Source organism: Urocitellus parryii, chromosome 1 (genome assembly GCF_045843805.1).
Source record: "Urocitellus parryii isolate mUroPar1 chromosome 1, mUroPar1.hap1, whole genome shotgun sequence".
In the NCBI taxonomy this organism is placed as follows: Eukaryota; Metazoa; Chordata; class Mammalia; order Rodentia; family Sciuridae; genus Urocitellus; species Urocitellus parryii.
This window is the reverse complement of record NC_135531.1, coordinates 136,578,114-136,722,292: the sequence shown is the minus strand read 5'-3', so window position 1 is coordinate 136,722,292 and position 144,179 is coordinate 136,578,114. Positions and strand designations below refer to the sequence as shown.

The 144,179-nt window shown below is 38.3% G+C and overlaps 5 protein-coding genes across 10 annotated transcripts; 2 read left to right on the top strand and 3 right to left on the bottom strand.

The window, feature by feature from the left end:
• Nucleotides 1-1,759: 1,759 nt before the first annotated feature.
• Shroom1 (shroom family member 1) lies at nt 1,760-9,962 on the bottom strand. Its single transcript, XM_077797335.1, has 8 exons — nt 9,891-9,962; nt 4,410-5,398; nt 4,270-4,325; nt 3,854-4,123; nt 3,102-3,641; nt 2,883-3,015; nt 2,503-2,775; nt 1,760-2,382 (listed from the first exon to the last, which is right to left on the bottom strand). The coding sequence occupies exons 2-8, from the start codon at nt 5,361-5,363 to the stop codon at nt 2,050-2,052; spliced, it is 2,559 nt and encodes an 852-aa protein (XP_077653461.1). The 5' UTR covers nt 5,364-5,398; nt 9,891-9,962; the 3' UTR covers nt 1,760-2,049.
• Nucleotides 9,963-30,249: 20,287 nt separating this feature from the next.
• On the bottom strand, nt 30,250-33,726 carry Gdf9 (growth differentiation factor 9). The gene is made up of 2 exons (XM_026400172.2): nt 33,339-33,726; nt 30,250-31,573 (listed from the first exon to the last, which is right to left on the bottom strand). The coding sequence occupies exons 1-2, from the start codon at nt 33,724-33,726 to the stop codon at nt 30,612-30,614; spliced, it is 1,350 nt and encodes a 449-aa protein (XP_026255957.2). The 3' UTR covers nt 30,250-30,611.
• Nucleotides 33,727-36,363: 2,637 nt separating this feature from the next.
• Nucleotides 36,364-37,771, top strand: Uqcrq (ubiquinol-cytochrome c reductase complex III subunit VII). Of its 3 annotated transcripts, none has more exons than XM_026400176.2 (3): nt 36,364-36,416; nt 36,594-36,760; nt 37,571-37,771. In XM_026400176.2, exons 2-3 carry the CDS (start codon nt 36,607-36,609, stop codon nt 37,663-37,665), a joined length of 249 nt encoding a protein of 82 aa, XP_026255961.1. In that variant the 5' UTR covers nt 36,364-36,416; nt 36,594-36,606; the 3' UTR covers nt 37,666-37,771. The 3 variants fall into 3 exon arrangements, with proteins under 3 accessions (XP_026255961.1, XP_026255960.1, XP_026255958.1); XM_026400175.1 differs by having other exon boundaries at nt 36,396-36,433; XM_026400173.1 differs by lacking the exon at nt 36,364-36,416 and adding an exon at nt 36,423-36,455.
• Nucleotides 37,772-42,573: 4,802 nt separating this feature from the next.
• Nucleotides 42,574-43,385, top strand: Leap2 (liver enriched antimicrobial peptide 2). Its single transcript, XM_026400200.2, has 3 exons — nt 42,574-42,654; nt 42,846-42,982; nt 43,254-43,385. The coding sequence occupies exons 1-3, from the start codon at nt 42,598-42,600 to the stop codon at nt 43,288-43,290; spliced, it is 231 nt and encodes a 76-aa protein (XP_026255985.2). The 5' UTR covers nt 42,574-42,597; the 3' UTR covers nt 43,291-43,385.
• Nucleotides 43,386-44,275: 890 nt separating this feature from the next.
• Nucleotides 44,276-134,492, bottom strand: Aff4 (ALF transcription elongation factor 4). 4 transcript variants are annotated; one of them, XM_077801746.1, is made up of 23 exons: nt 134,151-134,492; nt 106,141-106,223; nt 105,621-105,747; nt 102,208-102,990; nt 100,370-100,414; nt 96,734-96,820; nt 79,750-79,812; nt 74,723-74,759; nt 71,727-71,775; nt 68,968-69,022; nt 68,471-68,508; nt 67,911-68,073; nt 65,396-66,313; nt 62,779-62,867; nt 61,899-62,139; nt 59,157-59,251; nt 58,052-58,115; nt 57,805-57,941; nt 57,489-57,560; nt 55,793-55,886; nt 54,953-54,996; nt 53,616-53,836; nt 44,276-50,271 (listed from the first exon to the last, which is right to left on the bottom strand). In XM_077801746.1, exons 3-23 carry the CDS (start codon nt 105,741-105,743, stop codon nt 50,144-50,146), a joined length of 3,546 nt encoding a protein of 1,181 aa, XP_077657872.1. In that variant the 5' UTR covers nt 105,744-105,747; nt 106,141-106,223; nt 134,151-134,492; the 3' UTR covers nt 44,276-50,143. The 4 variants fall into 4 exon arrangements, with proteins under 4 accessions (XP_077657872.1, XP_077657871.1, XP_026255897.2 ...); XM_077801745.1 differs by lacking the exon at nt 106,141-106,223; XM_026400112.2 differs by lacking the exons at nt 79,750-79,812; nt 106,141-106,223.
• Nucleotides 134,493-144,179: the final 9,687 nt, after the last annotated feature.

Below are 144,179 nucleotides of genomic sequence, written 5' to 3'. Positions count from 1 at the left end.
GAACTATACAGGACAAAAAGGAAGAAATTAGTAGCTTCCGTCTATAATGCAGACTTGCTCAGCTGAGGACCTTGGAACTGAGACCCCGCCCACAGTGTTCAAAGGAGAGAAGCAAAGCATAATGTTAGAACCCGCAATGGCCTCAGCAGGAGCTCCATATGTTTTTTATAAGGAGGTACAATGTGAGCATTGTTCTGTGCTCAATAGCACGACTGTTATAACTAATGCTTTTGGTATGAATACAACCATTTAAAATTCCCAACCAGTTGCACTTAGTGACAATGCACATCAGAAAACAAGCTCAGAAGCAGAGATTTCTCACTTTAGGGTCAGTAGGCTTTAAATACACACTCATGCCTTTTAATGTGCCCAACTTCCAAAAATATCCTTAACCTTTGCAAAATAATATTCTTGTCTCTGGTGTTTACAGCTACAATACTGAAACATTTTCACATGCACAACTGCAAACCTGATTCTATGTACATAGAGCTGATGCACAAGTGGTGGGGACTTTGTTCTATGTTTCATACCACCTCAGCCCACCCCCAGATAATTCTCTTTGGTGTACAACTGCAGCTGCCTTTCCAGGCGCTCTGTCCCTGCATGGAGGGTCTCCAGATCCCACTCCTCCCTTTCAGTTTCTATCCTCAACTACCCTCACTGCCCTGGCTAACTCAGTGGGGGCCTCTGAAAAAGAACTGAATAAGCTCAGTTTTGTTTATTGAGGTGGAGTCTCACTATGTTGCTCAAACTGGTCTTGAATTCATGGTCTCAAGCAAATATTCTCATTTCAGCCTCCCAAATGCTGGTTCTAAAGATGTGGACCATGGTGCCCAGCTCCAAGTTTTGAACCGGAAGAGGAAAATTGTTTCTGAGTCTTGGGATGAATGTTCCCAAATATCCAAGTGTACTGGGCATTTGTAAAGGATTTTAGGCAGCAAAGATCTTTACCCATGTTCAATTTGGGGGAATTCCCTCTTCCTTGAATCTTTTTTTTTTTTTAATATTTATTTTTTAGTTTTCGACGGACACAACATCTTTGTTGGTATGTGGTGCTGAGGATCGAACCTGGGCCTCACGCATGCCAGGTGAGCGCGCTACTGCTTGAGCCACATCCCCAGCCCTTCCTTGAATCTTAAAAGGAGATAGTACTCCAACTTCCATACTGAAGTTGAGAGGGTCTGCTTAAAACCAGCTAAGGAGACCTGGACTCAGCTGATCAGACCTAGGCTTTTGTGATAGTGATGCAGTCAACATAATAGCTAATTACTGTAATGGCAGTGGTGTTTAGAGCCCGTTGTCTACCTGGCCCTTTTTACTTTTACTTTCAGTCTTCCTAGACATTGCCAGACCTGATATTCTGCCAAGTCCCTCTTCTGCTCTGGTCAGCCAGGACTGGGGCCTGTAGGTATTAGGATTGAACCCAGGGCCTTGAGCCTTAAGCATGCTAAGCAAGCACTCTACCACTGAGCTACCACCTCAGCCCTTTTTAAACCTTCATCTTGAGACACAAATTGCCCGACTGGCCTTGAACTGTGATTTTCCTGCCTCATCCTACTGAGTTGCTGGGATTATAGGGGTGGACCTACTCCACTCCCTGGTGGCTGCATTTATAAACAAGACCCCTTCCTTTTCCTCTTCTTTCCATTTGTGTGCAGGATGGATACACATGCGCGTGCGTGCGCGCGCACACACACACACACACACACACACACTTCTATTAGAAACTTTTATTGAAAAAATAAGGCCATTTTGTATCTCAAGTAGAAGTGCTCCTCAGACTTGTCTCCTCTTTCTCCAACCAGTACTAACAAAGCCCCTCTTTCATCATAAAAATGGGCGATATTGCCATTTTTAAGGTTCTTAAGTTAATCCCTAAATAACCCACCAGACATGGGTAAGGTCACATGAGAATACCAGGAAGGAGTAGCCTGGGAAAACAACCAGCCTGGGTCTTCTCTGGCTTCCTCAAGGGAAAGCACCCAATAAGCCAGCATGGCCCCAGTTGTGTGGGTGAGGTAGGGCAGTGCCCCATCCTGCCACCTGTAACTAGATAGAGGGAGGAAGGAAGGGTGGTTTATCCTGAGGGCAGGTCTCTGGGGGCCAGGACGGCCTGGGAGAGATGGGACGAAGGTCAAGGTTGCTCCCAAGAGCGTCTAGTTGGTTCTGAAAGAGCCGGACATGTTCCTCCAGGCAGCGCTGCTGGGTCAGAAGGGTGGCCTTGCCCACCAGCAGCTCACTGTAGGAGCACAACTCCTCTGCAGACAGTGCCCTCGCCAACACCTCGCGCAGGGCCCGCTCACGCCGAGCCAGATGCTCCTTCAGCTCCTTGGCATCTTCCTGCTGCCGTTGCAGAAGCCCAAGTCGCTGCAACAGAGAGTCCTAGAGCCACAGGGAGAGAATGCTGTGACAGCAGTAAGGCACCGCTGATCCCGGGATGGTTTCAGCCAGAGACAAAAATGCCTCCCCGCCCAATTCTCCCCCAGCCTGAACCCCCTTTACCCGCTCATCAGGGTCACCATCTGGGCCCATCCGGGCTAAGGCATGGTGCACACGGGCCAGGCGACTGCCGAGTAGCAGCAGGAGGCCAAGGACGCGCTCCAGGTCGGCCAAGAACCGGCTGAACCGCTCCAGTTCCCGGGGTGCACAGGCCTGGCCCACTGCGGATTCCAGAGCCACCCTGCGTCTGGTCCATTCTTGGGCAGCATCTTGCAGCCGCTCCTCCTGGATGTGAAGGTCCTGCAGCATCTCTTGGAGAAGGCCAGCTAGCTCCACCTACAGGGAGGGGCTGGGTACTCAAGGCCAGGGCTGGGCCTCTGTCTTCCCAGCCCAGACACTGGACTCTTGCCCCACCCAGCGTCCACCAACTTCTCCACACTCACTTTCTTAGCCTGGATGCTGTTGTTTGATGTTTGGGCATTAGGACAGTCAGGCATAGGACAGGAGGGAGAGTTTTCAGGCCTTGTCATCTCCTGAGAAGTTGGCAGGAGCTGGGTAAAGTTGAATTGATAGGACCTGGGGACAAAGTTAGAATTCCCTGGGTTGTCCTGTCCCAGACTGTGGAAGCTTAGAATCCTGAGCCCCTGGTGCCTCTCACTCACCCTGGCTCAGAAGTACCAGGACCCTCTTCTCCAGCTTCACCACAGCCTGGCTTCATTGCAGCCCAGACTTCTGCTAAAGGAATCAGCCCATCCAGCAGGCCCAGGGGTGGCTCTGGGCATGGCTGGGAGGTAAGAGTATCACTTAGAGAGGGATCCAGTCTGGCCAGCTCCTGAACCAGCTCCTCAAGACGTTGACATGGCCATGTTGGCTTGGAACCAGGCTGTCCAGTACCCCAGGCCAGGGAAGTATGGTGAGGGGACCCTAGTTTATCTTTGCCTGAAGGTTTCAGGGCATCAACTGCAGGGTGGTCAGTGGTAAGCAGTCCACTGGTATCAATGATTGAGATGTCACCATTTGCAGTCCCAAGGGGGATATAGCTTGTGGGCCTGCAGATACCCACAGAACCATTCATCTCCTGCCAGCAGTCACCTGCCCCTGCAGTCCCCAGACATTCATGCAGGGTGCACTCTGGGGGGACTGAAGCCTGGCCAGTCCTTTGGCCCAAGCCAGTTCCACACTGCTGGTCAGAGGTATGGACACTGGAAACAGAAAAGATACTGAATCAAAAAAAAAAAAAAATCTCTGACTGAGGCCAGAGTGATCTTCGAGGGATGCCTTCCCCCACCCCCACCCCAACTACCTAGCCTTCCAGGATCCAGCTAGGAGAAGGTTCCCTGCCCCTCTAGCATTTCTAGAGGTTTATGTGTGAGGGAGAGTGTCTCACTCTGCTTGGAAGCAAGAAGGAATTCACCTGATTGGAAACTCCTGGGGGATATGGGAGTCTGGAAGTGATCTCATTCCAACATGCAGGGTTTCTTCCAGGAACACTTCATCATCAGGAAGGGAGGGAAGGAGGGCATATGGAGACTCCATGCAGATCTCTGAGACCTCCTGCTCACACTTGGCAGGGCTGCTCTGGGGGTCCTCTGCAGGATGCACCAGTGCAGCTTCCTTCTGTGTCAAGAATCTGGAGGCAGGGATCTCACACTGACCACAGTGACCAGGAAGGAAAGTCTTTGTGCTGCACCAAGGAAACAGAAAAGTGTGCAGTTTGCAAGACAGAAGGCTCAAAATGAGGGTTGGCTGGAGGGGCTGGCAGGGTCCTTTCTTAAGCAAGAGCTGTGAAAGCAGCCTCCCACAACTTCCAGAGTGGTCCATGTGTCTCACCTGGAAAGTTTGGTCTGAAACGGTGGTCTGGGGTTTTCTGCTGCTTGGGAAACAGCCTGGAAAGGTGAGCAGTTGACTGAAATGTGGTCATCTCCCACATGCTCCCCTCCACCACAAGCCTGCATCCTCTATCTCCATACCTGGACAGGGGCCACGGCCCCTCCTGGACCTTTCCAGGGGCTCAAGACCTCTCCTGACGGGCTCTGACTCCGACTGGCAGGCCTACAGGCATTGCCAAGCTTCATGGACCCGGAGTTCAGCTCCGCTGTGCTTTGGGGTTGGGCCTCAGCCTGCGCCCAACACTGCAACCCTTTGACCTCAGCCTGCAACTCCTGGGGCTCAGGACTGCTGAGGCCAGAGCTGGAGCAGGCCAAGCTCAAGCACTCCCGCGCCAGCCCACCACCCCGACCCATGCAATCCAACTTTCCTGGCTCTGAGAAGCACCATTTCCCCTGCTGATTGGCGAGGCGCCCCGGACCAGTGGATCCTGGCGCTGGAGCCCCGGAGCCCGTGGGTCCTACCTCCCCGCCCGGGTGGCTAAGCGAGGCGGAACGCGGGTGCGCAGTGGGGGGCCGCGCGGGGACAGCTGGCCGCAGGCGGATGGGCAGGCTCATGCGGAGCTCCTTGCGCTGGAAGGATGTCTCCCGGAGCACTCGCCGCTGCGCGCCCTGCAATCGCTGGCGGTAGGCCGCCCAGGAAGCTGGCGGGCTGGGTGGCTCGGCTGCCTGCGCCCCGGCCTCAGCCTCTGCAGCCAGCGCGTATAGCAGCGGGGTTGCTTGTCTGCTGAGTGGCCCCGGGGTTCCCTGGACCTCTGGGGGCCATGGCTCACAGCACGCAGCAACAGCTGGCCTCGGCCGCTGCGTGGTGGGAGGATCGGCATCAGGGGGAGCTGGGGCCGGGCCGCCCCAAACCACGCGCACGTATTCCCAGTCGAGGTAAGGGTGGAGATCCGCGCGAGGCGAAGGCGTGCGTGCCTCAGGGGCCGAGAAAGAACCATAGGCCGAGTCGGCGCGAGTGGACAGCCGCCGTAAGTCTAGGCTTGGTGTGGATGAGGCCGGGGAGGCGCTGTCGTCCCTGGGACCCAGGGCTTCCATGGCTGTGCAGAAGGAGCAGGCTGGTTCCGTGGATCCTAGAAAAACAAGTGTGGTGGTGTTCCAAGTAAAGGCTAAGACAGACTGCTGGCCCTTCACCACGGAGAGCCAGAGGCTTACACGTCCCCTCTGGTCACATGGCCCATAGGATGACATTATTTTGGCAGAGTAACCTTGGGGTCAAGGATGGCATGGGCAGTAAGACCAATCGCAGAGAGCTGCTCTGGAAGTTGAGGGCCTCTGCTCAGGGAAAGCGATTGGCACTTAGTCCATTCCCTGCTAGGACTCCCAGTGGAGGCCTCTACCCTGCCACCTCCTGCTGCGCTGAGAACATACTTGTGCACCAACCCCCACCTATTCCACCCAGGCTGCTTCCTGGCCACTTCGTTAGCTTCTCCATGTGATCTCTGCTAGCTTCTCCATGTGATCTCTGCCGGATAAAACAATGCTGAAAATGTTCTCAGATCACAGAGGGCAGGGGCAACATCACAGCCTCTCTCCCTGCTTCTGTGCATATTCTTATATTCTGGGTCTTCATATAAATATTCATCTTGATTCTCACCACTATCTGGATTTTACAGATAAGGACCTTGAGATTCTGAGGGGAAATGATTTGTCCAAGGGCACACAGCTGGTAAGTGGCAGAGCCCTGGCTGAAATCTGGGCATGCCTCCAAACTCACTGCAACAAGAATCCATTTCCTAGAGGCAACCCTACTGAAAACCAGTTTATCATGTCCTTTCCAAACCCAACAAAGCTCAAACTTCACATGGGAAATATTGCCTCCCCACAAACTACTGGCAGATTCCAGAATACACTATTTCTGAGATACTGACTTTTGTCTGAGAATGACTAACTGACTCCCACCCCTTGCCCTGATTTTCTTGCTTCCTCTAATTGACTAAGCTTAGAGGTCTCTTTGTATTTTGTGATGCCCACAGTCCTGAGTTTCCACAGCATTCACCATCCTGCAATATAATTATTAGCTTACCATTCCCTTCCCCATTCCCACCCCTGAGCTTCCTGAGGACAGGCCCTGCCCTTATTCATCACTCAGTGCCTGACACAGTGCCTAGCATGCAGTCAATGTTAAATAAATGTTTGTTGAATGGCAGGGGAAGGAACAGATTTTCAGGGAAAAGATGTAGGGGTGGCCTTGGTTGAAAAGAAGAGGGCTTTTTGGCTTTTGCCCACCCTTCTTGCCTTTCTGACAGTCTTTTCTGGAGAAGGAACAGAATAGGTGAGGCGCTTGTCACTATTAGACCCTGACCAGCCAGGTTACTTATCTATTATTAGAAACAAACAGAGTGGGTAGGCACAGTAGGAGTGGCTGGAAATCATACCTCCCCGGGGCTGGGAGAGGGAGCAAAGGGAAGAGGTGGATGTGTGTGCCTGCGTCAGGGTGACTTTTTTGTTGGTTTGGTTTGTTGGTTGGTTGGTACAGGGGATTGAACCCAGGGGCGCTTAAATACTGAGTCATTATCTCCTGCATGTTTTTATATTTTACTTTGAGATAGGGTCCAGCTAAGTTACTTAGTGCCTTGCTAAGTTGCTAAGGCTGGCTTTGAACTTTCGATCCTCCTGCCTCAGCCTCCCGAGTCACTGGGATTATAGGCATGCACCCCTGTGCCCAGCTGATAGTAGCTTTGAGGCTTGGCAACCTGGGGCTCCCAATAACCTAGGCGGGGAGCTTATCTTTCCTAAGATGCTTGGTGGAGAGTATAGAAAGATTTTGGTGATCCACAACTGGAGTGGAATAGAAAAGCAGGCTTATTTGAGCATCCCAGAAACTATTTGTAATTCAGAGTCACCTTCCACCCACCACCTTGAGACCCAGGATACTACAGATTGCTGGTGAGGACAGGTAGTGGGGTTAGTGGTGGGAGGATATGGGAGAGAATGTTGCAACATCCCTAGTGAGGGCTTTCAGCAGACCTGGAGCTCACAACATCTGATGTCATCTGCCTGGGGGCATCTCCGTGACCATTAACCACAGCCCTGCAGATTGGTCCACATACTCTGGTTTGGGAACATGTTTTGCAAAATGTTTCTACTCTCTAAACAAGAATCTACTCTTGAGTAAAGCTCCTAGGAAAACAATTGCCTCCTCTAGGAAGTCTACTCTTGACCTCAAACACCAGCTCTCTCTCTTCACAGTCCTTCTAAGCCCAGTTCATGGGCTAGCTCATGCCACCCATTCCTGCCTATGTTGGCTGCAAAAGGCAGGGGTGACCAAATACAAAGATACTTTCTCAAAAGAGGTCATGAAAATCACCAGGTGTGGTGGCACCTGTAATCCTGGCTGCTCAGGAGGCTGAGGCAGGAGGATTTTTAAGTAGGTCAGAGTGCTGGCCTACTTAATGAGGCTGGGGATGCAATAGGGGTGGCTGAGACAGGAGTATCACAAGTTTGAAGTCAGCCTCAGCAAATTAGTGAGATCCTGCCTCAAAAATTAAAAAAAAAAAAAGTGTGTGGGGGGGGAGACTGAAGATGTATCTCAGTGGTAAAGTACCCCTGGACCCTAAATCCCAAGTAACCTCCATTTACCCTCCCCCCCAAAAAATGACTGGGGGTGTAGTTCAGTGATCCTGGGTTCAATCCCCAATATGGAAAAAGAGGTCATGAAAATATATCTTTTTTGAAGTTACTGTGTAAACAAAAGATTCTGAATTCATCAGATAAAAAGAATTGGAATGGAGGATAAAACATGTGTATACTTGTCTGTTTCTTATGGATCCTAACTTGTCTCGAGGATGTTTTTGCATTGATGGCCCCAGTAGGTTAATGTCCGCACAGGATGTTCACATCAGCCCTTTTGCAGAACCAGCTATATCACCACAGCCCAGATGCTTTGGTGTGTGTTTGGGACCTTCAGCATAGGAGCAAGGAGTTTCACACTCATCTGGTTGCATACAAGAAGCCTCTTACAGTCCAGACAGTCCCTGTGGCTGGACAGGGAAGCCATATCCTAGAAGTCCCAGCCTCAGCATTAGTGTCAGTTGTGGGCTGGGCAGCACAGACTGTGCCTCTTGCTGAACTGAAGCCCAGAGGCTTCATTTTACCAAGCCCCACTAGAGCAAGGGGAGAGCATGAAATCCCTGCTAGGAAACCACCAGATAAGGGCCCGGGAGTAGGGAAACATTCCATAAGAACATTCCATTCATCTAAATGAAGGAGCAAGACAGGAAGAGAAGACAAATATGGGTTCAGGGTTCAGAGCCAGAGGTCTGGGGGATGGAGGTGCCAGTCTGGAAGGAGGAAACTAGGGTTGAGGACTGGCCAAGGGGTCCAGTGCTCATTTAGTCTGGGGTCTGTAGGCCTTTCCATGTCTGTGGCAAGTCTGGCCACAGTAGGAATGTGGGTCTGGAGCTCTGCAAAGAGGGTAGGACAGACAAACCCAGGATTTTACAGGATGTTGGAGAAATCGATGAAGACAGTTTCCTGTGGATAAAAATCACACCAAAGCAATGGGAGTAAATATAGGTAAACTCACCAGAGAGGTACAAGAGAACCCCAAATGCAACAAATCATCAGAATTAAATCCTCCCTTTATCAAAGGCCACTTCCCATCTGATCTGTCTGTGATACGTTGCCCAAGCCACCCTTTTGTGTTGGTATTCCTTCAGGATGGGACTCAATGTGGGGACGCTGGATGCATAACGATCTCCCTGCCAGACGGGGTTCCGAGGTTCCGGACTATGTCTTGAATCCCAGCATCCCAGCTAGATCTGACTGGCTGGGAGTTCTGGCAAGTTCTGTGGCTCTCCCAGCCTCATCATGCAGACAGAACACCCCACGCAGTATCTGCGCTGCTGGTTTTCAGACTCAGTGGTCTCTGCAGCCCAATCGTAGAGTCTCCAGAAACCCTAGCTCCCCTCTTTGAGCAGGAAATGCAGGATGCTGGTAGCTCTTGGGGAAGGGCGGCTGTGGCTGTGGATGGACCACATACCTGCTGCTTCAAGATCTGGGACATGTGAGACAGCAGAGAGGCGCAGGCTCTGGCGACCGCAGAGGGCGGCAGAGTCACGCCGAGCCACGCCGAGCCGCGGGAGAGCGGATGGCCGTCGACCTGAGCATTTCTCTTTTCCTGTGGGGTTTACAGTCTGCGAAGTAGGGCTCAGATCGCGGACAGGGGGAGGGCAAGTTCTGGGGCAGGAGGGACCCGTTTCTCCAGCTGCTCCGCAACCGTAAAGCAGCAACAGGGGGTCGCAGAGTAAGTCTCCACGGTGTGTTTTGGTCACACACAGCGCCCCCAAGAGCTCCTCCAGCTGGGTGGGTCTGTCCCCTCCTAGACCCTGGCAAAAGGTAAAGGTGCGCAGGGGCCTGACTCCACTCGAGTAACCAGACTGGACTCCCAGTAGGACCCCTCCCGACAGATCGACACACCGGCTGTTCCCAACCCTGCAGCCACCACCGCTGCCGCCACCGCCCCTCTTAAACTCCCCAGCCTCCTCCTCGCAGGAAGGAGACCCAAGGACCCCGCCACCCTCCCCTCCCCTCCCCTCCCTACTCCCCGGCCCCGCCGCTTACTTGAGGCTCCAGCCTGAGACTCTCTCCTGGGCGCCCGCGGCCGCGCGGTGACATCAGAGCCCTGGCTCGCGCTCCCCGACCCCACCTCCAAGCTCTGGCCGCAGCCACAGGGAAGGCGCCACCTCCGGCCAAGAGGGGCGGGAGCGAGGAGTCGGGCGAGCGCTGCCCCCGGAGCCACCGCCCCTTCCCAGTGTCTGCTAGTCAGCCTAGTCCAGGGCCAAAAATGTGGACAATTTGTTCCCCCACCGTGCTCAGGCCTCTGGCCCCGGGAGCGTAAGGTAAAGGGCGACCACAGCAACAGCCGCCCATTTTTAGTGCGACTGGCCGGACAAACCATAAGCATCCCACAGTCCCTACTGTGGGGAGGTCCAGGATGGGCTCCAAGGGGCCAGGGGAGCACCCCAGCCTTTCCTCTCAAACTCTGAGGAGAAAATGCTCCCAAAACTCGAGGCTCCTTCCTGTTCCTCTGTATGGTTCAGATGGCAACAGCACCCCTTGACAACTCTCTTCCAGACCCGCATTTCCAGGACTCTTCAAGCTTATTGACTCCCACCGTGGCCTTCTGTCTACTATTCTTGTCACCTTTGCATTTCACCCACTACCCAGCAGAGTCTAGGCCCTCCTGCTACTTGAGGGTGGTAGGAAACCTGAAGACTGTGTGTCCACCCCAACTTCCCTAAGTGGGTCTTTGTGTGCTAGACATATGCACACCACCTAAGGCTCTCAAGGTCTTGACCTCTGGGGCATCCTCCATACTCCAAAGAATGCCCTGCCTTTATCTGATGCTATGCTTTTCTTGCTATGTCCTCTCCTCCCCTGTCCCATCTTACCAAAACTCTATCCTATGAATATTCACTCCGCCAAGAACTGGGCCTTTCCTTTAGAGTGCCCTTTGCTGAAATCCTTCAGCTCCCAGGTCTCTCTGCTGCCCTCATGTCACACAGGATAAGCATGCCGGAGGCTGGGACCATGTCCTCCCATCCTGGCAATGCTGGCAGATAAAGATATGTTTGTGTTGATAAGCAGGACCCAGAACTCAAGCTAAAAGTGAAGGCTGCTATTTCCTGGGGCACTGAGATCCTGAGGAACACTGACTTCCTAGATCTTCTGGTGGGTGCAGGTAGCAGGCACCTGAGCCTAGCTTCTTAGAGTGATGCTCTACCAGCCCTGCTCCTTCAAACTCCCATCTGGACTTGGGGGTCAACTTCAACAGGAGCTGTCTCTAAGACAGAAACTCAGAACCCCTTGGCTTTGAGAACTGTCCCTTTTGAAATTCTTGCTCCTTTAGGGCAAGTTTGTTCACTTTTAAATTTGCACTGAATTCACCCCACTTGTCCAAAGATAGGACTTTACAGGAAGGATCTTCAAGAATGAAGTACAAGGAGAATTAAACTCATCATCTCTTTTGGGGGCTCTGGATAGGCAAGACCTCTGAGGTTGGGTGAGGGCTAGCTGTCCTGGGATGGAAGCTTTGAGATCCACAGTTCCTGGGAAGGAATGCTGGGCTGTCACATTCCTAGTGAGTACACGTATATTACCTTTTCCCTACAGAGACTGGGTGAAATCCCAGCCTGTTTGTTTTGATCATAATAACTCAACTTTTCTCCCCCAGCCTGGCTCATTCCAGGCCTGGGACCATGTGTTAGCTTTTTGTCACTGTGGCAAAAATACCTGTCACAAACAATATAGAAGAGGAAAACTTTATTTTGACTCATAGTTTCACAGGTTAGGTCCTATCTCTCGGTAGCCCATTAAGCTCCTATGGATATACAGATGAGGTCAGAACCCTCATGATCCAATCATTGCCTAAAAGCCCCATTTCTGAAACTCGCAGCATTAGGGACCATGGTTTCAACATGAGACTTTGGGGGGCATTCCAGATCTAAACCATTACAGACCATTTCATTCCTCTGCTCTGATCTGTCCTCATTCACGTTTTATCTTGGATAAAAGAGGATAAATAAATAAGATGGATGGTTATGGATTTCTCTCCTCTTCTGCCAAGTCCAGAGGACCAAACTTTACTATTTCCTGGGACCAAGAGGAAATTGTCCCTTAAGGTTCATTTTAGTCCCGAGAGCAGAAACTGGACCCCAACAGCATAAACCAGAGAGAATAACAACCTCCTCAGGCCATGAATGGCCAGACTGTCCCTTTTGTGTTTATACCCTACAAAGGGAAGAGATAGTCTCCTAGACTCCTAAAATCCCCCCTCCTAGAAGCGCCCTACTGTTTAATCCAAATTTCCTGGATCTCCAATTGTTAAGAGGTCACCTGGTCAGCATTTTAAATGAAAGAACAATCCATTTCAGAGCTCTGGGCCCAAGGCTATGCAGGGAGGCTGCACGCTGGACTTGGCACTGAATTAGGTGACACCATGCCCTGTGCATGTGGGATGAATGCTGACTGTTGGCCCTGGAGAGAGAGAATAATGCCCCAACATTCCCCTGGAAAACCTTTCTGACCTTAGCTGGTGGATCTTATCAGTTACTCAGAGGAGACTTTGCTCCAAAACCTCAGTTTTGGTATATCCAGCATCCATTGTTGTCCATGCATTATATTTTGGGAACATTGCCAGGGCTGCAAACATGCACGCACACACACACACACACACACACACACACACACAGTAGTTAGGAGTTCAAGGAAAGCATCAAGAGAAGTAGAAACAAAACAATAACAAATAAAATAGCAAGTTACTTTTGACTTTTCTGGCAGATCAATTAGCAAGACAAAAGGGGAATGTATCCATTAACTGGGCAATACCAAAGGAATTTGGGGACAAAGAACAACTGACAGCAGCTTCCTGGAAGTGTCGAAGATGGATTTATAGACAGACTCATTCCCAACTTTGATTTTTCGCAATAAAACAGGGACAAAAACATGTTCTGCAATTCAGTATATCCCAGGATAGGAAAACCAGTGTAGTAAGAAAGCAAGTTCCAAAGTCTAGCAGACCTAAATTTGGATGCCAGTAACTGTGTAACCCTGGAAATATCCCAACAACCTTCCTGAAGCTCCATTTTTTCATTTGTAAAACAGGGATACTACTACATAGCTTCCAGGGAAAGATCAAATGAGATCTGATCTTATGTATTCAGTGCCGGATTCATAGGAGACTGTTAGCAAGTGGTATCAGTTATCATTTCTGATTCCTCACTTGTGTTTGTCCTGTGAGAAACACAATCACAACTCAATTCCAGTCCTGATATTATTTCTCAGTGTTGGTTTATATACCAGGGTCCCCCATGGGAGACCTTTGCTCACTGATCCCCTCCTGGGGCTGTGGTGGACATCCGAACACCTCCTTTTTCAGGGGATCCCATACTGTGTACATCTTGGGGAGATAGAGCCCTTTTCTCCTACTTTGAAAGCCAGTCCAGCCACAGTGTTGGTCTGAGACCTAGACTTAACCAATTGATGTTCCTGCCAGAAACTGGGACTCACATGAGTGACATAGCGACACAGGGACAGGTAAGAAACAATTAAGAGTTTGGGGGGTGATGACAGTGGTCATCCTAATCAGTTTCCTGCTCTTGCTGCACAGCCTTCTTTGGTTCTGTTTCATAGGCTGATTCTGTAGCCTTCCAGTCAATTCTCTGAGCCACTGACCTTCTAATTCATTTGTGAATGGGTCAGGCAGAGGTGGTTGCTATTGCTTGAAACTATGAAGTTTCTAATGCAGAACCAAGATACTGTGTAAGGCTGCCATGCCTGTGTTAGGCAGGGACAAAATCTATCCATATCTGGGTATTCAGAGTCACTCTTTCCTTGGGAGAAGCAATTACCAGGCAAATGGGCTAGAGAGATCTCCCATAGCTACCTTGGGTTCAGTCTCTGCCCTTTGATGTGGCTGGAAACCCTCTTAAAAGTCTTAATCTCAAAACTAGCAACTCAGGAAACAGGATACAGCAACACAGGAGAAACAACCCAGGCAAGTTCCTGGTTCAAAGTCATAAACATTTGCTATAAAAATGAAAACAAGATTTCCCTTGATAAACATAAAATCAAAGGCAAGAAAATGTGGAGATTGGTTGCTTTTTTCTATTCCTGTTCTAGGAAGGGTTGACCTAGATTATGTTCTTACCAACATGAACCAGAACACTGAGCTGATGTCAGGAAGGGTAGACCTGTCTGGATACCCAGAGATATCTCATAGTTACCCCTTCCAAGGGGCTGGTCATGGGCTGAAGTTTCCTTTTTTCTTTCCTCCCCTATGAACAATTGTCCCTGGCAAGGACCCATCATGCTGCTTTGAGCCAAGTCACCTCCAGGGAAGCCTTCCTCAAGATACCCAAGGAGAGCTCACTGTTCCCTGCTCTACCTAATACCACATAGTGAAATATATAGCCATTTAGCTGCACATACCTGTAATCCCAGCAGCCTTGGAGGCTGAGGCAAGAGCATCGCAAGTTCAAGGCCAGCCTCAGCCACTGAGCAAGGCCCTAAGCAATTCAGCAGGACCCTGTCTCTAAATAAAATATAAAAAAGAGGTGAGATGTGGCTCAGAAGTTAAGTGCCCCTGGGTTTACCCCCATATAAGAAAAAAAAAGAAAGAAAGAAAAGAGAAGAAAAGAAAATAGATGGTCATTTAGTTTTCTGTCTGCTCCATTAAATATAGAGCAAGCACTTTAAAGTGCAGGACCTTGCCTGGTAGTACCCAGCTCAGAAGTAACATCAGTGCTTGTTGAATGAATGCAAGGGGGAGACCCAACCCCATGTGAACAACTTCTTTCCTCCATTCTATGAATTCACAGACATTAGCAATATTGCAGGGATGCCCTTAGCCTTTAAGACCTGGGGATTAGCATGTGCATACGTGTGGATATGAACACATGTCTTTGTGTGTGTGTGTGTGTGTGTGTGTGTGTGTCGGACAGAAAGAGAGAAAGGTACGTGAAAGAAAGTCCATACAAACAGCATTTTAGGCACCAAGTAGAAGTAAATGGATTGAACAAAAGCACTTATATAATCAGCAAGTGCCTTTGTACCAACTGGCCCAAACTTAAAGTGAGAAGCAGAAGACACATGTCCTAGGAGCCAGAAGGGAAATCAGAGCATCCTTCCTTCCACTGAGAGCTACTGCTAGGTACCCTCAGTACCCTGGCATCAGCCACCCATGGAAGGCCCAGTGGCTCATCGTCAGCCCTCATTGGAGGAACAAACTTTTAAAGCAACGTTTGATCCTTCAGGTCTCCACAGTTCCCGTTCCACTGCCTCCTTGTGTTGGTTTTAACATAAAGATGGGACTTACCACCCCTGAAGAAGCTGCTTTCTTTTCAGAACAGATTGCTCGGCTCACTCTTTCAGACACAGCAATGAGAGGTCTAGGGAGCCACTGTCGTGAACAGAAGCAAGGATTTTTTCAAGAGAGTTCATTTGGATTTCCAAATCCTCTTCATTGGTTTTGAGATTGGATTAATAACCTTTATTCCAGATGGCAGTAGGTCCTAGTTCACAGTTATTCTGTGAACAAGGGCTCTTTTCAAAAACTTGGTAAAGTAGGGGAGGGAAAGAGGAAGTACTGAGGACTAAATTGGAGCAAATTATATTCCATGCTTCTATAATTATGTCAAAATGAACCCCAATATTGTGTGTAACTGTAACACGCTAATAAAAAATCATTTTAAAAAATCCCTATAGCGACAAATGCAATTTGTTTTTAACAAAATAACTTTCAAATTAAATACAGCTTGTTTCCCAACAATTTATATCCATATGTGGTTTTCCAAGTTTTGCAGATTGTGAAATTCTTTTTGAAATAGTATCTATCATTTGTCCAGCATTTGAATGTGCAAAAATTTGACCATACTAGAACTGACAGAAAAATACAATATTGGGAGAGTTATTAAACACTGAGAATCTGAAAACAAAAATAATTAAATAAAGCCAAACTGAAGCCCTCTGGTCTTCTAGATCAGTGAGTGCTTTATCTAAATTTGATTCACCTTAACAGCTGAATAGTTTACAGTTCAACAAAAGATGAATTTTTCAATTGTTAGAGATAAGCTAAGAATTTTAATTTGTCCAAAGACAACATACAAATGGCTAAAAACACATGAAAAGATGCTGAACATTAAGCAAAAATCAAATCCATCATGATATACTACTTCATACCCACTAACACGGCTAATCAAAAAGTAAGGTAGAAATGGGAGCCCTCCTGCTCTGCTGGTGAGAATGAAAAATGGTGCCAGAGATTTGAAAAATGGGTTGTCAGTTTATCAAATGATTAAACATGGAGTTACCATCCGACTTAGCAATTCCACTTCTCAGTATTCCAAGAGAACTGAAAACAGATGGTCAATAAAACTTATACACAAATGTTTATATCAGCATTACTGATAATAGCCAAAGAGTGGAAACAATCTAAGTAGCCATTGGCAAATGAATAAACAAAATTTGGTATGTCATACAATGGGATAAAGAGAAATGAGGTACTGACATATGCTGGGTCAAGGATGAAAGTTGGAAATTTTAAGGAATAATTGAAGGAAAACAGACAAAAGATGACATACTGTATCGTTATATGAAATATTCAATATAGGTAAATCCATAAAGAGCAAAAGATTATTAGTTGTGAGAGGTTGGAAGGACAGAATGAGAAGTTAGTGTTAATTGGGATGTAGTCTCTTTTAGAGATGATAGAAATGTTTTGGAATTAAAAAATGGTGACAATCATATAATCTTCTGATTATACTAAAAAATGGCTTATATAATTTAAAATGGTGAATTTTGTGGTAGGTAAATTCCTGCATGTATATATATCCACACATATATACATATGCATACACTTAACAGTTATCGCTGGCATTTGTCCATTTTTGCTCAAGGTCTCACATGCAAACCAAGGTTTAGGCTTCCAAGGACCCTAACCACTCTGATTATTGAACTCAGGGGTGCTTTACCACTGAGCTATATCTCCACCCCTTTGTAATTTTTTTTTTGAGACAGGGTCTTAGTAAGTTGATTACTGCCTTGCTAAATTACTAAAGCTGTCCTATATCTTATGATTCTCCTGCCTCAGTTTCCTGAGTTGCTAGGATTACAGGCATACACCACCACTCCTGACTATAATATTTCAAGTGTCTATACATGCAGAAAAGGCTCATTTTTCCTTGCATTTTTGCACTATTTTAGAGGACCATAGGCTCACAGATCTAAAGATACCTTGATCAAGTGATTTCAGTTTATTTGTGTGCCATATATTCAAATATTCATGTACATGAATTATTAAATGTTTTTTTTACAGTATTGGGTATTAAAACCAGGGTCTCATTCATGCTAGGCAAATGCTCTACCACTGAGCTACATCCTCATCCCTTTTAAACAATTTAATGTTGGGACAGGGTCTCACCAAGTTTCCCAGACTGGCCTCAAATTTACAATCCTACCTCAGCCTCCTGAGCAGCTGGGATTAGTCATGCACCACCATGGCTGGCTAAACTTCAGAGTCTCTAGTAGTAACACAAGTCTGTTCAAATGGATAGATCTTAGTACTTCCTGCTAACTAATTTTGATTTGACCAAATCATAATGAGAATACCTAAGTTCTTCTCAGGACCTGTAAAGTCAAGGCATATCCCAGTCCTGATATGTATCTACATGGTATCTGCATGGTCATTCTCAGAGGAGGGAAATGTTTATAGAATGTGTTCTTTAGGCATGTCATGAGCTCTACCTTGGGCAGTATCAGAGTGTCTAGAGAAAAATATAAGAGACTGTGTTCTGTCCAGTAGAAATTGTTATGGTTTAGATACGAAGTGTCCTTCAAAAGCTCATGTGAGAGACAATGCAAAAATTTTGGGAGGTGAAATGATGAGATTCTGAAAGATGTACCTAATCAGTAGGCTCACCTGATGATTGGTTAATTGGGTGGTAACTGTAGGCAGGTAGGGTGTGACTGGAAGAGGTAGGTCAGTATAGATGTGCTTTGGGGATATATTTTGTCCCTGGTGAGCAGAAATCTGTCTCTGCTTAGTGGTTGCCATGCCCTTTTGCCATAATGCTCTGCCTCACCTTGGGCCCAGACCATGGGGTTGGCAAACCCTGAACTGAACATTTGAAACCAAGAAACGAAATAAACTTTTTCTTCTCTACATTTTTTCATATTAGATATTTTGGTCACAGTGGTGCAAAAGCTGACTAAAACAAATATAATGTGAGCCATATAGGTAGTTTTAAAACCACATAACAGACACATTTTAAAGGTAAAGAACTAGGGGTATAGCAGAGTGGTACAGTGCTTGCCTACCATGTGCAAGGACCTGGGTTCTACCCCTAGCACTGCAAAAAAAAAAAAAAAAAAAGTGAAATTAATTTTAATATATATTAAATAGATTGGAATATTTAATAAAATAACCTACATTGTCCTGAGCCATCCATGGGCTGTGTGTAGACTGTCGCACATCACAGCCTAATTGAATAGGGAAATCTGGTGTCTGGGAACTTCGAGTGGACATTTCCTCTGGCTGACTGCCCAGAGACATTGTGAGCCCTATTCAAGTTCTGCCCCAGGTACCACACAGCACCGGAGATGGGGTGACCTGCTATAGCTGCACAGCCCCTCTGAGATGGGTGTGACCTGCCAAGATGCCAATCAACCTGCTGACTGCAAGGCATCAGGAAGCAAGACTCTGCCCTTGAAACCTTATCCCTGCCTTTGATGTACCCCCTTAAATAAACCATGGGAGCCATTTTCTAATTGTCTAGCTCCAGCTCCTATGTGGACTGGACCTATCAGGGGCTCCATCTTTAAAACTATCCTTTCTGACTCTTTTATTCTTCATTAATTATTCTAGACTTCAATTTCTCAGGAGGCTTATCCCTCTGATCAGGCAAGAATTCCCCAGCCAGGTGCTGGCCACCCCATGATACCACATATCATCACTTCAACATGAAATCAATATAATGATGGAGATATTTGCTGGTGTTGTAGCTCAGTGGTAGAGCATTGGCCTATCATGTGTAAGGCACTGGGTTCAGTTCTCAGCACCTCACACAAATAAAGGTCCATTGGCAACTAAAAAAAATATTTTTAAATGGAAATATTTTACATTATTTTATTTATATTTCATAATCCTCAAGTCTCCATAAGTCTTTTGAATCTGGTCTATATCTTATACATATAGCTCATCCAAACATTCACTATTGACATTTTAAATGCTCAGTATCTGTGACTGATGACTTCTGTATTGAACAGCATAGCTTCGGAGCTATGTTATTCTAATAAAAGTTTTGCTATTAATAAAAGTAGCAATTAGAATCTATTTCAAAGGTATTGTTCATAAGCTATTTACATGTATTAACTCATTTAATCTTCACACAACTCTCTGAAATAGATATTGCTGTTATCTCATTTTGTAGAGGATGAAACCAAGTTCCAAAGAGGTTAATGTATTTGCCCAAAGTTACAGCCCAGATGATTCCAAAGCTCAGTCTTTCAACTATTGTACTCTATTCCTGGGATCTGCCTTCTGTGTCTCTAATATGATTGTGATAAGTGGTAATAAAACAAGTGCTGCTGGGAATAGTTTTTACTTTGTTTGCATGTATGTTTATTGGAGAAGGATCCATTAGGATGGAATCATGAACCCTTCAGGCCCAGGAAGTACTCCATGTAAGCCACCAAGATTCCTAATCTCCCCAACCCAGCTTCAGACCTTTACAAATAGTTCACAAACCGGTGATGGTCAAGGGCATGAACAGGATGAAAACTTACGACGCTGGTCCTTTTTCCCAGTCATGCAACAATTTGCAACAATCTGAAAGTTTGCAGGACAAATTTTCCCAGAGAATGACGCAATGGAGACCAGGCATGCTAACCTTTTCCTTTGATTATAAACTGTGAAACTGTTTGTCCCATTTCTAAAGGTCTGACTGAACTTGGTTTTTCTACATTTAGACAAAACTTTGGATTACTTATTGACACGTAAATCAGTCCTGCTAGCTGATTCTATCTAATGAAGTACTTTTTATGTTAAATATGGGAGACAGTCCAAATATTGATTTTTTTTGCCTGCTTTTTTTTTTTTTTTTTTTACCCTCAACTGACTGGAAAGGGATGAGATGGAGAAGTTTAAGGACACTATGAGATAAAGAACATGTAGCAAATTCTTTGCAAGTTACAACAGATTGTAATTTGCTATAGACTCTTCTTGCCCATTTTCTCTAAGCAGAGGTTTGAACAAGGACTTTCCCTGATGCATTAAGTGCCTCTTTTTGGCTGAGAGCTGAGCACATGCATTTCTCTCGATTCCCTTCCATTAACATTGGTGCAAATGTGTATCAAACACAGCCACTGGGCAAAAGAATAGATGAGAGCACAGCAGATGTAAGTGAACCAAAGTTCTATAAGTGACTGGTGACTTTTGTATTGAACAGCACAACTTCAATACAAAAGTGGATAAAGGCTGGAAGAATGAACAGTTAGGGAAACATAAAACCTATGCCGGATGGGGATATTACCAAGAAGCTAGCTGTGCTCGGCATCAGAACCCAGGAAAGCTCAGGAAATGAGGTGCCACATCCTGTGGAAGACAGAGATGCTAGCATGTTGAGTCTGTGGATGGAATAATTGCATCTCAGAGTACATCGCTATCCCAGCAGCTATGAGACTACTCCTCTCCCAACCCAGAGGAAGATTAAGAGGGGCTGATTCTGCAAAGTGTTTCAGCCAAAGAGGATCCAGACAAGTGAACCCAAGGCATGGTGGAGGCTAGGGGAAGAGGTACAGTATGAGGGAAGAAAGATCAGGGAAAATGTATACTGTGAATTATGACTTCCTAACCCAAACCACCAAGAGCTGAGTGTGTCTCTTTGCCTCATCTTCCTCCCATTAGAAGACTGAATAACTCAATGAGGGCTTCAAACCAAAGAGCTCACTATCACATACCACCTTTTCATGCAGGCTTCAAATGGCTTCCTTCCTTTTTCAAGTGGACCACAAAACACTTGGAAAAGCCTCCAACATGAAGGCAAAGACCAGGAAAAACAAGTAGAAAAACAGATAAAACAAAAATTCAAAAATTTATAAGCCCCCTCATTTGGATGGGATATTAAGGCTAGGACTGGGATACGTTTTATCCCTTCCTTCCACTATAAGGATGTGTTTCTTCCCTTACTAGAAGGTCACCACCCTACCTCTCAGAGGGGGACCCAATAACAGAGAAGCCACAAAAACAAGTTTCTTTACTTCTCGGCATCCTCCTCTTCACTGTCATAGCCCAATCATCATCCCTCATTTGGACCATGATAGCAGCCCACCAAAATGTCTCCATGCTTCAGACTAGTCCCTGCCAAACAATTGAGGACATCTAGAATGATCTTTAAAAAAGAATCCAACAATTTTGGGCTTCTGATTATACATGCTCAATGGCTTCTTATTGAACTTGACATAAAATTTCAACCCCATTGTGCTGATGGACAAGGTCTCAGATCTGTCTGCTCCTCCCCCACGCCCCTTGCCATTCCACCGTCCCTACTCTCACTTGCCAGTGACATCCAGCTCATCCTGTTCCTAGAGAAGTTTCTGCTTTCCTCAGGACTCTGCCTAGAGGTTCCTGGACATCACTGCTCATTTTGTGGATTGTCTCTCCATTCTGGAACTTACGCTCCATGAGAGCAAAAATATTGAATATATTATCATCACACCACCTATAAGAGCACCTGATGCATAGTGTGCATTTTAACTGATACACAAAAACAAAAATTATGTTCATGGGGGTACTATGTGATGTTTTTATACATATATTGCACAATGTTTAAATAGGGCTAAATTTATCTCCTCAAACATTTGACTCTCTTTTTTATTCTGGGGACTGAACCCAGGACACTCTACCACTGAACTGCATCCTGAGTCCTTTTTCCTTTTTGAGGCAGGGTCTCATTAAGTTTGAGGCTGGCCTTGAATTTGCAATCCTCCTGCCCTCAGCCTCCCAAGTTACTGGGATTACTGGTGTGCTCCACCATGCCCAACTATCATTTCTTTACAGTGACAAATACTTATTGAATAAATGAATTTGAAGCACAAAATTTTCAAAGTTTCAAGGCAAAGTGGCATAAGATGAAAACATGCAAATCATTAAATTCCATTGGGGACTATAAAAACTATTGATGTTAGTATCAACATTGTCCTTGGCCCGAGTAGGTGTCAATGTGGAAAATTTCATTTTGCCAATGTCAATATCCTGGTTTTCCTATTATGTTATCTATAGTTTTCCATAATGTTATCATTGAAGGAACAGCAGATTTATCTGTATGAGTTCTTAAAATTGCATGTAAATTTAATTATTCTCAAAATATTTTAATTTTTAAAAATTCAAATCTAAAGGGTATAATAACTTGTATTCACTCAGCCCACTCATGTAGCACCACCCTGAAATGCACCCTCCACTGAACGTGGTGAATGCCCAGTGATGGAACTATAAGGGTGATACAGGAAGTCTCCGTTTTGGGTTGGGGATATATTTTTACTGGAGCTGAGAATGCTGGACTCTGTTCTTAACCACACATGGCACCTGGCCCATAGTCAGTGTTCAATAAATATTTATCCAGTGAGCCAATTGTTGAGAAAGTCAAAATGACATCCAGACACAGGCTGTAAAAAACTAACATTGCCTGTTATGGCATTTCTATATGAAAAACACTAGCACCTAAGGCAGGTATAAATGACCAAACTGTTCACAAAGCACTTATTCTTAAAGCAATAAGGTACCTAAAATGTGCAATTGAGCCTTATCCATGTATGTCTAATTGCCCAATTTGATACAAATTGCATCACATACTAAGGTAGGACAAAGATAATGAAATAGTCCTGGTCTTATTAACAAGTCAAGGGCCTTTTCCAAAAATTGACTGGTGTAGCAGTTGCCACTTAATTTGAAATTTCAACCAGGTAGCAAAATAAGTGCAAATTTCTTTTTCCTTCACAATATCAGATAGAACATTTGTTCTTACTGTAGATCTGAACCTCAGCCTATGATTTCTCTCCTTATCAAGAACATTCATCTTTTCACTTAAGGTTGGAAGCACTTTATGTCTTCTCTTTGGCATATTTGAAATGCTAGCCTTACTGCTCTGGTGCTTTGGGACCATTAGTAAGTAAAATTAGGATTGCTTCAAACACAAATAGTATGATACTGACAACTGAGTAAATTTTGAAACAAAATTTATATAACATTATAGAATATGTTATGATTGTTCTACTTCATTATCAGTTGTTAATCTCTTACTAGGCTTAACTACACTTTTGGTACTGGGATGGAATCTAGGGACATTCTACTACTGAGATATATCCCTAGCCCCCTAACTTTTTAAAAAATATTTTTAGTTGTAGATGGACACAATACTTTATTTTTATGTGGTGCTGAGGATTGAACTCAGTGCCTTATATGTGTGAGGCAAGCACTCCACCACTGAGATACAATCCCGGCCCTCCCTAACCCCTTTTTAAAAATTATTTTTCTCAGAAACTTGGGAGGCTGAGGCAGGAGGATCACAAGTTCAAAGCCAGCCTCAGTACCTTCATTCAGCCCTAAGCAACTTAGCAAGACCACATCTCAAAATTTAAAAATAAATAAAAATGGCTGGGGATCTGGCTCAGTGGTTAAGCACTCCTGGGTTTAATCACTGGTTTAAAAAAAAACACACACAATATTTTGATGTCTCCCTAAATTGCTCAAGCTAATCTTGATATGTGATCTGCCTGCTTCAGCCTCCCACGTAGGTGGGATTAGAGGTGACAGCCACTGCACATGATTATACTTTATCATGGCTATGTGTACACATATATGAAAAAACAGTATATTTTAAGTTCAGTATTTTCTGTGGCTTCAGGTATCCAATGGTGGGTATTGAGACATATTCCCCATGAATATCAGGAGCTACCTTCATTGGGTGGTTTGGGAAGGACAGCTGCATCAGGAAGTAATTAACCACAGGAAGAGACAGTATTTGATTTGTCAACTCTGGTAAAGGACAAAGTGTCTGCATAACTTCACTTTTTTTTTTCCTTTTATTTAGAGTAGAGTTCATGGATAAAGCAGCATATTATTCTATTGTCTCAATCCATTCAGCCAATCTGAAAAACCTAAAAACCATTCTAGGATCAACATCCTCTAAAAGAATATTTAAAAATTGTTTCATTCATAATTTTATAAATTACAATTCCCATAAAGTTCAAAGTTAGAATTGACTCCTGAAATTTTTATATAAGACAAGTTCCTTGGAACATTTTTTTTCTCATTATATAACCATAAATACTTTCTCCTTTTTCCCATGAAAGAGAAACTTTATTTTTTCCCACAGACTGTCTAAACCAAGCTCTAAACCAAATGAGTGGCTGCTGCCCTTGAAGCTGATTAGTGAAACAAAGCTTTCAGCCCAACACAGGAGCTGATTTAAACCGATAAAGAGCAGGAAATTCAGAGACCAAGGTAAAAGCAGCTCCTGACATGCCCCATTGTTCCTTGGCATACCAGGGCACCCATCACATTAAGTGACCTCATATCTCATCTGGACTAAATACCAAAGCTGAATGCATCTATTTAAGGGAGATGTAGCTTCATCCTTGAATTTCCAGATTTAAATCACTGCTGTCCTTTCTCATTCACTTTCTAAAGTGGTAGCTTTTATAAGAGTAACTGAAGTAGGTTTCATATGGAGGTAGCAATTGGGAGACTAGCACAGCCTTCACAAATGTGTATAGGAGAATCTTTGAAGTTTAACTTCAGCAGACTTATCAGATCCAATATTAACACTGTCTTATGAATGAAACTATATTTACAAATACATTCTTAAAAAAATTTAATGATAGCTCAAGATAACATTCCTCAGCTGTATATCAAAATACTATGCCAAAAAAAAAAAAAAGCTTAATCTTAGAATTTACCTGCCAAAAAAAAAAAAAGTTTCTGTTCCTAAAGTTTGGCATTGATGCTAAGTTAACTTTCATCAAAACTATTTCATTTTATTTTTGAAAACTTTGACTTCACACAACATTGCATATTCAGTACAGAACTGGGCCATGCAAAAAAATTAAAATTTGGCTGAGCACAGTGACACACGCTTATAATCCCAGCAGCTTGGGAGTCTGAGGCAGGAGGATAGCAAGTTCAAAGCAAGCCTCAGCAAAATTGAGGCATTAAGCAACTCCAAATAAAATACAAAATAGGGCAGGGGATGTGGCTCAGAGGTCGCATGCCCCCGAGTTCAATCCCTGGTACCCTAAGGTACCCTAAATAAATAAAATTTGGGGGTAGTGGTGACTATAGTTCTAGCTACTCAGAAGGCTAAGGCAGGAGGATCACTTGAACCCATGAGTGAGACCAACCTGGGCAACAAAGACTGTCTCAAACAAAAAACCCCTCTACACACACAAAATACACAAACAATAGTTTCCCACAAAATAATGAGTTATGGTAGTTTGAATGATGAATCCCATAAACCAACATAATCCATGTGGTCTATTTGAAAGCAGCCATATTTAAGGGAGGTTACCCTCAATTAAATTCTATTGCACATTATCACCATTACTCATGCTCTTTCTGTTTCAGGTTTTTTCCCCCTTTGTGATACTAGGGATTGAACCCGGGGAACTCTACTATTGAGTTACATTCCCAAACTTTCTATTTTATATTTATTTTGAAACAGGGTCTTGCTAAGTTGCCAAGGTTGGCCTCCAACTTGAGATACTTCTTTCTCAGCCTCCCAACTAGCTAGAATTACAAGCAGGCTCAGGGCTCCAGATAATTCAAGAATGACAGATGACATAAAACACTTGAAACATCAATTATCCAAAAATGAAATTAAGAAAATTTCATGGGAGGCTGAGGTGGCAGGATCACTTCAGTTCAGGAGTTTGAGACCACCCAGACAATATAATGAGACCTCATCTAATTAAAAAAAAAAAAGGAAAAACAATTTCATGCACAATAGCATCATCAAAAATAAAATACTTAAGGGGCTGTGGTTGTGGCTCAGCGGTAGAATGCTCGCCTAGCATGTGCAAGGCGCTGGGTTCGATCCTCAGCACCACATAAAAATAAAACTGGGCAAGATAGCAAATGGCTATAATCCTGTCTACTGAGAAGTGGAGGCAGAAGGATCACTGGTTCAAAGCTAGCCTCAGGAATTAAGTGAGACCCTAGCTCAAAATAAAAAATAAAAAGGGTTGGGAATGTAGCTTACCTGGGTTCCATCCCTAGTTCTACAAAATAAAATTTTAAAGATACTTAAGAATGGTTTAACAGGGGCTGGGGTATAGCTCAGTGGTAGAGGGCTTGCTTAGCAAATGTGAGGCACTGGGTTTGATCCTCAGCACCACATAAAAATAAAGGTGTTGTGTCCATCTACAACTAAAAAAAAAAAAATTAGAGAATGGTTTAACAACAAAAAGTACAAAATATGCTCTGGAAAGTATAAAATTTAAGGATGATGTAAAGAAGTGAAAACATCCTATATTAGAAGACTTAACATTAAGATGGAAACCAGCCAAGTGTGATGGCACATGCCTATAATCCCAGCAACTTGGGAAGCTGATATAGGAGGATCACAAGTTCAAGGCCAGTCTCAGCAATTTAGTGAGAGCCTGTCTCAAATAATAATAAAAAGGACTGAGGATGTAGCTCATTGATAAAGTGCTCCTGGGTTCAGTAATAGAAAACAAGCATTAAGATAGCAGTTCCCAAACTAATCTATAAATTTGAAATAATCTCTACCAAAATCTAAGATGACCTCTTTGCAGAAATTGATGAGTCTGAAATTTATTATTTACAACAGACCCAGAATAGCTAAACCAATCTTGAAAAAATACAATATTTAATTTCAAAACGTACTATAAACCAGTCACAAAATGGTGTGATACTGTCATTAGTAAGGATATAAATCACTGATAGAGTCCAGAAATAAATTCATATACCCATGGCCAAATTAATTTTCAACAAGAGTGCCAAAAAATTCAATGGGAATATATAATATATAATAATATATAATATATAAATATATATAGTACTGGGACAATTAGATATCTACAGGCAAAGGAATGAAGTTGATCTTTACCTCATACCATACACAAAAATTAATCAAAATGGATTAGAAACTTAAACATAAAAGCCAAAATTGTAAAACTCCAAGAAAACATAGGTAAAAATCTCACATTGGAATTGGAAATGATTTCTTGCACAACCCCAAAAAACACAGGCAACAAATGGAAATAGGTAAATTGAACTTGAATAAAATTGAAAATTTTTGTGCAAAGAATTGTAGAGTGAATAAGCACCCTACAGAATGGGAGAAAATATGTGCCAATCATATCTCATAAGGGATTAATATTAAAAAATATATAAAGAATTCCTAAAACTCAACAAATGGACTTTAAAATAGAAAAAGAAGCTGAATAGATATTTCTCTAAGAAAGATACAAATGGCCAGTAAGCACATGAAAAATACTTAGTATTAGTCATCAGGGAAACACAAATCAAAACCCCGACAAGATACCACTTCACAGGCTTCAGGTGATTTTCAAAAGCAAAAAGAAAATAGCAAGTGCTGCCTACAAAGTGGAGTGATTGGAGTCCTAGGGCATTGCTGATAAGAAAGTAAAATGATACTTCCACTTTAGAAAGAAGTATACATTTTTTAAAAATTAAAGAATTCTTTGAAAAATTAATCTATCAGTTTCATTTCTAGGAATAGATCCAAAAGAACTGAAATCAGAGGGCTGGGAATGTAGGTCAGTGGTAAGAGTGCTGGCCTAGCACATGTGAGGATCTGGGTTTGATCCCTAGCATGGCAACAAACCTGAAAGCAGACACCATAACAGATATTTGTATACAAATGTTTATAGCATTATTCATAATAGCTGAACAATCCATGTAGTGAAAAATAGATAACAAAATGTGATACAAATATATAAACATAGTATTACTTACTCTAGCTGGGCATGTTGGCGCCCACCTATAACCCCAGCAGTTCAGGGGGCTGAGGCAAGAGATTGCAAGTTCAAAGCAGCCTCAGCAACCTATCAAGGCCCTAAGCCATTTAGAGAGCCCCTGTCTCAAAAAATTCAAGGGTTGGGGATGTAGCTCAGTGGTTAAGTGTCTCTGGGTTCAATCTTTGGTACAAAAAAAAGGAAAAACAATGTTTTGTCTGGCTGATGAAAAGTTTCCGAGACAGATAGTGGGTGTTTGGACAACAGTGAATGGACATAATGCCACAAACTGTATACTTATAATTGCTAAAATTGTAAATTTTTATGTCATATTTTATAATAAAAAGTTAAAAGGCAACATGTGGGAATAAATAATTGGAAATCATGTCTGATAAAAGGCTTATATCTAGAACATATAAGATTTCTTACAATCCGATAACAGAAATACAAAGAATCCAATGAAAAAATAGGCAAGGAGCTAAGTATGGCAGCGCTTGCCTGTAATCACAGGAATTGAGACTGAGGCAGGAGTTCAAGGTCGAGACCATGACACAAAATAAATGAGAGGGCTGGAGATATAACTCAGTAGTAAAGAGCCTGTGGATTCAATCCCCAGTGTGGGAGGTGGATTGGAGAAAAGAAACAAAATGGGCAAGGGATCTGACTAGACATTTCTTCAAAGACATATTGGCTGATAGGTGTGTGAAAACGTGCTCAATGTCATCAGGTAAGTATGCTAATCAAAACCATAGGGAGATGCCATTTCACATACATTTGGATGGCTAGAATCAAAAACGCCAAACATTAAGAGGATACAGAAAAATCAGAACTCTCATGCTGTGTTTGTGGGAATATAAAACAGCGCCATTGCTTTGGGAAACAGTCTAGCAGTTCTTCAGACGATAAAAGAGTTATTATATGACCCAGAAATTCCACTCCTGGGTATATGCCCAAGAGAAATTAAACACAAACTTGTATCATTATGTATAATAGCCAGAAAATGAAAACTCAAGTATCAATAAATGGATAAACAAAACTTGGTATAGTCAAATATTCTGTCATTAGAAAACAAGTACTGATACATGTTGCAATATAAGTGACCCTTGAAGACATGCTAAGTGAAAGAAGCCAGTCACAGAAGACCACATATTGCAATTCATTCCATGCATGTGAAAGTACAGAGTAATGTAATCTATTGAGACAGTTTAGGGATTGCTTAGGGCTGGGGGTAGGACAGGACAGGAAATCAGGGTGGACAGCTAAGGAATACAGTTTCTTTTTGAGGTGATAAAAATGTACTTAAATTAACAATAGTGATGGCATCCTGTGTGTGAATATACTACACACCACTGAATTGTACATTTTAAATGGGCAAATCATATGGTGTGGCAATCTTATCTAATCAAACTAAAAACAAGCACCAAGAAAAGATCATTTTACAAGAGTGAAAACTACCTCTTGCATGTAGAAGTTACTTTTGATTTGTAGATTAGGGTTTTAGAAACTCTGAAACACAATGTCACTACATTAGCCCTAACTCTGTATCTTTGCTCTCTTAAGAGACAGTGAAAACCCACACAAAAGCCAGGAGAAGGGGTGCATGCCTTTCATCCCAGCAGCTTGGGAGGCTGAGGCAGGAGGTTCACAATTTCAAAGCCAGCCTCAGCATCTTAGCAAGGCCCTATCTCTAGATAAATGTTTCAGTGGTTGAGTTTCCCTGGGTTCAATCCCTAGAAAAAAAAAAAAAAAAAAAAAAAAGAAAGAAAGAAAAGGAAAACCCACACAAAAGCCATTAGATCCACATAAGGCCTACTCAGTAATAAGACAGTCACTACCAGCTTAGTTTAGTGGGAACACTGCTAATATACCTGGAAAAAGAGTATGTGGGGTGGACTGAGGCAAATAGGCAAAAAGCAAATAAAAAAAACAAACATCAACCAACCTTCTTGGCTTTCTTCCATAAGGTCAAAAGTTTTAGAGAAAGAAAATACATTTTAAAATATTGAACACAGGTTTTCTTGGAACAATCTGCAATACAATTTCCCTTCAACAAATGGGACAAATGTTATATGGTTTTACGTGACTCAATTTATATACACCAGTTAATAAGCAGAATTAGCGTATTGTACACCAATCACACTAAGACAACAGAAAGAGGTCTGCTGCATACTCTAATCCTAGCGAATTTCACTTTACCAGGATTCAGGCAGAGAGGTTAGCCTCCCTTTCACTGGAAAAAAAAAATGGGGTAAAAATGGGAGTTCATAACCCACTTGAATCAAAGTGTGAAATATGATATATCAAGAACTATGTAATGTTTTGAACAATAAAAAAGCAAAAGTTGAGCCAATGTCAGCTTTTTGACATGCTTCCTCTCTCCCAATCATAATTTATTTAATAACACACACACAATTTATGCCATTGACAGGAATTTATTCTTCCATTATCATAATACTAAAGCTCTCTGAATATCTGTGGCTGCAATTCCATTAGATTTATGCTAAGTTAGAATTTTTCCATCAAAACCAAAACACTTGTGAAAAGAAAAAAAATGCTCAGGGGAAAAAACAATTAAATCTCTCCAAAGTAATTACATTTAAGTGTTGAAATTAAGGCTAAGTAGGAACAACTGACCTTATCCCTTCAGACAGACGCCCCAGAATGTGCTAACATGCATATGCTCCTATTTCTACAATGTGTTATATGACACATAAGCCTTCTCCTGAGAGCAGAGAGGCACACAACACTTACTTTGCTAAATAGGCTCAAGGTTTTCATTTAGAGGACCTTAAGTTAACGACAGGTGCACTTGGTAGCTATCATATCTTCATACTCTTTGTAAGCGATTGAGCCATCAGGCTCAATGGTCAAAACACTCAAGGGGCTGTATTTGGCAGGTACACATGATGGTCTTGGCACTGAGGAGTCGAGCTTCTCATAGATGATGTTCTGCACCGTGGTGTGAACCGGAGAGCCATACCGATGCCCAACTGCCCTTGGACATTCTCCTTTACAGTACCGAAGGTTGTATCTGTGAGGGGCCACAATCCAGTTGTCCCACTTGAGCTGATTAAAGCTAATTCTAAAGTCATGGAGCTCACACTCATTTTGGGGGAAATAAAACTGTTTGAAGTATTCACTCAGGTTGAAGGAAGCTGGAACCAGTGGCTTCTTCAATTGAGAGGTGATGGTTTCCCGACCTCTCCGGTGGCAGGTGGATCTCCCGCCCTTGACAGTCTCTTCTCCCATGGGATAGGCAGCCACATTACTCTTCTGGTCAGGACCCTGTGAAGACTTCCTTTTATGGTGAAGGGAATACCACCTGTGATAAGCCTGAGCACTTGTGTCATTCAGATATAAGATCAGTGAGGGGGGCAGAAGAGGCATGGTAAAGGATCCATCCTGAGCTGAAGGGTGCTGCAGCTGGTCTTTTGTGCATGTAAAATTGACAGACATGTGAATATTTCTCTCAATGGAAACCACTATAGGCTGGAGGAGTGGGGTTACATCAATCTCAATCTGCTTGTGATTCTTTCTAAATTTGAACTGTGAATTAAAGATCAATGAGTAAGGAGCTCTAGGGAGAGTCTTGTTAGAAGACTTTAGTTCTTTTATCACCAGGTTGCACCGACATTTAACAATAGAGGAAGGAGAAACTGAATTATTGAAAGTGTAGAGCAAGACGGATTTGAGTAAGTGTTCGACGGCAGTAACACGATCAAGATTAAACAGCAGGTCCACTGATGGAAAGATTCCTGAAAGGAAAAAATGATTCACCAGTTAGTGGTGCTTGCATACAAATCAGATGTAATTAGAAGTCAAATCTAGGAATTGTACTAGCAATATGCAATCTCCCTTCTCTTTCCCTGCATTTCCTCAAGCCTCAAAGACAATGAGGAGAGGGACTAAAAATAGATGTATAGAAAAGGTAATTGGTACCATATTTCCCAGGAACCATCAATGGATATTTTATCTCCAGAATGTCACAACAACTTTGATGGTAAATTAAAGCAACAGGGAATTATTACATTCTGAAGTTCCAATGTTAACAACCTGCTCCAAACACAGGAAGGTAATAAGTAGTATTTTCTTTTGGAGACACTCTATTGGGAAAAACCATCATAGTAATTTAAAACACTCAGCCTTGTTTAAACAATAATCTAAGCCCCAGTGAATTAAATCAATTAAAACCACTTGACTTCCCATTTAATTTAGCACACTTGAGATTAAAAAAAAAAAAACAAATGGAGGCTCTGATGCCTCTAGAGTAAAAATGAAAGGCATTTAAATGGCCATAAGCCTTGGTTGTTTAGAATGGTTTTCTTTACATCATGAGCTAGAGAAAGTACTTTTTCTAAAGCACTGCTCCTCGGGCTGGGGATGTGGCTCAAGCGGTAGCACGCTCGCCTGGCATGCGTGTGGCCTGGGTTCGATCCTCAGCACCATATACAAACAAAGATGTTGTGTTTTTCGAGAACTAAAAAATAAATATTAAAAAATTCCCTCTCTCTCTCTTTAAAAAAAATTAAAAAGCACTGCTCCTCTCACACCTAAGACAACGAACTGCTCCAATTGTTGACTTACACTTTGGTGTTTCGTTTTTGCAATGGTAGGAATGAAACTCAGGGCCTCACATATCTAAACAAGCACCCTACCACTTAGCTACATCCCCAGCCCTGGCACTTTGTTCTTAAGGACCTACTGTACCAGATGAGGACCTCACAGAAAGCAACAAACAAGAGACTATCCTGTTTGACACAGAACATACTGGGCATATCAGATATAGGACATTTCCAACAGCTTGGTGAACAGAAACAGATGCTAAGCTTTTCCAGCACTTTCCTCAGCCTTCAAAGCCATTAGGTCTCTTTCAGTGCTAAAATCCTATCATATGAGTCCACATTAACTAATGACAGCATTAGAAAGAAAACATAAGCCAGGCGCTGTGGTGCGTGCCTATAATCCCAGCAGCTTGGGAGGCTGAGGCAGGAGGATTGCCAGTTCAAAGCCAGCCTCAGTAAAAAGGAGGCACTAAGCAACTCAGTGAGACCCTGTCTCTAAGTAAAATACAAAATAGGGCCGGGGATGTGGCTCAGTAGTCAAGTGCCCCTGAGTTCAATCCCCGGGGACTCCCTACAAAAAAAGAATGTGATCAATTATCAAATTTGTTTCAATTGGATATTGAGTATCCTACAAAATAAAACCCAATTCAAGAAGCAAAACCCAGCAGGGCACAGTGGGGCAGGCCTGTAATTTCAGCTACTCTGGAAGCTGAGGCAGGAGAATCATAAGTTTGAGGCCAGCATAGGCAATTTAGTGAGACCCTATCTCAAAAATGAAAAATACAAAAGGGCTGGGGTGTAGCTCAGTGGTCAAGTACTTGCCCAGCATGTGCTCTGGGTTCAATCCCCCGTCTTTTAGACACACATACTGCTCTAGTCTGTCTGTCATGGAAATACAGATGCATCTAAGCGTATAACATCGTCCCTCTACCCAGTTAAGAAATTTGCTTTTACACACCTGTCACCTGATGTCCAAGAGCCTGTTTGTGCAGGGAACTGGGAGTGAAGAGCCGAATGGTGTTGTAAAGGTGACTTCTAGTGGATTTGGGAATCCCCTCCTTCGTAGCATACATCTTATAGAGCTTCTTCATGTAGTGCAAAGCTCTGGAGTCCGGCTGCAGCCTAGGGGCTCCATCTCGCCCATCAGACAGAAACTTGAAAAGGTGGCCAGGGCTGGGTGTCCCATCTATAGGTTGCAGCACGGACCAAGGTTCTGCCTCAGATTCCAACTCAGCATTAGCTGCAATCTGAGCTTCTCCCCTAGAAGTCTGAGAACCAAGACTAACATGAAAACATAGCCAGGCAAAACAGCAAAACCAAAAGAGAAATTTGCTGGGAAGTGCCATGGCTTGGGAGAACTAACAAGGAAAACATTTCCCCATGCCTGTCTTCTTCCTAAAGGCCAGAAACCCCTAGCTTGGTCTCTTAAATAAATTTTAGGTGTGTGGGTTGACTAGCATCCCTTCTGCAATCAGGCCTCAAGGATCCCTAGCTGAAGATAATTTTTATCAGGTCTATAGCAATCAGCTGATAATATCCTAATTATCCAATTTGTCCTCATTAGGTCAGATTGACTTGATTATGTAACTTTCCCTTTCTCCCTGGAATTTACTTAAAAATCTGCTGAGTTATTGTTGTGCTAATGAACTAGCGTTGGAGTTGAAAGTCTAAGAGAAATTGAAGAATTATTTTAAAATAAAATCTTTCCTTTTATTAAAAAAACCCCCCAAAACAGAAATTAGGATTCTTTTTTCAGGTGGGGGTTACCAGGGATTGAACCCAGGGGCACTGAGCCACATCCCCAACTGTTTTTTTTTTTTTTTAATGGTAATTTATTTAGAGACAGGGTCTCACTGAGTTGCTTAGTGCCTCCCTTTTACTGAAGCTGGCTTTGAACTCACGATCCTCCTGCCTCAGCCTCCCAAGCTACTGGGATTACAGGTGTGTGCCAGCGAGAAATTAGGATTCTTAAAATGTTCTTGGGTGTCAAAACTCCCAAGGCATGTAGAAAAGCTAATCATTCGTGATGATACTCAGATCTTTTGGTATGCAATTTGTGATATTGGGTTTACTCTTCCTTTCAACTCATCCTCACCAGTTCTCCCACTTTCAGGTGCTTAAAATAAGTAATTATTTTACTGAGTGTTGAATGGAGGGTGAGAGAAAAATCACAATTGACACAGAAATTCCAAAGAGCAGGGAAATGTTAGGTTGCTCAGTCCTTCTTAGTGGCTTAGTATAGGACTTGTACTTGGTAAATTGCAGTGTGCTTGTGATGTGTTTTAAAAGAGGACACGGCCTTTAACTGTGATTTTTTTTTTTTTTTTTTGGTATTGGAGATTGAACCCAGGAACGCTCTTCCATTGAGCTACATCCCCAGTACTTCATTTATTTATTTTTAATTATTGAGACAGAGTCTCACTAAATTGCTGAGGCTGGCCTTGAACTTGCAATCCTCCTGAGTCATCAGGAGTGTGCCACCATGTCCAGCTTCTTAACCTTAACTAATATTAAAATATAACATCTTGATGTCCTTACTTTGATTAGCACATTCATCTGAAAAGATTTTGGTTGAAAGGTTTTGAAGTGTTTGCAGGGGTTAGTAAATAAATGAATGCTTTATTTTTTATTAATCACCCAAATGGTGGTAGAATTCAGTACAGTATTTTCATCCTTAACTGTTCTATGTATTTATGCTCCTGCCTTGGAGCAGAGACCAAATTAGATATTACTTTTTGTTAGTTGCAGAGCAGTCTGAACAACTGTTGGCTGCAGGTGGGCTGAACACTGGACCCTTACCTGTCTGGTTCCTTATCGTTTGTTTGCATCAAGTCTGAACACTCAACCCCACTCAAGGCTGAACATTCGACCCCCACCCGTCTGGTGCAACGAAAACCCACGTCTGACCCCTGCCACCTCTGCCTGAAGGCAGAAGATGACACCCTTAGCAACTACTGTATGATCCAATCACTGTACGACAACAAGGCAGCTTACAGACCCAGAGACCCCCATTATAATTTGGCTATAAAAACTCTCTCCTGCTGGGCGCCCCCTCTCTTGCTCTCTTTCCTCTTCTCTTTTGCGCTTTGCTTTCCCACCTCACTCCCCCCCACACTTTGTTCTCTTCCTCTCTCTCTTTCCCTGCTCTTTCTCTTCCTACCCTGTTAATCAGACACTGCCACAATAAAGATCTTTTGATCGCTACAAGTGTCACGGTCACTTTCCTTTCACTTTTTAGAAAAACGAGGTAAATGTGCATCGTGAAAAGCTGAAACAAGGGGCAACCCAGCACCACCCTCAAGGAGGCTATCTGCTTGAGGAAAATTAACCCACACTTAAGAGTACAAGGTAAATCACCAGTCTGTGCAGCGCCTCGATTGATAAAGCTGATACTGGCGTAGCTGATGGTCTGAAAATAGAGCCCCTTTTTAGCTACTGGACAAAACCCCATAAAATCTCGCATTAGGCCGCCGCAGGGTGGCTGCGCCTCAGGGGCGTTCTCCACTGCCTGGAGGACTCACAGGCGCAAAGCTCTGGACCACCGTGGCCCTCCAGGTCAGCTGCCACCCCGACCCCAAAATTCAAAATTATTATCGTTGTTGTTATTACTACTATTTTGTGGTGCTGGCGATGTCACCCAAGGCCTCACGCATATTAGGCAAGTGCTCTACACCGAGCTACATTCCTGGCGTCTTTTTTCTCCCCTATCTCTATGTCACCCGGCCGCTCCCGGAGCCTGAAGCTCCGCGGAAAGGCCCAGGACTACTGTGAGCGCCTCCCGGGGGGCACCGGGTCCCCCAAATCTCGCAGGAACCCAGACGTTCACCACTAAGCCCCACTTTCGGGACTAGGCAGCAGCACCCCACCCCAGCACCGCCCACCTCAGGGTCACCCGGGCAGGCCACGTCTCTTTAGAACCCGGGGCAACAGCGTCTTCCCCCGGAAACATAGGATAAGTGGTATCTCCCGGAAGTGACTTCACGGCCTCCAGGAGCGGCTTCCGATCCTGCCGGAAGTGACGCTAGGAGATCCTTGGGTCAGTGTCCGTGGAGGGTGAGGTGACCTGGCTGCGGGAGTGAGCTGTGGGAGCGTGGGGGCGCCGCCTGGGCTCGGGGAGGCAAAGGAGTTCCGGGGCGGGCTTGGGGTCGGTGATTCCAGCCTGTTGATCGTCCCCAGGCTGAGGCAAGGTCCTGTCCGCCCTCGGTCCTTACAGAGCCGCCGCAACAATGGGCCGCGAGTTTGGGAATCTGGCGCGGATGCGGCATGTGATCACCTACAGCTTGTCGCCCTTCGAGCAGCGCGCCTTCCCGCACTATTTCACCAAGGGCATCCCCAATGTCCTGCGCCGCACTCAGGCGTCCATCCTTCGCGTGATGCCGCGTGAGTGTCCAGGCCGGGCGGCTGGGGGCCGGACTGCGGTGCCTTCCGTGAGCGGGCACTCTACCGTGCACACCTTTCTCACTGAATATTCCTGGCAGCCCTTAGCTAACTTGTCATCCTGAAAAAACGGCCAAAGGTCGCTTGGGTGACTCCAACGTCTTCCCCTGAGGTCATCTTTATCCACGTATCAGTGACGAAATGTCTCCTGTTGAATGTGCGACAGATAGTTCTGACAGTTGCATGACATTTTGAATACTGAAGCGTATACCTTAAAATGGTGACGCTTGTTAGGTGAATTTTATCTCAAATTATCCCCAAATTTTTTCGTTTAATGTGCAGCAGGGGAGACTTGGGGGGAAATTTGGTGTGAAATCTTCCTGGGTGGTCTACCCTCTTTTGGTTTCCTGTAAAATGGATGTGTTAAGGAACCTTTTTTTTTTTTTTGAGAATTTTTAATATTTATTTTTTAGTTTTCAGCGGATACAACATCTTTGTTTGTATGTGGTGCTGAGAATTGAACCCGGGCCGCACGCATGCCAGGCGAGCGCGCTACCGCTTGAGCCACATCTCCAACCCCAAGGAACCTTTCTTGATCCTCCAGATTAAAAGTCTTAAAAATGAAAAGAGCTGGAGATATAGCTTAGTGGTACAGCACCCTTGGGTTCAATCCCCAATATCCCCACCCCCTCCCCACAACAAAAATCTTAGAAGTTAGCACCAGGAGGGTGGAAACTGCTGGAAGTCAGAATTAGAGGGTGGAGACCTTTGTTTTATGTGCTCACCGTTTATTCTCCCTTTTGGTTTTTAAAGCATTTGTAGTGTTTTATCTTGTCTACACCTGGGGGAACCAGGAGTTTGAGAAATCGAAGAGGAAGAATCCAGCTGCCTATGAAAATGACAAGTGAACAACTCATCTGGATAATGGTTTTCCACCTGTGAAAGACTGTTTTCTGAGAGAGGAGTCTGTATGGTAGTGTCTGGAAGACACTAATAAACTTATTATGGACTACACCGTTGTGACTTTACATTTTGTGAGCAGAATCCTAGGGTGATTGCTAATATTCAAGTTCATGAAGCTTCGCTTCTCAGTATTGGTCCTCAGTCTGCGTTTTTGGTGAATAGCGAACTCGCCTCTTTTATTATCTACAAGAAAGTAGCTTCAGCTGCTCCTCTAGTTAACCAGTGGTAGGTGGCATGTGCTGCAGGGAGTGTTGGGTTTTGGCCCTCTGTTCCCATTGTAACCATAAAGTCTAGAAACTGTATTCTAATTACTGTGTATCAGCTATTCAGCCACACAAATGAACTTCACATCCTTTGAACACAAACTTCACAACAATATTTGAATTAAGTATTTTTTTAATACTCATTTTGCAGTTGAGAAAACAGATGCAGCTTAAGTAATTTGCCCAAAATTATACAGCAGTGAATGGTGAAGTCTGGCACCACAGTGTGGGTTCTTAAAAAAAAAAAAACTTACACCTAGAAAAAATATATTAAAAAAAAAACACAACTGTTATACAACCTTTCCTCAGGCAGGCCTTCCTTACCCTCAGGGAACGTGGCTATAAAAGGAGGAGATAAAGGTGATCAATGAACTAGGATGGTCCTTGTGCCACAGAGCCAACAATTTTTTAACCCTCTGGGCTACAAAGTCTGTAGAAAAAGTTTACCCCTGCTTTGGAGACAATGAACTGCCTTTTTGGTAGAAAAGGTGCCATTTTCCCGTCAGTTTCATGTTTTGGGCCCATATTTTGTTTTTAGAAACTTCTAAGGACACTTCTTGCTAGTCTGTTGCTCAACTTCTGACTCAGGCTGTCTTTCCTTTTCAAATGATTGCTATAGTCCTTAGCCAAAATTAAGAAAAATTTAAAAAATAACGGATAAATTGCATTAATTGTAAGGCAGGATATGAGGATGTCTAACAAGGACTACCTACTTAAACTATCACTGTGTGAAATCAGGCAAGAAACCTGCACCTTTTTTTTCTTTGTACTGGGGACTGAACCTGGGGGTGCTTTCCCACAGAGCTCCATCTTATGTTACATCACAGATGTGTGCCACCACGCCTGCTGAAACCTGCATTTTTTTAGTTTCTTGCGATGGAATAAAGTTCTTGGGTTGTGCTATTGGTGAAATAACTGATATATGTTCATAGACTTAACAGGGTAGCTCTTTGAGGAAAACTCTTGCCCTCCCCACACGGTTGGCTCTTCGTTTAGATTTTGTCCCCATGTCTTGCTGCCAGGTCTTGCAGCATACTTGGAGTCACCGACTCCTTTGAGGATCTGATGAAAACTGAGCTAGGAGGAGGTGTCAGTGCACCCATCCTTACCTTGCATCATTCTGGAGGGGGTGGTGGTGGAGCTAACTGCCTCGATAGGCTGTCTTTCTTTCGCCCTCTGCAAATCCAGGGCTGCCTGCTCCACCACTGAGCTACAACCCCCAGCCTTCTCCCTCTGCTTTTGGCCCCAAGCCTCCTAGGAAAGATGGCCACTCTATTCCATCTTCCCAGCCTTGTTTTAACATTTTTCTGGTTCTTTGACTTTAACTCCTTGATAGCTACCAGAAACAATCAAATTTAGCTCTTGTCAGGGGCTGGGGTTGTGGCTCGAGTTGTGGCACACTCGCCTAGCATGTGTGAAGCACTGGGTTCGATTCTCAGCACCACATAGAAACAAAATATATTGTGTTCACCTAAAACTAAGAAATAAATATTAAAAATTAGCTCTTCTCAGTTTACACCAGACACTGAACTTGTTGGTCTGAATCCATTTCATCCCAGGAGTGCTCTTCTGAGAGGACCCTATTGTAAGTCCATGCGTCTTGCCAAGGGCTCCCCTCTCTGAACTTGGGAGCATGAATCTCTCAAAGGGGTGCTAAGGCATCTGTGAGCTGTAGTTAAGTTGTAGCTTAGTGCTTCTTTCTGTACACACTGTGGGATCTGGGATCACTAAGGACTATTCATAGAAGTCCACAAAGGAGAACTTAAGTCTTTTAAGGAAGGTACATTTGGTGCTTCCAGCCCTAGGTTTGGCTCTTCAACTTGCAATGGCACAACCATTTGCCCCATTTAACTCTTCTTTTCCCAAATGCTTCTGCCCCTACAGGGCTTTTTGTCAATGGGCTGCCATCCAGTGAAGGAAGTTCTCCAACACAGTGCCCAAGATACAGGCCTACCTAGTGCAGGGCCAGATGTCTGCCAGAGCCAGCCAGCTACAAAGCAAATGCACTTTGACCCTTTGTTGAAATATTACCTGGAAAAGTTTTTCCGTTTCAAAGTCTTTCATCTTTTATTAGGCGCTCCTGCTCAGGGACAACAAAAAAGGTTCCAATTACTGCTAAGTCCTAATGATCTCCTCTCTCCACCTGGAATATATTTCACACAGCTGCTCATGTATCTGCACCCTCTTTCTCCCATTTCATCCGAGGCACTTACCTCAGAAGCAGAAAGTCCCTGGGAGTTGTATCCAGAGTGACCAAGCTCTCAACTATCAAACCTGTTTCAGTCTCATTTTCTTGTAAATTAATCATTTTGAGTCCCCAAATGTCACTGCTCCAAAGGCCCGAGATCTACTCCCATCTCACTGATAGAACAAGAGACTAAATCCAAAAGGGGAAGGCATGACCTGCAGAGGGTCAGGTGTTCAAGGAACTGAGGCTCTGGTCTCTTTCTCCTTATGGCTGAAATTGTCAATAGCTGCAAAGGCCTTTCTACTGGAGGATGGAGTAATTGTTCATTCAGCAAAATACTTTATTGCAGAGTGCCCATGAATTGTTCAACTTTCAGGAATAAGGTTTACACAGCCTCTCAAGCACGTGATTGGCTGAGGGTAACTAACTTCTGCCAATACAGCTAAGTGCTGTATGATGCCACGTTTCAAAGTTTGATTTTTGTTCCATATTTAGTTTAAAACAACAGGTTGGGCATTTTAAAATTATTCCTCTAGCAATTTTTCCTTCTACAGAACATACCTAACCATTCTTTTGGGAAGAGGGGTGGCATGTAAGATAGAGGCTTGAGGCCCAAAGATTCCAGCAGTGTTGCTGCACCCATGGGATGGTCCTTTTTCCTACACACAGTGGGCTAAGGGCTTCAAGTTCTTTCCTTCTCTGTGGGGTTGACTTTAGAAATTAACACAAATGGCTAGTTTGACTTTGCTTGGAATACAGAAAGCCAGAAGTGGGGCCAGGTGTAGCAGCACATGCCTGTAATCCCAGTGACTCAGGGGGCAGGAGTATCACATGTTTGAGGCCATTCTCAGTAACTTAGCAAGACACTGTCTCAAAAAGATAAAAATGTCTGGGGATGTAGCTCAGTGCTAAAGCACTGCTGGGTTCAATCCCCAGTACCCCACCCCCCCAAAAAGGCAGAAGTGCAGACTAGGAGAATCCATGTCAGATGGGTTGCCTGTCAATGGAGGCTGGCACTGAGCCCACAGACATAACTGGTTCTAGGACATCACGTTGAGTCTTTTGCTTATCTAATCAGATTTGTGTTCTTAGTCAATATTCACTAGGTCACCAGAGCCTCTCCTCAACCCTGTAAAGGTTTTTACTTAGTCCTATACCTGGGGTCATCATGTTCAAACTCAGGGATAAAGGAAGGGAACAACAAATTAAGTCTTGAATTTTTAGGATTGGTTAGTTGGGTTCAATGTCTATTTCTCAAACGTTCTAAAGTTGAAGCAGTGGTGCCCCCCTCTAGGCCTAGTTCCATGGTCCCAAGAGAACTGGAACCAGGACAGACAGATCTGTGGACACATCCCACCTTCTGCCATTTTTTTAAGGTTCATCATACTACCCTCTTCTCCCTTGGCAAGAAGCACCCTCTTACTTGCACGGCTGCTGGAGACCTATTATTAGAATTCTATTAGTGACAATGCCCATAACATGTCCTCTCTTGATCCAGACACCTGCAGTGATCCCTGCTAATGGATGTTTTGGGCTTTTTAAGTTCTCTTAGCCTTGTTCCTGCAGCCCTAAGGCTGTTGGAAGAAAATACTCTACCAAGACCCCTAATGATTGGGAAGGAGACCCATAATTCAATGTTACTACACAAGCTCTCACAGATTTAGGTGCTCCTGTTACCTCCCCATTCCTATCTTCTTAAAAACAAAACCAATCTATAATCATTTATTCAGTTCACCCATGGCTCCCCTACCACTTTTGACTGCACTCCCCCTGAAAAAGGTAGACCAGGTTTTAAATTTTCCATAGCCGGGTCTTCCCAGCTGGAAGCTCTGGGGCACTGTAGACTGTTTGCTGAAATCTCCTTTCACAGAAGAGAGACCAGGGCCATATCCAATTGCCTGTACACAATATATCAGGACTTCTTACCTAGACAAGAATGAAAGAGGGCATCATTTCTGAAGACTTTATTACTAGAATTCTATTTTGATTAGTGACCTCACAGAGCTATTTTAGGATGGGGGGGGGTGGTTGAACCCAATATTAGCATACGCTCTACCACCAAGCTATACCCCCTAGTGCATTAAACTATTTTAAAACAGAAATGTGGCTAGATTCCTTGTCCCCCTCAGAGGTTTCACATGGCTTTCATACAGGAGGGGCAGTTCTAACTTTTGTTATAATGGGTGAAAGGGTCCATGCCAGCAACACAATTACTCAAAGTCCAGATGAGAAATCAGTAAATACAACGTGCCTGAAAGGTAGCCCTTGAGCACATTCCTCTGGTAGACATTAACTTATTAAACTGATCCTGATTACAAATATAAACTTTGCTCCTATCTCACCTGGCAACCATGAAGGCAGATGTCTATAAAAGGAAGTGGGAACAGTCTCTGGCTTTTAGGCTCCAACATCCTCCCTCTGCCAAGATGTGGCATCTCAAACTCCTTGCAGTACTCGTGATTTGCCTGCTGCTGTTGGGCCAGGTAAGGAAAGAAGGAATATGTGTGGACACAACAGTGGCAGTAGGAGAACTTTAGATGGACCCCCGAGAGCTGGACTTGGTTTTAAGGAATGGTTCCTGCTTAATCTGCAGTACCTGGGGATGACCCTTCTTCCAAGGAATGCAACAGTTGTAAACTTCCCTACTTGAGGTGCATTTGTCTTTGCTCCACAGGCAGATGGCTCCCCAATATCAGAACTGAGTTCAGGAAAGAGGTTACGGAGAATGACCCCCTTCTGGAGAGGGGTGTCCCTCAGGCCCATTGGAGCCTCCTGCCGGGACGACTCTGAATGTATCACGAGACTCTGCAGGTACTCTGCAAACCTGGGTGAGGGCTGGGGCAGAGGCCCCTGGGAAACTGGGCAGAAACAAGATGAGGACACACAGAGGCCTAACAATAAAGGGAGGCTGAGACTGTGAGCTCCATGGAGAAGAATCCCTCAGGAGTTAGGAACTACTATTAAAAAGAGTGGTGCCTTTCCTGAGACTGGACAGATCAAGCAAAGACAAGGGAAATGCAGCAGATGCGGCCCTGGGTACTCCTAGATTCAAGAGTCTAAAAACTCATTTTTCCCTTCCCAGAAAAAGACGCTGTTCCCTAAGTGTGGCCCAGGAATGACAAATGTGCCAGGGGAAGAAAGGACAGCAGTCTCCTCCAACAATGCTCCGTTCTATGGAATATTGATTAACTGCATTTGGGCTGGAGATACAAAAGTGAAGCAATTTTGTGTTTTTAATATTTAAAGACAGATGTATGCTTTCAATTTTGGTCTCCATTTCTTCTTAGAATGCTGGTATGTGGATAAGTTTATCCGTCTAAGTTTAGAGTTTATTTTTCTATGGATACTATTAAATGTCTCAAATTGAAATTCTGCAGTCTGAAATTCAAACTTGAAGAAGGATTCATTTGGTACAATATAGAAACAAACAAACATTGCCTAATAATGATCTGTTCAACTTCTCCATATGGAAAGTGTGGGGAAAGTTAACAATTTTTCAAGAATCTAATTAAGAATATAATGCAAGTTAAAGGCAAAAAAATTCACAAGAGATATGCAGTCAGTCTTGGCAATTTTCTAAGTTGTGGCCCTGGATCCTGGCCCTTAACTCCATGTTAAGTACTTTTTTTAGTTGTAGAGGGACACAATATTTTTATTTTATGTACTTATTTTTTATGTGGTGCTGAGGATTGAACCCAGTGCCTTACACATGCTAGGCAAGTACTCTACCGCTGAGCTACAACCCCAATCTGTAAAGAACTCTTTAGTGACTATCAAGATAGGCAAGGCTGGCACTTGCCACCTGATGATGTGTACAGATTTGTTTATGAATCTCTGAATATGAAGCAGAACTGAAAGAAAAATTTAGTTCAATAAGACAATAAAAGCCTAAGCCGCTGAAAACATCAAAAAGGAACCGAGATTTCTGTTTAGGGCAGGGCAATTGTGAACATTACACAAGGAACCAGGCCAGAAAGTTCAGAATTTCTGTAATCAGAAAATGTGACCTGTGGTGGTGGGGCCAGACTTTAGTAGTGCTGGACCCTAAAATACAAAACAGCAATTGCATGAAAAGGGCAAAGTAAGAGCTGAAGAAGTCTAAAGTGCACAGTGTTTATAAACTTTAATACAGAAAATCTATTTGATATTTATTAAACTTAGTTTCTCCAGCTATGGTTTGGCATTATACAAAGCATCTTAATGACACAGAGTTAAAAAGATTTTTACAAATTGAAATGTGATACCCTTGTCTCCAAATATTTTAATTGCCATAAATTTGTTTAAAAATACACATTAAACGCATGTTTGACACTCTAAACTTTCTATAATCTCAATACCACAAAATACATATAATATACTATACAGATGTGGAAAAATCTAGTTAGTATATAATACTTTGCTCACCATTAACAGCTTTATTATGTGAAATGCACATACTGTCTTAAAAATCCAAGCTTTTGAGCCCCAAAGTACCTCTGAAATTTTAATGTATTGCAACAAATAAAAATCACAGTATATATTGAAATTTTGGTTGAAAATGTAAGATGCCTAAATATTTTGGATAAAAGAAATGTAAAACAAAGATTTGGATCATGTACAAAACAAAGGCATCCTATTAGTCACTAACAGTACCTTTCTGCAGAATTAACAGGCTTATAATTTATCAACGGCATTACCTTCCCTTCAAAACCCTCCCCAAATATCAAACTGTTATTTACCAAATAATTTTAATTTCAAATAAGATAAAAGGATTTCAATAAATATATAAGCATTTCCATCCTCCATATACAAAATTTCTTAAAATCATTCAAAACGGAGGCTAGGTAGAAATTTCCCTAACTGTGCTTACCAACCCCGTATCTGGCCCTCACAGGTGGTGCCTTCCCAGGCACTGCCAACAGGGCCAGCTCTGTTGGTGAGCCCCTGCCCCCACCCCCAATCCCACCCCAGTACTGTTGAATGCTCATGTCGATGATTTGCCAGATGTGTGCATAAAGTTGTAAAATGGGGACACTTCTTGAACAGCAACAATGAACTCAACAATATGGATACTCAAGGCATTGATTTGAAAGGCAGCATTTCCGAATTGGTATTTTCCAAAGAGGAACATAGCAGGTAGAAAATTCCAATGGTTAAAAGCTGAAAAGAAACCACATGGAAGCATGAAAAAGTAAAAAACAAATATTACTCGAGTTTCTGGGTGGGAGTGTTTCCCTGCTCATTTGGAGAGCTTTTCTTGGTTTTGTTTTAAAGAATGGTCATTTATGCTTAGCTGAGCAACGGTGGCAAGGAGAGGCCCATGCTGATATTCCTGAAAATCAACTTCTTTATATGACTACTCAGGCTGCTATTTTAGGATGCTTAAACATCTACATGACTTGGTTGAGACCTAGCCTGAACACTTTACTCTGTGACCAAATTCCATTAGGAGACTTAGCTATTCCCATTCCCGTTTTGGGAGACAGCAAGTACCTTTTCTGGGGGATGGGGTAGGGGTTGTGGGTAGCACAGTACCAGGGATTTAACTCAGGGGCACTCAACCACTGAGCCACATCCCCAGCCCTATTTTGTATTTTATTTAGAGACAGGGTCTGAATGAGTTGCTTAGTGCCTTGCTTTTGCTGAGGCTGGCCTTGAATTCATGTTCCTCCTGTCTTAGTCTCTGGATCCACTGGGATTACAGGAGTGTGCCACCATGCCCAGCTTAGCAAGTACTTTTTAATTAACCATCGGGTTTATGTGAATGGATTTATGTGAATAGGAGCTAGGTAGACCATCATTCCTTTATGAACTTATAACAACTTACTGCCTGTGATTTGCAGCTTGGTTTTTAGAGTCTAACAGGCTAAACCGAACTTCTTTATTATTCACAAACAATTTATTTGGCCTCTTGTCACTGCATATTCAAGCCATTGAATGACTGACTATTCTACTCATTTTACTGAATAGCAACCTCAGTTGTGCAACATAATTGGGGTGGGCGGGGGGAGTCTGCCTCTCCAACAAATTGATACATGAAGTTAAAATGAAATCTGTTTTCCACGTAACTAAGGAATATATATAAGTTATAGGAGTCTGTATGGATTTGAAATGTCCTGGCTCCCCAAGTTACTTAGTTTAATTAGTTTGTTTTTTAAAGCATCATCACAATCTGCCTAAAACATTCATCCCCAGTAGATGTTCCTGGGACCATACTGAAACTCCTATAGATCAAGATACATAATGAAGCCATTTTGTTTAATTAGCTACTGGAAAATCAAAATTCTTCCCACCCTGTAAGAGCCCTATTACACTACAGAAGGGCTGAAATATATTTTAAAAGTTAATTTACTACAAATCATAGCAATTAAGTTTTAACAATCTAAAGGAATACACATTGCACCCTTGAACATTAATATCCAAGGTGTCAACAACAAAGTGTCTTAGATCAATTTAATAAATAATGTGGAAATAGTTGCACTAAGCTAAAATACTAAACACACACATTTTTGACAAACTAATTTCATGTTTTCATACATACATACATATATATAAAGTGTGTATGTGTACATAATTTTAAGAGCCAAAGTTACATACCCTCATACCTGGAGAGTGCACAGCATACCCTCCTCTACACAGCTAGACATCACTGATGGGAGCAACTGCTGGCTGCTCAGAAATGCCACCAAGTACTGGCCTCTGGAGCCAGAAATCTCACCGACAACAGTTGCCTTCTGTAGGCTCTTGCTTCATAATGCAAGCTCATTCATTAAAAGTTAATGTACCAAAGTTTCTGCCATTAAATACAAAATGATCTGTCTAGCTGATTAAAACCTTTAATGAAAAGAAACGAACAACAATTAAAAAACAGTGAAATCTACTAAAGCCACAAGTGTGTCATTCAAAGTGCAGCCCAGATGCCTAGTGCAAGAGCTCCCCAGAAACACAGGCATGCATGGGCACGTGCACACATTACTCTAAATTCCTTATATATTGGAGAATTAAAATCAGTGGTGGTCAATCTTCTCTGCTCTTCAGGAGCTATAGCTGTAAATTTATCTGAAGTATTCACTGCTTTATAAAGTAACTTCTTGGCTCCTTGCCTAAAAAAAGGTGGCACTGAAGCAAGGAAAGGGCTAGATGTTCTCCAGCCAGACTGGTCCTTGGGTTGGGCAAGATTGAATCACCTGAAAGGGATACCGCACAGCCTAGCCCAGGCAAGGCTACTGTGACAATTTCATCCACTGCAACCAGTCTGCTGGTTGACTATAAAGAGTCCAATGGTGTAAACTGTAGCCTCCTGGCATACAGGTGTGGTCTTAAAGAGCAGTCAACAGTAATTTTCAAAATAGTTGCTACTTCTATAACTATATATTAAGCAAAAGTCTCAGACTAAGTTTGTTTTTAGCTGCTTGTCAAATTCAGTTTAAAATGATTAGAAAACACTGAGGATGCCTCACCTATTGAGGAGGGAGAAATGGTCACCTGTAATGGAGTCCAAAGTATGTGCTAGAGCAGATGACACAGAACATTTGAAATGACTGAGGAAAGGGAGTGGTATTTCCTCAGACTATGACATTAAAAATTCAATTATTTAGGATAGGATTTTGACCCACTACCAATTGGTAGAAAAAAGAAAAGAAAAAAAACAAACCCTCCACATGAAAAAGTTGAACAAGTCATTCTCCAAGAATTAACAGTTTTAAAAAGAAACATCTTACAGCAGCACCATAACACATAGGAAACTCTGCTTTAAGAAAACATCAGTGTGACCCCAGAAATGCTCCTGCTACCTTTCAGGACACACAAGAGACTAGAATGCACTGGAACTTAAGAGATGCCTCACTGGCTGTTGTTGCTGAAGTCAAAAAGCCCAAAGGATACTTGTTCCACTTCTAAGACATCACTGCAAATTAAGGAATCAGAGTCAGAGAAATCAGAGGAGGACAGAACACACACATACTTGATTAACATCTGTTATTTCTTACTAAATTACTATCACAATGGCTGAGAAGTTGTCCGTAAGGAAAACTATTCCTAGAATACACTAAGATTAAATTAGAAAGATATCAGAGGCAAATTCTCCAAGGGAAAAGGTTAAATTCAACATAATTCATAATCTCAGTCTTCAAAGATATGTAAAAATAACTTGAGGTACAAAACAGTTAAGAAGCTCTATAAATATGAGGCCACAGGACAATGAAAGTTCACTAGCTTCAGAAATAAACGTTAAGAGAGACCCAAGCAGAGGATTCACTGCACCACTAAATTGAGAGATTCTCTATCCCTTCTTTCCCCTTTCCCATTTCAAACCTTAGCAATATCTACAAAGAGTAGGGCAAGCTTTCCCCCCTCCCCACCCCCAGTTGGATGTATTTGTTTTTGGAATAAGGAGAACAAAGCATTTCTTGAAGCAGCATTACCCAATTGGTTAGACTAAGTCATGTACCAACATATTAGCTTTTCTGAATTAATCTTTTTATGTCCGTAAAGGAAGTTTTATTTTAAATGAAAGAATTCAACATTATTACTACAGAGGACCAACCATGTATTGACAATCTGGTCCTAGTGTAAAACTTCATCTGTAAACAATCCACAGAGTCTTCATTTAAAAGTAATATTTAAGGCACACCAGACATGATAGGGGCAGTAAAAACAAAGTATAGAGGGTATATCTCTCATCCTCGACTCCTATATGCACCTTGTAGGGAAAGGAACATTGATATACAATTCTTACAGAGCTGGCACCTTAAGCTCTATTCCAGCTCTCCTCCCTTTTCCAAAAGAGCTCACATTAAACCAAGTTAGGTGGCACTTTTCTAGTATGAATTTTCTGATCCTATCAGAAAAATACATCACTGATGAGGGCCTTTAAGAAGGAGAAATTCATTATCTCTACATCAGGCATTAGAACTGTAACTTGTATAGCAAAACCACATACACCACAGCTGCAGGCCATTCCCACATCAGTTACCAATGCTCACTTCAGAGCATTACAATCTAGTATAGGGGAAAAATCTGCAAAGAGATTTTAACCTTCGAATATTATCAATTAAAGAGACATAGGCAGAAACCCTCAGGAGTTGGATCATACCTTTTTCAAGATTAACTTAATCTGCTTCAATTGTGTCAAAGAATAAGCAACAAAAGAGAATACATGGTTTTAATAAAATTCTTAAAGTTTAAGATTGTCTTTTTATGAAACCCTTCAATATGATGTGCTTCTTCTAGAAAGTTTGCCTACTCTTTTGTAATGCATTAAATGCAAGTTATGGTCACCTTGTGATTGCTGTAGTGTTAACATATTCACAGTTTTTGAAATAATGCATACCAAATCGGACACATTTCATTTTATATCCACATAAAATGCCATCTTCTCATATTTAAGTGACTTTTCATGTGTTAGAAAGATATGCTTAATACTAAGCATAAATTTTACAATAATAAAATTGCAGTTAAGATTTGAAATAATATCAGGTAGTAGGTAGAGAAAGAACATGTTCCTATTTTAGATGAACCAACTCTTACTCATAGAAGAGCTACCACAAAAAGACAATAGGTAACAAGGCTCCCAAAATATATAAATAAAAACACCTACATTAAATTTATGCTAAATATTCAACAGAGTAAATTTATAGGCAGAAATAACTAAGTTTTAAACAAGCCCCAGTCTGGGAACTTAAAAAAATTAAAATAAATAGAATCTCACTTGATTAGTTACGAATTGCAACTGGAATTTCAATCTTATTATAGATCACTAAAACCATCTTATCAATATGCTGCAGATTTAAAAGTATTTAAATAATTTTTCACATTGGGAATATTAAAGGGGTCAATTGATATGATGGCTTTGGGTTATAAACAACACATGAACCAAGGAGGAGAAAACCATTCCTCATTCTTAGTGTTGACTAGGTGGTGTAATGGCAGTTTTCCTTCGTGATGTAACACAGTGTTGTGGAGAAAATCAGAGGCAACAAGAATGTGTTCAGTTCAAGATATCAACTTGGCATCTTGGCGAAGCCAGTGCAGTCCCTGCCGGGTATAACGAGCTAGATCTGTCATGATGCTTGCATTAAAGATGAGTGGGCCCATTACTTTATCCAGTTCAGCAAAGAATTCTAGAAAACCAAAAACATTCATTAAATATTGCACATTCTTTGGAATCACTGCTTTAAAATTGAGTCTAGATTATAAAACAGCATTCACATGACTTCAAAAAACACACCCTCGCCCACACTGTTACACATATACCACTGATAACAATTATAAATTGCTATTTATGCTTTAAAATGAAGACTCAGTACTACACACACAATGTACTATTTGATTATTCAAAATGTTATCTATGTGCCATTTTTATGTAAGCAGCAAGTGACATGAAAAGATATTCTTTGTATGTTTCTTATAATAGCTCCTGTGAAATAATTATATAGTCTGTATTCAACCATTTTGTTGTAATTATATGCCATCCACCAATAATAAATTAAATCTCATGTTTTAAGATAGTGGAATAAAATATTAAGAGATAGAAATAAAGATTTTATGTGAACAAATAAAGGCTGCATGTAAGGGTGAGGGGTAGAACAGTATCCTAAAAATTGATTCTTATGTAATTTTGGGAGCAGCTATAATGATACAGGACTTAGACACTAAAAAGAGATTTTAGCCATGTAAGGAAAAAAAGGTTTATTAAAGATCTTATGCTATTCAAACAAGATAAGAAGTGACCAAACACTTGCTCATCTTTACAGAATTCCAGCTCATAAATGCAGAAGGTGTGTCAGAAGAGAAAATTCCTGAGGAACTATTTCCTAATAGAATAATGGGTCTCCTCAGTGATCATCAACAGATGTGAAAAGCATAAGTACAATAGGGAATCTTCTATCAGACTAACCAGGCTGACACCATCTGAATAATCTACTGACAATATCACTAAAAAGGCTATTACATGCCTCTTAATATATATATATAATGTAATAGGGAATTTAGAACACCACCTATAAAATATTCTTATGAAAATACTATACTTAGGGCCAGGGGGTAGTTCAGTGGTAGAGTACTTGCCTAGCATGGAAAAAGCCCTGGTTTAATCCCTAACACTGCAAAAAATAAAAAATAAAAGACACTGAACTTGAGGGTGGGAATGTAGCTCAGTGGTAGAGTGTGTGTAGCATATGTGAGGCTCTGGGTTCCATCCCCATAACTAAAACAATCACAAAACTGGAACTTGAATCAAATCTCAAGATATAACTTATCAGGGCTGGGAATGTAGCTCAGTTGGTAGAGTGCTTGCATCACATGCACAAGGCCCTGGGTTCAAACCCTAGCATCAAGGGGGGAAAAAAAAGATTCAACTTATCAGTATCAAGGAATTAAGAGAGAGAGAACAGGGCTGGTGCTGTAGCTCAGAGGTAGAGTACTTGCCTAGCAAGAGTGAGGCACTGGGTTTGATCCTCAGCACCGCATAAAAATAAAGGTATTATGTCCATATAATATATAAATTATGTCTATATAATATATATTATATAAAAATATTATATATCATAATATATGACATATATTATATATTATATAATATTATTATGTATTATGTCCATATATGGGTATATATGTGTGTATGTATGTATGTGTGTGTGTGTATATATGAATGAATCAGAGAGAGAAAACAAATTAAGTGACATCATGAGGAAATAATCTGTCAAATCCAGAATAATACCTATTTAATGACCTGGTTTCTCACCATCAATGGCATGGCCAAAACAAAGAAAAGAACAAAAAAGTGGAGGAGGGGGAAATACTCAATGCAATAAAATGTGTAGACCTTGCTTGGATCCTGTCTGGAATAAAACTAACTGTTAAAAAAAGAAAAGAAAAAAAAAGGCATGTTTGAGATAGGGGAAATTCGATGGTATACCAGGTATTAGATGATACAAAAGCCTATTCTTAAATTTGGTAACTGTGATAAGACTTGGTAATCATATTAGAAAAAGTCCTTATCATTTGCCAGGCCAGGTATTATGCACCTGTAGTCCCAGAGACTAGGGAAGCTGAGGCAGGAGGATTGAAACTTCAAGGTCAGCCTCTGCAACTTAGCCACTGTCTCAAGATAAAATAACAAAAGGGCTGGGGATCTCATTGATACAGAACCTCTGAATTCAGTTCCTAGCACTGCAATCAAACAACTAATTTTATCACTCAAGGATGCATACCAAAGTTATTTTCAGGTGAAATGTCATGATATTGTATGCCTATTTGCTTTAAAATACTCCAGGGAAGAAAATTATGGGAGAGAAAACGTGTAAGAGCTCACAAGCATGACTAGCAAAATGTTGTTGAAACAAACTGAATGAACGTGGGCTCATCATACTATTCTCTTCCCTTTAGTCAATATTCATGTTTGAAACTGCCACACAAAAAGTAAAAAGAAGAAAAAAAAGGAGAAAAGAAACAAAACTGGTATCAGGGAGAAGAATGGTAACTGGGGAATTTCAGCCCTCTAATCTTTCCTGGTCAGAACTGACAATATTTCATTCCTGGACAAATTAAGTTTTTAAAAATACAACTTTATGTTAAATTTTGGGATTCCTCTTCTATTTTTCTCTTACCATTTCCTTCTTTAGGGATAGGAATCTTGCATTTTCATCTGATACTTATTCATATAATAACTCTTTACAACATCTACTGAAATAAGATGGTGAATATACAGTATTTTTCTCTAGGATCTTTAAATAATTTACATATATTTATAATTTTAAATGCTCCTTGTTTGGAAGATAATGAACTTTTAAGGTACAGAGCCTCAAATGACCTAATTTACAAAATGTTGGTGGGGGGGAATCTGTGCCTGTAATCTCTGCAGCTCAGGAGGCTGAGGCAGAAGGATCAAGAGTTCAAAGCTAGCTTCGGAAAAAGTGAGGCATTAAGCAACTGAGATCCTGTCTCTAAATAAAAAACAAAATAGGGTTGGGGATGTGGCTCAGCAGTCAAGTGCACCTGAGTTCAATTCCTGGTATCAAAAAAAAAAAAAATCTGTTCACTTAACAGTCTCTTTTTGCAAAAATCCAGTTAGAATGTATTTTCTTTTAATATATTAAGCATCTCAGATGTACAAAATATCTAAATGCAATCCTACGTTTACAGCTACATTTATTAATCATCTCATGGAACAACATACATTTTATTACTTTTGTTGTATGAATTTACATTTAATATGCCAGAATAGATGCCCATTATCTTAGACAAAGAGCTATGTTTAGTTTAGCTGTGTCAACAGTATCATGAGAGGTTTTATGTTTAACCAAATTTGGCTATACTTACTGACTGCTAAGCACAGGAGATTATTGGCAAAATGATTATCATTAACCATAAACTAGGTAATAAATTACATACACACCAGTTAAAAAATCATAAAAGTTCCTTTTAACAATTCCATCCCTCAAAGTTTACCCAGAATGCTAATTACCTTTTTGTTCTTTGGAAAGCTGTTCAGCTTGGTCCCAAATTTCAGTGGCATAGAGGAAGTTAGATGTAACCTGAACATAGCTGGCTGCCATCTGGTGGATCTTCTGTGGAATGGTCACTGAAGAGCCACTTGCTGAAGCACTACTGCCCCCAGAAGAATAATTTCCCGAATTGCCTGGTGACAGCTTTGGAGAAACAGGGGAAGGCATCCCAACGGCTTTGCTACACACAGAGAAACAGGAAGCTTGCTCATATGGACAAAGTGAGAGTTATGCAATTCATGTACAATTGGCTCTTCCTACACAAGAGCTTTTAAAATTTAAAGATTCTTTTAGACAAGGGTTCCCAGAGAAGTACAATTTCTTTCAAGTAAGTATTAAAGGCCATTGTTATCTAGAATGTTTGTTTTGACATGGCAACATAACAAGAAATGGGAAGTAACTGAAGAAAGTCATGACTGTTACTAAGCAATTCAAAATGTTCAAAGCTAAAGTCCCTCACTCTGGATCAATATACTTTCCATCTATTCAGGCTTGCAACTACATATTTTTTAAATTGTTCTGGAGAAGAGTAGGTGAAATTCACAATCCTATAAACTATAGTATTAGGTGAGAACATCTTTTCTTGAGCTCCATAATTTCTGGTACTTTCCTAGTTTATCCAAATTATTCAGAGTTGACAAAGAGATACAGCCTTCTCAGTCAAATGCAATCAATTTCAAGCTTCCTGACAATTAAATATTCCTTAGAGATCACATATATTGAAATCTTCCAGGTTCATTTCAGAAAACTATAATTTTGTGAAAATGCGCAAAGCTATGATCACACATTAAAAAAAAATAAAACCAAAAAAGGGGAGAAAACTTACTTGTTTTACATTTTTATCTGCTTTTTTAGCCTTATAAATCTGGTTATAGAAATATATACAAGGAAAAGACTGAATGTAGCTTCACAAAAACATAATAATTGAATAGATAAACTTAAAAATAAAAAAAATCTTTCATGGTGTTTTTGTATCTTTGGGTGTGGATGGGGTGGGAGTGATATGAGGAGGGAGGAGAAATTACAATCATGTCACTAAATTTTGGCAATGCCAAGACTTGGAGTAAAGTTAAGCCCACTTTAATAAACCCAAGTAACCATCGAAATCCACTGTAAGAAGGTTTGAGATGTTGTTTAAAACTCAGATGTCTGTATTTGGCATGTGTGAGGCCCTGGATTCAATTCCCAGTATATATTCACATACATAAAGATTTAGAGATTATAGATCTTAATTCCATTTTCAAATATTATATAAACCTATCACAAATAATAACTGATACAATAAAATTTTACCTACCTCCCCAAACCAGGTGATGGTGCTTGAGAATTATTATAAGAATTCTATAGAAAAAAAATATTTTAAAAAAATCCATTATTAAGTACTTATAAAGCTGGCAGTGCTAATAGAGTTGATCTTAAGTAGTTTTGTACATTTAAGACACCAAAATGTGTAAATGTAAAACAGAAAGAAATTATTAGGTAAGAGCTGGAATGTTCTAGAAGATTTCATATAAGTGGCCAGGAAAGAATGAGTAACAGATGGATAAAGGGAAGGTGTGAGGGCATAGGGAAATAAGTCATTCTATGTGCAATGAGGGCAGAAAATAAGATATATGTATCCCACATAGTTTGCCTAAAATAAAGGTTCAGATAAGGAATAAAAGTGAGACCTGGAGGGCCATGTAGACCAAGGTAAGGGAGTATGGATTTGACTCAGTCAGCAATAACGAACTACTGAGGGGCTCTAAATCATAACCAGAGCAGGGTTTTAAGAGGATATTTGTGGTGCTGGACTGAAAAAAAAAAAACAAAAAAAAAAAACATGAGGAGATATTTTAGGAAACTAATAGTCTAAAGAATGGTATTGAAAATAAAAGATCATTTTAAAGGGGACCAAAAAAAATCATTTCAAAGTATAAATATGGTTTGTGGCATATAGCTACACAAGTTCTATAATCAGATATATGTGTGTCAAAAAAAAAATCCCAGGAAACCATGAACGTATTTGAGAGTTCTCAAACAGTATATTCTCCCCTGCTGTGTTTTGCCTAAATATAAGAGCACTTCTGGGGTAGTAATGAGAGACTTTTAAAATTCTGTCTCTTAGGAAATGGACCCTCCTCTTTCGCATACTTACCTTCAGGTGCTCTGTCAGTGTCTTTGAGTACTTCAGAGCATTTTCCTTCTTCAGTTTGAAGAGCCTCAGGTACAGCAAAGATTGGCATCTCAGGCTAGCCAAAGAAAAGAGTATCTTATTTACCAGGATAACAGATTCTGACCATATCTGTACAAGTAACCTTTGCAATATGCAAGAATATAGGACTGGCTCGTGTGAGTAATCATGGTATAAGATCAACAATACTAACCCTTAGGTAAAACCAAAAGCTGTATTCTTATTGTGGTACACAACCATAGGAAAAGGAAGATGGATAAGAAACTTGGTTTTAGCCTCCCATTAGTTGGACTAATGGGACTCACAGGATTCCAATATGTCATTGTAACACATGCATTACCAAAAAAAAAAAAAAAAAAAAAAAATCACTAAGGGACAGAATCACATCATAAATAATCTAAAATATAAAAAATAAAAATTAGGAAACACAAATCTGATAGAACATATGAACCTTAACAGGCTTTTATAAAGGCCCTGTGTGACCATCCCTCTCTACATATCCAGTCAAGTCCACTTCTCACTGGCCCTCTTTTAGTTCCTTCAAAGTTTCCTATTCATTGTACCTCTGCCTTGCTCCCTACCCTCTACTCTTATTCTTTTTTGTTGTTGTTGTTTTGTTTTGTTTTTTGGTGATACTAAGCTCTATCACAGAGCTACATCCTTATCCTTATCCCTTTTTAATTTGAGACTGAGTTTCAAAAGGTTACCCAGGTTGGCCTCAAATTTGTGATCCTCTCCTGCCTCGGCTTCCAGAGTTACTAGAATCATAGGCACATGCCATCATACTTGGCTTTTTTTTTTTAAGTTACATATACTTTTTTTTCCAAAGTATTTAATTCATATCTTGTGTGATTATTTAATTTCTATCTCCTCACACTAAACTGTAAACCTCATGATGAACAGGACTGTGTAAGATTTATTCACAGTAAGATAAATTCCCAATATTAAACAAAGTGCCAAGTAAAGTACATAACCAGTAACTGATAATACCTTCCAGGAACAAAACAAACTTACTAACCTACTTATTACTTACTAATTTATTTATGGTACTCAAAATTGAACCCAAGGGTGCTCTACTACTGAGATCCATAGCCTTTTAAATTTCTTTTTAGACAAAGGGTCTCACTAAGTTGCCTAAGCTGGCCTCAAAATTGAGATCCTTTCACCTCAGCCTCTTGCACAGCTGGGATTACAGTCATGTGCTGCCATGCCTGGCTGGAACAAAACAAACTTTAGATCATATTCTTTATCCTTCTAAGGAGATGTACGTATATGAAAGGACTGAGAGGGCATTAAAAGAAATGCAGGAAAAAACATCATTTCTCTTCTCTAGGAAAAAAAAAATATTTTAAACAGTAATAGTAGAAGCAGTAACAGCTCACTGGAAGACATCATACACATCCCTCATGAGAGGATTCCAATATCAATCCCATCCTACCAAGACTTATCAAGAGGGCAAGAGATCAGAAATTGACAACTAAAATCTTTCAGTGGGAATTTTGAGTTATTTCCTGCTTGACTCATTGAGAACAGGTTTGTAACAGGGTTAATAAGGAAGGTTGATTCAAGGATAATACTCTCAAGGCACTGAAGACATACACAGCCCAATTTATCAAGGGCTGCATGTCATTTAGCAGAGGGTGGAACACACAACACTTACCAAAGTACTGTGAGTCTTTTATCTGCAGCTGTAGCATCTGGTGCCAAGTAATTCTTTAGCTTCATAGTATATCTGTGATTAAGATAACATACAAATGACAAATAGAATATAAAACTTCCCTTTGATCTCATGATTTCCTTTGTCCTCAAAGCATTAGAATCAAACCTAAACATCCACTTAAATGCCTATATCTCCTTTCCCAACAAAAATAAAGGACTAAGCACCCTCTTCAGCATATATGGTTATATCAGCCTCTTCTTACTCAGACCAGAGAAATGATGTTATTGCCAATGATGCGGCAAATTCTTCCACTTACTTGATAAGCTCCACTGTGTCTGAATACATAGGGAATGGGGATTTGGATTCCTGAGCATTCTTCTCTAATGCATTCCCACATTCAATGAAAGATACCACAGCATCAAGATAGTATACTGCTTTTTCAAACCTATCGGACTAAAGAAAGGATTAAAGTAGTTAGTGGTGACTACTATAAGTAAAAACAACAAATGGGGATTTAAGCTGATTTGATTAAACACATAAATATAAGGAGAATATTTACATACCAATGCATCTGCATTGTGCTTTAGCTTTTTTGCTTCTTGTAGATAATGGTCTGCTGAATAATTTCTGCAATACAAATTTTCATTTTAAATAAAATGGTAAATATTTTCATTAAGATAATACTAGTTTATTTCAGTTTCTAGTATCCCTTCATTTTCACATCAAGTTAAAAAAAAACTTAAGCTATCATTAAACATTTGTTTTTATTATTTATTTATTTATTTATTTTTGGTACCAAGGATTGAACTCAGGGGGCGCTTAATCACTGAGTCTCCTCCCAGCCCTTTTTATTTTTTATTCTGAGACATGGTCTTGCTAAATTGCTTAGGGCCTTGCTAAATTGCTGAGGCTGGCTTTGAACTTGTGATCCTCCTACCTCAGCCTCCCAAGTGGCTGGGATTACAGGTGTGCATCTCTGCACCTGGCTGGGATTTTTTTTTTTTTTCCTCTGCAACTGGCTGAGATTTTTTTTTTTTCCTGACAAATGTTTATATCAGGTTCAGAAATCAAACTCCCTAATGTGAAATACTAAGTTCAACAAGTTATTTTAAAGATTAAGAATAAATACAATGTGGATAGGAGAAATAATATTTTCTCAAAATGCAGGAAAAAACCATCATTTCTCTTCCCTAGGGGGCGAAAAAAAAAACTATTTTAAACAGTAAGAGTAGAAGCCGTAACAGCTCACTGGAAGACATCATACACATCCCTCATGAGAATCATGGAGTTAAGTTAAAGTAGCAGTTGGACAACTGAGTGCCTTTCAAGTTAAAATCAGAATATTCTGTGGATCACATACAAATATTAATCCTCTAATCACTGACAGAAATGAAAATGAATTTCTTACATGCTGACTGGAATGATTCTTGGTTGTTTTTTTTTGTTTGTTTGTTTTTTGTGGGGCTCACACCTGGTAGGCAAGTTCTCTATGTCCCCCAACCTTTTAATTTTAAGTTGAGATAAAGTCTTGCTAAATTGCCAGGCTGGCCTTGAACCTGTGATCCTCTTGCCTCAGACTTCTGAGTCACTGGGATTACAGACATGTGTCACTGTGACCAACTTGTAATGATTTCTCAAATGCATTTTTAAAAATCTTATTTATCTCACCTGTCATCAAAGGCGAGCTTTGTTCTCCGAGGCTTAGAAGCATCAGGAGTCGGTGTAGATGGAGGACAGTTAGAGGAGCTATTTGGAGCCTTTTCCTGACCAGAAAAATATATAACTATGTTGAAAACTGTGAGATTAAAAATTAAGTGAAGAGTACTTCTTCAGTCACTGCTAAAATGGAAACAAAATTCTGTTGCCTTTGGTAATTGATTTCCTTGTGTTATAAAACTTCTATAAACTTTATAATATAAACTTTTTAAAAAACAGAATGGTCCATTTTATGTAACCAAACTACTCATCCTCATATTTATTAGAGTCTACTATGTGCTAGGCAATGGGCAAGGAACTTGTTAAAAACATAAGACAGAAACCACATACCAAAATGGCAGTACTTCTAAGGGCAAAATACATTAGTAATTACTGGTCACTGGAAACAGCAATAACAATATAATATTTACTGGCTGTTTATTACATACCAGACACCAAGCTAACTAAGTATAGTTGTTAATCCTTCAAAAACCTCATGAAATAGGTACTGCTATTAGACTGAATTTTTTAAAAAGCATTTTCAAGACTGAGTAACTTGCCTAAGTTCAAATAACCATTTTTTATAATTTCACAATAGGGATTAAACTTGGACCTCAACACATGTTAGGAATCAAACAAATTTTAAGTGGCATATCTGGAATTTGAGATTAAAAACCCAGATCTGCCTGATTTCAAAAGCCTAGCTACTTTTCTTACATTTTTCTTTGTTTCCTATCAACATGTCTATTCTGCCTCCTTCCATCATATCCCTTTATGCAAGGGTTCTTCCTTTCTCTCTCTTTGCAAATGCCTTTCTATTCAGCCCTATACTTTTGAATATATAATCTCCCATATTAAAATAGTATAAATTAGTAAAATGTAACCCATGAATACACAAATATTTCAATAGTAGAAAAACTGGATAATATATAATTTTATTATTTGTGGTTAAAATATATTTAAAAGGAACCATGTGATAATTTTCAGATCTATGTAATATAATTTACTTCAAGAAATAAAAATACAAGTCTTAAGATTTGAAAAAATGCTAAAGTTGCCTATGAAGTGGCTATTTTGTTGTTGTTAGTGGCAATGCTGGGGATTGAACCCAAGGAAGATCACTAACTACTGAGCTACATTCCCAGTCCTTTTAATTTTGGACAGAGTCTTGCTAAATTACCGAGGGTGTTCTCAAACTTGCAATCCTCCTGCCTCAGCCTCCTGAGCCTGGGTTTACAGGCGTGTGGCCAGCTGAAATGGCTTCTTGAATACAATGTTGCAGTTGTAATGAGACTAAAATAACTGTCCTGTAAGTGCCTAAGTTTAGATTTATGGAGGAAAACTGAAGGTTTCTGAAAATTATTTTTCTTCAACTAATTCATTTAACTGCCTGAGTTGGTAATTGTCAAGACCAACTAGGATTAACAACTTATTATAATAACTATTAAGTAGTAGAAGAGCCTGAGACTAAAATTGGATCTATTTTTTCTTGAAAATGATGGAGTATCAAGTGACTGCATTTAATCCAAAAACATTTCTAAATTACCCGGTAAATCAAACACTGAAGAAAACAACAACAACAACAAAAAAAATCTCTGCTGTTAATAAAACTTCCTTCATAAAGAAGAGATTTTTATCCTTGAGACAGCAGAAGCCAAATAAGCAGGTGAGTTCAATTAATGTTTTTTATTTTGTTTATTTAAAAAAGGCCTCAAAACCTGCAATGAAAAGACAGGAGATTGAGAAAGAGCAAGCGGGCAACTGGAGAACTGGAATGGTAAAAGGACAGTTACATCCTCAGGGCATAAGAATTCTCCAATCTACTGTAGAAAAAGGAAGGGTGTTCAGTTGAAGAGCCTGCCTGCTGTACGTATGTTTGAGAAGTTGCTCATAATTTAAATTATCTCAACTTAAAACACTTAAATTAACAAGTTTAATAAGCATGACTAATAGCCTTTAGTAGTCTAATTTTTCAACTTTCAAACATACAGTCACAAAAATCCAGTGAGTTAAACTCCTAAAACTTTAGATTATTGCCCTAGTTCCAGAAATTTGTTCCTGATCAGAATAATCAATACAAACACAAAACAATACAAACAACCTGGTAAGAAACTGAGGGGGAGAGTCATTAAGGTACTGCCTTGAAAAAGCTTCTCTGGCCCAAATAGCCATCCACAAACATGAAGAATATTTCTCTACATTATGAGTCTGTCAGGAAAAATAATATTAGGAATAATTTCAGAACTAGCTTAGCTAAATATTTTTTTCTATTTCATGAATAAAGCCAAGTGCTTTGTCACTTCATGTAGTATATTTGTAATATATATGATATTCATGTAATATATTTGACTGTAAAATCTAATTCCAAGAAACTTGAAAACCATTTCAAACTACAGACAAGAACTTAATCTTAGCATTGGAACCATGTGGTATTTATTTTGAAAATGTCCATAACCAACTTTTTCAATTATGGGCTTCTATCTTAATTAGTATCCATGTGGCCAGCTGACTTATTGCTTTTATGGTCTGAAATGACTGAATCACTTTATCAATACTTTGATAAACTGAGAGAGAAACACACAGGTCTATATATTTACTGAGAAATTAACAAAGATGTTAAAGCATATAACAAAGATGTTAAAGTACAGTAGTCACCTTGAAGAAATTATAGCAATGAGAGTGATTTTCAAAAGGCTCAAGCTCCCAACATCATACCTTAACCTCCTTGGAGCTACTGGAAGTCTTCCCTTCTGTCTTCTTCTGTTTTGCTGCAGAGGAACTGTTTTTGCTGCTGCCACTATTCTCCTTGTTACTATTACTGCTTGACTTTAAGGAAGATGACTGACTAATAGTCCTCTTCCGAGAGCCATGCTCTGTTTTTGGGTCTTTTGAAGGAACAGGCCCAGCAGGTGAAGGTAACAACTCCTTTTCTTTTGCAGCGCTCTGCTTTGATGACCTGCCAAACAAAACAAATGCCCTCATTTCTCTACACAGTAATACAGGGGTGATGGATTTTTCCATTCTCTTTACCTGCTTTCAAGACAAATTTGTTTTTCCCCATCTGATTATTAGAATAAATGATTATTGCAAAACAAAATGAGACTGTAAATTCCATGAGGGTAGGCATCTTGTCTGTTTTTTCTTTCCCCACCCCATTTTTTGTGCCCCCACAAGCAGTATACCCAGTGTCTAAAACATCACCTGACACATAATTAAGGACTTAATAAATATTGATTAAATAAATGAGCAAACAGATGAATGGCAAAAAGATTAATGCTCCTAAGTTAGCAACTGGTCTCTTGCAAGTTATATGTAAGCTTTCCATCTATCCAGAAAGTGATAAAGCTTTACTTAACACTTTACCATACTCACCCCTAGGCCATTAAAATGAGAGAGGAGAATATAACTAAATCTTTATGTTTTCCATCTTCAATAGTTAAAAGCAAAAGCTCCCATTATTTAGTATATGTGTGTATGTACATGTATAATATCCACTTACTAAAAGGAACACACTGGGAGCACCTCAGAAAGTACCCAATACCAAATGATAAACATGTATTAACAACACTGCATACAACATGTTTTGGACACATACTCTCTGTTGCTGGATGGCTTGTGGCCAGATGAGTTCTTTTCCTCTGTTTTGGGTTTTTTGCTCTCACTGGCTCGGTTATCATCTTCATTCTAGATGGGAAAAAAAAAAAAAAAAAAAAACAGTTGGTAGTAGGTCTGATTTTATTTTATTTTTCCATTTAATTTTAGCTATTAGAAATCCATTAGAAATCTCCAGCTTATCCCTACTAAGATAATAGCAGGGATAATATCAGAACAAAAGATTGTAAACATTTGCTATAGCAAAAGCCATTTCTCTTACACACAAATGATTAAAGCTGAGAAATGAGACATAAGAAAATTATGTCATTACTTTTTAAAAAAATATTTAGTTGTAGATGGACAAATACCTTTATTTTGGTTTTTTGTTTTTACAGGATTTTTTAAAATATTTTATTTTTATATGATGCTCAGGATGGAACCCAGAGCCCTGCACGTGCTAGGCAAGCACTCTACCACTGAGCCACAACCTCAACCCCTATATCCTTCATTACTTTTGACTGGTTCTCCTCTCAACTACTATCTGCTTTATCTCCAGGAATTGCCTAAAACATTTATCTTAACAAATCCATGAATTTAAAAAATCTTAATCGAGTTTCTTATATTATACATTTTATAAAGTCAAAATCTGATTTACAGGTATTGACATAAAAAATCTTCAGAGAAATATATGATAATGAGATAATTAAATATGGGAGAGAAAGGGATACAGAGCTCCTTATTAAGGAAGAACTACATGTTACATATATGCTGTAAAAATTTTAAACAAAAGAGTAAAAAAGGACTTTTTATTACATTTTAAATGTTTGGATAGCTTTAAAGAATATGTAATACTTTTTAAGCACAAAAAGACGTTTCCCCCTCCTACTCCATGAAAAAACATCCTAGTTTTCTAAGGAACAAAGTCTATCATATATAAACCCACATTCCACATAATTCTATGAATAAAATTCCACAAGCAAGTCCAAGATCTGAGGCTCAGAAGCACAGGAACCAACAGCCCTACATAGCTTACTAAACAGCTTCCCTCATGGATGAGTAAAGCATCCCTATAATATAATAATGGAATCTCATTAGCTATTGTGGCAGAACATGGTAAGAAATTCAAATCATATGGACAATTTCAATTTTGGAAGATTTAAAAAATGAAAAAGTTTGTCTGAATATGTATCATCTGTGCATTGTACTATGGTTTTAAGAAAAGGAAAGGGGAAAAAAAGTCTTAGGCTCTACTAGGTTTTAAGGAAATGCTCCCCCATGTGTGACTCTCAGGTCAACTGGGTTGGGGGCTGTTTTCTAAGTTTATCTGATAAGGCCATTCTAGTACCTACCTGTTCATTTGTTCAAGCTTTACTTTCAGTACTTTGAATTATGTTCACACATATGTATTGGAGTAACTGTGAATACAGGCACATGCCACCCAGCATATCTACATGACTATAATCCTTAAATCTTAGACATCCATGAAATTTCACATTTCCTAGGTCTACAAAAAGCTAACCTTAAACATACTCCAAGCTTTGTCTCTAAATTGCCTTAAAAATACTTATAGATGAGAGCTGGTATATGCCAGAAAACTTTTTTTTTTCTCCTTTCTTTTTTCCACTTTAGAGCTGGGGATTGAATCCAGAGCCTCACAAATGATAGACAAGTGCTCTACCCATTAAGCTATACAACCAACCCCAGGAGATGTTTTTAGTTCTAACTTTGGTTAAAGGAAAAAATATAGAGCCAGGAGAAGCACGAGTTAAAAGCCAGCTTCAGCAATGGCGAGGTGCTAAGCAACACAGTGAGACCCTGTCTCTAAATAAAATACAAAATAGGGCTAGGGGGGCTGGGGATGTGGCTCAAGCGGTAGCGCGCTCGCCTGGCATGCGTGCGGCCCGGGTTCGATCCTCAGCACTACATACAAACAAAGATGTTGTGTCCGCCAAAAACTAAAAAATAAATATTAAAAAATTCTCTCTCTCTCTTTCTTTAAAAAAAAAAAAAAATAGGGCTAGGGATGTGGCTCAGTGGTTGACTGTCTTGAGTTCAATTCCTGCTACAAAAAGAAAAAAGGTAGGCACAGATGTGGACAGTGGATGAAAAAAATTCTCAAGGATGTGTCAAAATTGATGACTAAACTTTTGGGGGCTGGAATTACTGTCTTCTACCCAAACCAAGTCACACTTGGTTTGGGTAGAAGACAGTAAAGAATGATAAGGATTGTATTCCAACTAAAAACACCCACAACCAATATTTTAAGAATGTTACCAAGGCCTGACCACCACACACAGAAGTTCTGGCTCATTTCTTATTTAATTCAAAATAATCCTGGATTCACTGAGGGAAACAGGTAGAAGCAGAGAGGTCCTCAAGAGACTGCTCCATATATATAGTTTCAACTGGGCCTTGGGCTCATGACACATTTTTATTATTCTGTGGCTGAGATTTCCATAGCACTTCAGACTCTGATGTTTAAAAATGAACAACAAAAATCTTTTACAGACCTTGTGCTTGGCTGGGTATAATATAGCTCAGTGGTGGAGTACTTGCCTAGCATTCTCAAGGACCTAGGTTCAATTCCAAGCACTGAAAAAACAAAACAAACAACAAACCTTATGTTTCCTCTTGCCTTTGTTGGAAACTTTTTCTGAGGCTTGCTTCTGAGCTTCTCGGGTGTGTTTTTCTGACGTATTTTTCTTTTCCCCTTTGGGTGGTTCAGTTTCTTTATAAGGCTTTCCTGGTATTCGAGTCAAGAGATTCAGGTCAATCTTCACAATAAGTGGATACCTGTCATCAGGCTCACTGAGGGGTGAAAGGAGTTCCTTCTCTTCCATAGGAGAGAACATTCGTTGCCGAAAAAAACTATCTTCTTCCTCCACAGAGGAGGGTTTAACAGGAGTCCTATTACTATCAGGATACTTAGGAGTTTGAGAAGAAGGAGGAAGGCTCTCACTTTCATCTGAATCTGAGGATGAGGTATCTGTTTCTATGATTTCCCTCGACTTCTGGGAAGATTTACTCGTTGACTTGTATTTCTTTTTCTCTGCAGTAGGTCGTGGGGAAGATTTAGACTCCTTCTTTATATTAGGTTTCCTTGAGCCTTTGGTGGCTGCTTTGTGTCTGCTGGAGGGCATGTTGGTAGCCATGTCTACAGGGGTTTCACTTTCTATCTTCAGGCCTCCACGAGGCTCTTCAGCAGCTGCCTTCTCAGCTTTTTTGGGTTGTTTTTTGCCTACAGTTCTCCTCTGTGTTGTGCTGTCACTCTGTGCTGGAGACTTCTGTCTACCACGCCCACTTTCTGATCCCTTTTGGACAGTTTTGGAGTCTCGTCCAGGAGTAGCAGAACTTGTTTCCTTAGGCCCTCCTGGATCTGCATAGCTATTCCCAGGGCCCTGTTCTCGGCCTTCTTTTTTGTAGCCTTGAGAGGATGGGATGTTACTGTCCACAGAAGACGCTGGTGAAACTTTATGTGGGTTCACTTTATTTAACCAGTTATCAAGTTGCCATTTGTTTGTTGGTGGTGGTTCAGGCTGAAAAACAGAAATACATATACTTTTTCAACATTGAAGTTTTCTTCCTTCTTCATAATATCAAAAAAAAGGAAAAACTCTAATGTCTAATGCAATAAAAGAATGTGCTTTTAACTGTTTTGACTGGACTAAAGCACAGGATGAAGTATTTACTACTAGCTCTAATCACTTGAATGAGCAGATGTTATATGTGGCCTTTAAACAACAAATTCATGTCAGAAATCTAACTTGAAAGGCATTAATTACAGCCAGGCATATAATCCCAGCTACTTAGGAGGTTGAAACAGGAAAAATTACAAGTTGGAGATTAGCCTCAGCAACTTAGTGAGGTTTCTTTGTTGTTGTTGCTATTTTTTGTTTTTACTGGCTGCAGGACTAGGGATGGTAGAGACTGGGTTGAATCCCCAGCATGGGGGAGAGGGGAGGAAAAGCATTGTAACAAGAAATCACATAGTATAATTCCAGAAACTAAACAAATAATGTAGGTACCCAAAGAGTTTTTTTTGTTGTTGTTGTTGCTGTTTTGTTTTGCTTTGAACCCAGGGGTGCTTAACCACTGAAGCACATCCCCAGGCCTTTTTTAAAATTGTGAGATACGGTCTTGATGAGTTGCTTAGGGTCTCACTAAGTTGTTGAGGTTGGCCTTGAATTTGCAATCCTCCTGTCTCAGGTTCCCATGTCACTGGGATTACAGGCATGTGCCACCACACTTGCCCTACAGGAGGTTTTTAACAGGACTTAGCAAGCTACAGTGAAATTAAACTATATAAAACTCCTTTTATCCATAATAACTATATAACATGAATTACTATATAGAGATATAAAAGTAAAGACCAAACTAAAAAAGTCCTTTTTTTTTTTGGGGGGGGGGGGTAACTGGGGATTGACCTCAGGGACACTCAACCACTAAGCCACATCCCCAGTCATATTTTGTATTTTAGAGATAGAGTCTCACTGAGTTGCTAAGCACCTCGCTGTTGCTGAGGCTGCCTTTGAACTCTTGATCCTCCTGAGCTGCTGGGATTATAGGCACATGCGCTGGGCAAGAAATCCAATATTTTAATGATCTGCTAACAGAATTTCAAACAGTTCCTAAATTTGGTGGGGGGGGGGCAGAGGGGGAATTCTGTTAAATAATAAACAGAGGGAAGGAAAGGAAGGGGCCAGGGGATTAGCAGGATGGTGGAATGTGATTGGACATCATTATACAAAAGTACACATATGAAGACTTGAACTGGGTATCAACATAGTTTAGATACAAACAGAGATATGAAAAATTGTGGTATATATGTATATTAAGAATTGTAATGCAAAAAAACACAAAGTACATGTATAAAGGCATAAATTGGCGCGAACATAACTTTATATACAAAGATACGAAAAACTGTGCTCTATATGTGTAATAAGAATTGTAATGCATTCCACTGTTGTCGTGTATTTAAAAAAATAAAATAAAATCAACCAATTAAATAAATAGAGTATTTCGTTTTCTTTAAAAATACACAGTTCAATTGCTTTTTGTCAGAATATTTAATCTTTTTCCTGTTTATAGTTAAATCAGATTTTTACCAAGGCTTATGAGGAACTCCCATCTCACCTCAGGAGATGCACTCTGGGATGGTTCATTTGCCTCACTGTCACTGGAACTACTTTCACTCTCTGAATCGGATCCAGAGCTGCTTTCAGATCCACTGTGGCTGCTAGAATCATCCCTGGAGTTATCTGCTCCTTCACTATTATGATGTGAAGGTTCAGAATTACTGAAGGAAATAAAACATAAATGAATAAAAGTTTCTTTTACAATGACAAGAAAACATCCAAATCCAACAACTATCTTTATAATGTTTATTTGAGCTGTTACAATTCAGTGAACACAGAACTTCATTGTAAATGAAATAAACACTTCCTTTAAAAAGTTTCTGATGTACTACTCAGCTATTAATACCTTTTAAAAACAGCTGAAGGTATAATTTTACATACCATAAATTCATGTAGTTTTTAAGTATAAAATTTAGTGATTTTTAGTTAACTTATAGAATTGTTTCTCCACAATCACAACTGACAATATTTACTTTATAAGGCCACTTATTATATTATTACAATGTTAATCAGGCTGACCTTATCCCTCTAAATAAAACAAAATAAAAGGATGCCTACCTTCCTGGTGTACTCCTTGGCATTGTTTTATCACAGTCCTAAAATTAAAGCATGAGGAAAACTATGAATGAATGAATAGTACTCTATTTGTGTAGCAATGTGAACAATATCTGAATTCTTAAAAACCACCTTTTCTAACATATGAATCGATGTTTATTTAACACATTATTTTTACTTAAGGAACAACTGAATTGCCAGGATAAGAAATTTATTAATATTTCTCCTTGTCAGTAACCTCTTGCTTCATGAGTATGTTCTGACCCACAACAAATGTTAAGGAAAAGTCGAGTTTTTAAAAACAAAAAACAATGGGGGGCGGGGAATGGAGGTTTAAAGACAGCATAGAAAACTATAATACTCCAGGGTCAGAGGATTATAGGAAGGAATTCATTCTAAATAAGTGAATTGTAAATGTATTATTCAATTATAATTTTTATAAAATACAATGAAAACAAATACTGTATGAGACTGGCAAAATTATATAGTAGTAGACACACCTGTTCCCCATCACTGTCTTCACTGCTGCTTAGTTTTAAGTCATCTTTTAACATACTAGAGGGAAAAGGCAAAAAGGATTATTATATTTGGAACAATTTATCATGGATGCCAGAGTATTAAATATACACCAATACTTGTAGAAATAATCACTATGGTAGCCAAAGATTTAATTAAGAAACACAAAAACGTATGGTTTGGTTCACATTCAGAGTGAAAACAGAGAAAGGAGGAGTTTAATCATGTCATAAGCTCTAAACTTTTCCTATTCACCTTTCGTTTCTAATAAAACAAAAATTACTTTCCATAAATTCTCATAATCACTTTTGTTTTCTCGAATTGCATACAGATGTTTACATCATTATTAAAACAAATTAATAGAGCAATATCCAACAGTCCACTGGAGATGTATAACTCCCAAAGGGAAAAAAAAAATTAAAGTATCAAATAGTTCTCTCTCTTTGTTCCCAATGTTTCATGAAGAGAAATCTGTGTTGGCAACTAAATAGTGAAAACCAGAAGAACATAATTTCCTCATCCAAAATTCTAATTAACCCATTCTGTCCCATCATTCTAAATGTAGAACACTTATGAAACTATAAAATAGTATATAATATATAGTAGCATTATATGATAATAATTATTATAATTATAATATACAATTAATTAATAATATATAATATATATAAACTCTAAATTGTTATTTCTAACCATTTTAATGATCTGGGTCAATTCTACTGAAATATTCACAAAATTGAAAATTCTGGACTCAATGGGTTAATAAATAAATGCCTTGTTAGGAAACAGGCGTCCTATATAGAATTAATGGTGTTTAATGAGAGTCTTGGTTATAGCAGAAATGACCATGTATGAATTTTGAAACTCCAAGCTCCAAATCTTCTTGATAAAAATTTAAATCCGTTTTAAAAAAACACACAAATGCTATAAACTGACAGTTTCTGAAAGTAAAATTAAAGGTTTAAGTCTTCCTTAAGACCATGAAATCAAAGCCATTAAACTTAACATTTGAGTAATAACTCGTAAACACTTCTTGCTTTACAAGAGAGAAAAAATTAATACAAAGATTAGGGAGAATTGCAACTAGAAAAATATTTAATATCTCATTATCTTTCTTTTAAAAATTTCATTGCATCTCCAATCAGTGGGAAGGAAATCTTCTTTCACTTGGATAATTACTTGTATTTTCCCTTGAAATTCAATCTATATTTAAAAATCTAATCCCAATTCCAAGTATTATCCCAAAAAATCACCTTGAAGTTAACCAAATGATTATAACTATGAAAAGTGTTTTAAGACTGGATCAATTAAATGGAATGGGAAAAAGTTTTCTTTTGGACAAGGTGCTTAGTGCATATCTATGACTGGTCTCTTGGTAAGGAAATGTATTTAATTCTCTCAGCCCTTATGATTTAATAATGGCGGCTCAATGAACCTGTTTACATGTGTAAATATGTCAAAGCTTTTACCAGGGGCTGGGGATGTAGCTCAGTTGGCAGAGTGCTTGCCTCACATGCACAAGGCTCTGGGTTTAATCCCCAGCTCCATGAATGAATGAATGAATGAATGAATGAATGCATGTATGAATGCATGAATGAATGAGATGCTTGTGTTTGTATATGCATACATATATATAGTTTTTTTTTAAAAAAGCTTTTACCAGACTTTTTTTCCCTCAGCTATCAAAGTGAAATGCACATATATTGTAGGCATGCATCAAGCTTTTGAATATAAATATGAGTAGGAATATAATTTGAATTCTTCAGCAGTCCTCAGTCCTCCCTTTGTTCAGCTGAAGAGGCTACTAAACTAAGGTGATTAATGTAGTTTATAGCTATGGCATAGAAAACTGATGCTGTGGCCATAAATTCTTTAGAAAGTGTTTTAACCTCTGAGTTAACTTTTAGTCTTGGAAGTTCAAGAGTTTACTCTTTGAGAAGTCATTGTTACATTCTCATATATATTACATTTTCATATATATTCCTACCTACAAAATAAAAATATAAAAACAAAGACAGTACCAATTATGTTACTTAAATATATAACATGGCTAAATGGAGGGGAAAGCCTCTCTTTTTAAGATGATTTCTTTATTAAATATAAACTATACATACAAACACACCTCTGAGAGATGAGGGAAAAAACCTGTGATCTCAGAGCAAGGAAAACTATAGCCTACAAACAAAAACCTAGGCCACCAATGTATTGTTAAAATGAGTTCTTTTTCTTTGTACCAGAATTTGAATTCAGAAGCAGTTAATCACTGAGCTACATTCCCATCCCTTTTTATTTTGAGACAGGGCTCGCTAAGTTGCTGAGGCTGGCTTTGAACCAGTGATCCTTCTGCTTTAGACTCTGGAGCCACAAGGAATAGGGGCATGCACCACTGTGCCCAGCTTGAAGAAAGTTCTATTGAAACACAGACACATCCATGGTCTATAGCTACAATTTTATACTACCATGACAGAATTAAGTATTCAATATAGAAGCCATGTGCCCCTAAATACTTAAAATATTTCATTATATGATCCTTTACATAAAGTTTGCCTATACCTGCATTAAAAGATTAATATTTCTGCCTGAGGTAATGCAAATGCTTAGCATACACAAGGCCCTAGGTTCTATCTCTAGCACAACATTAAAAAGTAAACAGTAGAATAACATTTTTAAGTACTGTTAAAATATCCAGATATTACAGATAACTCATTGAAAAAGAGACAAACTTATTAAGCTATAAACTTACGATTTAGACTGGTGCCCATTTGAAGTTTTAGCAGAAGGATTGTATCTTTCTGGAACAAAATAACACAGAATAAGCAACTGAAATTTTCTATTTAGATCATAAAATATGTATGCAAAATATCTACCCTCAAAGAAATATAAACTGAAACAATTCTACAACCATCACAATGGCAACACATTGAAGTCCAATAATATGACATTATTATAGCTACTATAATATGGGGAAAATGCGGGAAGAAACAGGCATACTCATATAGGACTGTTAACTCACACAATCTTTTGAGCAGGCAATCTAGAAATACTATTCAATGAAAGCAATTTTACATTACAGGGATATCTGGAGAAACACACGGAAAACACACACATGTAATAGTATGCTTTGTAAAAGCAAAAAGTAGAACTACAAGTCCATCAAAGTTACATATATTATGAACCAGGGATTAAACCCAGGGGTGCTTAACCACTGAGCCATATCCCCAGCCCTTTTTGTATTTTAGCTGGAGAACAGGGTCTCAATGAGTTGCTTAGGGCCTCACAAAGTTGCTGGGGCTGGTTCTGAACTTGTGATCCTCTTGCCTCAGCCTCCCGAGCCATTGGGATTATAGGTTTGAGCCACTCTGCCTGGCTTAAACTACAACACTCTCACATAACACAATTTTAATATTAGAATGAATGAGAGCTTTATATTGATAGACAGGGTTAAATTAAATTAAGTGAAAAACACAAGGTAATAAAGAGCCAAGCCAAATAAGATGTGGGGGTGCACACCTCTAATCCCAGCTACTTTGAGGCAGGAAGATCATAAATTGGAAATCAACCAGAGCAATTTAGAAAGATTCTGCCTCAAAAGGAAAAATAAAAGGCTGGGAATGCAGCTCAGTGGTACAGCACATTCCTACAATGTGAGTCCCCAGTTCAGTTCTTAGTAACATATATACAAACAAAAAGAAGAGAGGAGATGCAGCTTGGGATCACATCTGTCATAGTTAGCTTTGAGGCAAGAGAAGAGTTGTGGGGTAGAAGCAAGAATGAGATGTTCATAAATGAAGAGAGAAAATGGAAATGTTGTGGTTTATGGCTAGATATTTTCTGCATGTAAATAATATCAGGTCCCTTTTTTCTGTAAACTTGGCTACAAGGCAAAACTAAGATGAACATATAGAGAAAGTACAACAATAAAAGAGAGATTCTTCTAATTTTATCTCTGCATTAAGATAACTTAGCAAAAGATCAAAAAGGTCATTTCCCCAAATACTGTGAAACTAGTGCAAATCTACCTTACTTAAGAAGTTATTGCTCTTGGGAGGGGGTTGTGGCTTAGTGTAGAGCTCTCACCTAGCACATGTGAGGACCTGGGTTCAATCCTCAGCACCACATAAAAATAAATAAATAAAACAAAGCTATTATGTCCACCTACAACTAAAACATAAATTTTAAAAAAGAAGAAATTATTGCTCTTGGCAAAAATATCTGGTTTTGGGCTGGGGTCCTAGCTCAGTAGTAGAGCACTTGCCTCACATGTGTGAGGCCCTAGGTTCAATCCTTAGCACTACATAAAAATAAATAAAATAAAATAAAGATATTGTATCCATCTACAATTAAATAGGAAAAAAAATCTGGGCTAGGACTGTGGCTCAGTGGTAGAGAACTCGCTTAGCAAGGGTGGGACCGGGGTTCGATTCTCAGCACCACATAAAAATAAAGGAATTATGGGCTGGGGATGTGGCTCAAGCGGTAGCGCGCCCGTCTAGCATGCATGCGGCCCGGGTTCGATCCTCAGCACCACATACCAACAAAGATGTTGTGTAAGCCGAGAACTAAAAAATATTAAAAAATTCTCTCTCTCTCTCTCTCTCTCTCTCTCTCTCTCTCTCTCTCTCTCCTCTCTCTCTCTCTCTTTAAAAAAAAAAATAAAAAAAATAAAGGAATTGTGTTGTGTCCATCTACACCTAAAAAATAAATATTAAAAAAAATCTGGTTTTGTTACAGAGCTATATGGTTGTCATGGTTTGAATATGAGATATCCCCCAACAGCTCTTCTGTTAATGCAGGCATATTCAAAGGTGCAATAATCAGATTATGAGAGCTATAACCTAAACAGTCCATCCTAGTCTGAATGAATTAAACTGGGTGATAACTATAGGCAGTTGGGGCAAAGCTGCAGGAAGTGGATCACTGGAGGCATGCCCAGGAAAGGTTCATTTTCTTCGCAGTCTCCCCACCTACACACTCCATTTCCCAGCTACAGTGAACTGAGCAGCTATTCCCCACCAAGATGTTCTGCTTCATCTCGGGCCCAGAGAGATAGAACCAGCTGAATCTATAAAAATGTGAGTCAATATAAATTTTTCTTCTTCTACATTGTTCTGGGCAGGTATTTTGGTCACAGTGATGAAACACTAACACAATGGTGAAGCCCAGAAATTTGCAATGGTTCCTGACCTTCCCACCATTAGTCTACATATCTCTTGGGACCATACATGAACTTCCTAGCGCTGACTTCCCCTCAAGTTCTATTAAGAAGTTTAAGAGTTAGGGTGAAAAAAGCAGGGTTGCAGGGGATGGCAGGCTTTCTACACAGACCAGACGACGCAGGAATAAACAAATGGAAAATGCACAGATACAGAAAGAGAAGCATCTTGATCAGCTAAAATGAGGTGTTCTTGTTTAGTTTTATAATTTTAGAAATACTTTATCTTCATCAAGGAAATGGAAAAACAGTGGAAAATGGTTCTTGATTTATGAGATGCCCATCAAATTGAGTCTATGCACTTTCAACTATTAGTTCAAATAATAGAAGTTTATTGTGATCTATAATGATCTATAATCTTGATTATTATAGCCATACCAATATTCAGCTCAATCCATTACTATTTATTGGATCATAAAATTACAATAAGACATGCAAAAAGAATTATTAAAGGAATTTAAGGCCAGGTGAATCAAATGCTCAATAAATAGCTTAATTTAAAAACCAGAAGCAAAAGAAATACTCACTTTGTTCTCCAGGGCCAAAATTGGATTGCTGAGTCTCCTAAGGAAAAGGAACACAAAATGTACAAAGTGATATTCAGAAAGAAAGGTTCATTAGTAGACAATGCTCCAAAGTACACAAAAATGCTTCAAGCACATAAAAGAAAAAGTATTGAAAGAATGTAATGGCACCTAATTAGCCTTAGAATGAAATGTTCTAAAACGGATAGCTGTAGTGGTTTCACATATCTATAAATATATTCAAAACAAATGAATTGTACCCTTTAAATGGATGAATTAAAGTCCATAATGGACTTTACAGAGCTCAGTACAAAAAACATTTAAGCTTTCCATACTGGATACTTTTCAGCAGTATCCATGGTACTAATAACCTACATTAGAGAACTAGAGAGTAAATAATTTCAATTTAAGCTCTAGGTCTTAAAAAATGCTTAATTTTTTTAAAAAGGAAATACTATAAAAATAGTATACTGGGTTAAAATGGATGTATTAACTACAGACATTCAAACTATAGTGCTTTCATGGAAAGCCCCCCCCCCCCAAAAAAAACCACCACTACATGAGTATTCCAATATTATTTTATTCCTTCCCTCTCCCTAATATCTTATAAATCATTAGCAACTCGAGGAAGAGACTGTTATATACTACTTTCAAAAGTCCTATAATCACACCCTACATTCAAGAAGCACCAATGCAATAGAAACCAAAATATCACTGTTGGTGAAAAGAACATGGCTTTGCAAATAACATTCATGACCAGGATAGCTGCTTTATATGCGAATTGTGCCATTTATCTAGGTAATATGAGCCAACAAGATGTGGTCCTAAAAATACACAGAGATCCCCTTAAAAAGCCTATTTAAAAATAATCATACTTTTCATTTACTGACAGATTATCTGTGAAAGAACAATCCACACAGTAAGAAGGCTAAAATATAGTTTACTGTTAAAAAATGATGTAAACCTACATGTATAGTCAACTAATTTTGAAGAAGGGTGCCAAGACTAATGGAGAAAGAACAGTCTTTTTGACAAACAGTGCTAGGAAAACTGAATACTTATATGCGAATGAAAAGAAGCTGGACCTTTATATCATACTACATAAAAAACGTGGATATAAGACCTAATTGAAAAAGCTAAAGCTATAAAACGCTTAGAAAACATAATGCCAAATCTAAACGGCTTTGGATTTGCAGAGAATTCTTATATATTATAGCAAAAGCATGAAGCACACACACAAAAAATATATATAAAATATTTGCAATTCATATCTGAAAATAGGCTAGTATACATAATATGTATACAACTCTTACAATTCAATGATACAAGACAACCCAATTAAAAACGAGAAAATGATCTAAATAGACATTCTACCAAAGAAGACATGTAAATGGACAATAAGTACAAGCAAGATGTCTGACATCATCTGTATCAAGGAAATACAAATCAAACCCATGATGAAATACTGCTACACACTCATTAGGATAACTAGAATGAAAAAGATAATATCAAGTGTTGACAAGGATGTGAAGAAATCAGAGCCTTAATGGGAATATAAATGGGGTAGATGCTTTGGAAATATTCTAACAGTTCCTCAATTGATTAAATAAAGAATTAACCATATACTATTAGCAATTATATTCTTAGGCATATAACCAAGCAAAATGACATTTTTTTTTCCTTGCAGTACTGGGTATTAAACCTAGAGCCTTGTGCATGTTAGGAAAGCACCCAATCACTGAGCTACATCCTCCATCCTAAGTTAAATGAATGCATATGTCCACACAAACACTTCTACAGGCATGTTTATAGCATCATTACTCATAATAGCTAAAAAATGAAACAACTCAAATGACCAACAGCTAACAGACATATACAATGGAATATTATTTGCCCAAAAAAAGAATGAAGTACTATAAATGCTGTAACTTGGATACATTATGCAAAGTGAAAGAATTCAAGCATAAATAACCACATATTATAAGATTCTATTTAAAAATAAGATTCTTTTTAAATATAATGTCTAGAACAGGAAAATTTATATACATAGATTAGTGTTCTTAGGGCTGAGAGAAAGAATAGAGGAAAAGGGGAAACAGATACAGTGTAAGGAATTTCTTTTTGATGTAATGAAATGTTCTAAAACGGATAGCTGTAGTGGTTTCACATATCTATAAATATATTCAAAACAAATGAATTGTACCCTTTAAATGGATGAATTACATGGTAAGTGAATTATATCAATAATGCTTTTTAAAAAATAGAAACAGAGCCAGGTGCAATGGTGCACACCTGTATCTTGGAAGGCTGAAGCAAGAAAATCACAAGTTCAAAGCCAGCCTTAGCAACTTAGCAAGACTATGTCTCAAAAAAAATAAATAAATAAAAATAAAAAGACCTAGGGATGCAGGTCAATGGTTAAGTATCTCTGTGTTAAATCCCTGGTACAAAAAAAATAAAAATAAAAAAAAAAAGTAAACACAGATGTGGCCAAGAGATTGCTCTAATAACTTTTATAAATCGTGTTAAAAATGAAGACCCCTCTACTCCCTTGAACTTCTCTTGTACTCATTTACTTGGTAAAGCCTAAGCTCAGGCTTCTAAGTAATCTGATTTTACTCTCATCTCTGACAATAGTCAGCTGGTCACCAAATACTACTAGATTCTGTCTCTACAATACCTACTAAAATACAACATCATCTCTCCTGCATCTTCATAATCTTCTATTATGAAGACTTCAGGCTCCTTTTTCTTTCTTTTTTTTCTTCTTTGCAGTACTCAAGATTGAATACAGGGCTTCACACGTTAGGAAAGCATTCTACCATTGAGTTGATCCCAGCTTTTTTTTTTTTTTTTTCAGTTGTTGATAGACCTTTTATTTTATTTATTTATATGTGGTGCTGAGAATCAAAACCCACTGCCTCACACATGCTAGACAAGTGTGCTATACCACTGAGCCCCAGCCCCAGCTCCAGCCCCTGATCCCAGCTTTTTATTTTAGTTTAGTTTAGTTTGAGACAGGGTCTTGTTAATTTGCCCAAGCTAACCTTGAACTTGTAATTTTCCATCCTCAGCTTCCCGAGTCACTGTGACTAGAGGCATGCACCACTAAGTTTGTCTTTAGGATCTCTTCTTGTTCATCTGATGGCCATCTAATGGATATTCCAGGTTCTAGTCTCTGAATCACTCAACTACAGGCTCCAATTTAGCTTTTTTAAACCCAAGTCTTATTTTACAGACCCTTCAATAGTTCTTTGTTTCTACTGGGAATGAAACCCAAACTCTGGCATTACACTTCATTCATGTATCTAAACACTGGGGAAACAGAGTGATAAGCAAAAACAGACATGGGTCTTGCTCTCATGGAGCTTAGCATTTATTGAAATAATGCTGACAGTGAATACCGTGCAAATAAAATAAAGGTAAAATGGCAATGTGGTAAGTAATGAAGGGCAAACACATACAAAATATTATGTTAGGGTTTATAGTGGCATCTATGAAGATATCTAGTCAGAAAGATGAGCAAATGCTCACTTGGGGAAGTAGTATTCAGGCTGATATGAAATGTATGTAGGGAAAGGACACAGATAAGTGCTTAGGGGAGAGAGAAAAGTATGTTTAAGGGCCAGAAAGAGAATAGCACAGCTTGTATGAAGGCCTTAAAGGCAACCCATGAAGAAGAAAAGATACCAGGGAAAGAGTGATCAGAAATGAGACTGAAAACCTAAAAAGCTACATCATATAGCTTAAAGACCATATTAAATGTGTGTGTGTGTGTGTGTGTGTGTGTGTGTGTGTGTAGTTTATTAAGCAAAAGAGTTACACAATCACATCTGCATCCTGTGAAGACCATCCTGGCTATTAAGTGGAAAACAGTTTTCAGGAAACTAGAATGAAAATAGATACATGTTAGGAGATTATTTTATAGTGGTACAAGTAGGAGATAACTATAGCTTGAACAAGCTGGTCTCGGAGCTTTTACATCATACATTCCATTATTAAGAAATTTTCCTCAGGAGGCTGAGATAGGAAGATCATAAGTTCAAAGCCAGCCTCAGCAATGCAGTCAACTTGGCAAGACCTTGTCTCAAAATTAAAAGGGTCAAGGATCAAGTGCAGGAGGTAGGGGAATATTTTCCATTTATGTCCAAAATAAGCATATTGTTTTTTTTTTGTTTGTTTTTGTTTTTTTTTTCCCCATATTTTTTTTTAAGAGAGAGTGAGAGAGGAGAGAGAGAGAATTTTTAATATTTATTTTTTAGTTCTCGGAGGACACAACATCTTTGTTGGTATGTGGTGCTGAGGATCGAACCCGGGCCGCACGCATTCCAGGCGAGTGCGCTACCGCTTGAGCCACATCCCCAGCCCAAAATAAGCATATTGTATTACTATTCAACGTTAGATAAAATGTTTTTAATCTTAAATACCTTAGACTTTAAAGGATTAGAGTAAAATAATATTGTAACGTAAGTTTTAAATTCTATTAATTAATGACAGTGAAGCCTTTCTTCTACAAAAAAAAAAAAAATCACACTTCAAAGGTCTGACAAAGATAGGCTTACCTTGATATATGGTTTCATTGGATGTCACACAGTACATAAATGGAAGGCATCCCAGGTTTACTGAATCATGATACTAAATTTTCAGTCCTATATCTTAAGATGCAAAAGTTTCTATAGCTGTTGAGCTAGTTGATTTCCATGTTCTCTGATACAAATCAGTTTTCAGGAAAATAAATTAAAAGGGCTGCATTTTAGAAAATAGGGTCAAAAGTCACTGAATTTAGAAAATCCTGTTTCCAAGTCTTTAAAGTTCATACACATGAGTCATTGTGGTTTTTGAAAAGCAAAGAAATAGGGGCTAGGGATGTGGCTCAAGCAGTAGCGCACTCGCCTAGCATGCATGAGGCCTGGGTTCGATCCTCAGCACCACATACAAAAAAAGATGTATCTGCCAAAAACTAAAAAAAAAAATAAATATTAAAAAAAATTCTCGGGCAGGGGATGTGGCTCAAGCGGTAGCACGCTCACCTGGCATGCCCGGGTTCGATCCTCAGCACCAAATACAAAGAAAGATGTTGTGTCCGCTGATAACTAAAAAAAAATTAAAAAGAAAATATTTAAAAAAAAATTCTCTCACATATAAAATAAAAAAATAAAGAAAGAAAAAAAAAGAAAAGTAAAGAAATATAAAATAAAATGAGGACATTATTAAATGTTATTTTCCTAGCATAAGCCCACTGTAAGGACAGCAATTACTTTAAAATATCATATATCATCTTTAATATGAGGAGACAAAATAATTTATTTCTTGAAGAATATGTTATGAAAAACTTGGCATATGGGAGAAATGAGACAGAGAGAGAGGGGTGTCTGATTCATTTTAAAGTGAGATAATGTTATGAAACAAATAACCAATGAACTTCTATGTTAGTGTAAAATATATTCAGGATCACTCCTATAATGTTTTCATTAGAAACAAAGAATATGATTTCATTAGCAAACTGAAGATATTCTGCAGTATTTTGGACATGTCTGATTTCAACATCATCGCTGCAATACTGCAACTGTGCATAAGTGCACTTGTGGTATCATTATTTTTGCCTTGCTGTGAGCAGTTTTTATAGTTCCTGTTAAAGCAGTTAGTGCATCAACAGTGCCATACTGGTTCTCCAGGAGGAGGCGGAGGAGGAGGAGGAGGGAGAAGGAGCGATAAAAGGAGAAACACAGGGAAGGATAGATAAGATATATATTTGTAAAGCACCTAGATAAGAGGTTCTAGGTAAAAGGCTGGGGTTATAGCTCTTGCCTAGCACGTGTGAGACACTGAGTTTGATACTCAGCATTGCATAAAATAAATAAATAAAATACAGATATTGTGTCCATCTACAACTTTAAAAAAAAGGTGCTAGGTAAATAACAGGCACAAAGAGAAGACGACGCAGGTCTAGCATGATGTATTACAACCATGCACCCAATTAAACACTAATACATAATTCCTTTTTCTTTCTTTTGTATTATTTTATTTCAACAATCAAATGTTTGGCATACTGACACAAAACACAGTCCTTCTACATTTCCTTAAAGCACTCAGTAATATGCCCAGAAAACTTTTAATGAAAGAGGTAGATACAGGAGAAAAAGGAACAGCATCCAGAGAAAGAGGGTAAATCTGGATGAGCAACACAGAATAGTAGACAAAGAAGCAAGATTAAAACAATATTCAGGGCTGGGGTTGTGCCTCAGTAGTAGAGTGCTCGCCTAGCACATGTGAGGCCCTGGGTTTGATTTTCAGCACCACACAAAAATAAATAAGTAAAATAAAGGTATTGTGTCCAACTACAACTAAAAAATTAAAAATATTTTTTAAAATTGTAAAATTGTGTAAAATATGTAAAATTGTGGATGTGTAACCGACGTGATTCTGCAATCTGCATTTGGGGTAAAATTGGGAGTTCATAACCCACTTCAATCTAATGTATGAAATATGATATGTCAAGAGCTTTGTAATGTTGTGAACAACCAATAAAAAAAAAGGAAAAAAATTCAATGCTAAGCTAATCATGGAGAAACAAACTAAATTAAAAAAAAGATAAATAATCAAACATGGCTGGAAGTACAAACCATATATCAATAGTAACGCTAAACGTTAATGGCTTAAACTCTCCAATAAAGCGACATAGGCTGGTAACATGGATTAAAAAAACAAATCCAACAATATGTTGCCTACAGGAGACACATCTGATTGGAAAAGACATACAAAGGCTGAAGGTGAAAGGTTGGGAAAAAATATACCACGCACACGGTCCTCGTAAGCAAGTAGGGGTGGCCATCCTCATATCGAATAAAATTGACTTCAAGACTAAGTTAATCAAAAGGGATAAGGAAGGACATTATATACTGTTAAAAGGAATCATTCACCAACAAGACATGACAATTATCAATATTTATACACCAAATAATGGTGCTGCGATGTTCATAAAACAAATTCTCCTCAAGTTCAAGAATCAAACAGACCACAACACAATAATTATGGGTGACTTCAACACACCTCTCTCACCATTGGACAGATCCTCCAAACAAAAGTTGAATAAAGAAACTACAGAACTCAATATCACATTCAATAACCTAGACTTAACTGACATATATAGAATATATCAACCATCATCAAGTGGATATACTTTTTTCTCAGCAGCACATGGATCCTTCTCAAAAATAGACCATAAATTATGCCACAGGGCAACCCTCAGTAAATATAAAGGGGTGGAGATAATACCATGCATTTTATCTGATCATAATGGAATGAAACTGGAAATCAATGATAAAAGAAGGAAGGAAAAATTCTACATCATATGGAAAATGAACAATATGTTACTGAATGATCAATGGGTTACAGAAGACTTAAAGGAGGAAATCAAAAAATTTCTTAGAGATAAATGAAAATACACACACAACATATAGGAATCTATGGGACACAATGAAAGCAGTTTTAAGAGGGAAATTCATCGCCTGGAGGTCATTCCTCAAAAAAAGGAAAAACCAACAAATAAATGAGCTCACACTTCATTTCAAAGCCCTAGAAAAGGAAGAGCAAAACAACAGCAAATGTAGCAGAAGGCAAGAAATAATTAAAATCAGAGCGGAAATCAACAAAATTGAAACAAAAGAAATTATTGAAAAAATTAACAAAACTAAAAGTTGGTTCTTCGAAAAAATAAATAAGATCAACAGACCCTTAGCCATGATAAGGGAGAGAAGAAGAGAGAGAACTCAAATTACTAACATACGGGATGAAAAAGGCAATATCACAACAGATGCTACAGAAATACAGAAGACAATTAGAAATTATTTTGAAAACCTATATTCTAATAAAATAGAAGATAGTGAAGACATCGATAAATTTCTTAAGTCATATGATTTGCCCAGACTGAGTCAGGAGAATACACACAATTTAAACAGACCAATATCAATGGATGAAATAGAAAAAGCAATCAAAAGACTACCAATCAAGAAAAGCCCAGGCCCGGATGGGTATACAGCGGAGTTTTACAAAACCTTTAAAGAAGAATTAATACCAATACTTTTCAAGTTATTTCAGGAAATAGAAAAAGAGGGAGCTCTGCCAAATTCATTCTATGAGGCCAACATCACCCTGATTCCGAAACCAGACAAAGACACCTCAAAGAAAGAAAACTACAGACCAATATCTCTAATGAACCTAGATGCAAAAATCCTCAATAAAATTCTGGCGAATCAAAACACATCAAAAAAATTGTGCACCATGATCAAGTAGGATTCATCCCTGGGATGCAAGGATGGTTCAATATACGGAAATCAATCAATAAATGTTATTCACCACATCAATAGACTTAAAGATAAGAACCATATGATCATCTCGATAGACGCAGAAAAAGCATTCGACAAAGTACAGCATCCCTTTATGTTCAAAACATTAGAAAAACTAGGGATAACAGGAACTTACCTCGACATTGTAAAAGCTATCTATGCTAAGCCTCAGGCTAGCATAATTCTGAATGGAGAAGGCATTCCCTCTAAAATCTGGAACAAGACAGGGATGCCCTCTATCACCACTTCTATTCAATATAGTTCTCGAAACACTGGCCAGAGCAATTAGACGAAAGAAATTAAAGGCATAAAAATAGGAAAATAAGAACTTAAATTATCACTATTTGCGGGTGACATGATTCTATACCTAGAAGACCCAAAAGGGTCTACAAAAAAACTACTAGAACTAATAAATGAATTCAGCAAAGTGGCAGGATATAAAATCAACACGCATAAATCAAAGGCATATCTGTATATCAGCGACAAAACTTCTGAAACGGAAATGAGGAAAAACACTCCATTCACAATATCCTCAAAAAAAATAAAATACTTTATGTGGAAAGGTAGCAGAATACAACAGTCACTAATATGGCATCATGTAAAAATGTGGATGTGTAACCGATGTGATTCTGCAATCTGTATTTGGGGTAAAAATGGGAGTTCATAACCCACTTGAATCTAATGTATGAAATATGATATGTCAAGAGCTTTGTAATGTTTTGAACAACCAATAAAAAGAAAAAAGAAAAAAAAAAGAAAGAGGAGTAAAGATGTGTGTGATGGTTAATCTAACCGGACTGAGAGATGCCTAAGAAATTAGTAAAGCACACTTCTGGGTGTGTCTGTGAAGGTATTTTCAAAAAAAATAAAATAAAAAATAAAAATTCAATGCTAATGAGAAGACCAATGAAGATAAGAAATGAAAAATGTTACTTGGATTTACCAAAACTGAATGAGTATCATCAATTTGCCACTTAATGAAAACACTTCTGCTGAGGAATTAAGAGTGGAAGCAAGATCAAATGGACCAGCCTGAGGACTAATGAGGAGGAAGGAAAATGGCAAATAAAAACCTATCAGTAATAATTTAGCTCGTAGGGTTGGGGTCTAGGTTCAATGCCTGGCATGTGTGGCAAGGTCCTGAGTTTGATGCCCAGAACTGGAAAACAATAATTATAAGAATAAGTTTAGCTCTAAACAGGAGGCGTCGGGGGAAAGGCACATAATAGAGGAATTTTATATGTAGCTTTTGGCTTTGTGGGGGATGAGATTTCGCTATATTTCCGGAACTGGTCTCTTAACTTCTGGGCTCAGTGATGATTCCCCTCCCTCAGATTCCTGAGGAACTGGAACTATAAGCACAAGCCATTATACCCAGCTGTCACTGTTGTTTTTAAAGAAGGACAAATTCAAGAATGCTTAAATGAATGATAAGGATACATTAAAGTCGCTCCCCAAATACGTTCCTAAACTTAACTTTCCACTGCTTGCTACCCGCACACTGCTCGGAGACGCGTCAGTGGTGTGAAATAATCTGATGTGCTCCTTATACTCCTGTTTCTCCACTTCTCCTTCAAACCCCATTTGGTGTCATCTTCTCTAGGACTCTATCCTCAAATTCCCTAGGTATAACAATTTTCTCCCTTCTCTGTTCTGTCATTGGGTCTGGTTCATATGTTTAATGCACAGGAGACTTAATTCCTACTGAAGCTTCATATAAAGTTTTAAACTATAGTACACAGGAAATTATATCCACTTAAAATTCAGAGAATTAAGTAACCTATCTGTAAAAACAACCCAATCTAAGCAATAATCATTAAGTAGCTGAGCTGTTTTGGAAACACCACAAAAGTTTTTTTCTCTTTGTTATGTGTCTACCTAACTATCCAAATTCAGTCACCAAACATTTATTGAATAGCAATATGTGCCAAAAACTATGCTAGACATGGCACATGCTATTTTCCTTTCTTATTTAAATACCCACTTAAGTTAGAGCAGGAACAATATATCTAAATGGCTTAATAGTGTTCACTATTTTTCCAAACACATGGTGAAAATGTATAAGAGCAGTCAATAGCTTGAACATTCTCCAATTATCACTAGAAAATCTACCATGCTATCCTCAACCATACCCATGTACTTGTTTCCCTCCTGTAAAAAAGAATGACCTAGTTGTGCTCTATTCTAAGGCTAATGTCCTCTACTTGAGTACTGAAATCCAATTCCTCCTGTGAAGATTTCCCAAGGTTACCTTCTCTCTTTCCCATGCTGTCCCCCCACATTTATTCAATTTTTTTTTTTTGGTAGTTGTAGATGGATAGCATGACTTTATTTTAGTTGTTTCATTTTTATGTGGTACTAAGGATAGAACCCAGTGCCTCACACATGCTAGGCAAGTGCTCTGCCACTGAGCTACAGCCCCAGCCCGTTTTTTTCTCCTTTACTAAATCATTATGATCATCATATATAAAAATTCCCATCTTATAAAATTACTCCCAATATAACCACACCACTTCTGGCAACATATTTCTCTCCTTGCTCTTCCAGAAAAATGCTTCAAAAAGCTCACTATCCAATATTTTTTCTTTCTTTTTTGGCACTGAGGATTGAACCCAGAGCCTTGTGCATGTAAGGCAAGCACTCTACCAACTGAGCTATATCCCGAGCCTCTAACTATCACCAATATCTTTTGAGATCACTGCAATGTCTTTTAACATCAGATTTCTACTAAAAATGTTTGTCATCTATAAGAAATAATGTCAAATCTAATGACTAGAATACAGTAAAAACTTAAAAAGTGGCTGTTTAAGAAATAAACATCAAATTTTTAGAGATAAAACCATCATGTCTAAGATCAGAAATATTAAGCAGGATTAAAAGCAGATAAGACATTGCAGAACCTGAAGGTATAGCAATAGAAACAATGCATAATAAAACAACATAAGATTGAATATGAAAACAAGGGCTGGGGCTGTAGCTCAGTGGCAAAGTGCTTGCCTAGCATGCTCGAGGCACTGAGTTCGATCCTCAGCACCATATAAAAATTATCAAAACAAATAAAAGGCATTCTGTCCATCTACAAAGACAAAAAAAAAGAAGAAAATGAAAACAAATGAACAGAGCAAAAGTTAAGTCGTAGGACAACTTAAAGGGGAGATTATATATATATATATATTATACACACACAAAACACACACACACACACACACACACACACACACACACACACAACCCAAATCCATAAAGAAGGGGGAAGGAGGCTAGGCACAGTGAGGCCAGGCTCCTATAATCCCTGTGACTTGGGAGGCTGAGGAAAGACTCCAAGTTTGTGGCCAACCTCAGCAACTTAGTGAGGACCTAAACAACTTAGTGAGACCTTAATCTCAAAAATTAAAAAAAAAAAAATTACAATAAAATGGGCTGGGGTCATAGCTCAGTGGTAAAGTACTCATGGGTTCAATCCCAAGTACCAAAAAAAGACAGAGGGGATACAGAAAAAAATTCTGAGTACTGTAACTTATAAATATGTAACTTATAAAAGTTTTCCAAATTAAATACAAATTATGAACTCAAAATCAGTAAACCCCCAAGCACAAGAAAGATGAAGAAAACTATAACAGGATACAACCTTACTAAACATATTAAATAAAATCAGTAATAAACATAAAAAGAAGCTTCTAAGCAGATGGGAGTGGGGGTTTACATTATATACAAAAAAAAAAAAAAAAGGGAAAAAAATAACAACAAAGTACATATTAGAAACCATACAAGCCAGAACAATAGTGGGGCAACATCTTCATCCCAGAATTCTTTTTTCTTCTCTTTTTTGGTACAGGGGATTGAACTCAGGGATGCTTAACCACTGAGCCACAATTCCGGCCCTTTTTAATATTTTATTTATTAGAGACAAGAGTCTTGCCTAGTTGCTCAGGGACACATGAAATTGAGAGGCTGGCTTTGAACTTGCGATCCTCCTGCCTTAGCATTCCCAGTGGCTGGGATTGCAGGAGTGTACCACCACAACTGGCTTTCAAGCCTGAATTCTATACCCAAAACAATATCTTAAAAATCAAAACTAAGGAGACTACTTGTGGGACAATGTGCGGGAGGGCATACTTCAGGACCTCTTGCTCTGCTCCTCCCACTCAGCTCCTAGTCAGGACTGGCCTGAAGTAGCTCTACCACCCACTGCTCTACTTGCCTACCATGTACAGGGTTCTGGGTTTGATCCCTAGTAAAATTCACACACACATACAAAGAAGAAAGAGATAGAGTACATACAGAATGGTTCCATTTAAGGGGCTGGGGTTGTGGCTCAGTGGTAGAGTGCTCGCCTAGCACTTGTGAGGCACTGGGTTCAATCCTCAGCACCACATAAAAATTTAATTAATTAATTAATTAATTAATTAAAGACATTAAAAAAATTCTTTCAAATATAAATTAATCTATAGTGACAGATTAATGATTGCCTAGGGACAGAGGGATAGGGATTAAAAGGAAGAGAGCATTATAAAGGATCCTAGAGAAACTCCGGGGGTGATTTCATATGCTCAATATCTTTATTATAGTGATAGCTTCATCATGGTACACATATACAAAAACTTACTAAATTTATACTTTATATGCCATTAATTGAATGATAATTAAGCCTCAATAAAGCTATTTAAAAGATACTTGCCCATTTCTGTTTTTTAATACTATATTTTGAGGTTCATAACAAAATAGATAAGTAACATTAGATAAGTAACAGTGGGTCATGCCTATAATCCCAGGGGCTCAGGAGACTGAGGCAGGAGGATCGTGAGTTCAAAGTCAGCCTCAGCAAAAGTGAGGTACTCAGTGAGACCTTGTATCTAAATAAAATACAAAATAGGGCTAGGGGTGTGGCTCCGAACTCGGGTGCCCCTGAGTTAAATCCCCAGTACACCCCCATTGCTCCCCTCAAAAAACTTACTAGGGTCTGGAGATGTAATTCAGTGGTAGAATAGGTGCTGAGAGCATGCATGAGGCCCTAGGTTTAATCCCTAGCACACAAAACCAAAAGCAAACTTATTATTAAGCTACAGTACCCAAGACAGTGGGGTACAGCATAAGGAAAGTCATGTTGATCTATGAAAACAAGAATTAGAGTCCAGAAATACATTAATGTTCACTTGATTTTTGACAAGGGTGCCAAGATAATCCATAGAAAAGAACAATCTTCTCCACAAATAATGTGGAGACAACTTGACATGCCCTGCAAAAGAATGATTTTAGACCACTATCTCATACCACAGAGAAAAATTAATTCAAAATGTATCAAAGACCTCAACGTGAAGTTGAAATTATAAACTCTTCAAAAAAAAAAAAAATACAGTAAATCTTTTTTACCTTAGACTGTGCAGTGGTTTCTTAGGCATGACATCAAAAGCACTAACAATAAAAAACAGGTAAACTGGACTACATCAAAATTTATAACTTTTGTGCTTCAAAGAACATCAAGAAAGCTAAAAGACAATCTATAAAAATTTTTCCAAATCATGTATATACTAAGGGACTGATCTCCAGAATGTACAATGAACTCCTATAACTCTATAACAAAAAAAGACAATCTAATTCAGAAATGAGTAAAATATCTAAATACATTTCTCCAAAAAAGATACAGAAAGCCAACAGAAACATTAAAAGATGCTCAACGCTATTAGTTATCAGGGAAATGCAAATCAAAGGCACAATGACATACTACTATCTTTATGCCCACTGAAATGGCTACAATCACAACAAAAGCCAGCCAGGATGTGGAGAAAATGGAACACTTATTTTTTTTTTTTTTAAGAGAGAATGAGAGACAGTGAGAGAGAGAGAGAATTTTTTAATATTTATTTTTTAGTATTTGGCGGACACAACATCTTTGTTTGTATGTGGTGCTGAGGATCGAACCCGGGCTGCTCGCATGTCAGACGATCGCGCTACCGCTTGAGCCACATCCCCAGCCCAAAATGGAACACTTATATACTGCTGGTGGGAATATAAAATGGAACAGCCACTATGGAAATAAATCATATGGCAATTTTTTAAATTACAAAACACTGAGTTACCACATGACTCAACAATTTCACTCCTAGATTTATAGCCAAATGAACTGAAAAATATGTCCACATAAACACTTCTATAAAAGTGTAGCAATGTAATTCATAATAGCCAATGAGTGGCTGGGGGAGCCCATGAACTGATGGACAAACAAAATGTGATACAGCCATAATGAGTATATTTAGTCCTTGAAAGGGATTAAGTACTGACACATGCTATAATGAATGAATTCTGAAAACATGCTAAGTAAAAAAAAAAAAGTCAAAAAGACCACACAATATATGATTCCATTTAAAATGAAATGCACAGAGTAGGCAAACCTATTCAGATAGAACATCGATTGATTGGTAGTTGCCAATGGGTAGGGAAAGTAGGGTTTGGAAGATATGGAAAGGTGACTATTAAAGGGGTAAGAGGGGGTTCTTTTGAGGTTGATGAAATTGTTTTCAAATGATTGTGGTAATGGTTGTACAACTCTGTGAATATATTTAAAACTGGTGAATTGTATATTTTAAGTGGGTGAATTACTATATGTGCCTTGATAAAACTTCCACAAAAAAGTAGGTGATTGGCAGAATAATCAACTATGTTCAAAGTTTTCTGATAAATTCAAACTTTAATTTTAATAATTAAAAAAAGCATGTAGGTATGAAATAATACAGGAAATAGAATAAAACTATTTGATTCCAAAAGAACGTTGAGAAAGAGAACAAAGAACTGATGGGACAAAGAGAAAAGAAACAGCAAAGTGGTAAAATGAAATGTCTAAACATTCCATATTAGCAAACTAGATTTAAAAAGAAACCAACTTTAAATATAAAGGAACAGAGAGATTAAAAGTAGAACAGAAAAAAGTAAATCAAGACTAACAAATTAATAGAAAGTTGTAGTGCCTATATAATTAGACAAAGTTAGACTTCATAATAAGCAGTAATAGCAAAAATAAAGACAAATATCTCATGAGAAAAAAAGATCAATTAACTAGAAAGACAGCAACTGGGGGAAGGGACGGGGACAAGGAACTGAACCCAGGGATGATCTACCACTGAACTACACCCCAGTCCTATTTAATATTTGAGATAGGATCTCACTAAGTTGCTGAGGCTGGCATCAAACTTGCAATCCTCCTGCCTCAGCCTCCCAAGAGCTGGGATTACAGGTTTGTGCCACTGTGCCTGACCAAGATATAGCAATCTTAAATGTAAATAACAACAAAGTTTCAAAATGCATCAAGTAAAAACTGACATGCTTTTTTCTCAAAGGGAAAATGAGACAAATCTATAAAGACAGATGTCAACACTCTGCTTGGTAACTGATGGAATAAGTAGAAAGAAAATCAGTAAACAGATGACTTAACTATTCTCAATCAAGTTGATCTGAGACATAGAACATATCGTGTCTACTACACATGAAATAGTAATGAAAAAAAATCACAGGGACAAAAACAAACTCTAACAAGCTTGAAAGGACGAAAACTATACAGCATATTCTTTGACAAGAACACAAATAAATTAACAAATTATAAAATGTTATCTGAAAAATCTTCAAATGTTTGAAAAAAATCCACATACTTCCAATTATCTTATGGATTAAAGACATCATATACAAAATGAGAAAATCCTCTGCACAGAATATTAAAAAAAAAATAGACCATATCAAAATTGTAGGATTTAGGGTACAAGGGTACAATGGCACATGCCTGTAATCTCAGCAACTTGGGAGGCTGAAACAGGGAATCTCAAGTTCAAGGCCAGCGTTGGTAACTTAGTGAGACTCCATCTCAAAATAAAAAATAAAAAGGGCTAGGGATATAACTCAGTCGTAGAGCACCCCTGGATTTCACCCTCAATACTGTCCCCCAAAAAAGCTTATAATCAATGATATAAGCTTCTACCCTTAAGTAAGAAACTGAAATTACAGAAACACACATACACACACACCAGAAAAAAAATAGAAAACAAGAAAATACCCCAAAAGGTGGCTTACAGAAATCATCAATAACTGATTAAGCCTCCAGCTAGATTGATTGAGGAGGAAAAAAAACAAAAACAAAAACACCCTCAAGGGCTGGGGTTGTGGCTCAGTGGTAGAGCACTCACCTAGCATGTGCAAGGCCCTGGATTCGATCCTCAGCAACACATAAAAATAAATAAAGATACTGTGTCCAACTACAAAAAATATATATATATTTTAAAAATCCTCTCAAAAACATAAACCACCAATACCAAGGAAAAAAAGGAAGTACTATAATATAAACACTACAAACATTAAGGCTGGGAAGGTAGCTCAGTGGTAGAGCATGTGCTTTAATATTTGAGGGGCTCTGGATCTGATCCCTTACAACTCACACAAATAAAAAGGAATACTAGAAGTTGCAATAGCATTGCTGCTGAATTTTAACAAGTACTAAGAAAGAATTAATACTAATACTTCACTTTATTTTTAGGTACTAGGGATTGAACCCAGGGGTGCTTAACCACGGAGACACAGCCCCAGCCCACACTGCAGCTGCACAAAATATGTTTACTTTGTTTATTTAGTTTTTTATGTGATGCTGGGGATCTAACCCAGTGCCTTACACTTAGACAAGTGCTCTACCACTGAGTCACAACCCCAGCCTGCCCCAGCCCTTTTTTATTTTAAGATGGGGTCTTACTAAACCTGCACCACCACGCTCAGCATCCCTGCTCCTTTTAAAAGGCTAGTACTAGGGCTGGGGATGTGGCTCAAGTGGTAGCGAACTCGCCTGGCATGCATGCGGCCTGGGTTCAATCCTCAGTACCACATACAAACAAAGATGTTGTGTCTGCCGAAAACTAAAAAATAAATATTAATTTTGTTTTAAAAAGGCTAGTACTAGCCTAATATCAAAACCAAATAAAATGCTGGGCAAGGTGGTGCATTTCTGTAATCCCAGGAGCTTGGGAGGCTGAGGCAGGACAATCTAGAGTTCAAAGCCAGCCTCAGCAACTTAGCAAGGCCCTAAGCAACTCAGTGAGACTCTGTCTCTAACTAAAATACAAAAAAGGGCTGGAGATGTGGCTCAGTGGTTAAGTAACCCAGGTTCGATCCTTGGTATCAAAAAAAAAAAAAGAAAAAAGAAAAGACATAAGAAAATTTCCAATAAAAGCCCCAACACCAAAAAACTAAATTAAAAACAAAACTGTGTGTTAGTTGCTGGGATCAAACCCATGGACTGTGCATGATAAGTAAACACTCTACCACTGAACTATATCCCCAGCTCCAAAACAAAACTTTCAACTAACACTTCAAAAGATGATACAGGTTATGTATTCCTTAACTGAAAATCCAAAATCCAAAATGCTCTGAAATCTAAAATCTGAATACTGATATGACACTGAAAGTGGAAAATTCCACACTTGTGACAAGTCAGTCAAAACACAGGCACAATAAAAACAGTATATAAAAGGTATTTAGGGGGCTGTAGTCACGGCTCAGTGGTAGAGCACTTGTCTAGTATGTGTGAGGTGCTGGGTTTGATTCTCAGCACAACATATAAATAAAATAAGAAAATAAACAAAGGCCCATCAACAACTAAAAAAAGACTAAATGGATATGGTGTTAGGCTTGGGTTAGCTGAGATAGCTTATTACTTACATGCAAAAATTAATAAATAAAAAGCAAACAAAACCTGAAATCTAAAACACTTCTGACCCTGAGCATTTCAGATAAGGGATATTCAACCTGTATTATGAATGGCCAGTAGGTAAATGAAAAGAGGTTCAATATCAATAGTCATCATGGAAATTCTAATTAAAATTAAAATGACATAGGCTAGGATTGTTGCTCAGTGGTACAGCACTCGCTTAGCACTTTCAAAGCCCTGGGTTCGATCCTCAGCACCACGTAAAAATAAATAAATGAAGGTATTATGACCAATTACAACTAAAAAAATATTTTTAAAATAAATAAAAATTTTTTAAAAATTAAAATGACATACACCTATAAATGCCTGAGAAACTAAGTAGACTGACAATACTAAATCTAAATGCAAGCATGGGTGAAAAACAAAAGGAACTTTATACTGCTGGGAGGTAGGGATGTATAAGAAAGGAGTGTGGCACAACCACTCTGGAAAATAGTTTTCTTTGGGGGGGGAGGCGGGGGTTGGTGCTGGGGATCAATCCTCAGCACCACATAAAAATAATTTTTTTTATTTTTAAAATAAAGGGCCTTGTACATATGAGGCAAGCACTCTACCAACTGAGCTATATCCCCAGCCCAATTGGAAAATAGTTTTCGGTTATAAATTTAACATGCACTTACTGTATGACTCAGCAGTTCTATTTTCTATTATATGATCCAGTATTTACCCAAGAGAATGAAAACATAAAGACTATATAAATCAATATTTACAGATGCTGTGTGAGAGAGAGAGAAAAAAAAAGAAAGAGACACACACACACACACACACACACACACACACACACACTAGGGATTGAAACCAAGGGTGCTCTATCACTGAGCTACATTCCTGGCTCTTTTTATTTCTGATTATTTATTTATCTATTTATTTATTTCCCCCCCTTGATTTATTTTATTTATTTATATTTATTTATATCCTGAGATATTAAGCCAGTGCCCCACACATACTAGGCAAGCACTCTACCACTGCGCCACAACCCCCCCCCCCCCACCATTTCTTATTTAGAGACAGGGTCTCATTAAGTTGCCCAGGCTGGCCTCAGACTTGCAATCTTCCTACCTCAGCCTCCCAAGTAGGGGCCACCACGCTGAGTGATGCTTTATTCTTTTTTTTTAAGTGATTTTTTTTTTTGAGAGAGAGAGAGAGAGAGAGAGAATGAATTTTAATATTTAATTTTTAGTTTTCGGCAGACACAACATCTTTGTTTGTATGTAGTGCTGAGGATCGAACCTGGGTTGAAAGCACGCCAGGAGAGCGCGCTACCACTTGAGCCACATCCCCAGCCCGATGCTTTATTCTTAATAGCCTTAACCCACACATTCATCAACAAAGGATTAAAAAAAAAATGGTATTTCTTACAATAGAATACTAATTGGAAACAAAAAGGAAAAACTACTGATACATTAAAGAATAGGGAAGAGAGCTGTGGTATAGCTCAATGATAGAATCTGTGCTTTGAAAGCATAGATTCTGGGTTCTGTTTCCTACGCGCGAACACACGCACACCAAACCCAAAAACGACAACAAAAAAAGTAACCAGTAGAATCTACGTAGACTCCTATTCTATGAAGCCTAGAAAAAAATCAACTCATTTATCAGTGATTATACAGATCAGTAATTATAAAGGGTCCTGATGGTGAGGCAGACTACAAAGGAACATGAAGGAACTTGGGAATGACGGAAATGCTCTTGATTCTGGGTTAGGGTGATGGTTATACCGGCATCATATATCAAAACTCATACTGTACAGTAAAAAAATAGTGCGTTCTGTATATGTAAATAAAGCTGATTTACAAAATAAACAAGTGGTAAGGCACTTGTGTAGACAAATATTTTATCTCTGACATCATTTCTAAAAATTATTTGGGTTAAAGATAAACATAAAAAGCAAACTAAAACCACATTAAAAGGAAAATAAAAGCGTACATTTATGATCCCAGGGAAAGAATAAAATAAATAAAATAAAGGTATTTTGTTCAACTATAACTAAAAATAAATATTTTTTAAAAAATCTAACTGGGAGAACTGGGAGATATATTTAAAATTATAGCTCAGAAGGCTGAGACAGGAGGATGTAAAGTTCAAGGCCAGTCTCTTCAATTTAGCAAGGCTCCAAACAATTTAGTGAGACCCTATCTTAAAATAAAAATCAAAAAGATTAAGGACTGGAGTTCAGTGGTAAAATCTCCCTGGATTAAATCCTCAAGTACCAAAAATGATTCAACAAAAATGGCAGTAGGATGGTGGGCTGGGGTTGTAACTCAGTGAAAGAGCACTTGCCTAGAATATGTGAGGCACTGGGTTCAGTTCTCAGCACCATATATAAATAAATAAAGGTCCATTGACAACTAAAAAAAATAATTTTTAAAAAATGGCAATAGGAATAAGGAAACTTACAAAGAAAATAAATGAATGCAAAAATGCAATGATGATGAACTTCACTACTAATCTAGCTAGTGGGATGAAATTTTTCACTCAAAAAGATTGGTGTTTGAATGTGAGAATGATCTAGCTGTGACATCTCACCCCATTGATTACCAGGATTGATTCGGCTGACCGCTCCATGTGCATCCCTCTGAATGCTAGGCACTTGGTGAAAGAGGACCAACCTTCTCGGATAAAAGAAGATGGTTCTTTAGTCAAGGGCATATGAGTAGCTGTGCTCCCCTGATAGAACCTCCAAACAAGCTCTCAAGATTGGTGTTCAGTAGTATCAAATAATGGTATACCTTTATGAGATAATGCAAGCAGGAGTATTGACTAACAGAAATCCTACAAAGTAATATAACTATGGAGACTTAAAAGAATACATGGTGAATATGTACTCTAATACTTAACCATCTACTGCTTATTTTCTGCCCTAAATAGATGTATATGCAAACAAGAAGGCATGAACAGAGATACCCACTAAATAAATGTTTACAGCAATGAAAACTTGGTAAAAACTTAAATATCAAACTAGGATACACACACACACACACTCCCTCCCCCTCCCCCTCCCTCTCCCTCCCCCCCTCCCTCCCTCTACCTCTCTCTCTCTCTCTCTCTCTCTCTCTCTCTCTCTGAGTTAAAAGAAATAAAACACCTCTACATGTAATAACATGGAAAGGTCTTCAAGACTATTGCTGACTGTCTAATGATATAAAAAAGGTCTTCAAGACTATTGCTGACTAATGATATAAAAACAATATAGAAATAAATGATAAAATAGCTATATGTAATGATTACATACAAATAAATATATGTAGGTAAATGCTTATTAAAAAGACTTGCACTGATGAGATGAAGGGGCAAGAATGGGGGAAAGACTATTATTATAGGTCTTGGTCAAATTTTTCACATATTGAATGTATTTTTATATTATTTGTGTAAGCATAAATTAATGTTAAAAATTAATCTAGTTTTAGATGGGCTTGGAATTGTTGTTTGAGGACCATTTTTTAAAAAAGTTTTTTTAGTTTTGTTTTTAATTGCTGACAGACCTTTATTTTATTTATTTATTTATATGTGGTGCTGAGAATTGAACCAAGTGGCTCACGCAGACACAGCCCCAGCCCGAGGACCTTTTTCCATATATGTAAGTATACTTGCTATGTTCTATGGAAAAGGGCTCCTCAGTCAACAGTTTGAGAAGCCCTTATCACCTGTGGCCTATAATACCACAATAGTTTGCAATAGATATTGATGCCTTTTAAGTTTTTTCCCTCATATTATCTACTAAGTTTTCTTAAGTACCTTTCAATTCAAATGATCTCAATTCCATTACCATGTTGAAATTTCTCTATGGCAAATTGTCACTATCTGAACTTACCTATTTAGTCACTTATTTACTATCTCCCACTAGAGTGAGAATGACAATTGTGAACTCATATAACTTTAATTGAGCCACTTATGCTTTTCTTACATTATCAAAGATATACTTTATTTACTTACCTTAGTTGGAAAAGGAAATTTGGAAGGTTCTGTTTTGCATGGTGTATGAATAGCCGTTAGAGGGGGAGGCCATGAATGCGTCATCTCCTGAAACGTAATTATTACAGTTTGTTTTCAACCAGATCAAGGATAAAAACCTATACAGCTAAAAAACCAGATTTGTACTTATACATACTGGTTTCATGAATGCTCCTCCAAAATTATACATATTTAGTCAATAAGTACTAATGAAGCACAACTGTGTGCAAGTCACTATGAGGCTAATAATATGAAGGTAAGTAATAAATTCTCCCTGGCTTCAAGGAGTTTACAGTTATGATGATGAAATCTCAATAGAAAGCAGCCTGTAATCAAATACAAGGCACATAATAAAACACTACTAAATAAGAGTTTGTTGTGGGAATGGGAGGAAGAGGATAATGATAAGAAAAACAGCTAATATTTATTGTGTACCTTTAAGGGACCAGACACTGTGCTAAGTGTTTTACATATCTGTTACTCATTTAATACTCACAAAGCCATTATGAGGTAGATACCATTATTATCCTATCTCTATTTAGGATGACACTAAAGCACAAAGGTTGCTTATTCAAGGTTACACACTTAGTAAGTAATGGACACAGAATTACTCCTTAGGAAGCTTGACTACAGAGCCCATGTGCTGATAGGAAAATTTGGTCAGGTGAGAAAATCAGAAGGGAGATTTCAAAAGCACATGAGGAGGAAAACAGACACGCAAGACCCTAAGTCTGATTTCATTCACTGCTTTCTCTCTAATCATGCCAAATATGTCCAAGTGGGGTTTAGATTAGATCACAATTAGTATGTTAGAGAAGCAAGTGGGAGAGAAATATCAAACTTAAATAAGAAAGGAGTGTTTTATTTCTGGCATTTAGTTCAAAGTAAGTCATCAGGTAAATTAAAGGTAGTACAATAATACTTAAGAATTTATCCAACAGCTAAGCTGTAACCATAGTTGTATAAAGATAAAAATTTCTAGGCCCCACACTTAAAAGAGAGATTGTTAAATATACGTATCCAAAGTGACTAGATAGATTAGCCAACATCCACACAATGAAATACCAAGCAGACACTAAAATGAGAGATTTAACCACTGATATGAAATGAAGTCCACAGTATACTGTTAGTGACAAACACAAATCATAATCCTATGTAAATGTTTATACATTTTAAAAAATGTATGAAAGGACAGTTAACCCTGGCTGCCCTTGCACAGAAGAATGACAAGAAGGGGGAAGAGACAAGGGTATGATACAGTGTCTACTTGAACCTCTTAAAAAGTCACCTGCACATAATTTTTTTTTATGTTTTTACGATGCTTATTATTTCCTACATCCAGCTCTAGAATGTCAGCTCAAAAGGTACAACTATCATTATAACCACTGTATCTCCAGTGCTTGACACATAATAGGTAGTAAATTAGCATGCTTTGAATTAAAACCTCAATTTTTTTCCAATAAATACACATACTTCTAGAATAAAATTTTTCCTTAAGTTCATAATGAGATTCATACAAATCAAGTGGAAATAAAAAATATGAAGGAAACTTGAACCTGAAGTTCCTTGCACACCGAAGACAGGGAAGGGGAAACAAATTCATGTCCCTCAGGTTTTTAGCATTGGCATTTAGTATCTCAATTACTAAAACACTCCCTATTGAAACCTATTTAACTATCATCAAGTGACTAAGCACCTATTACACACAGGGCCATGTGGCAAGCCCCATATATGTAAAATGTAGAATAAATATTGATCAGTAACATCAAAGAAATAATTAGATACAAAAAAAATCTCCAGGTATTAAAATTCCATGCATTGTTGAGACACTGGAAAAAAAATGTTAAGATTCAAAGGAAAGAGTTATTACTGTGGTCTGATCTAGTAGGAAGAAGGATTTCATAGGGATTCTAAGGAAAAAGAGGATCTATATACTAACGAGGAAGAAGGAGAAGCACATTCCAAAAAAGGCTTACTTTAAGGAAGTAAAAGAGCAAGAAAGTTTGATTTAGGGAAACCAGTTTGTCAAAAGTACTTCATTAGTACTAGGAGAGGTTAGGACTAGCCCATGGAAGGCCTGGAATGTTAAGTTTGAACATAATTATTTCTATGAGTCTTTCAGAACCAATGAAAATTCTAAGGAAAAAAAAATAAATTATAAAGACCAGGAAATGAAGTAAAGAATCTGGAAGCAATGCAGAAGACAGATAAATAGATGAGAGTGTGAGAATGTTACCAATTACTGAAGCTCAAGGTGGCAGAAACAGAAGGAAAGGAATGGGTATGTTCAAGGAAATTTCAAAGTCTATACCTAGTTTTGGGATTAAATTTAAAGAAAGGAAGAAGCTAGAGATAACCAGGATTCTACATGTAGAAGCATGAAAGAATCTAGGGAAGTCCATAAGTACAAGTTTAGACATTTTGAGACTGAAGCAGCAAAGAGAAATTAAAATGTAGCCCTGTCAAGAAGTAATTAAAGGACATAAATCAAAACCCAAAGACGACCAAAGCAGGAAAGAAAGACTGAATAGCTGTCTAACGAAGCCAAGGATGTTAGAAAAGGTAGGTAAAAGTGCAGGAAGAGAAGAGTCTAGAAGAATGCATCCATACTTAGAAGATAAGAAAAGATACAAGGCTTCCTAAAAGGCAGATAAAGAAAGGGAAGGAAGATGAACGGGAAATTTAAATAATTAAGTATAACAGAAGTCAAGGAAAGAAGAGGGTAAAGAAAATAAGAACTTAAAAAAAAGAAAAAGAAAAAGAAAAAGAAAAAAAAAGAGAAAAAAAAATAAAAAAAAAAGAAAAAAAAAAGAAAAAGAAAAAAAAAATAAATAAAAAAAAGGAAAAAAAAGAAAATAAGAACTTAATTTAAGTCTTTGGATGAAAGAAAAAAATGACAACTTGGGAGATTATAATAACTAAAAGAAGAAATGGGAGAGAAGATGGTAGGAACAACCAACACAGGCAGTCTCCAAAGTATCCACAGTAAAATGCAAAAAATAAAAAACAAAAAATACTAGTAACATGTGACTGACAGTTTTCTCCTATGAGCAAAAAACAGTCATTGTCACTTACTTAATTCAACAGAATTTCTTTTTCCAACCAAAAAATGTATTTTATTTGGTCATGTGCAGATTTTAAATTTATTCAGCAAACATTTACAATGTACAGTACTCAGAAGATGCTTTTTATCAAAGGATTTGACAAGTATGTTCAGATGAATTACAAAGCAAGCTATTTTCAACATGTGAATGGCCTGATTGATAAAAATATTGAGTTTTTTTAACATTTCAAATTATTAACTGATAATAACCCTGAGAAAATGTAGCTATATTTGGTTTCTTCTTCATCTTTTCAAGGCAGACTGAGAATATAATTTGTTTTACTGAAAAACAAAGCCAACTCTTTGAAGGAAAACAGAAAACAAACCATGTGATTGAGAACCTAAGTATAAGCAGAATAGAGTCAAGTATTTATGATGGACATAATCAAGTTACACATATAAGCAATCTGTTCCTTCTGATCCTTGGTGAAACCTAGGTAGAAGGAAGTAGAGGGGGGAAGAATATCATAATCACGTAAAAGAATTAAATGATTAAAAAAAAAAAAAAAACTTACTTTAAGAATTTCATCCACACAGCTCACATCACCAGAAGCTGATGCCTTCAGAAGGAAAAAAAAAAAATTAGATTTGAAGTAATATATTACTAGACTTTTAGTATTTACTGCAGATTTTAAATCATTAGACATTACATAAAATTTAAAGAAATATTTATGAGGGCTGGGGATGTGGCTAAAGCAATAGCGCGCTCACCTGACATGCGTGCAGCCCGGGTTCGATCCTCAGTACCTCATACAAACAAAGATGTTGTGTCTGCCGATAACTAAAAATAAAATATTAAAAAATTCTCTCTCTTTCTGTCTTTAAAAAAAAAAGAAATATTTATGATCCTACTACTTTAAATCAAAATACTTAGAATCTTTAGACTAATGTCATAATTCAAATTTTTTTTTAAAGAGAGAGAGAAATTTTTAATATTTATTTTGTTTTTTAGTTTTCAGCAGACACAACATCTTAGTTTGTATGTGGTGCTGAGGATCGAACCCCAGGCTGCATGCATGCCAGGTGGGCACGCTACCGCTTGAGCCACATCCCCACCCCCTAATTCAAATTTTTTAAGCACTAGAAAATTTTAGCTATATAGTCTGGGGAACTTTATAGTTTTTCAAAGATTTTTTAAATTTTGTATTTATTATACTTTAAATAATTTAAATAATTCTTAAAATGAAATTTTTAAAATGAATTTTTTAGGTGAGCAGCTTATCCAGAATTTAAAAGCTCAATAATATACAAAATAATCATAATACTGAGATATTATTTGTGCCTTACTCTCAGGCACAAAGAGGAATTAAAGAGTTGAACTTAAGTCTAACTCTAAGGATGATGCTGTTTGAAGAAAGAATAAATTACCACTTTACAGTTCTCTGAAGAGGAATAATTAGGTGACAAATGAAACTAACATTCATTTTCTCAAGGCCACAGGAAAGACTAAATGTTCTCAAAACTGTTTTATGTATCCCTGACTCTTCCCACCACTATTTTGATCTATGAGCTAAGATTTTTGACTACTGACATTATTTTTTTAAATTTTTTTATTACAAAAACTACATTTTAAAAATAAAATTTCAGCCAAGCATGGTGGCACATGCCTATAAAACCAGCGACTTGGGAGACTGAGGCAGGAAGATCACAGGTTCAAAGCCAGCCTCAGCAAAAGCAAGGCACTAAGCACTCAGTGAGACACTAACTCTAAATATAAAAATACAAAATAGGGCTGAGGATGTGGCTCAGAGGTTGAGTGCCCCTGAGTTCAATCCCTAGTACAAAAATAAATACATAAATAAATAAAAATAAAATTCCAGCTATTTCATAATGAATACTCACTTCTTTGGTATTATTATTAGTAGTAGTAGTAGCAGTAGTAGTAGTAGTATTCTAAACATCATGTTTTGGTATGCAGAATGATAGCATCCAAACTACATATTCCCACTGCAATGGACCTAGAAGTCCAACCATTTACCACCATGAACCACAGCCTGAGTTATCACTAAAAAATAGAGATTTTTTTTTTTAATACAAAAGAAAACAGGGTATATTCCATAAACTCAAAAGCAAGAAATCTAAGGTACTAATGGATAATGTTTTCATTCTATAACTGACTTGACATCTTAATATTTGAAATGACACTTTCTGTAGTTCCCAAGAGGGTAAGCTCATAGCTTTATGGATCCATTTGGGAGTCAACACATAAGCCTTTCCTTAATCCTACTTCCATCCCCATCTTTAAATATATTCCTTGCTACTCAGGTAAAAAGACAACTCAAGTTCACTCATTATTTCATAGTCAATTATTTCACATAGTAACAATATTCAAAGCTCCAAATATGTCACTTACATCCAGTGGTTGGGAAGGTATTTTCAGCTTGGTAAGATGTGCTTTGCTGCTGGGCTTCAGCTCAGTCATGCTGTTGCCATGGGATTGGCTGCTGTAGTGCTCAGAGGATAGCTTTGGTTCCATGGACTCCTGTCCATCCATGGGCCGCACATAGGCAGTGGGTTTCTGTAACATTGAACTGGACTTTGACATCAACGAAGGTGGGAAAGACTGATTTGAGTGCTGCCCACTTGAAAAAGGTACTCGGGAAGGAGAATCCCAGTTGGCATCTGGATCCCTAGGTGATTTGGAACGCTGATGTTCCTTGCTATGATGATCATTCCCATGAGACCTGGAATGACTAGAGCTTAATGAAGAAACAGCCTGGGGTTTTCCAGGGCTAGAAGATCGTGATTTGGAGTGTTCTGATCCATGCTGGCTTTTTTTCCGGCTACTGCTATATGAGTCACGGTCATGCCTCTGGCCAGTACTATTAGTGGCACTGCTACTACCTGCACTGGTCCTCTGGCTACTATGTCCACTCTGTAAGCCTGAGGACCGTTTTTGAGACTGAGAAGTGCTGGGTGCAGGTCCTACTGGAGTCCACTTGCTACTCTGATGAGAGCCTCCATGTCTCTGTTCAAAGAAATTTGGGTTTGATTTTTCATCTGCTGTCGGTGGTACAGTAGGCTTGGGAATTGCAACAAGCTTCGGTATTGATCTGTCTCCTATGAAATCCTTCATTTCATCGTAGTTTCCAAGCATACTCTGAATACGACTTGATAACTTATCTTCTTTGCTAGTCTGCAAAAAAAGTGTAAAATTAAATACACTATTAGCATAATCAGGAATAAAATATGCTTCTAAATTGACTTTCTAACCTTCAAGTAGAAAGGGGACTTTCAAAGGGAGACTTCACCTCACACCTTAGTTAACAAGTGCATAAATTTGATAGTGAAAAACAATGCATCAAAAACGTCTGAAAATGACCATGTTAAATACAAATATCCTATTGGACATTCAGTAATACACAGAATACTGGACTGGGGATATTGCTCAGTGGTAGAAAACTTGCCCAGCATACATAAGGGCCTGGGTTCAATCCCCAACACCACACACACACACACACAAAAAAAAAAAGAGGGGTGGTAAAAAAATTTATAAAAGTTAACATTCATTTTTTAGTAGTCTGAGAAAACATCATATTTCTTATAATTCAATGTTATATAGTTAGGAGCAGAAACCAAAATTTACAGAAACAAGTATTTTTTGAAAAATTTTTAATTCGGGCTGGGTCTGTAGCTCAGTGGCAGAGCACTTGCTTCGTATGTATGAGGCACTAGGTTCAATCCTTAGCACCACATAAAAATTACAAATAAAATAAAAGCATGCTGTCCTCCTACAACTACAAAATTTTTTTAAAGATTAATTCCTTCTGTTACTGTGACTTATCAGTTAATAAAAGTCATTTAAGGGGCTAGGGTTGTGGCTCAGTGGTACAGTGCTAGCCTAGCATGCATGAGGCACTAGGTTCAATCCTTAGGACCACATAAAATTTTTTTAAAAATAAAGATATTGTGTCCACCTAAAAAACTTTTAAAAAAAGATCATTTAAGCATAGAAACTCCAATGATGAAGCTTTAAATTCTGGCTATTAACTGACCAATAAATAATCCAATTTATAAAGTCAATACTTTAAAATTTCAAAGAATTATTCTTCGGTAGTAATAAGGTCCAAGATACCTATAAGCTTTAGTACTTTTTTCACATCCATATATATTGAAGAAAATTAACTGGTTATATTAAAAAGAAATCAAGACTGAACCACTTCTATTTATTTGGAGACTGGCAAATATCAGTAATGACTTTAGATTGCTTGAAAAATCTGACCCTATTAATAAACAAGAGAGGTAGATAAACAACTACTTACAGACATTGGGATCAGAAAACAAATCCAATTCTTCATAGTATAATTACAAAATAAATGGTAGTATGATTCAAAAATTTTGAAGAAAACTCTTAATTTTTTCAATAGACCTCTAATTTAATCCCCGACCCCAAATCCCTAAACTAGGTTTGTATTACACTCATATAAATAACATCAGTATGACTTTAAATTGGAAAAATCCTTAAAAGCTCTGGATAAAAAGCTTAACAAAGTATATAAATGGTTTGAATAAACACCAAATATTACAGGGGTAAACCAAAGATATGTTATTACTTTTAATATTTCATCAGGAAAAAAGTCCAACACTCAATCTCATAATCTACCACTATAATAATACTGCAATTACACATAACATAAGCCTTTAAAATGCAAGTTCAGTCAGGCACAGTAGCAGTTTATAATCCCAGTGACTTGGGGGGCTGAGACAGGAGGAACGAAAGTTCAAGGCCAGACTCAGCAACTCTTGAGACCCTTGGTAACTTAGTAAAACCTTATTTCAAAATAAAAAAGAGCTGGGGGTATAGCTCAGTGGTAAAGCCACCCATGGGTTAAAGTCCTAGTATCAGCCCCTTCCAAAAAAAAATGTTGAAAGGAAATCCAAAGTCAAAGCAAATGTTAAAGAGACATCCATCATCACTAAAGTCATACTAGAGTCATCAGAAGTGCTAATATTCAGTATTCTTTGTAATCTCAAATCAAGCACAGTATGACAGTAATAAAAATTGACTTAATTTATTGAACACCTCTGACAACATGCTTTTATACAAGTCAGATAGTTAATTAAGCATTAGGTATAATCAAAGAAAAAAAATCAGAGAATTTTACAATAACAGAAAAAGAACCAAACTGATATTGAGGACAGAATTTATTCAAACACACAATCAATGAAATTTAGTAAACTAAGTAAGTAAATAATAAGAAATAGGGAGAGAAAAAAAGCATCTATGAAAATCATCTTTGACAAAGGAACTAGTAGACACAATACAGTTGATTAAAAAAATTTTAACTCAAGGCTCAAAGGGTAAAATGCTTGCCCATGGTCAGCTGTCTGGCCACAAATATAGAGATAAACGTTTGAGCCAATTCACACCACATTTTTTAAAAAAAATATTTTTCAGTTAGAAATAAACCAAATACCTTAATTTTACTTATTCATTTTATGTGATGCTGAAGATTGAACCCAGTGCCTCACATGTGCAAGGCAAGTGCTCTACCACTGAGCCACAACCCCAGCCCTCACACATTTTTAAGAGTACAGGATAGTGAATTCTTCAAGCTATGATAATTATTTTGTGTAATTTATGCAATACACTATACGTAAAAAACTTATTTAAAAAAAGTGTGTTCTATTTAGAAGAAAAGGAAAAAATGTACAATGGTATTCACAATAGTAATTATTTTTTAATACAAACACTCGAGTTTAAAACATTTTAAATGCAAAAATGTTATATAAAGGGGGAAAAAAACATTCAAAAGGATAACTTACAACTTTGTATGGTTCAGCAAAGAGAGGAGAGCTAGGTGGGAAGGCGTCTTCACCCTGCTGAATTTCCTGATTCCGCCTTTCCCGTTCTTTCATACGCAGCACATTCCGGTCTTCACGGTTCATGTTGCTATGAAGAAAAACACAATTTTTACATCACAAAAACAAAAGCAAAAATTAAATTTTCTGAACTGATTTTGTAAGTCGAACAAGAATCAGAGATTCCCTATTGACTTTCAAGTAATAACAGGGATGAATACTGAAGTTGGATTTTGGCAATGGTTTTTATCAAGAAATACCAAGTGTCTTCCACGCTATCCAGAGAAAAAAACACTAGTCCAGTATATTAGAACCCATGCCCTCCATCAAAAAAGAAAACAAAACACTTAATTTTATCAATTGTGGATGTGTGTGTGTGTGTGGATGTGTGTGTGTGTGTGGATGTGTTTGTGGTCCTAAAAGTTGAACCCATCTACCACCGCCTCCCCCCAGGGTTCAGTTCTTTTCTCTACTTTGCATCTACCTTATCTTGATTTCTTTCTGTCCCAAACACAGCTTCCTTGGGGTCCATCCTTATGGCAGTTTGTTGCTGTTGTTCTAGATTCCCTAAAAAACGACATTTCTGCTCTAAATATATTAGTATTTCAAGTAACACCTCAAAAAACGACAAAACTGAGGGCTTTCATTGACAGAATCTAATATTAACTTTGTTAATAACTATAATGGAAAATTGTATTGGAAAAGTTCTTTAAGATGGTGGAAAAAATGGGAGCGTCATTTCTACAATCCTGGCAGTATACTGTATTTACAATAGAAGAAACCAAGGAAAATGGCTTATTTATAGCAGTAGGGATTTTGGTTAAATAGACAATGATGAAAAAGACTGTCAAAACCTGAGATGAGGGGAAAGAAAGGGAGGAGGGAGAGGAGGGAGGAGGAGAAGGGACATGAGGGTGAAGAGGAAGAGAAAGAAGATGACGACAACCTGTTGCATGTCTAGCCTACAATTTTAAACCAAATCAGAAAATTAAAGGCAATCAAGACTGAGGGAAACTAAAATTATAAAATCAGAATGGCCAGCAGAACCAATATACCCTTGAGGATTTTTATTAGTCATTAGAGCATGAAGACAAACAGCCAAAAATAAAACTTCCTGATTTGTACAATTTAGACTCATACAAGAGAAGCAATTCTATGTCAAAGAGAAAGAATGTTCTAAGTATTTCAATTTGTATTCAAGTTGTTTCTTATTTGAATAATATTCTAATAAGAATATAAGCTATTACAAGATATAGAACTACTATATGATTTCTTTGATTTTCCTAATCTTTAGAACCTTACAGAACCAGTAAGTAGTACTGAATCTTTAATAACATAAAACATCAACATTTAAGTATTCAGAGAATAAAAGCAAAGAACATATTATCCTTCAGTATATCTGGACCAACTATTACAGCTTATAACATCTATTTTTTATTTTTTAATTCAGTTTATATCATTAACAATCAAATTTCAATTAGGCCTCTTTCACTATGGTGCACTCAAGATACAAAGTTATTGGGCCGGGATTATGGCTCAGTGGTAGAGTGCTTGCCCAAGCATGCGTGAGGCACCAGGTTTGATCCCCGACACCACATAAAAAAATAAACAAATAAAATAAAGGTGTCCAGGGCTGGAGTTCTGGCTCAGTGGTAGGGCACTTGCCTCAAATGTGTGAGGCCCTGGGTTCGATCCTCAGCACCACATAAAAAATAAATAAATAGATAGATAGATAGATAAGCAAAGGTATTGTGTCCATCTACAAATATATATACATGTATGTATACACATACATATATTTAAAAACAGTGTCCATCTATAACTAAATTTTTTTTTAAATGCTACAAAGTTATTTAGAGTCTAAAGGGCGTGTTAACTATCACTTTCCTTAAATTTCCTAAATTCAAATACTGACAAATCAAATGTAAGTATATTTTAGTGGTAGAACAAGCACTTAGCATATACCAGGCCCTGGGTTGAATTATCACCATCACAAAAAAAAAAAAAATCAGAAAACTTCTTAAATATTAAATATGATTTAATATTACATAATTGAACAGCGCTAAAATAATCCTTCAAGAAATATTTGTATAAGCTGGGTGCAATAGTAAGCACCCATAGTACTAGTTATTTTGGAGGTTAAGGCAGGAGGTTGGCTTAAGCCTAAGAGTTCAGGGACAGCCTGGGCAATTCAGTCAAATCCCATCTTAAAAAAAAAAAAAAAAAAAAAAAGAGGGATACTGCATTTTTGTTGTAAAAATAGATGTGATTCCCTGAATAAAACTCCTTCTGCAATTTAACACCAAAGAAAATGTTTTCTTTTTTGAAGCAATGAAGTCATGGAACTGAATACTCCATCTTTTTTTTTTAAGTTGCTGATAGACCTTTATTTTATTTATTTATATGCGGTGCTGAGAATCGAACCCAGTGGCTCACACATGCCAGGCAAGTGCACTACCACTGAGCCCGAGCCCCAGCCCAAATATTCCATCTTTTAATAAGACTGCCAGTAAACTGATTGCTTATAAGAATAAATACCCCGGAATAGATTTTACTATTTCTTTTCTGACTTATTTTTTGTATATAATTTATGAATTCCATATTTTCCTCCTCTGTCTCTGAACATCAGTATCTCTGCCTAAAATAAATTTTAAAAAATAAAGTTTGCTTCCACATGAATAATTCTAGTAATCTCAACTCTAGATTACTAGAAAAGGGGCTGGGGATATGGCTCAAGCGGTAGTGCGCTCACCTGGGATGCGGGTGGCGCTGGGTTCGATCCTTAGCACCACATACAAATAAAGATGTTGTGTCCGCTGAAAACTAAAAAATAAATATTAAAAAAAATTCTCTCTCTCTCTCTCTCTCAAAAAAAATTAAAAAGATTACTAGAAAAGTATAGCTCTGCTTTGGTGGCAAAACTATTTTATAGATATCCCACAGGACACTTGCAATTATTGTACAGAAATAGGTTCAATTAAAATCAGCACACTGTTACATCATAACAAAATCTGTGGAACTAGCTTTTTGTTTTTGTTTTTGCTTTTTGGTGGTGGTTCTAGAGACAGAATTAAAGGTCTCACATGCTAGGCAAGTGCTCTCTCACTAAGCTACATCCTCATTCCAAGATTAAATATTTTTATTACTTAACTTAAATTGTTTTAAGTACTTACACAAAGTATTTATGTTAAAAGGATACATTAATTATAAACAATACTCTATGAAGAGAAAAAAATTCAAAGAACTCTTCAACTTTTTTTAGTAGGTTTGGTGCTGATAATGATAATGGTGTAGCAATGAAACTTCTACAATTGAGCAAATGAACAGTAAATTGAGTTTAGAGGAATCACAGATCTTACTATTAGAAAAGAGAGAAATAAATAGAATAAGGAGGAAAAAGAACACTGGGATAGTAGCATTATGAACTTGTAGGTTTAAAATAACATATATAGGGCTGGGACTATAGCTCAGTAGCAGAGCACTTGCCTACCATATTGTGAGGCAGTGGGTTCAATCCTTAGCACCAAATAAAAATAAATAAAGACATTCTGCCCACCTATAACTACAAGAAATTTTTCAAAAAAATAAATAAAATAATATATATACACACACACACACGTATGGTATGTATGTATGTATCTCGCTGGCTCTATCCATTTGTGTACATACACACACACCACATACATACATACATACACACATACATACACGTATGTATGTAGACATATACATATGTGTGTGTGTATACACACACATGCACACACACACTTATTGCTCTATCCATTGGAAAAGTATAAATACAGTGATATCCAACAGAAAGGAGAAACCCGCACACCTGCATTTTGATTTCTAACATTAGTCTCCACTAAAAAGAAAGAGAACTTCTTAGAGAAATAGCAGGTACCGGGCTACAGCAGGGAAGGTAATACTCAAAAACAGGTTAGAGGCATACAAAAGGGCACAGGAATCAGCCTGAAGGGGCTCTTGCTGGTCTTAAAAAACATTTCTATATCAAGCCTGGTGTGGTGCATTCACCTGGAATACCAGCAGCTCGGGTGGCTAAGGAAGGAGGATTGGGTGGCTAAGTAAGGAGGATTGCGGGTTAAAAGCCAGCCTCAGCAACTTAGCGAGACATTTAGCAACTCTGTGAGACCCTGTCTCTAAAATAAAAAAAAAAAAAAGGGCTGGGAATGTGGCTCAGTGGTTCAGTACCCTTGGGTTCAATCCTCAAGTACAAAAAAAAAAAAAAAAAAATTCCACATCAAAATGAAGAATGAAAAGAACTGAAAAATAAAAGAATCCCTGACTACCCAACTATAGTAAAATAAAAATTAAAAAAAGAAATACCCTTTTTATGAAATAACAAATGTAGACGAAATAAAAGGATTAGAAAGTCACTGTTAGCAGTCACTGTAGCAATAACTGAAGCAAGAATCATCAATGATGGCATCAAAAACCCATTGAATGAAAAATTTGGGGAAATAGGACATTTAGTATCACCTCATAGACAATTAATTATAAAGAGAAAAGAAATCTTTAAAATAGAGAAATACAGTAAACACTAAATTAACCAAGAGATGAAATATTAATATGGGAGAAACTTACATTATGTATCTCCTAAAGTGATGCACTAAAGACACATCAACACATAGGTAACCTACAAATAAACCTAATTTGAGGAACCTTCTGCAAAACTAGCCTGAATTCTTAAAAAATAACAATATCATGATATTAAAAAAGAAAGGGGGATGAAGATTACTTCTCCATTAAAAAATAATTAAAACCTACATATAATATATGACCTCTCATTTCCAAAATTCTTGATTTTGCATGAGGATGCTTCTCAAGGACATTACTGGGAAACTTGGGGGAAATATGAATATGGACAGTATTTCAGATATCTTATCAATGTTTCTTAACTATGTTAACCACATTTGATTATGCAAGAGCTTGTCCTTGACTCTTAGCATATACATACTGAGCAAACAGGTGACACATCATGTTCGCAACTCTCAAATGGTTCAGACTGTCCAAATATATATATATATATAGTATATTTAAGTGTGGTGGGGGGAGGTGAAAGAGGAAAAGGAGAAGGAGGAACAGAGCTGCAGCAATTACAATAAAGCAATTAAAACTGGTCCTCCTGGGTAAAGAGTAGATGGATATTCATTATACTTTCCTTATCGAGTTTGAAAGTTTTTGAAATAAAAAGTGGGAGGAAAAAGATGATAAAAGTCTATGAATTAGAACACCAGAGGTCTTTATAGAATTTTTCTTTCTCGGGATTTACTATTACTCTACCCCTTCCCCTCAGGCCTAAACAATTTCTCTCATGCTTAAGCTGAACTACCCTTATCCTGCCCTTCCAAATTCACAATGATCATCCAATTTTCCTCAATTCCTCCTCTGAATCATTATTTACTACACTTGAGAAAGTTACACTGCAATACCATGCCTGGCTAGGAGACACACCATTACCAAAAATCAATTTCCTTGGGCTAAATGAGCATCCCCCCAACTTTTTCTAAAGCAAGATTCAATATTTATTACTTATTTACTTAGTAAATATGTCATAGCATCTACTAAAATCCTGAAAGACCAGTAAACAGAAAGTACTAGGGAGAGAACACAAACAAAAATACTTTGCTACACCAAACAATTAAATTTACTATAAAGGGCTGGGGTTGTAGCTCAGTGGAAGAGCACTTGCCTAGCATGTGTGAGGCACTGGGTTCGATCTTCAGCACCACATAAAAAATAAATAAATAAAATAAAGGTACAGTGTCCATCTACAACTAAAAAATATTTTTTAAATATTTTTTAGATGTATGGACCTTTATTTTATTCATTTATTTATATGTGGTGCTGGGAATTGAACCCAGTGCCTCACATGTGCTAGGCAAACACTCTGCCACTGAGCCACATCTTCAGCCCCTAAAAAAATTTTTTTTTAAAAAATTATCATAAAGCCATCACTGTTATCAAAATAGCATGATAGTGCCCAGAAATTAACACTGATCAGTAAAACAAAATAGAGATCAAAAATAAATTCAAAGACACATGGAATTTTGGTAGTTAACAAATCTAACTGAATGTGAAAATTATTTCACTTAATAAAAACAATAACTAAGAGTTAAGTACTTTTTTAATGTGCCAAGGATAAAAAAATAATGAAGGCAGATTTCAAACCCAACCAGAAAAAAAAAAAACAGATGAATTATTCAGTTGAGCAGCCTCACTGACAGTATATCCCACAGAATTAAAAACATGGATTATTTACTATAGCATGGTTTTACTGGAAGAATAGCTGAAAATAACTGAAAGCCCAATCAAACAGGAAGAGTCAAATAAACTATGGTCCATCCATATAATAAACTATCAACTTTTAAAAGAAATGAGGCAGATTTTGTCAATTATCTTGAAGGAATTTCCATACTTTCATTTGAGAAAAAGTAGATGCAGTCTTACACACACACACACACACACCGTACCATAATGTGAATGATCCATCTCTGAGAAAAAATTTTTTTTAAAATGGCCAAAAGCCATTGTGCACATGCACACACACACACACACACACATTCCACATGCAGCAGTGCATCTGATTCTAAGAGCTAAGATAAGAGGAAAAAAAGAACTATATTTATTCAACTTAATTTAACCAATCCCTTATAATTTATTCAACTGTTCACTTTTCTTTTGGCTAATGCTATAATTAAAACTGTTCAAACCAGGTGTGATGGCACATGCCTGTAATTCCAGCTACTTAGGAAGCTGAGGTGGGAGGATCACAAATTTGAGGCCAGCCTCAGTAATTTAGCAAGACTTTGCCTCAAAATTAAAAAAAAAAAAAAAGAAGAAGAAGAAGAAGAAGAAGTAGTAAAAAATAAAACTTTACAGGCTGGGGCTGGGGCTGGGGCTCAGCAGTAGTGCACCTGCTTGGCATGTGTGAGGCACTAGGTTCGATTCCAAGCACCGCATATAAATAAATAAAATAAAGGTCTATAAACAGCTAAAAAAATTTTTTTAAATAAATAAAACTTCATTTTTTTTCTCTTGGCTAACACTAGAATTAGAATCATCACAAACAAAACTTACAAAAAAACACACACACAGGGGCTGGGGATGTGGCTCAAGTGGTAGCGCGCTCGCCTGGCATGCGTGCGGCCCGGGTTCGATCCTCAGCACCACATACCAAAGATGTTGTGTCCGCCGAGAACTAAAAAATAAATATTAAAAACTCTCTCTCTCTCTCTCTCCTCTCTTACTCTCTCTAAAAAAAAAAACAAAAAAAAACACACACACACACACACACAGGTTCTAATGAAAGTTACAGAAACAGAAATAGATAAAAGCTCATTATTTTTTTAAATATTACCAAAATTATAAATCATAAATTACATATATATGTAATTTATATATATATATATATATATATATATATATATATATATTTAGTTGTAGATGGACACAATACCTTTATTTGCTTATTTTTATGTGGTGCCAGGGATGGAATCCAGTGCTTGACGTTAGGCAATCGCTCTACTACTGAGCCCACATCCCCGGCCCCTAATTATTTATTTAGAGTAAATAAATCTATATTTATCTATATCATCTATTTTATCTATAAAAATATATAAATCTATATTTATCTATATCCTCTATTTTATCTATAAAATAGAGGATATAGATAAGAATCAGATAGAGCTGGGGATATAGCTCAGTTGGTAGAGTGCTTGCCTCACATGTACAAAGCCCTGAGTTCAATCCCCAGCACCACCCCCACAAAAAAAAAAAAAAAAAAAAAAATCAGATACACAAATAACTCAAAATTCTCAGGAGGGAAGCACAAGAAAATTGAAACCTGAATATCCAGTTTTCCTACACAGAAAGTAGACTGTCTCCTGACATAGATAAACCTTTCTTGGTCCTCAGTAAACGTTTTGGCTACTCTTACAAATGTAAATAAAGAGAACCCTCCTCTCTCCACCTACACATTTTTAAAAAGAAATATATATCTCAATTGTCCAGTTTTTCCCATTATACAATTAATTCTTGCTGTATGTTCAAAAACTACTGAGAAAAGTATAGTAGTGTGTGCCAGTCCCAAGTCCCAGGGACCCAGCAGGATCACTAGAGCCCAAGAGTTTCTGGCCAACCTAGGCAATGTAGCTAGATCCTATCTCAAAAAACAAACACAAACAAACAAACAAACTCTACTATGGTTAAAAATAAAGCAGAAAAAAGGATCAAATTTTCGCTCCCTCCAAATAAACTATTAACAACGTGAAGAGAAATATAATCATGCACGTTTTTGTATAGTTTCTATTTTTGTTTCTGTTTTGACAAAGGTTTTCAATATATTATTGCCCAGGCCCATCCAGAATTCCTGAGCTCAAGTGATCCTTCTTCTGCCTTGGCTTCCTCAATACCTGGGTCTACAGGTATGCGCCAGTGCACTTGGCTCACATGTTTTAAATGTTGTAGATTATTTCACATATTAAGTCTTATTTCATTTAATAAACAACAAAAATTCCTCACTGGGCTGGGAATGTGGCTCAGGCGGTAGCGCGCTCATCTGGCATGCGTGTGGCCCGGGTTGGATCCTCAGCACCACATACCAACAAAGATGTTGTGTCCGCCGAGAACTAAAAATAATATTAAAAATTCATATTCTCTCTCTCTCTCTCTCTCTGTCTCTGTCTCTCTCTCTCTCTCTCTCTCTCCTCTCTCACTCTCTTTAAAAAAAAAAAATCCTCACTGATACACATAATGCTCCTCTCATACTTTTAATGACCGTTAGTATATATTTAACCAGATACCACCTCATAGATAATTGGGTTGTATCCAGAATCTAGTAATACAAATACCATAATGAACGCCCATAAGAGCACACTCTATTTTACCTTGGGATAAATTCCTATATGTGGAATTGCTGAGTCAAGAGTATATGTTATACCATTTTATCAGTGAATTAACCATCCCACTAACAGGGTTTAAAATTGCCCTTTAACCATATCATTTTCAATGGAAGTATAATGAGCCTTTAAATTGTACCAAAGGAGGGAGGTATAAAAAAAAAAAAAAAACTAGTGTCATCTGCTTATTTCATTTATTCAACAAATATATGAGCTTAACTAGAATTGCTGGGCACCTGCCAGGAGATAAGATAAAATGACAAATGACACACAGAAGTTTCTTAACTTTACAAGAGTCAACTGCATTCCACTGAATTTCTCTGATAAGAGGTTTGAGGGCATTAGCCTTTCCACATGTGACCTAGCTGTTTGTATTTCTTCTTTTGTGAATCATCTATTCACGTTGTCTGTCCATGAAAAATGAAAGTGATAACTATGCTTTTCCAACTTGTATCTCAACTGAGAAAACACAACATAAGATTTAGATTAAACACTATATTAAACTGTGTATCCTAACTCTACTGATTTTTAAGTCCCCTCAGGGGCCTCCTTGTCCTCCAGGCTTACTCCCAAACTCTACCCTCAGGCCATTCCGAAACTTTCTTCAATCTCTGCATATTAAGATAACAAACCTCCCTGCAGTTGTCATAAAGTGTCAATACTTTCTCCAAGCCTCTTATTTGTTTCTGAATATTTTCTTTCCCTTCATCTAGATTTACACCTGTTTAGTCCCTGGAGTTGTCCATTTTTTATTTCTGTGAGGTATCTATAAAATCTTAGTAAATAAATTTAAATTTCTATACTACAGACTCTGTGCTATCTATATCTTTGTTTCTGTTATCTAACCAGGTAGAGTGCCTTATCTGAAGTGTTTCAGATACTGGAATTTTTCCAGTTTTGGAATCTTTACATAGACTTTGCCAGGTGAACATTCCTAATCTGAAAAACTAAAATGCTCCAAAATCCAAACACTATCCCAATCCATATCAGATTTCAGATTAGAAATACTTTTTTTTTTTTAAGAGAGAGTGAGGAGAGAGAGAGAGAAAGAGAATTTTAACATTTTATTTCTTAGTTTTCGGCAGACACAACATCTTTGTTGGTATGTGGTGCTGAGGATCGAACCCGGGCCGCGTGCATGCTAGACGGGCGCGCTACCGCTTGAGCCACATCCCCAGCCCCCAGACTAGAAATACTTAATCTGTATCCTAAGAAACTCAAATTGAGTCTTACTATAAACAACATGGGATTTAGGTACTAAAGGAAGGAAAGGGCTGGCTTTGGCAGGCAGCCTCCACAACCTAGGTCACTTTTAACAAGATTCCCATTAGATGCTTGAAACCAGGTAGTACATGAACCCTACATACACAGTTTTTCCCACAAATACAAATCCATGATAAAAATTTAATTCAGAAGGCTGAGGACCTAGCTCAGTTGGTAGAGTGATTGCCTTGCATGCACAAGGCCCTGGGTTCGATCCCAAGCACCTCAAAAGAAAAAAAATTTAATTCATAAATTAGGTACAGTAAGAGAGTGACAATAATAGCTAATAATAAAAGAGGGCTGGGGTTATGGCTCAGCAGTAGAGTGCTTGCCTTGCATGTGCAAGGCCCTTGGTTCGATCCTCAGCATCACTTAAATAAATAAACAGTTATTGTGTATAATTACCAATGAATGAGAATATCAAGGCAAACCTTAGTTTTGAAAACTTAGTGAGACCCTATCTCAAAATTTTAAAAAATTTTAAAAGTCACATGATATGAAAAATAAATAAATAAGTACCAGAATGTAGCTTAGTGGTAGAGTACCACTGCATTCAATTCTAGCTCAATGTTTTCTAGTGCAACATGTTACAACAAATTTAATGCTTTTTCCATCTTAACTAAGCCCCTTTCATGCACTCTGACAGTAAGTTTGGCACTTAGAGATGTAATAACAAAAGTAACAAATTTCTTTTCCTTCTTCACAATTTTTCAGATTTGTTCTTACCATAGATCTTGAGAACTTTTACATTTTACTTCAAGGAACCACTTAATGGCTAACAATATAGAGCCATTAATAAGTAAACTAAGGGTTGCTTGAACACAAACACTGTAATACCACAACAGTTGATCTGATAACTGAGACAGTCTAAGTGACAAACAGGAGGGTAGCATATACAATGTAGATATGCTAGACAATGGGATGATTCATGTCCCACCTCAAATGGAGCAGGAAGGTGTGATTTCACAATAATATTAAAAAGACTATTCAATTTAAAGTGAATAAATTATTTCCAGAATTTTATTTAATATTTTCATATCCTAATCAACCACAGGTAACTAACTGAGGGTTGAATGCAGGTAACTGAAAGCATGGAAAACAAATCCACAGATAAGGGGAAACTGAGTGTTATAATTCTCATCCATCTTCTACTAGCAACTCCATCCTAGTCAAACTGCATTTACAAATTAGGAAGAGAGGAGGGAGGGAGGAAGGAAGGAAGGAAGGAAGGAAGGGAGGAAGGAAGGGAGGAAGGGAGGAAGGGAGGGAGGGAGGAAGGAAGGAAGGAAGGAAGGAAGGAAGGAAGGGAGGGAGGGAGGGAGGGAGGGAGGGAAAGAAAGGGAAAGGAAAGGAAAGGAAAGGAAAAGAAAGGAAAGGAAAGGAAAGGAAAGGAAAGGAAAGGAAAGGAAAGGAAAGGAAAGGGAAAAGGAAAAGGAAAAGGAAAAGGAAAAGGAAAAGGAAAGGAAAGGGAAGGAAAGGGAAGGGGAAAGGAAAAAGGAAAGGAAAGGAAGAAAAGAAAAGAAAAGAAAAAAAGAAAAGAAAAGAAAAGAAAGAATTAAGTATTAATCTCAGCCAGGAATGGTGGTGCATGCCTGTAATCCCAGTGATTTGGGAGGCCAAATTTAAAGCCAGCCTCAGCAATTTAGCAAGTTCCTAAGCAAAAATCTGTCAAATTTTAAATTTCTTTCAATCACTCAACAAACTAGGAAAAAAACTTCTCCAATCTAATAAGGGGCATTTACAAAAAACCCACAGCTCACATCACATTTGATGGTAAGGGTAAATAGTTTCCCTGAAGATCAAGATGCCTGTTTTTATTGCTTCTATTCAAAACTGTACTGGAGAGGTTCCTGCGAGAGGAATTAGGCAAGAAAAAGAAATTAAAAGGCATCCATACTCGAAAGCAAGAAGTAAAATAATGATCATGTATGTTGAAAAATCCAAAGAATCCACTAAAAATCTATCAGAGTTAATTATCAAGTTCAGCAGGTTGAAGAAAAGAGGGTCAACAACACAAAAAATCTTCTGCATTTTTATACAGCAGCAATAAACAAACCAAAAATGAAATTCCACTTATGTGAAAAACAATTTCACTTGTAATATCATCAAAAGGAATAAAATACTTAGGAATAAATTTATTGATAAGTATTTTATTGCAAACTACAAAATACTGTACAAACTACAAAACATTATTCGAAGAAATGAAAGGAACACCTAAACAAAATGGAAAGTCAGCCTATGTTCATGGACTGAAAGATTTACTGTTAAGAGGCAATAACTCACCAAAGTGATCCACAAATGCAACCATAATCTCTATAAACATCCCAGCTGGCTGGGCACAATGGTGCACACCTGTAACCCCAACAGTTTGGAAGGCTGAGGCAGGAGGATCAGGAGTTCAAAGCCAGCCTCAGCAAAATTGAAGCAATAAGCAACTCAGTAAGACCCTGTCTCTAAACAAAATACAAAATGTGGCTGGGGATGTGGCTTACTGGTTGAATGCCCCTGAGTTCAATTCCTGGTCCCCAAAAATAGAAAATCCCAGCTGACTCTTCATAGAAACTGACAAGCTGATCTTAAAATTCATAGGTATTCTGGATCAAAATACCAAGACTAGCCAAAATAATCTTGCACAACAACAAACTTGGAAAACTGCACACTTTCCAATTTCAAAATGTACAACAAACATATAGGTCAATAAAATATTTCAAAAAGATTACTAACATACAGAATTGATTTTCCACAACACAAGAGTGCTACTAAACAATTTTAAAATGAGCAAAGAACTTGAATAAACATGTTTTATTTATTTATTTATTTGTTTATTTATTTATTTATTTGCAGTGCTGGTGACAGAGTCCAGGACCCACAGCATGCTAAGGCAAGCACTCTACCAAAGAGCTATATCCCCAGGCTGATGTGAATTAATATTCCTTCAAAGAAAATATACAAATAGCCAAAATAAACATATGAAAAGATGCTCAATTCATTAGTCACTAGGAAAATACAAATCAAAAACCACAGTGAGATACTTCACACCCATTAAGACACTTATTTATTTTTTAAAAAAAAAAATCTAGCTGGGCTGGCGCAGCAGTTTGGGAAAGAGGATCACAGTGGACTCACTGGCACACGCCTGTAATCCTGGCAGCTTAGGAGGCTGAGGCAGGAGGATCTCAAGTTCAAAGCCAGCCTCAGCAAAAGCAAAGCACTAAGCAACTCAATGAGACCTGTCTCTAAAATAAGTCTGGAAATGTAGCTCAGTGATTGAATGCCCCTGAGTTCAATCACCGGTACCAAATAAATACCAAAAATTTTAAAAAATAAAAAATAAATAAATCCAGAAAATAACAAGTGTTGGCAAAGTAGAGAAACTGAACATTTGTGTACTGCTGGTGGGAACACAGAAAACTGGTGGTTCCTTAAAAACTTTTAACATAGAATTACCATATGAAACAGCAATTTTAGGGGCTGGGGATGTGGCTCAAGCGGTAGCGCGCTCGCCTGGCATGCGTGTGGCCCGGGTTCGATCCTCAGCACCACATACCAACAAAGATGTTGTGTCCGCCGAGAACTAAAAAATAAATATTAAAAAAATTCTCTCTCTCTCTCTCTCTCTCTCTCTCCCACTCTCTCTCTCTCTCCCACTCTCTCTTTAAAAAAAAAAAAAAAAAAAAAAACAGCAATTTTACTCCCAGGCATATACCCCAAACAATCAAAAGTAAGGACTCAGATCCTATACACTAATGTTTGTATCAACATTATTCACAATGCTAAAAGATGGAAACAACCCCAGTGTTCATTAATAGATAAATGGTTAAGAAAAATATGGCATATACACATAATAGAATACTATTCGGTCATAAAAAGGAATGAAATACTGATACACTCAACAACATGAACAGTTCTTGAAAATACTAGGTTACGCCAAGTAAACTAGACACTAAAGGACACACTGTATAATTCCACTTAATACAGGCCTTGGAATGGGCAAATACATAGAAACAGAAGGAAGAACAGAGATAGGGGCAATGGGAAATAACAATATTGTGTACTATTTGTAAGAATTTGTTTTGTATGATAAAGAACCAAAAATAGGGGCTTGGGAGCTAGAGTTGTAGCTCAGCAGTAGAGCACTCGACTAGCACATGCAAGGCAATGGGTTTACTCCTCAGCACCACATAAAAATAAATAAATAAAATAAAGGTATTATGTCCAACTACAACTTAAAAATATATAGATTTTAAAAAAAGAATTAGGGGCTGGGGGGTGTGGTTTAGTGGCAGAATGCTTGCCTAGCATGTGTGAGGCAGGGGTTCAATCCTCAGTACCATATAAAGATAAACAAATAAAGATATTGTGTCCATCTACAACTAAAAAAAAAAGAACTAGAAATAGTGGGAATAATTGCACAAAATGCCACTGAATTGTACATGTAAAGTGACTAAAATGGCATATTTTATGCTATGTATATTTTACCATAATAAAAAAGTCAGCATAGTAAAAATAAAAATTTAAATAATGCATTTCAACTAATCAGAAACTCATCTTCTACAGTTTTTATAAACACTAGTATTAGTTTTAAGACTTTTTAAAATTTTAAGTTTTAAAATTTTTAAAATAGGTGCACAGAATCTATTACAATGTTTCTTTTTTCCCCCCTCAATTACTGTCTTATAAATTATCCTACTAGAAAATGGGGCCATTCCACTAACACACTATTTGAGTGATTTAAACTCCAGAAGTCAAAATGAGACTTGAGCCAAGATTTCAAGTTTTTTTTTTTTTAATATTTATTTTTTAGTTCTCGGCGGACACAACATCTTTGTTGGTATGTGGTGCTGAGGATCGAACCCAGGCCGCACGCATGCCAGGCGAGCGCGCTACCGCTTGAGCCACATCCCCAGCCCTCAAGTATTTTTAAACTCAGTATATTACAACTGCTACTCAATTATAACTTTTGCACAACACTGCATTAAAGCCTCATGAGTACAGGAACCCCTGTGTGCCTCATTTGTCAGGAGTTTTCTACCCATGAGAGCCTGAAGAGATCGAATCCTACAAGGGAGGAGAACAAAGGTTGCACACCTAGAGATCAAATGCAAATCAACAAAACATCAAGTTCCAAGATGATGTTTCATAGAGGGATTCTTCCCAAAAGTTAGTTAAGATATATACATATATATCATGACTAACATATATACCATGACTATGATGTGATATATATGATATATGTCTTATTTATTTATTTCCCCCATCCCCAGTGCTGGAGATCCAACTCAGGACTTCACACATGCTAGGCAAGCACTCTCCAACCATGCTACACTGCCAGTCCTTACTCTTCAGATTTAAAATAATGTAGTGAAAAATATGAAAGATAACAATTCCATATTGTTTTTGCTTTCTTAATCACAACATTTTTTATATTTATTTTTTAGTTGTAGTTGGACACAATACCTTTATTTTATTTATTTTTATGTGGTGCTGAGGATCAAACCCAGGGCCTCACACATGTTAGGCAAGTGTTCTACCACTGAGCCACAACCCCAGACTCATAATATATATATATATATTTTTTGTTGTTGTTGTTGTTGCTGGGGATTGAACCCAGGGGCACTTAACCACTGACCCATATACCAGCCCTTTTTTATATTTTATTTAGGGTCTCGCTGAGTTGCTTAGGCCCTTGTTAAACTAATGAGGCGACTTTGAACTTGAAATCCTCCTGCCTCAGCCTCCAGAGCTGCTGGGATTACAGGCATGTACCACACCATGTCACACTCTTAATCACATTTTATGTATCATCTGAATTTCACCATCCTGTTTCATAAACCACTCTCAACTAGGTCCTGCAAACTTCCCAGAAGTTGAACAATCTCTCTTGGTGAATGTTCCTTCCTATCCTGCAAAAGTATTTCATGGAGTCTTCTGACTTTCCGCAATCCTAAGTTCCATTCCACAAATGATCTTGACCAAGATAAAGAAAAGGAATATTAAAAATCAGAGACAGTCTTAAAATCAACCATCAACTCTCAAATCATCAGCATTTACACCTGTTCTTTCTTCCAGGTTACAAAGGAAAAAATATTTCTTCCTATCAAAGAACAATTATCATTGGGCAAAGTGGCACAGGCCTGAAATTCCAGAGACCTGGAAGGCTGAAGCAGGAAGATTGTGAGTATGGGGCCAGCATCAGCAATTTAGTGAGACCTGTCTCAGAATAAAAAAGGAGAAGGAAAGAAGGAAGGAATGAAAAAAGAGAGAGAGAGAAGTGGGGGTCCCATGAAAACAGAAGAGAGATCAGCAGAGTAGAAGGGGACTGAGGGGTAGGGAGGAGGCAGGGAAAAAGAGAAGAATGGGAAAATGAATCCAAACTTTCCTAGGTACATGTATGACTATACCACAGTGAATCTCACCTTTATGTGTTGACAAGATACTAAAAAAAAAATAAAAAATAAAAAATAAACAAAAGATGAGTAGAGTAAAAGAAAGGAAACAGGAGAAAAAGGAGGAGGGAAGGAAAATGGGATGAAAAAACAAAACAAAATAAAATGAGCCAGAGATGTACCCCAATGGTAGAGTGCCTGAACCCCAGTACCTCAAACAAAAACAACAACAATAAACCAAAATTATTCCCATTTTTCAATATAGCCTTCTCTCTGGCAAATTCAACTTGTCCCTCTTCAATTAACTCTTTGAATCCTTTCCACCAACATTCAAACATATTCTTCTGGAAAGAGACAGAGAGGAAGACAGGCAGGCAGACAGGCAGACAGGGAGCAAGCTAAGACCCTACATTCTATCCTCAGCATCAAAAAAAGTCCTATTGAGGGCTGGGGTTGTGGCTCAGTGGCAGAGTGCTTGCCTGGGATGTGTAAGGCACTGGGTTCGATCCTCAGCACCACATAAAAATAAATAAAGATATTGTGTCCAACTATAACTAAAAAATAAAAAAAAATTTAAAAAGCCCCATTGATCCCATATCTCTACCCTTTATCCTCTATTTTCCTTCAAAGAGGGAGAGAATGGTTCAAAGTTAAATTTTTGTTTCCTTTTATAAATAATAATCTTTTGACTCAGTTTCTTAAATACAAATATCTAAAATATTAATCTTAAATACAAATATCTAAAATTCGAAAAGGTTATCTTTAGTTTCTGTAATTACATATGGATAATTTCTTTTATACCTTTATAATAAACAAATCTAATAAAGACATTCTTCTGCTTAAAAATCATCAATAAGCTAGTTGCAGAGGTGCATACCTGTAATACCAGATGCAAGAAAAGTTGAGGCAGATGATCACAAGTCTGAGACAATGTCTCAAAATTTAGAAAAAAAAAAAAAGTAAGAAAAAAAGGACTGGAGATATAGCTTAGTGGAAGGGTGCCCCTGGGTTCAATTCCCAGTATGGCAAATAAATAAGAAAGCATGGGTACAATACCAGTACCACAAATAAACAAACTGTAACTCCAAGCTCTATAGAAAAATCTAAGTCCAGGGCTGGGGATGTGGCTCAAGCGGTAGCGCACTCGCCTGGCATGCATGCAGCCCGGGTTCCATCCTCAGCACCACATACTAACAAAGATGTTGTGTCCGCCCGATAACTAAATAAATCAATAAATATTAAAAAATTCTCTCTCTCTCTCTCTCTCTCTCTCTCTCTCTTAAAAAAAAAAAATCTAAGTCCAAAATCTTCATCCCAGGATTTAAAACTGTCCATACTTTAATTCTTTTTTTTTTTTTTTTTTTTTTTAGGGAGAGAGAGAGAGAGAGGGAGAGAGAGAGAATTTTTTAATATTTATTTTTTAGTTAAGGGCAGACACAACATCTTTGTTGGTATGTGGTGCTGAGGATCCAACCCGGGCGGCGAGCGCGCTACCGCTTGAGCCACATCCCCAGCCCAATACTTCAATTCTTTATTTTTTTAAATTGTAGATGGACACAATACCTTTATTTTTTTATTTATTTTTTACGTGGTGCCAAGGATTAAACCCAGTGAGTGCTTCACACATGCTAGGAAAGCGCTCAACCACTGAGCTACAACTGCAGCCCCATACTTCAATTCTTACCTACTTTGATAGTCTTCAAGCTTTATAAGTCTGAAAATAGCCTATCTACATTCAGATCCAAGCCTTTACTTAAATCCCTCTACCTAGAATGTCCTCCTTTTTTCCTACTTCTAAATACATCTATTTCAAAGTTCACAACTTATCCCACTTCCTCCAAGAAACATTCCAAAATTTCTTTGCCACTAAAATCCCTCATTTCTCAAAGCTTTTTTTTTTTTTTTTTTGGTATTTCATTTGACATTTAACACTTGCTTTACAATAGGGTTACTGTATTTACTGTTATTCTACCTTTACTCCCCACCCACTCCCATATTATAAACTTCTGAAGAGCAATACAGCTGTCATTCAACTTGACCTCTTTGCCTCCAGTCTTTAACACAATTATTGACATACCACAGATATTCAAAAAGCTTTTATAAAGGTCACAACTGTAGTGTTACTGCCTCAAGAGCCAAATTAAGCCATCAAGCAGGTACAGTGAGTGGCACATGCCTATAATCGCAACGCTAACTTGCTAAGGCTGGCCTCAAACTTATAATCTTCCTGTCTCAGCCTCTCCAGTCAACAGGATTATGAACTGTTGTTTTTAAAGTAAGTTTTACCTAAAATAAGAATAACGGATGTACCAAAAAAAATGTATAGAAAAAATCTATTTCTATTTCTACCTAAGCCCTATGCTCTCAAATATTCAAACGAATAAAATCTGTGTCTTTAGAATTTATTACATAAGATAAAATAGTTCTAATTAGAACAATAAAAATATAAAATGGTTAACACAACTACTAAGCTAGTGTACGTGTACATACTGTGCCAGACACTACTCCAGGGCTAAAGATAAAAGAAATCAAAATACCTTTCATCTCTAAGAATTTGGTTGCAGTTAGCTGGACTAGAAAAAGGTAACAAGAGGGAAGGGGGGCGTGTTCTAGACAGAGAAAACATGTGCACAAACCAGAAGAGGAGAGAGCAGGGCAAGGAAAGGAGGTGGATCAAGTGCAATGGGGAAACAGGGTTGATGGTAGGGTGCAAAACAAAGGATATGACTGGAAAGATACATGGGACTGAATTAGACCTGAGAGTTTGTTTCTTAAATCCAAAAGATAAGGACACTATTTCAATGAAAATGAAATTTCCCACAACCTGAGGGCTGACCTCAATTATTTTTACTATTATGTAAATAAAACAGTAGAAAAAAAAATAGGTATAAAATTCATTCACAGCTCTGATATAACTGTAAAACTAAAATAACTTTAAAAATCAAATGCAGGGCTGGGGTTGTAGCTCAGCTATGGTGTGCTGCCTAGCGCACGTGAGATCCTGGGTTCGATCCTCAGCAACACACACACACACACACACACACACACACAAACAAATAAATAAATAGTATTTGTCCAACTACAACTGAAAAGTAAATACATAAAAACATTTTTTAATCAAATGTAAAACAAAATGTTAAAATAACATTAAAAATTACATCAACAATAAAAAACAAAAAGGGCTGGGGATATAGATATAGCTCAATGGTAAAGCACCCTGGATTCAATCCCTAGTATCAAGAACAAACAAACAAAGGAAACAATGACAATTTGCAGGTTTCTGGAAAAAGTGATGGTAGCAATAGAATTCCCCAGACCAAAAAAGAGAGAGAGAGAGCGAGCGAGAGAGAGCACCAGTATGCACACAGAATATGGGGGGGGGGTGGTAAATGATTGAGAAGTAGAGGATAGAAGAGCAGTTAATCTGTACATGCTGAACGCTTACAGGGATTATGTGATCAGCTTCTAGCCTTATCTCATCCCCAGATTTTCTGCTGTTTTTGTTGTTTGGAAGCACTGGGGCCAATCCCAGGGCCTTCTAAATTCTAGGTTAACACTCTACAACTGAGCTTTCCCCCATTCACATAACTGTACCAAGAGCAGACAAGTTACAATCTACTCTGTAGTATGACCCACCTTCAGGGTACAGCTGACAGGTGGCATTTGAATGCCCAACTAAACTAGGCCAGTGCCAAGATGCCACCTATTTTATATACTATTTAAATAATAATACAGGGGTTGTAGTTGTAGCTCAGTGGTAGAGCTCTTGCCTAGCAAGTCTGAGGCCCTGGGTTCAATCCTCAGCACCACATAAAAATAATAAAATAGCGACTGGGGTTGTAGCTCAGTGGTAGAGCACTTGCCTCGCATGTGTGAGGTACTGGGTTCAATTCTCAGCACCACATATAAATAAACGTCAATTGACAATATTTTAAAAATTTTTAAATAATAATAAATAAAGGTACTGTGTCCATCTACAACTAAATTAAAGATAATAATTATATAGCCTATTAAGTAGTATAATATATATGTATACATATCATACCACATATGGTACATCATGTTTAACATTACATTTTACATATATAATGCTTTTTATGCAGGTATATATGTTTTATACACATCATAAATTTTTATTTTCCTGTGTGTGTGTGTACGTGTGTATTCTACAAACAAAAACCCTAACAGGACCTTGCAGTTACTGTTTAATCTTTTGTTTTATTTATTTATTTACTTACTTATTTGAGAGAGAGAGAATATTTTAATATTTATTTTTTTAGTTTTCGGCGGACACAACATCTTTGTTTGTATGTGATGCTGAGGATCGAATCAGGGCCGCATGCATGCCAGGCGAGCGTGCTACCGCTTGAGCCACATCATCAGCCCTATTTATTTATTTTTATGTGATGCTGAGAATCGAACCCAGGGTCTTGCACATGCTAAGCAAGCGCTCTACCACTGAGCCACAACCCCAGCCCCTACTGTTTAATCTCAAAACAATTCTCAGATTTAGGTGTCCAATAAGGAAATGTTAATCCAAGAGTCACCAAACTTTTGGGGGGATAAAGTGGAAGAGGGTTTACTGATGATTGAACCCAGGCTCTTGCATGTGAGCATTCTACTAGTGAAATACATCCCCAGCCCTTTTTATGATTTTTTTTTTTTAATTTTAGGTGGACACAACATCTTTATTTTTTTATTTTTACATGGTGCTGAGAAACGAACCCAGTGCCTCATGCAAGCCAGGAGAGTGCACTACCACTTGAGCCACATCCCCAGCCCCCTTTTTATGATTATGAGACACGATTTCATTAAGTTGTCCAGTCTGGCTTTAAACCAGTCTTCCTAACTCAGCTTCCCAAGCAGCTGGGATTACAGGTATGTGCAATGGCACTCAGCTGTCACCTAACTATTTAGGAGCAGATAGTAAATATTTTAGGCTTGGCAGGCCATATACTCACATTCAACTTTGCCATTTTAGCAGCAAAAACAGCCACAGACAACACATAAGCAAATGGGTATATAGTATTCTGATGGAACTTTATATATGGACACTAAAATTTGAGTTTCCTATAATATTCTCTAGACAAAAAAAACATTCTTTTGATTTTTTCCCTCACTATTTACACGTGTATTAGCTCATAGGCCATACAAAACAAGTTGTATTGAGTCTGTTGACCATAGTTTGCTGTGCTGACCCTGTACTAAGGCAAGGTAGAATTGCCCTCCCCTAAAACTCCTTCCAAAATATCCTCTCAGTGTTAATCTTAGTGTCAGACAAAAGACAAGGGCAATCTCCCAGTGGACAGAACTGAAAACCTTCATTTGGCTTCCATTTGCAAACAAGTGAGACTACAAATGAATTTCCCAGTTCTATCAAATCACCTTATGCCATGTTTGTCCAGAAAAATATGGAATACAGTTTAAGATACTAATATGTTCTTCTCCCTTATAAGAATTTACTTATATTCCCCCCACTACTCTCTAAATCTGTTATGTTAGAGATAATAATATTTAGTATTTAGCCCATAGTTTTCAGATTTGTAAAATTAACAGAGGACATTGCCTTTGAAATCTGAATTTAGAGGGCTGGGGATACAGCTCAGTTGGTAGAGTGCTTGCCTTGCATACAGAAGGCCCTGGGTTCAATTCCCAGCACCACAAAAAAAAAAAAAAAAAAAATCAGTATTTAGAGAAAAGTGACCTCTATATGTACTAGGTATGAATTTGGGTTATCTCCCATAGATAAAAAGGAGGGTGTCTACTGACGCATAGTTAAATTATGTTAATAAAAATATTTTAAATATATGTATGGGAAAAAGTAGGACTACATATATACACTAAGTAGCCACAGTGTAAATGGAGTGTATAACTGTTTTTCAGAATGTCCTTTACTCAATTTCTTCCTATGATGTTTCCAATGTAGCCCCCTAACAAGAGTTGATGGTCCATCGATGAACATAAAATTTAATGATTCCTTTTCCTAGGATTTGGGACTGAGACGTCAGTCAGTCTTTGATGGCAAAAGATATAAAATTTTAAACCCAGAAGATAATTAACAGATATTAAAATTGTTCTGTAGCAAGAGAGATGTGAACACTTTGCATCTTAGATGAGAGAGAAAGCGATAACACCCTGACCACATTTTAAGACCTTGGACATATCTGTTCCTCAGTTCTAACTGGCTTGTCATCTTTCTTAGAATTCATGGAATATATTAAGTGATTTGAAAGAATAAAGAAGAATTCATACCCAGTATGTTCCTATTATGTGTCAATCTCCTAACTAAAACAAAGTGCCTACTAGACAATCTAAGGGGAGTACTCAGTCAGATGAAAGAGTTTTGGTGCTCACAAATCACTCAGTAGCTATTGTAGTATGGATCTGCAATGTCCCCCAAAGAATTATATGTTAAAAGTCTTGGTCCCTAGCCTGTGGTGCTACTGGTAGGTAGTAGAACATTTAGGTGGTGGGGCCTAGTGAAAAGAAGTTGAATCACTGAGGGCATGTCCTTGTAGGGGATACTGAGACCCTGACCCTGGCCCCATCCTCTCTCTTTCTCTTTGCTTCCTGGCCACAAGATGGGCAAGTTTCCTCCATTATGGTGTACTGTCTCACCACCAACCCAAAAGCAACAGGGTCCAGTGAACACAGACTGAAACCATATGCCAAAATACATACTTCCTACTTTTAAATTGTTTATCTCAGATATTTTTGTCACAGCAACAAAAAACTGACATAGTATCTAAAGAAACAGAAATGAATAAGATCAATTCAGAATAATAAAGAAAAATCTAAGGCTAAAATCCAGAACTACCAATTTAAAGGAGTTATCAGAGAATTATGAGACTGCAAAGGAAAAACAGCCAGTAGAAAAGCAGGCAAGAAAGCAGCAGAATCTCAAAGTCAAGGATAAAAACAATATCAATGAGGTTAGTAACATCAAGTATAGAAAAAAGAAAAGAACAAGGCAATGACCACACAATTTCACAATATGGAAGTTAGGGTGGCCTTGGCAAGAGCAATATCATTGGCATGATGAAATAAGAAGCCAGGCTGAAGATTTAAGAATGATTTAAAGATTTAAGAGTGCACAAACACTACTTAACAAATATTCTTGCCATTAAAAGAAAAATTCAGGCCTGAATCAAATCAAGCTTCTAGATGTAACTAATGATTTATTGAAAATACAAAGAACAAAAGAACATATTACACAAAACCACAGGGAAGCAATCAGCACAATCCAGAATCTGAAATCACACAGGGCAAAGACCTGGTTTCTTCAATACACCAACTATATGGGAACAACAGCAGTCAAAAAAAAAAAAAAAAAAACACCTATAAACTTAAAAAAAAAAAAAAAGAAAGGGTTGAGATGCATACAAGCTCAATGTAATATACAGATCTTATTTGGATATATATATTTTTTTTTGTACCGGAGATTAAACCCAAGGGTGCTTAACCACTGAGCCCCATCCTCAGCCCTTTTTGTATTTTATTTAGAGACACAGTCTCAATGAGTTGTTTAGCACCTCGCTCTTGCTGAGGCTGGCTTTGAACCCACAATCCTCCTGCCTCAGCCTACTGAGCCACTGGGATTACAGGGATGTGCCACCATGCCTGGCAAGTATGTTAATTTATTACTATATGATTATTGCTTTAATCCTTACCTTTTAGATAATAATGAAATATAACACAAGCCTATCTTTTATTAATAATTATTTCCTGACACATTGTGCTCTGTGTCACCCAGCAAGCTATAATCCCATAGGAGCTGCATAACAAATAAGATTCAAAGTGATAAGGGATTCAAAGCAAGTAGACCACAATTGGAGTAGGATGCTGAATCAAGGGCTGGGGTTGTGGCTCAATGGTAGAGCACTAGTCTAGCATGTGTGAGGCCTAGTACATCAGCACCACATAAAAATAAATAATTAAAATAAGAGTATTGTGTTCATTTACAACTAAATTTTTTTTTAAATCAAGCAAAATTTTCAGAAGGTGATTATACAAAGCATCAGGCCTTACAAAATGATGAAATTTCATCAGGTAGAAAATGAGAAAGGAAAAATGATATATCCATTGAAAGAAATGAAAGAAACTGCACAGAGGTGAGAAGATCTGTCTACACAGAATACTCACTTCGCCATAAAACTGTCCCTCTTCCCTAAGGATGATATGAAAAGGAAAAGTCAAAGTGAAAAGTCATAACCCACTAGGCAACTCCAAACTGACAAAATGGTGGGAGAATCATTTAGACCCAAAGCAGCCTCAGGACAGATCATTATAATCCCTGGGTAACCAAACCAGACTGGTTTTCCAGGGCAACCTATTCTAGTCAGCCCCTGATTTTTTCTTCTCCCCATGGAAACTTGGGAGAAGAATACATGAAGTTCTCCCACCTCTCCCAGGAAATGATTATCAAAATAATTAGCTTAAGGGGGCTGAGACTGGGGCTCAGCAGTAGTGTACATGCCTGGCATGTGTGAGCACTGGGTTCGATTCTTAGCACCACATATAAATAAATAAAATAAAGGTCTATCAACAACTAAAAAAATAAAACTAAAAAATTAAAAATAAATAAATAAAAAGCTTAAAATAATACCCACTAATAAGTTGTGTCTACCTGCCTAAAGCCACTACCAAGAAAGATAAAGTTACAAGAAATGTCTTCCCTTAGAACATTCTTCATGTTACAGATTTTTTTTTTAATTTTTTTTTTAATATTTATACTTTTTTTAGTTCTCGGCAGACACAACATCTTTATTGGTATATGGTGCTGAGGATCGAACCCGGGCCGCACGCATGCCAGGCGAGCGCGCTACAGCTGAGCCACATCCCCAGCGCCCCATGTTACAGATTTTTTAAAAAATACAGCTGATGAAGCAGGTACATCTTAAATAAGACTTTTACCCCCTTCAAAAACAAAATAAGTAATCTCAACATTAAAATTCTTTGAAATATTTTGGAACTAAATTTAGTAGCACTAATTTTTCTATGTGCCAATACCATTAAAATTCTCAGGTATGATGCCAGTGAAAATGAACATCAAGACAAAAACAAATGCTGATGATCAGCCAAAAGTTAACATTTGGAATTTCTATCACTGCTCTCCCTTCATGTACCATAGAGTACTGCTTCAAATAAGATGGACAAGTATAGAGTTAGAACAAGTGGGGGTGCTTTTCTTAAACTAAAGGAAAAAGCAACAAGGTAAACAGGTCACATTAGCTTTAAAACAATCTTTAGTCACTAACTACATCTTATTTCATGATAACTGAAGACTGGCATACACCAAATCAAATATAATTGTTCCAACTTATCAGAGGAAATAAGAAAAAGAGAGAATAATGAGGATTGGAAAAAAGATGGGAAACCCTTACATTATATAGGAAAGTTTTTATATAAGTTATCTGTAAAACAGAGTCAACACAAAAATAAAACCTAAGTCTTCAATTTTTATGATATACACTGCACTACTGGATCACTGTGTGCTCTTCTACTTAAGAACGCCTCTTTGAGCTGGACACAGCGGCACATGCCTGTAATTCCAGCAATTTGGGAAGCTGATGCAGGAGGATTGCCAGTTCAAACTCAGCCTCAACAACTCAGTAAGACCCTAAGTAACTCAGTGAGACCTTGTATCTAATAAAATATAAAAAAGGGCTGGGGACGTGGGTCAGTGGTTAAGTGCCTTTGGGTTCAATTCCCAGTACAAAAAAAAAAAAAAAAACACAAAACTCTTTGATTTTTGGATTCCATTCTAAACTAGTAGATGGTCACAAAAGAAGAAATGCCTGCTTTCTTTGTTCCTCTCATTTACACATAAAACCATGACATTTATCTTACCCCTCCAAAAAAGGTAATATAGATAACTTTTAAAAGGCTTTATCTTCTATTTTCCACCTTTTGAAGTTGGGATTCATTATTTTCCTTCAAATACTGATCATTTGCTCACAAGGCTTTCTTTAAATTATCTAAATGTTAAATAGGATAATTTGATATAACAACAATTCCAAGTTCAAAATATTATCACATTCAAATACAATCTAGTAACTATATAAAATATTAGGAACAATAAAGAATAAATAAGGTACTTGCTCTAAAAACGCTACAACAAACCTGTAAGAAAATCACAATACAAGGTATAATATATTAACTGTTACAAAAGGGGTATGATAACTCAAGAACATGGAAAAGGGGATGTAAAGATATGAATGTGAGAATTTGACAAGTAGAAAGTGAATCGGAATGAAAATATTCTCTCTTTAGGAATTCTTAATTACACAGCTTCACCAAAGCACTGTTGGAGTCGCCTTTATACCCCCAAACTGTAGACCATGTACCAATTAACACAGCTTTTTTTTTTTTTTTTTTTTTTTTTTTTTTACCCTCAACGGAAAGGCAAAGGCTTGGTCATTCACAGACACCATATGTCCTCCTCACTTAAAGCAAAATTTTGTCTAAAGTGAAATCTGCCTACTGTTCCTACAAAGCAAACAAAAATCAGCATGCAAACCACCACAAACTGAATGAAATTATGGATATTAGAAACAAAAGTTCACTGTGAAAGATAATTAAAAATAAATTTGAGACTTTTGTTATTTAGAGACTGAAAAATGCAGTGATGAATAAGGAAAAATAAACCTGAGAGACGTGAAGAAGCCAGCTTTGTTGAAAACCAAGTGGCCACTTGCCAATACTTCTTTATGTACATATTACTAAAGATGATTCTAGACAGACTCGGGCCACAAAGACACTTTTATCAAATACCAAATTAAGAAAGTTCTTCTAAGTATTTCAATTTTGATAAGCTAAAGGACAGTTTTAAAAAAGAGAGAAAGACTTCATAAAGCATTGCAGAATCAATATAGAAACAAAGCTTTGAGTCTATATGAGTCCTTAAAAAAAAAACACAGACTTTAACTGTCACACGAACAGCCTATTTTCTGGCTTCTTTATCTTAGATTTCGTCAAGAAAAACACTGGTCACTAGAAAAGGGACTGGCCTTAGTTTAAAAATCTCTCTGTGGCCAGCAGGGAAGAAATCACACAATTCTGAATTGCAACTGATAAAACTACAGCAACCCTCAATAGAACTCTTCCTCTTAGTTTGAACTCCATACACACGCATTTCAGATTTGTACTTTCAAGTCTCTATAAATGATGTCGTTTGTGAATGAAAACGCAATAAGGATACTCCCCAAACTCCTATACCCCATGATCCATCCTCAAAGAGTGGAAGGAACAGCAAAGTGGAAGGAACAAAGCACTGACGTCAATTACGAGATTAACCCGAGCACAGGCAGCTGGAGCAAAGGCCTAAACATCAATATCCAAATACAAGCTATAGGGAAACCCAGGTAACAGGCCGATTCAGAAATGGGGAGGGAGTATTCGAATATTACACCCCCTGTTCCCATTTTTAGTCAATCCCCCTTGGCTGGTCAAAGACGGAAATTTTTTCTTTTTCTTTTTCTTTTTTTTTTTTTTTTTTTTTTGCAGAGGACGGGAGAGAGGGGGAGGTGCGCAGGATCGCGAGAAGGAAAGCGAGAACTAGTTGGGTAATGATAGCCAGAATCTGGGCCTATTTTCTCTTTAACCAGGAATAATCTGAAATTGAGGAGAGTATTAAAAAGGAACGATTCAGACGACAGACTGTCCAAAAGAAGGAATAGATTAAGTAACGAAAGGAGAAACAGCGAAAAGATGGGCTGTGGGAATATTTGCTGAGATTAGGGTTGGCCCCTTTTTTATTATTATTATTTTATTTTTCCTGCGAAAGGGTGGGGAGTGAACGCGAAGATGAGGGGCAAAGCCGGATGAAGCAGCCCGCGCCCAGAGGGTCCCCTCGAGCGCCTGGCGGACTTGGCCTCCCCTCCCCCACGGCCCTGTCTGTCAGTCCGTCAGTCGGCCCTCCTCACCTCCAGTCCCGGCTCCGCTAGGCCCGAACCATCTCCCGGCTGCGGCTGCGGCAGCGGCGACGCCGGGCCTGCACCTTCACCGGACGCGCATTCAGGCCCGCCCAGAGGGCGGCGACAGCCTGCCAAGGGCGAGGGGCTTCGGGCGGCGGAGGTTCCGGAGGCCTCGGAAAGCTAAGGCGGTGGCGACGGCACACCTCACACGGCAAAGAGGGAGGGCCCGCCCCGCTCCATGACGGCGGGGCCCAGCCTGGGACGGCTGACTGAGGCGGCGGGGGCGGGCTGACGAAGACCTGGCACCGCGATCCCCGCCCCGTCCGCTGGCGGCGGCGGCGACGGCTCGACTCCCGCAGCCAGGACTGACTGACGCAGCGGCCGTGCGGCCCATGTGACTAGGACCGAGTGGGTGCGGGGCGTCACGTGACGACGATGCGCCCCTCCCGCCGAGAGAGTGGGGGCTGCGGGCCTGTGGCGCCCGAGGCGACGCCCCCGGGTGCTGACGTGCGATACCGTCGGGTCGCACTGCCTCGGGCTGGCCGAGAGCGGGCACAGGTAGTCTAGGCCAGGGCTGCTGGGCACGGCCGCCGCTTGGGCAGGGCCAGGAAGGCAGGACTAGGCCTGCACACCTCCTGCGCGCTGCCCGCTAGTGAGGTTCGGAAGGCGAGGAGAGGCGGTGCCGGGCCGGATCTACCGGTTCTGGGGCTCAGACGAAGGAGCCCCATCTGTCCGCCCGCCCTCGTGGGCATCAGTCTGGCCCAGCCCAGTCCTGGTACCAAGTTCCGCCCTGGACTGTTCTCCAGCCTTCCCGGGTCCTGCTGCCCTCAACAGGTCCCGCAGAAAAGGAATGGGTGCAGGGAATTTCTGCTAGAGGTTGAATTGACCCAAAAGCCAGCATTTCTCGCCACTGATATTTTTCTTCAGGATGTCATTCTCTGCACCTCTTAATAACCTGCCAGTCAGGGCAAGTCATGATTTAACTGAGAATGAAGTCATAGTTATAGGCTAGACAGGATTTTAGGGTCTCTTAGGATCCATTATGGTAACTATCCAGAGAGATTCTTGTTTATTTGAAAAACACAAAAGTTCATGTCTTTTACCCGCTTTCTTCATTTGAAGGAGCCTCATGAAAGCATCCATAGAAGGGTAATTTCATCTTTAAAATTTCTGGCTGACCATCTAATATTTAACCATAACTTTCTACAAATATTTTATCCAATAAATTATGAAATAAATGCAAAACTCCAACCATATTAGGACAGAATGGAGTGAAAAATAATTGCCTCTTCTAACTCTGCCATTCAATTACTCCAGTCTTGGGGCTGGAGATGTGGCTCAGCGGTAGCGCGCTCGCCTGGCATGCGTGCGGCCCGGGTTCGATCCTCAGCACCACATACCAACAAAGATGCTGTGTCTGCCGAGAACTAAAAAAATAAATATTAAAAATTCTCTCTCACTCTCTCCTCTCTCATGCTCTCCTCTCTCACTCTCTCTTTAAAAAAAAAAAAAAAAATCAATTACTCCAGTCCTAGAACTAATTAGCATTTTCTAATGAATCTTATCCTATATATGTTATTAAAATACAGCCACATGAAATAGGGATCTAGCTCTCAGTGGTAGTACCCTTGCCTAACATTTACAAGACCGTGGATCTGATCCCCAGCACCCCAAAACCAAAAAAAAAAAAAAAACATGGGATCCTGATTCAAGAAATTTAGAACAAGCCTAAAATATATAGATACTTTTTTTTTTTACACAAAAGATAACACACTATATACACTGTCAGTTCCTTCCTTTCTTCAAAATATCTTGGACACCCTCTGTATTAGTACATAAAAAATGCCTCTTCCTCATGTATGCGTTCCACTGCAGATATGATTTAAGCCAATCCTCTACAAGTGGATATTTAGATTGTTGCCATGCCCTTATTACATGTTAAGTTTCAATGAGTAAGCCCATACAGTAGACAATTATAAATATATAATAAACTGGTTGTAGTGGTGCAGGTCAGTAATCCTAGCAGCTCCAGAGGCTGATGCAGGAGGATTGCAGTTCAAAGACAGTCTGAACAATTTAGTGAGGCCCTAAGCAACTCAGTAAGACCTTGTCTCTAAATAAAATACAAAAAAAGGGGGGGCTGGGGAGTGGCTCAGTGGTTAGATTAGTGCCCCTAGGTTCAATCCCAAGTACCAAGAAAAAAAAATTTTTTTTACATGGCTAGAGATACAGCTCAGTTGATAAGAGTGCTTGCCTTGCATGCACAGGGCCCTGGGTTCAATCCTTGGCACCACAAAGAAAAATAAATTAATATATAATAAATCTTTAAACTGGAATCATTACATCAAAAAATTGTTTTGTTTTAATACCAGGAGTTAAACCCAGGGGTGTTTAACCACTGAGCCACATTCCCAGCCCTTTTCACTTTTTATCTTGAAATGGAGTCTTATTAGTTTCTTAGAGTCTGGCTAATTTGCTGAGACTGACCTCCAACTTGTGATCCTACTGGCTCAGCCTCCTGAACCACTGGGATTATAGGCATGTACCACCATGCCTAGCTACATCAAAAGATATTTTTAATTTTGATAGCTATTGCCAAATTACATAGAAGTTGTGCCAATTTAATTTGCTTTCTTTCAATTTCTAAGAAAATTTACAAGACTGTATAAGGTGTGGTTAGGAAAGGATGGAGAGTGGCAAAAGAAAAGAACATTTGGGATTATTCTGCAAATAAGAATTTCCTACCCTTTCAGAAAATGTGAGAAAAAAATGTTATAAAATTATTTCTCAAATTGATTTTGAGGTGATAGGAATCGAGCCCATGGACTGGAGCATGCTAAGGAAGCACTTGACCACTGAGGCTACACCCTCTGCACCATTTCTCAATGTTTAACATTTTAATACTTTTTTTTGTTTGTTTGTTTTTACTTTTTGGTACTGGGAATTTAACCCACTTTTACCACTGAGTTACATCCCCATCCCTTTTTATTTTTTATTTTGAGACTTGCTGAGGGCCTCACTAAGTTGCTGAAGCTGGCCAACTTGTGACCCTCCTGTCTCAGCCTCCCAAGTTGCTGGGGTTGTAAGGCCTGTGCCACCCCTCCTGGCTAATACTCCTATCATTTTTATTTAAGAAGATTCATTCATTTCTTAAAAAGTGAGTTGTCTTTAACTTTCTGTTCTAGAACTATGTAAGACTACTATACACAATGGAGAAATAGCAGAAAATCCTACCATAAAACTGTAAAAGAAAAAAAATTGTGATTTTTTTATTAACATACAGTATTTTATTTTTTTTCAATATTTATTTATTTTAGTTTTTGGCAGACACAACATCTTTGTTTGTATGTGGTGCTGAGGATCAAACCTGGGCCACACGCATGCCAGGCGAGCACGCTACCGCTTGAGCTACATCCCCAGCCCCAACATACAGTATTTTAAAGGATTTAATGTCTATTGTTAAGAGTACAAGTTCTTAGTAGAATACTGTTTTTAAATTAGTTTTTTGGAAGTATAATTTCTCTACAATAAAATTCATTCTTTTTAATGGATTCTATAATCACCACCACAATCAAGATACAGAACATTTGGGGACTAGGGATGTGGCTGAGGACTAAAATACTTCCTTAGCGTGCACAAGATGCTGGATTCGATCTCTATCACTGAAAAATGGGAGAGGGAAAAAATAAAAACACTCTTACTTAAACAGTATATGCATACAAGACATTTCTATCACCCCAAAACATTGCCTTGTGCCTTCTTATAGTGAATGTTTCATTTCAACTCCCAGTTCCTAGCAATCATAGATCTCTTTTTTGTCCTTATAATTTTACCTTTTCTAGAATACTATATAAGCTGACTCACAGTATATAGCCTTTAAGTCTGACTTCTTTCACTTGGCACAATGCCTTTGAAATTCATATACCAGTAATTTATTTCTAATGAATTGCAATGTAGTAGTCCATTATATGGATATAATACTGTTTAGCTATTAATCAGTTGAGAGACATTTGGGTTGTATCCAGTTTTAAAAAATTATGAATAAAGCCACTATAAACATCCATATATGAAGTTGTATTAAGGCTTTAAAAATAATCTTCATGGGCTGGGGTACTGGCTCAGTGGTAGAGCGCTCGCCTAGCATGTGTGAGGCCCTGGGTTCAACCCTCAGCACCACATAAAGATAAATAAATAAAGGTATTTATCCATCAACAACTAAAAAATACTTTTAAAAAATAATAATCTTCACTAATACTTTATGAAAGTAATATCTAGATATAGGAACTACCAGCTGCATAAACATTACTCTTCATTGTGGTAGAAATTCCAACAATAATAAATAAAAATCTAAACACAGGTAAAACAATCATCAGATTCTGATTCCCCCAAAATACTGCCAAAAATAGTTGATAGAGCAAAGTTAAGTTGATTGTTTACTGCAGGTAAGAGAGATCTCTGTGGGGTGGTGGTGCATGCCTGTAATCCCAGCAATTTGGGAGACTGAGGCAGAAGGATCACAAGTCCAAAGCCAGCCTCAGCAATTTAGGAAAGCCCTAAGCAACTCAGTGAGACCCTGTCTCTAATTAAAAAACAAAAAAGGGCTGGAGGTTTTTATTAAGGCTTTAAAATAATTTTCATGGGCTGGGGTTCTGGCTCAATGGCAGAGCACTTGCCAAGCATGTGTGAGGCACTGGTTTCAATTCTCAGCACCACATAAAAAAATAAATAAAATAAAGATATTATGACCATCTACAGCTAAAAATTTTTTTATTTTTTATTTTTTGGTGCTGAGGATTGAATGCAGGGCCTTATGCATGCAAGGCAAGCACTCTACCAATTGAGTATATCCCCAGCTCCCCAGCAAAAAATATTAAAAAAAAAAAAAAGAGCTGGGGATGTGGCTCAGTGGTTGAGCGCCCCTGGGTTCAATCCCCAGTACAAAAAAAGAAATCTCTACCTTGAAATATTAATAGGTTTTGAAGTCCTAATTTTAGATGACTTCAATTCAGACAGCTTGGCTAGGTTTGGATGAGAACTATAATACATTAGGAGTAGTGAACATACGAAGGCAAAGGTAATTAGAGTCTGGGAGAGTATGAGTTTTATTATTGCTGCTGTAATAAATGATTGCAAATTTGGGGCCTTAAAACAACACAAATTTATTACCTTAAAATTCTGTGAGTCAAGTCTCACATGGGTCTCACTGGGTTAAGATCTAGATATTGACAAGGTTACTCCTTTCTAGATGCTCTGGGGTAGACAGAATCTGTTTTCTTTCCTTGTCAACTTCTAGAGGCTGCCCTCATTCCTAAACTCTTGAACTGGTCCATCATCTTCAAAGCCAACAATGACTGGTTGAGTTCTTTTTAAATCACAGAACTCTGACTTTCTATTCTGCCTCACTGATTTATTTTATATATAAATAAACATATGTACATGTATACTATATATTGTATAAAAGTATATACTTCGGGATATTTCTGATTACTTTGATCCAATTCAGATCAACAAGATTATAATCTTTACATTTTAAATTCAACAGAATAAACAACCTTAATTCCTTAGGCCACCTTAATTCCTCCTTTGACATGTAAAATAGCATATTCACAGGTACTAGGGAGTATGTGATTATCTTTGGGAAGCATTATTTTTCCTAACAGGGAACATAAATCATCATTTGAAGCCATCTTTTGAAAAGCTGAGCAGTTCAATGTCCATTTAATTGGAGAAATATTTGCTTTCTCTAAACATTTCACAACTGACCTTGATAGACACTAGGGATTCTCTCAGATGCCCCTTGCATTATACTACCTTGTAGGTAGTATTAAAATTTCAGGGCTGAGGATGTGGCTCAAGTGGTAGTGGCATGCGTGCGGCCCGGGTTCGATCCTCAGCACCACATACATACAAAGATGCTGTGTCCGCCAAATACTGAAAAATAAATATTAAAATTCTCTCTCTCTCTCTCTCCCCCTTTCTCACTCTTTCTTAAAAAAAAAAAAAGAAAGAAAAGAAAAAATAAAATTTCCCTTAAGCAATTCAAAAAAGTTTTTGATTGCCTAAATGACTTTACCTCATTAAAAGTTTCACATATAAACACTGTTTTTGTCATTTTAGGTTGAACTCCTTAAGAAATATTATACATCTTCTCCAAAAGCTAATTTCCAAAATCATTTAGTGTTCAATAACAGTAGTTGAGAGGAACTGTCATTCATAAGGATTTCACATGGTGGGGGGGGGGGGGCCCTGGGTTTGATCCTCAGCACCACATAATAACAAATAAATAAAGGTTAAAGGTTAAATTCTTTTTTTAATATTTATGTTTTAGAGTATAGATGGACACAATATTTTATTTTTATAATATCACACATGCTAGACGAGAGCTCTACCTCTTGAGCCACAACCTCATCTCCAAGGTTAAATTCTTAGAAAAGAATTTCACATATCACAATAACATAACTGTCAAAAGGTAAAAGCAACCCAAGTATCCATTAATGGATAAATGAATAAACAAAATTAATATGTACATATAATGGAATAGTATCTAACCTTAAAAATGGAAGAAATCGACACATGTGACAAACATGGGTGAAGCCCATATTTCACATTATGCTAAGTGAAATAAGCCAGTCACAAAAAGACAACTATTGTATTATTTCATTTATATGAGTACCAAGAGTAGTCAAATTTAGAATGGTGATAAACTGTGTGTGGCGGCACATGCCTGCAATCCCTGCAACTCAGGATGCTGAGGCAGAGGATGGAAATTTCAAGGTCTGCTTGAGCTAATTGGCCAGACCCTGCATCAAAACAAAAAATAAAGTCTGGAGATGTGCTTTACTGGTAAATCACCCTGAGTTCAATCCCTAGGCGGGATAAAAATAGAAAGGAGGTTGCAAGGAGTTCAGGATATAAGGAATATGGAATTATTGTTTAATAGAGAGCTTCCATTTTATAAGATGAAAAGAGTTGGTGGAGATGGATGGTGGTGATGGTAGTGATGATTTCAAAATAATGTTAATGTAATTAATCTCACTGAACTCTACACTTAAAAATGGTAAAGAGGATAAATTTTGTGTGTATTTTAACATAATGTTTATAAATTTCTATCTCAGCCTTGTGCTCAAACGTTCACAACAATAACTTACCACTGTCTAAGAGAATACAAGCCTTAGTAAACACACCTGTTTAGCAAATCATAATAATAAGCCATCAAACTGTTGTGTGGTCAATAATGTTAGGATATTCAGCTTTATCTCTGTAAAAACTCCTGGAACTCATCATGTTAGGTCCAGAAAAATTAATGAAATTCACTCTCAGCTTTATTGCTTGAATAACACATGATAAATTCAAATATTTCCCATGAGGCTTTCAACACCTTATGTTGTCACCAGCTCTGTAAATCTGTCCAACTAAGCTTTCTCTGCTCCACATATTTTGGTACTAATATTAACTATAACTCACCAGATTCCATTTCAGGAAATAATGAATGTTTTTTTTCCTTGAGAATAATCTCACAGGTAGTTGTTCCATGCAGATTATTCATAAAGGCTAATTCTTAAGTCACTTCAATCTAACATTGCCCCTTGAATAAATAACAACTGAGTAGTATTGGTACTCTCCATTGACTCATCAGGAGTCAAAAACATATAGATCAATAGAATAAAACTGAGAGTCAAGAGATAAACCCTCATATTTATTTTCAATTGAGATTTTGAAAATACTTTTTAGTTGTAAATGGATACAATACCTTTATTTTGTTTATTTATTTTTATGTGGTGCTTGGGTTTAAACCCAGTTCCTCACAGGTAAGGTGTAAGCACTCTACCGCTGAGCCACAACCCCAACTCTTCAATTGATTTTTAACAAGAGTTCCAAGACAGTTCAACAAACTTTCAACAAATGGTTTGGACAACTAAAAATCCTATGCAAAAGAATGGATTTGGACCCCCAGCTCACAAAATACAAAAACATTTAACTCAAAGGGATCAGAGACCTACCTGTAAGAGTGAAAACTATGAAATTCTTAAACAGCCACAAATATTCAGGACCTGGATTGAGCCAGAGTTTAATAGATATGAGACCAAAAGTACAAGCTACAAAAGAAAACAAAATAGATAAACTGGACTTCATCGGTACTAAAAACTTTTATACTTCAAATGACACCATCAAGAAAATGAAATGAGGGCTTGAGATATAGCTCAGTTGGTAGAGTGCTTGCCTTGCATGCACAAGGCCCTGGGTTCAATCCCCAGCACCACAAAAGCTCTTTTAAAATGGGCAAAGGATCTAATAGACCCATCTCTAAAGAAGGTAGATGACTGACCCATTGAGCATATAAAATACTCATCCATCAGGTCAATGCAAATCAAAATAATGAGTTACTGCTTCACAGGCCCTAGGATGGCTATAATAAAAATGACAGATAATTACAATTCTTGGTAAGATTTAGAGCAATTGGAACATTTATAGATTGCCAGTGGAAGTGTAAAATGGTACAGATTCTTTGGAAAATAGCCTGTCAATTCCTCAAAATGTTAAACATATGGGGCTCAGAGTATAGCCCAGTGGTAGAATCCATGCTTAGCATGAGCAAGGGCCTGGGCTAGATCTCTAGACACACACACCAAAAAAAAAAAAAAAACAAAAAACAAAAAACAAAAAACACAGTTACTATATAATCTACAAATATCATTCCTAGGCATATATGTATCCAAGACAATTCAAAATACATGTTCACATAAAATCTTGAACATGAGTGTTTAAAGCAGAATCACTCATAATAGCCAAAAGGTAGGGAACAAGCCAGGTACAGTTGCATATACCTATAATCCCAGCAATTTGGGAAGCTGAGGCAGGAATTTGGCACGTTTGAGGCCAGCCTAGGTAACTATGAGACACTCTCTCAAAATAGAGCTATACCTCTCCTGGTTTCAAGCCCCATTACTGAAAAAAATAATAAAAAGTTGGGTACAACCCTAATGTTCTTCAAGTAAAGAATGTATAAGCACAATTGGTATGTTCATATAATGGAATATTATTTGGCAATAAAAAGAAATGAACTACTCATACATGCTTCAACATGAATGAAACTTGGAAACATTCTGCTAAGAAGAATCAGTCACAATGGATAATGTATCTTATGATTCCATTTATACCAAATGTCCACAAAAAACTAATCTGAACTAACAGAAAATGAATTAGAGTGCCTAGGGTTGGTTTGTTTTAGGGAGCAGGAAATAGGTACGAGTGCTAATAGGTACAGAGTTTCTTTGAGGTGATCAGAATATTTTAAAAATTATTCTGATATCGGTTGTACAACGTCGAATCGCACACTTTAAATGGGCAAATTGTGGATATATTAGTTAAATCTCAAAAAGCCAGCAAGAGAGCATTTGTTTAGCATGTGAGAGGCACTGGGTTCAATTCCCAGCAACACAAAAAAGAAGGAGAGGAGGAGAAGGAAAGAGAAGAGAAAAAGAATGAAGAGAAAGACTATGTACTTAAAAAAAAAAAAAAAAAAAAACTATTTAAAAAAAAAAAAAGCTGTTATAAAAAAGTGATTTAGAAACTGGAGTTGTGGCTCAGTGGTAGAGTGCTCGCCTAGCAAGTATGAGACCCTGGGTTCAATCCTCAGCACTACATAAAAGTAAATTAATTAAAAAATAGGAATTGTGTCCAACTACAACAACAAAAAAAAAATTTTTTTTAATAATTTAAAAAATAAAAAAGTGATTAAAGAGAAACAACTTGCCTTGTTTCTTACTTGTCTCTTGATGCTGATCCCTGTGTTCAATGCTGAACAACTGTTTTCACTGAAAGGCTAATAAACTTTAAAAAGTTGATTTTTCTCTGGTTATAGTTTGCTGGCTGCTGATTTAATCAACTCCCCATCAATACATGGCTTTTCTTGCTTGGCTAACAAATGAATCTCTTGGAAACTTACTCAGGAAGCAACCTCCTTTCCATTTCTTATTTTTTGTGAAGAAATTCAGCTATGATGGAACATTACATATAAAAATTTCAATTTCTTTTATG

Coding starts and splice junctions, on each gene's coding strand:
- Aff4 (XM_077801746.1), bottom strand. CDS start 105,743: ATGAACCGTGAAGACCGGAATGTGCTGCGTATGAAAGAACGGGAAAGG. Junction 96,821..100,369: donor GTGTGGATGAAATTCTTAAA/GTAAGTTTTTTT, acceptor ATTACGTTTCAG/GAGATGACGCATTCATGGCC. Junction 55,887..57,488: donor AAAAGACTCACAGTACTTTG/GTAAGTGTTGTG, acceptor TTCTTTGGCTAG/CCTGAGATGCCAATCTTTGC.
- Leap2 (XM_026400200.2), top strand. CDS start 42,598: ATGTGGCATCTCAAACTCCTTGCAGTACTCGTGATTTGCCTGCTGCTG. Junction 42,655..42,845: donor GCCTGCTGCTGTTGGGCCAG/GTAAGGAAAGAA, acceptor TTTGCTCCACAG/GCAGATGGCTCCCCAATATC. Junction 42,983..43,253: donor TGTATCACGAGACTCTGCAG/GTACTCTGCAAA, acceptor TTCCCTTCCCAG/AAAAAGACGCTGTTCCCTAA.
- Shroom1 (XM_077797335.1), bottom strand. CDS start 5,363: ATGGAAGCCCTGGGTCCCAGGGACGACAGCGCCTCCCCGGCCTCATCC. Junction 4,124..4,269: donor TTTCAGACCAAACTTTCCAG/GTGAGACACATG, acceptor TCCTTGGTGCAG/CACAAAGACTTTCCTTCCTG. Junction 2,383..2,502: donor ATGGTGACCCTGATGAGCGG/GTAAAGGGGGTT, acceptor CTGTGGCTCTAG/GACTCTCTGTTGCAGCGACT.
- Uqcrq (XM_026400176.2), top strand. CDS start 36,607: ATGGGCCGCGAGTTTGGGAATCTGGCGCGGATGCGGCATGTGATCACC. Junction 36,761..37,570: donor CATCCTTCGCGTGATGCCGC/GTGAGTGTCCAG, acceptor TGGTTTTTAAAG/CATTTGTAGTGTTTTATCTT.
- Gdf9 (XM_026400172.2), bottom strand. CDS start 33,726: ATGGCACTTCCCAGCAAATTTCTCTTTTGGTTTTGCTGTTTTGCCTGG. Junction 31,574..33,338: donor TCTTGGACATCAGGTGACAG/GTGTGTAAAAGC, acceptor TTTTCCTTTCAG/GAATCTTTCCATCAGTGGAC.